The 144,179-nt window shown below is 45.4% G+C and overlaps 21 non-coding genes across 21 annotated transcripts; 18 read left to right on the top strand and 3 right to left on the bottom strand.

Moving 5' to 3' along the window:
* Window positions 1-17,274: 17,274 nt before the first annotated feature.
* trnan-guu (transfer RNA asparagine (anticodon GUU)) lies at window positions 17,275-17,348 on the bottom strand. The gene has a single exon. It is a non-coding gene; the product is annotated as a tRNA-Asn (tRNA).
* A 10,794-nt stretch (window positions 17,349-28,142) lies between these two features.
* On the bottom strand, window positions 28,143-28,216 carry trnan-auu (transfer RNA asparagine (anticodon AUU)). Its single transcript has one exon. It is a non-coding gene; the product is annotated as a tRNA-Asn (tRNA).
* A 14,526-nt stretch (window positions 28,217-42,742) lies between these two features.
* On the bottom strand, window positions 42,743-42,814 carry trnah-gug (transfer RNA histidin (anticodon GUG)). The gene has a single exon. It is a non-coding gene; the product is annotated as a tRNA-His (tRNA).
* Window positions 42,815-67,308: 24,494 nt separating this feature from the next.
* On the top strand, window positions 67,309-67,382 carry trnan-guu (transfer RNA asparagine (anticodon GUU)). Its single transcript has one exon. It is a non-coding gene; the product is annotated as a tRNA-Asn (tRNA).
* A 1,880-nt stretch (window positions 67,383-69,262) lies between these two features.
* Window positions 69,263-69,336, top strand: trnan-guu (transfer RNA asparagine (anticodon GUU)). The gene has a single exon. It is a non-coding gene; the product is annotated as a tRNA-Asn (tRNA).
* Window positions 69,337-71,262: 1,926 nt separating this feature from the next.
* Window positions 71,263-71,336, top strand: trnan-guu (transfer RNA asparagine (anticodon GUU)). The gene has a single exon. It is a non-coding gene; the product is annotated as a tRNA-Asn (tRNA).
* A 1,896-nt stretch (window positions 71,337-73,232) lies between these two features.
* trnan-guu (transfer RNA asparagine (anticodon GUU)) lies at window positions 73,233-73,306 on the top strand. The gene has a single exon. It is a non-coding gene; the product is annotated as a tRNA-Asn (tRNA).
* Window positions 73,307-75,221: 1,915 nt separating this feature from the next.
* On the top strand, window positions 75,222-75,295 carry trnan-guu (transfer RNA asparagine (anticodon GUU)). Its single transcript has one exon. It is a non-coding gene; the product is annotated as a tRNA-Asn (tRNA).
* A 1,896-nt stretch (window positions 75,296-77,191) lies between these two features.
* trnan-guu (transfer RNA asparagine (anticodon GUU)) lies at window positions 77,192-77,265 on the top strand. Its single transcript has one exon. It is a non-coding gene; the product is annotated as a tRNA-Asn (tRNA).
* A 1,916-nt stretch (window positions 77,266-79,181) lies between these two features.
* Window positions 79,182-79,255, top strand: trnan-guu (transfer RNA asparagine (anticodon GUU)). Its single transcript has one exon. It is a non-coding gene; the product is annotated as a tRNA-Asn (tRNA).
* A 1,896-nt stretch (window positions 79,256-81,151) lies between these two features.
* trnan-guu (transfer RNA asparagine (anticodon GUU)) lies at window positions 81,152-81,225 on the top strand. Its single transcript has one exon. It is a non-coding gene; the product is annotated as a tRNA-Asn (tRNA).
* Window positions 81,226-83,141: 1,916 nt separating this feature from the next.
* Window positions 83,142-83,215, top strand: trnan-guu (transfer RNA asparagine (anticodon GUU)). Its single transcript has one exon. It is a non-coding gene; the product is annotated as a tRNA-Asn (tRNA).
* A 1,879-nt stretch (window positions 83,216-85,094) lies between these two features.
* trnan-guu (transfer RNA asparagine (anticodon GUU)) lies at window positions 85,095-85,168 on the top strand. The gene has a single exon. It is a non-coding gene; the product is annotated as a tRNA-Asn (tRNA).
* A 1,915-nt stretch (window positions 85,169-87,083) lies between these two features.
* trnan-guu (transfer RNA asparagine (anticodon GUU)) lies at window positions 87,084-87,157 on the top strand. Its single transcript has one exon. It is a non-coding gene; the product is annotated as a tRNA-Asn (tRNA).
* A 1,879-nt stretch (window positions 87,158-89,036) lies between these two features.
* On the top strand, window positions 89,037-89,110 carry trnan-guu (transfer RNA asparagine (anticodon GUU)). The gene has a single exon. It is a non-coding gene; the product is annotated as a tRNA-Asn (tRNA).
* Window positions 89,111-91,025: 1,915 nt separating this feature from the next.
* trnan-guu (transfer RNA asparagine (anticodon GUU)) lies at window positions 91,026-91,099 on the top strand. Its single transcript has one exon. It is a non-coding gene; the product is annotated as a tRNA-Asn (tRNA).
* A 1,879-nt stretch (window positions 91,100-92,978) lies between these two features.
* trnan-guu (transfer RNA asparagine (anticodon GUU)) lies at window positions 92,979-93,052 on the top strand. The gene has a single exon. It is a non-coding gene; the product is annotated as a tRNA-Asn (tRNA).
* Window positions 93,053-94,967: 1,915 nt separating this feature from the next.
* On the top strand, window positions 94,968-95,041 carry trnan-guu (transfer RNA asparagine (anticodon GUU)). Its single transcript has one exon. It is a non-coding gene; the product is annotated as a tRNA-Asn (tRNA).
* A 1,879-nt stretch (window positions 95,042-96,920) lies between these two features.
* trnan-guu (transfer RNA asparagine (anticodon GUU)) lies at window positions 96,921-96,994 on the top strand. Its single transcript has one exon. It is a non-coding gene; the product is annotated as a tRNA-Asn (tRNA).
* Window positions 96,995-98,909: 1,915 nt separating this feature from the next.
* trnan-guu (transfer RNA asparagine (anticodon GUU)) lies at window positions 98,910-98,983 on the top strand. Its single transcript has one exon. It is a non-coding gene; the product is annotated as a tRNA-Asn (tRNA).
* A 5,841-nt stretch (window positions 98,984-104,824) lies between these two features.
* On the top strand, window positions 104,825-104,898 carry trnan-guu (transfer RNA asparagine (anticodon GUU)). Its single transcript has one exon. It is a non-coding gene; the product is annotated as a tRNA-Asn (tRNA).
* Window positions 104,899-144,179: the final 39,281 nt, after the last annotated feature.

Here is a 144,179-nt window from a genome sequence, read left to right as displayed (position 1 = left end):
TCCGTTCATTTAAGAAAATCTATTTGCGCGGCTGAATTCTTCACCCACGTACCAGTTGCACTTGGGAGCGCCTCTAATTCACCATCTCACTCTCTTTGATCCACAGAGAAAAATCTAGGCCCCTTTCGTCCCACTGTTGCTATTGGGGTGAATGTCTCTCTCTGGTAATTCAAATGAATATTGATTCACTTTAGATGTGAACTGACTGTTTGAAATCAGAATGAAAGAATGTGGCGTGTTTACTATTGGAACCGGTGGAAAGAAATCAAATAAATGTGGTATGAAATGTAAAAAGCACCAAGGTGGGTGGATTTGATCCCACAGAGGGACAAAGTACAAAAAACACCTTAATCCGGGGGTGGGATAATAGCTCGTAGCTGGGTGGAATCGAACCACCCAATTTCCGGTTAACAGCCGACCGTGCTACCCAATAGCGCCACAGAAAAGACAAATGCAGTTTTTGTATGAATAAAAAAGTCAAATCATGATGGAAACAGTCTCATCTTGTCCTCTTCGTAACAGCAAATTCTTGCTGATGAACCAATCTGGAACAAAAGCACAAAACGCTGGTCAATCTCAGCAGTTATGACGGCATCTGTGGAGAGAGAACGGAGGCTGTGTTTCAAGCGAGGGTGACTTTGTGTCACATAACGCGCCTCCAGTCTCGACATTCGAGCCATTGTTGTATTTTCTGCCTCAACATATTCGCAATGAAACTAAAATGAAACTGTAATTTCTGATGTGCAGTAAGGACAGTTTTCTTAGTTTCTAAATAACTGTTAATTTCTCGAATCATTCGAAACAAGGGAAATGTGTCTTGACTGTCGCTGATCAGTCGGGCAGCGCCCTTCGTTCTCCGCGGATTCTGTTTGTCGAAGTGTTACCCGACATTCACGAAACTGGTGCTTGATTTTCGTGTGTCGCTTCGTTTCCGTTTTCACCACTGCCATCTGGCTCTATTTCCAAAAAAATGACCCACTCATCCTCATTGCATCATGACCAGATGTCAGCTATACACTCATCCCTAGAGCATCTCGAAAGCAAGGACTCTTACATTAGACTCCTATCTTTTGACTACACCTCCGCCTTCAACACCACAATCCCAGCCACGTTCATATCAAAGCTCCAAAACCTAGGACTTGGCTTTCCACCCTGCAACTGGATCCTCGATTTTCTCACCAACAGACCGCAATCAGTAACAATGAACAACAACATCCCCTCCACAGTTGTTCTCAACACCGGTGCCCCGCAAGGCTGCGTACTTATCCTCCTACTCTACTCGCTGTACGCAGACGACTGCATGGCGAAACTGGGTTCCAACTCAATCTACAAGTTTGCTGACGATACGACCATAGTGGGCAGGATCTCGAATAGCGACGAGTCACAATACAGGCGGGAGATAGAGAAGCTAGTGGAGTGGTGTAGATGCAACAATCTCTCACTCAATGTCAGCAACAGTAAACAGCTGGTTATTGACTTCAGGAAGCAAAGTACTGGACACACCCCTGTGAGCATCAACGGGGCCGAGGTGGAGATGGTTACCAAATTGAAATTCCTTCAGGTGCACATCTCGAAATATCTGTCCTGGTCTACCCACGTCGACGCTACCACCACGAAAGCACAACAGCACCTATACTTGTTCAGGAAACTAAGGAAATTCGGCATGTGCACATGAACCCTTAGCAACTTTTACAGATGCACCATAGAAAGCATCCTATCGGGCTGCATCACAGCCTGGTACGGCAACTGCTCGGTCCAGGACGGCAAGAAACTTCAGAGCGTCGTGAACACCGCCCAGTGCATCACAGGAACCTGCCACCCAACCAATGACTCCATCTACACCTCCCGCTGCCTGAGGAAAGCGGGCAGCATAATCAAATATCCATCCCACCCCGCGTACTCACTCTTCCAACTTCTTCCATCAGGCAGGAGATACAGACGTCTGAGAACACGCACGAACAGACTCAACAGCAGCTTCTTCCCCACTGTCCCCAGACTCCTAAATGACCCTCTTATGGACTTACCTCATTAACACTACACCCTGTATGCTTCATCCGATGCCACTGCGTATGTAGTTACATTTTATATGTTGCGTTGCCATATTATGTGTTTTCTTTTCTCCCCTTTTCTTCCAATGGACTTAATGATCTATTGAGCTGCTCGCAGAAAAATACTTTTCACTGTACCTCGGTACACGTGACAATAAGCAAATCCAATCCGATCCAATTCATTTATATGGGGTGACTATCAAGATCAAGATTATTCTCCGCCTTACAGAAGATTCAGTGGGTATTTCGTTGCGACAGATGAACATTTTGGGGCGACGACCGAAGAAGCTGATGCAGCAAATTGAGAGAGTCTGTTTTCACTTCCAAAAAGACTAGAACCGGAGGAGTATGCTTGATGATGATAGTTAAAATATAAAATCGGGAGCTGAGGACATTCTCGATTTCACAATTGTTTGAATTCTGGAGCATCAAACAGAAGCAGAAGCAGAAGCATGCACTCAGCTGTGAACCCGTTTTAAAGAGTGCTTTACACAGTGAATTACTCATCCGTTAATTTGGGAAAAACACGTCAACTGATCATTGCCGTGACTCAGATTCGAACCGAGGTTGCTGCGGCCACAATGCAGAGGACTAAACACTAAACGATCACGGCGCCACACGTTACCGCTGAGGCAACCTGTAACTGTCGATGCACTAGGTCGCAAATGCTTGGAAGCTATCATGGCCCACACTGTATGACTCTCGAGTTACAACTTTCGTAGATACACAGTTTTGATGCCTGAAACTTGGTTCCATAATAATTTTCCTGCAACAGGGATATATACACTTTAACCCAGGCTCTATAAAAATAACTATGCAACCGCTATAATATATAATACATAGCAAATTCGATATTCGTCTCAAACATATGGTATTTGGACGTTTTCCCGGTGTCTGCATCAGTTTTCTGTGTGTGCCTGCTCGAGGTCCCTCCCACAGTCCAAAAATGTGTAGGTTCGGTAGATTGGCCATGCTGAAGTGTGCCAGATTGTCCATAGATTAAGTTTCGCAGGATTGGCCATGATCAACATGCCGGGTTCCGGATATTCTACCGAGAAACTTGGTCACGTCGTCCGCTGCTGATTTCTTGAATCCATTTCACCCTGTATCCCTTTCCTCTCATTCCTGAATATTGTCAGTGCTAACAAGCTCTCTCTCTATTTCCCCGGCTGAATTATCCGACCATGTATCAGTTGCACTTTGGAGCGCCTCTAATTCACCAACTCACTCTCTTTGATCCACAGAGAAAATTCTAGGCCCCATTCGTCCCACTGTTGCTATTGGGTGAATGTCTCCCTTTGGTAATTCAAATGAATATTGATTCACTTTAGATGTGAACCGACTGTTTGAAATCAGAATGAAAAATATGGCGTGTTTAATATTGGAACCGGAGGAAAGAAATCAAAGAAATGTGGCATGAAATGTAAAAAGCACCAAGGTGGGTGGATTTGATCCCACAGAGGGACGAAGTACAAAAAACACTTCATCCGGGGGTGGGATAATATCTCGTCGCTGGATGGAATCGAACCACCTAATTTTCGGTTAACAACCGAACGTGCTAACCGATAGCGCCACAGAGACGACAAATGCTGCTCCGGCATGGATAAACAACTCAAATTATGATGGAAACAGTCTCATCTTGTCCTCTTCGTAACAGCAAATTCTTGCTGATGCACCAATCTGGAACAAAAGCACAAAAGGCTGGTTAATCTCAGCAGGTATGACAGCATCTGTGGAGAGAGAACGGAGGCTGTGTTTCAAGCGAGGGTGACTTTGTGTCACATAACGCGCCTCCACGTTCTACATTCGAGCCATTGTTGTATTTTCTGCCTCAAGATATTCGCAATGAAACTAAAATGAAACTGTCTTTCCTGATGTGCAGTAAGAACAGTTTTCTTAGTTTCTAAATATCTGTTAATTTCTCGAATCATTCTAAACAAGGGAAATGTGTCTTGACTGTCGCTGATCAGTCGCCAGCGGCCTTCGTTCTCCCCGGATTCTGATTGTCGAAGTGTTACCCGACATTCACGAAACTGGTGCTTGATTTTCGTGTGTCGCTTCATTTCCGTTTTCTCCACTGCCAACTGGCTCTATTTCCAGAAAATGGGCCCACTCATCCTCATTGCATCATGACCAGATGTCAGGTATACACTCATCCCTAGAGCATCTCGAAAGCAAGGACTCCTACATCAGACTCCTATCTATTGACTACAGCTCCGCCTTCAACACCACAATCCCAGGCACGCTCATATCAAAGCTCCAAAACCTAGGACTTGGCTTTCCACCCTGCAACTGGATCCTCGATTTTCTGACCAACAGACCACAATCAGTAAGAATGAACAACAACATCTCCTCCACAGTTGTTCTCAACACCAGTGCCCCTCAAGGTTGCGTACTTATCCTCCTACTCTACTCGCTGTACGCAGACGACTGCGTGGCGAAACTGGGTTCCAACTCTATCTACAAGTTTGCTGACGATACGACCATAGTGGGCTGAATCTCGAATAACTACGAGTCAGAATACAAGCGGGCGATAGAGAACCTAGTGGAGTGGTGTAGCGACAACAATCTCTCCCTCAATGCCAGCAACACTAAACAACTGGTCATTGACTTCAGGAAGCAAAGTACTGTACACACCCATGGTGGAGATGGTTACCAATTTGAAATTCCTTGAGGTGCACAGCTCCAAAAATCTGTCCTGGTCCACCCACGTCGACGCTACCACCACGAAAGCACAACAGCACCTATACTTGTTCAGGAAACTAAGGAAATTCGGCACGTCCACATTAACCATTATCAACTTTTACAGATGCACCATAGAAAGCATCCTATCGGGCTGCATCACAGCCTGGTACCGCAACTGCTCGGTCCAGGACGGCAAGAAACTTCAGAGCGTCGTGAACACCGCCCAGTCCATCACAGGAACCTGCCTCCCAACCATTGACTCCATCTACACCGCCCACTGCCTGAGGAAAGCGGGCAGCATAATCAAAGATCCACCCCACCCGGCGTACTCACTCTTCCAACTTCTTCCATCGGGCAGGAGATACAGACGTCTGAGAACGCGCACGAACAGACTCAAAAGCAGCTTCTTCCCCACTGTCACCAGACTCCTAAATGGCCCTCTTATGGACTTACCTCATTAACACTACATCCTGTATGCTTCATCCGATGCCAGTGCGTATGTAGTTACATTTTATATGTTGCATTGCCCTATTAAATATTTTCTTTTCTTCCCTTTTCTACCAATGGACTTCATGATCTATTGAGCTGCTAGCAGAAAAATACTTTTCAATGTACCTCGGTACACGTGACAATAAGCAAATCCAATCCAATCCATTCCAATTCATTTATATGGGGAGACTATCAAGATCAAGATTATTCTCCGCCTTACAGAAGATTCAGTGGGTATTTGGTTGCGACACATGAAAATTTTGGGCGATGACCGAAGAAGCTGATGCAGCCTATTGAGAGAGACTGTTCTCTCTTCCAAAAAGACTATAACCGGAGGAGTATGCTTGATGATGATAGTTAAAATATAAAATCGGGAGCTGAGAACATTCTCGCATTCACAACTGTTTGAATTCTGGAGCATCAAACAGAAGCAGAAGCATGCACTCAGCTGTGAACCCGTTTTAACGAGTGCTTCACGCAGAGAATTACTCTTCCGTTAATTTGGGAAAAGCACGTCAACTGATCACTGCCGTGACTCGGATTCGAGCCGAGGTTGCTGCGGCCACAACACAGAGTACTAACCACTATACGATCACGGCGCCACACGTTTCCGCTAAGAAAATATATAACTGTCGATGCACTAGTCGTCAACTGTTTGGAACCTATCATGGCCCACACTGTATGACTCTCGAGTTACAATTTTCGTAGATGCACAGTTTTGATGCCTGAAACTTGGGTCCATAATAATTTTCCTGCAACAAGGATATATACACTTTAACCCAGGCACTATAAAAATAACTATGCAACCGCTATAATATATAATACATAGCAAATTCGATATTCGTCACAAACATATGGTATTTGGACGTTCTCCCGGTGTCTGCATCAGTTTTCTGTGTGTGCCTGCTCGAGGTCCCTCCCACAGTCCAAAAATGTGAAGGTTCGGTAGATTGGCCATGCTGAAGTGTGCCAGATTGTCCATAGATTACGATTCGCTGGATTGGCCATGATCAACATGCCGGGTTCTGGCTATTCTACCGAAAAACGTGGTCACGTCGTCCACTGCTGATTTTTTGAATCCATTTCACCCTGTATCCCTTTCCTCTCATTCCTGAATATTTTCAGTGCTAACAAGCTCTCTCTCTATTTCCCCGGCTGAATTCTCCGACCACGTATCAGTTGCACTTTGGAGCGCCTCTAATTCACCATCTCACTCGCTTTGATCCACAGAGAAACTTCTCGGCCCCATTCGCCCCACAGTTGCTATTGGGGTGAATGTTTCTCTCTGGTAATTCAAATGAATATTGATTCACTTTAGATGTGAACTGACTGTTTGAAATCAGAATGAAAGAATGTGGCGTGTTTAATATTGGAACCGGAGGAAAGAAATCAAAGAAATGTGGCATGAAATGCAAAAAGCACCAAGGTGGGTGGATTTGATCCCACAGAGGGACGAAGTACAAAAAACACTTGATCCGGGGGTGGGATAATATCTCGTCGCTGGGTGGAACCGAACCACCTAATTTTCGGTTAATAGCCGAATGTGCTAACCTATGGCGCCACAGAGACGACAAATGCTGTTCATGCATGAAGAAACAACTCAAATCATGATGGAAACAGTCTCATCTTGTCCTCTTCGTAACAGCAAATTCTTGCTGATGCACCAATCTGGAACAAAAGCACAAAAGGCTGGTTAATCTCAGCAGGTATGACAGCATCTGTGGAGAGAGAACGGAGGCTGTGTTTCAAGCGAGGGTGACTTTGTGTCACATAACGCGCCTCCAGGTTGTACATTCGAGCCATTGTTGTATTTCCTGCCTCAAGATATTCGCAATGAAACTAAAATGAAACTGTCGTTTCTGATGTGCAGTAAGGACAGTTTTCTTAGTTTCTAAATATCTGTTAATTTCTCGAATCATTCTAAACAAGGGAAATGTGTCTTTACTGTCGCTGATCAGTCGCCAGCGGCCTTCGTTCTCCCCGGATTCTGAATTTCGAAGTGTTACCCGACATTCACGAAACTGGTGCTTGATTTTCGTGTGTCGCTTCATTTCCGTTTTCTCCACTGCCAACTGGCTCTATTTCCAGAAAATTGGCCGACTCATCCTCATTGCATCATGACCAGATGTCAGGTATACACTCATCCCTAGAGCATCTCGAAAGCAAGGACGCCTACATCAGACTCCTATCTATTGACTACAGCTCTGCCTTCAACACCACTATCCCAGCCACGCTCATATCAAAGCTCCAAAACCTAGGACTTGGCTTTCCACCCTGCAACTGGATCCTCGATTTTCTGACCAACAGACCACAATCGGTAAGAATGAACAACAACATCTCCTCCACAGTTGTTCTCAACACCGGTGCCCCTCATGGCTGCGTACTTATCCTCCTACTCTACTCGCTGTACGCAGACGACTGCGTGGCGAAACTGGGTTCCAACTCTATCTACAAGTTTGCTGACAATACGACAATAGTGGGCATGATCTCGAATAACGACGAGTCAGAATACAGGCGGGAGATAGAGAAACTAGTGGAGTGGTGTAGCGACAACAATCTCTCCCTCAATGCCAGCAACACTAAACAGCTGTTCATTGACTTCAGGAAGCAAAGTACTGTACACACCCCTCTGAGCATCAACGGGGCCGAGGTGGAGATGGTTACCAATTTGAAATTCCTTGAGGTGCACAGCTCGAAAGATCTGTCCTGGTCCACCCACGTTGACACTACCACCACGAAAGCACAACAGCACCTATATTTGTTCAGGAAACTAAGGAAATTCGGCATGTCCACATTAACCCTTAGCAACCTTTACAGATGCACCATAGAAAGCATCCTATCGGGCTGCATCACAGCCTGGTACGGCAACTGCTCGGTCCAGGACGTCAAGAAACTTCAGAGCGTCGTGAACACCGCCCAGTCCATCACAGGAACCTGCCTCCCAACCACTGACTCCATCTACACCTCCCGCTGCCTGAGGAAAGCGGGCAGCACAATCAAAGATCCACCCCACCCGGCGTACTCACTCTTCCAACTTCTTCCATCGGGCAGGAGATACAGACGTCTGAGAACACGCACGAACAGACTCAAAAGCAGCTTCTTCCCCACTGTCACCAGACTCCTAAATGACCCTCTTATGGACTTACCTCATTAACACAGCACCCTGTATGCTTCATCCGATGCCAGTGCGTATGTAGTTACATTGTATATGTTGCATTGCCCTATGAAATATTTTCTTTTCTTCCCTTTTCTACCAATGGACTTAATGATCTATTGAGCTGCTCGCAGAAAAATACTTTTCAATGTACCTCGGTACACGTGACTATAAGCAAATCCAATCCAATCCAATTCATTTATATTGGGAGACTATCAAGATCAAGATTATTCTCCGTCTTACAGAAGATTCAGTGGGTATTTCGTTGCGACAGATGAACATTTTGGGGCGATGACCGAAGAAGCTGATGCAGCCTATTGAGAGAGACTGTTCTCACTTCCAAAAAGACTATAACCGGAGGAGTATGCTTCATGATGATAGTTAAAATATAAAATCGGGAGCTGAGGACATTCTCGCATTCACAACTGTTTGAATTCTGGAGCATCAAACAGAAGCAGAAGCATGCACTCAGCTGTGAACCCGTTTTAAAGAGTGCTTCACACAGAGAATTACTCATCCGCTCATTTCAGAAAAACACGTCGACTGGTCACTGCCGTGACTCGGATTCGAACCGAAGTTGCTGCGGCCATAACGCAGAGTACTCACCACTATAAGATCACGGCGCCACACGTTACCGCTGAGGCAAGCTATAACTGTCGATGCACTAGGTCGTCAACTGTTTGGAACCTATCATGGCCCACACTGTATGACTCTCGAGTTACAACTTTCGTAGATACACAGTTTTGATGCCTGAAACTTGGTTCCATAATAATTTTCCTGCAACAAGGATATATACACTTTAAACCAGGCTCTATAAAAATAACTATGCAACCGCTATAATATATAATACATAGCAAATTCGATATTCGTCTCAAACATATGGTATTTGGACGTTCTCCCGGTGTCTGCATCAGTTTTCTGTGTGTGCCTGCTCGAGGTCCCTCCCACAGTCCAAAAATGTGAAGGTTCGGTAGATTGGCCATGCTGAAGTGTGCCAGATTGTCCGTAGATTAAGTTTCGCAGGATTGGCCATGATCAACATGCCGGGTTCCGGGTATTCTACCGAGAAACTTGGTCACGTCGTCCGCTGCTGATTTCTTGAATCCATTTCACCCTGTATCCCTTTCCTCTCATTCCTGAATATTGTCAGCGCTAACAAGCTCTCTCTCTATTTCCCCGGCTGAATTATCCGACCACGTATCAGTTGCACTTTGGAGCGCCTCTAATTCACCATCTCACTCTCTTTGATCCACAGAGAAAATTCTGTCCCAATGTTGCTGTTGGGGTGAATGTCTCTCTATCGTAGTTCAAATACATATTAATAAACTCGTTGGGTGGGAACTGGCTGTTTAAAATCAGAATGACAGCATTTGGCGTGTTTAATATTGGAATCGGGGGAAATAAATCAAATGAATGTGGCATGAAATACAAAAAGCACCAAGGTGGCTGATTCGATCCCACAGAGGGACGAAGTATAAAAAACACTTCACCCAGGGGTGGGATCGAACCACCAACCTGTCGGTTAACAACCGATCGCGCTAACGGATTGCGCCACAGAGGCGATAAATGCGGCTTTGCTCGAATAAGCATTTCAAATTATCGTGGAAACAGTCTCATCTTGTCCACATCGGAACAGCAAATTCTTGCTGATGCAACAATCGGGAACAAAAACACAAAACACTGGGCAATCTCAGCAGGTCTGAAAGCCTCTGTGCAGAGAGAACGGAGTCTGTGATTCATACCAGGGTGACTTTGAGTCACAGAACGAAGACGACACCATTATTCGTAGCCCTGTCAATAACGCGCCTCGAGCCTTCTACATTCGAGCCATTGTTATATTTTCTGCCACTAGATATTCGCAATGAAACTAAAATGAAACTGTATTTTCTGATGTGCAGTAAGGACAATTTTCTTCGTTTCTAAATCTCAGTTAATTTCTCGAATCATTCTAAACACGGAAATGTTTCTTGACTGTCGCTGTTCAGTCGGGCTGAGCCCTTCATTGTCCCCGGATTCAGTTTCTCGAAGTGTTTCCCAACATTGTCAAAACTGGTGCATGATTTTCGTTTGTCGCTTCGTTTCCGGTTTCTCCACTGCCAACTGGATCTATTTCCCAAGATTCAGCCGACTCCTCCACATTGCATCATGACCAGATATAAGGGAATTCATTTATATGGAGAGACATAAGAACGTAAGAACTTAAGAACTAGGAGCAGGAACTGGTGCCTCAAGCCTGCTCCGCCATTCAATTAGATCATGGCTGGTCTTTTGTGGCCACAGCTCCACTTTCCGGCCTGAACACAATAACTTAGGGCAGCACGGTAGCACAAGTGATTAGCACTGTGGCTTCACAGCGCCAGGGCCCCAGGTTCGATTCCCCGCTGGGTCACTGTCTGTGCGGAGTTTGCACGTTCTCCCCGTGTGTGCGTGGGTTTTCTCCGGGTGCTCCGGTTTCCTCCCACAGTCCAAAGACGTGCAGGTTAGGTGGATTGGCCATGCTAAATTACCCGTAGTGTCCATAAGGGTTGGGAGGGGTTATTGGGTTGCGGGGAAAAGGTGGAAGTGAGGGATTAATGTGGGTCGGTGCAGACTCGATGGGCCGAATGGCCTCCTTCTGCACTGTATGTTCTATGTAATCTATGTAAACCCTGATTCCCTTTATTCTTCAAAAAATGTGGCCTCCTTCTGCACTTTACATTCTATGATAAATTCTATGATAATTCTATGAAAAAACTATCTATCTTTCCCTTAAAAACATTTAATGAAGGAGCCACTACTGCTTCATTGGGCAAGTAATTCCATAGATTCACAACACTTTGGGTGAAGAATTTCCTCCGAAACTCAGTCCTAAATCTACTTCCCCTTATTTTGAGGCTATGCCCCCTAGTTCTGCTTTCACCCACCGGTGGAAACAACCTGCCCGCATCTATCATATCTATTCCTTTCATAATTTTATATGTTTCGATAAGATCCCCCCTCATCCTTCTAGATTCCAGCGAGTACAGTCCCGGTCTACTCATCCGCTCCTCGTAATCCAACCCCTTCAGATCTGGGATTAACCTAGTGAATCTCCTCTGCACATCCACCAGTGCCAGTACGTCCTTTCTCAAGTAAGGAGACCAAAACTGAACACAATACTCCATGTGTGGCCTCACTAACACCTTATGCAATTGCAGCATAACCTCCCTAGTCTTAAACTCCAACCCTCTAGCAATAAAGGAAAAAATTCCGTTCGCCTTCTTAATTACCTGTTGCACCTGTAAACCTACGTTTTGCGACTCATGCACTAGCACACCCAGATCTCTCTGCACAGCAGCATGTTTTAATATTTTATCATTTAAATAATAATCCCTTTTGCTGTTAGTCCTACCAAAATGGATAACCTCAGATTTGTCAACATTGTATTCTATATATCAGACCCTAGCCCATTCACTTAGCCGATCCAAATCCCTCTGCAGACTTCCAGTATCCACTGTACTTCTTGCTTTACCACTCATCTTAGAGTCGTCTGCAAACTTGGACACATTGCCCTTGGTCCCCAACTCCAAATCATCTATGTAAATTGTGAACACTTGTGGGCCCAAGACTGATCCCTGAGGGACATCACTATCTACTGATTGCCAACCAGAACAACACCCATTAATTCCCACTCTTTGCTTTCTATTAATTAACCAATCCTCTGTCCATGCTACTACTTTCCCCTTAATGCCATGCATCTTTATCTTATGCTGCAATCTTTTGTGTGGCACCTTGTCAAAGCCTTTCTGGAAATCCAGATATACCACATTCCTTGGCTCCCCGTTATCTACCGCACTGGTAATGTCCTCAAAATATTCCACTAAATTAGTTAGGCACGACCTGCCCTTTATGAACCCGTGCTGCATCTCCCCAATGGGACAATTTCCATCCAGATGCCTCGCTATTTCTTCTATGATGATAGATTCCAGCATCTTCCCTACTTCCGAAGTTAAGCTCACTGGCCTATAATTCACCGCTTTCTGCCTACCTCCGTTTTTAAACAATAGTGTTACGTTTGCTAATTTCCAATCCGCCGGGACCACCCCAGAGTCTAGTGAATTTTGATAAATTATCGCTAGTGCATTTGCAATTTCCCCAGCCACCTCTTTTAGCACTCTGGGATGCATTCCATCAGGGCCAGCAGACTTGTCTACCTTTAGCCCCATTAGCTTGCAAATCACTACCTCCTTAGTGATAACAATCCTCTCAAGGTCCTCATCTGTTATAGCCTCATTTCTATCAGTCACTGGCATGTTATTTGTGTCTTCCACTGTGAAGATAGACCCAAAAAACCTGTTCAGTTCCTCAGCCATTTCCTCATTTCACATTATTAAATCTCCCTTCTCATCCTCTAAAGGACCAATATTTACCTGAACCACTCTTTTTTGTTTTATATATTTGTAGAAACATTTACTATTTAAAAAAAATATTCTGAGCAAGTTTACTCTCATAATCTATCTTACTCTTCTTCATAGCTTTTTTTTTAGAAGTGTTCTGTTGCCCCCTAAAGAGTTCCAAGTCCTCTAGTCTCCCACCAATCTTTGCTACGTTGTATGCTTTTTCCTTCAATTTGAAACTCTCCCTTATTTCCTTAGATATCCACAGTCGATTTTCCCTCTTTCTACCGGCCTTCCTTTTTGTTGGTATAAACCTTTGCTGAACACTGTGAAAAATCGCTTGGAAGGTTCTCCACTGTTCCTCAACTGTTTCACCATAAAGTCTTTGCACCCCGTCTACCTAAGCATGTTCTTCTCTCATCCCATCATAATATCCTTTGTTTAAGCACAAAACACTAGTGTTTGATTTCACCTTCTCACCCTCCATCTGTATTTTAAATTCCACAATACTGTGGTAGATCCTTCCGAGAGGATCCCTAACTATGAGATCATGAATCAATCCTGTCTCATTACACAGGACCAGATATAGGACCACGTGTTCCCTCGTAGGTTCCATTACATATTGTTCGAGGAAACTATCGCGGATACATTCTATAAACTCCTCCTCAGGGCTACCTTGACCGACCTGTTTAAACCAATCGACATGTTGATTGAAAACCCCCAAGACAACTGCTGTTCCATGTCTACATGCATCCGTTATTACTTTGCTTGTTGCCTGCCCCACCATAATGTTACTATTTCTTGGCCTATAGACTTCTCCTATCAGTGACATTTTCACCTTACTAGTCCTGATTTCCACCTAAATGGATTCAACCTTATCCTCCATAGCACCGATGTTATCCCTTACTATTGCCCGGATGTCATCCTTAAATAACAGAGCTACACCACCTCCCTTACCATCCACTCTGTCCTTCCGAATAGTTTGATACCCTTGGATATTTAACTCCCAGTCGTGACCATCCTTCAACCATGCTTCAGTAATGGCCACTAACTCACAGTCATTCACGATGATTTGCGCCATCAACTCATTTACCTTATTCCAAATACTATGAGCATTCAGGTAAAGTACACTTATGTTGGCTTTTTTTTTAAACCTCTGTTCTGAATCTTAACACCTCGATCAGTAACCTCTCCTATGTTATATTTCCTCTTAGCTTTTATCATAATTTTCCTTGTCATTGAACCCATATCTTCATGCAACAACCTGCCACGTCGCTTACCATTAATGTTTTTACTGACCGTTTTATTCCTTTTTGTATTACTGGTCCTATTCACTGAGCCACCCCTCAGTCGCTGTCCCTTGTACTGTCGCCCTTTTTGATTTTTGACAATGACTTCTCTGCCTTACACTTTCCCCCTTACTGCCTTCTGCTTCTGTCCCTGTTTTACCACCTTCCAACTTCCTGCATCGGTTCCCATCCCCCTGCCATACTAGTTTAAACCCTTCCCAACAGCTCTAACAAACACCTCCCCCTCCTAGGACATCGGTTCCAGTCCTGGCCAGGTGCAGACCGTCCGGTTTCTACTGGTCCCACCTCCCCAGAACCGGTTCCAATGCCTCAGGAATTTGAATGCCTCCCTCTCGCACCATCTCGCATGCCACGCATTCATCCTATCTATCCTGATATTCCTACTCTGACTAGCTCGTGGCACTGGTAGCAATCCTGAGATTACTGCCTTTGAGGTCCTACTTTTTAGTTTAACTCCTAACTCCCTGAATTCAGCTTGTAGGACCTTGTCCCATTTTGTCCCTAAATCGTTGGTCCCTATGTGCACCAACGCAGCTAGCTGTTCATCGCCCCCCCCCCCCCCCCCCCCCACACACACACACACACACACACAATGTCCTGCAGCCGCTCCGAGACATCCTTGACCCTTGCACCAGGGAGGCAACATACCATCCTGGAGTCTCGATTGCATCTGCAGAACCGCCTGTCTATTCCCCTTATGATTGAGTCCCCTATCACTATAGCCTGCCAAACATCTTCCTGCCAGCCACGGTGCCATGAACCTGGCTGCTGCTGCCTCCGCCTGGTGAGCCATCTCCCTCAACAGCATCATAGATCATAGAATCTACAGTGCGGAAGGAGGCCATTCGGCCCATCGAGTCTGCTCCGGCTCTTAGAAAGAGCACCCTACCCAAGATCAACACCTCCACTCTATCCCCATAACCCAGTAACCCCACCCAACACTAAGGGCAATTTTGGACACTAAGGGCAATTTATCATGGCCAATCCACCTAACCTGCACATCTTTGGACTGTGGGAGGAAACCAGAGCACCCGGAGGAAACCCACACACACACGGGGAGGATGTGCAGACTCCCCACAGACAGTGACCCAAGCCGGAATCGAACTTGGGACCTTGAAGTTGTGAAGCAATTGTGCTATCCACAATGCTAACGTGCTATCCAAAGCGGTATATCTGTTTTGCAGGGAGATGACCGCAGCAGACACCTGCATTGCCTTCCTACTCTTGCTCTGTCTTTTCGTCACCCATTTTCTATCTCCCTCAGTACCTTTCACCTGCGGTGTGACCAAGCTGGTAAACGTGCTATCCACGACGTTCTCAGCATCGTGGATGCTCCAAAGTGAGTCCATCCGCATCTCCAGAAACGCCAAGCGGTCTAACAGGAGCTGAAACTGGACGCACTTCTTGCACGTGAAGTAGCCAGGTACAGTGGACGTGTCCCTGAGCTCCCACATCGCTCACGTCGAGCATGACACGGGTCTGAAATCTCCTACCATGTCTTAAACCTTAGGTTAACTTATACAACTATAATTCCAAAAAATGATAGAAAAAATATATAAATTAGACAACGAAATGAAAAACTACTAACCAGTCACTTACCAGGGATAAAATGCACCTCCTCCCCACCCAGCTTCGAAGTCCCACCAAGATTCAAATTGCCAAACTCACTCTTTGCCGTCTCACTCTGGCTGTATCACTTCTCGCTCACTGGGAGACTATCGAGACGAAGATTATTCTCCACGTATACAGAAAGTTCGGTGGGAATTTGGTTGAGACACTTGAACATTTTGGGTGAATGGCCGAAGAAGCTGATGCAGCAAATTGAGAGACACTGTTTTCACTTCTAAAAAGACAAGAACCGGACGAGTACGCTGGATGATATTAGTTAAATTATAAAACTGGAGGTGACGAGATTCTCGTACTCACAACCGTATGAATTATTGAGCACCAAACAGGAGCAGAAGCATGCACTCAGCTGCGACCCCGTTTCAATGAGTCCTTAACACAGAAAATTCCTCATCCGTTCATTTGTGAAAAGATATCAACTTATCACTGCCATGACTCGGCTTCGAACCGCTGTTGCTGCGGCCACAACGCAGAGTGCTAACCACTATACGATCACGGCGCCTTACGTTACCGCCGAGGCAAACTGTAACTGTCGATGTACTTGGTCATCAAATGTTTGGAATCTGTCATGGCTCACACTTCATAACTCTCTAATTACAACTTTAGTAAATACACAGTTTGGCTATCTTAACCTTGGTTCCATAATAATTTTCCTGCAACAAGGCTTTATATACTTTAGCCCCAGGCTCATATAAATAGCAAAGTAACCGCTAAAATATATAATACATAACAATTACGATAGTCGTCCCAAACATATGGTATTCGGACGTTCTCCCGGTGTCTGCATCGGTTTTCCCCGCCTGCTCGAGGTCCATCCCACAGTCCAAAGATGTGAAGTTTCGGTGGATTGGCCGTGCTAAAGTGTCCAGATTGTCCGTAGATTAGCAAATACTGGATTGGCCATGATCAACGTGCCAGGTTACGGGTATTCTACGGAGGAACTTGGTCACGTCGTCCCCTGCTGATTTTTTTGAAACCATTTCACCCTGTATCTCTTTCCTCTCATTCCTGAATATTGTCAGTGCAAACAAACTCTCTCTCTCTATTTCCCCGATTGAAGTTATCCGCCCACATTCCCGTTGCACTTTTAAGCGCCTCTCATTTGCCGTCTCACTCTCTGTGATCCAAAGAGAAAAATCCAGGCCCCTTTCGTACCACTGTTGTTATTGGGCTGAATGTCTCTCTCTGGTAGCTCAAATTAATATTAATTATCTCTTTGGATGTGAACTGACTGTTTAAAATCAGAATGTGGAGATGCTGGCGTTGGACTGGGGTGAGCACAGTAAAAAGTCTTACAACACCCGGTTAAAGTCCAACAGGTTTGTTTCGATATCACTAGCTTTCGGAACGCCGTTCCTTCCACAGGTGAATCTAAGGCAGGAGCAGCGCTCCGAAAGCTGGTGATATCGAAACAAACCTGTTTGACTTTACCCTGGCGTTGTAAGGCTTCTTACTAAAATCAGAATGACAGCATTTGGCGTGTTTAATATTGAAACCGGAGGAAAGATATCAGATCAATGTGGCATGAATTATAAAAAGCACCAACGTGGGTGATTCGTTCCCACAGAGGGATAAAAACAACTCCTTCAGGCGGTGGGATAACACTTCGTCCCTGGGTGGTATCGAACCACCACCTTTCCAGTTAACAGCCGAACGCGCTAATCGATTGCGCCACAGAGACGACAAACGCTGCAGCACCTCGAAAAAACATGTCAAATTATGATCGAAAAAGTCTCATCTTGTCCACATCCGAACAGCAAATTCTTGCTGATGCACCAATCTGGAACAAAAACACAAAACGCTGGGCAATCTCAGCAGGTGTGAAATCCTCTGTGGAGCGAGAACGTAGTCTGTGTTTCAAGCCAGGTTGACGTTGTGTCACAGAACGAAGACTACACTATTTAGCCCAGTCAATAACGCGCCTCGAGCCTTCTACATTCGAGCCATTCTTGCATTTTCTGCCACTAGATATTCGCAATGAAACTAAAATGAAACTGTATTTTCTGATGTTCAGTAAGGACAGTTTTCTTAGTTTATAAATCTCAGTTAATTTCTCAAATCATTCTAAATAAGGGAAATGTCTCTTGACTGTCGCTGATCAGTCGGGCTGCGTCCTTCGTTCTCACCGGATTCTGTTTCTCGAAGTGTTTCCCAACATTGTCAAAACTGGTGCTTGGTTTTCGTGTGTCGCTTCGTTTTCGTTTTCGCCACTGCCAGCTGGCTCTATTTCCCAAGATTCGGCCCATTCCTCCTCATTGCATCATGACCAGATGTCAGGAAATTCATTTATATGGAGAGACTATCGAGGCCAAGATTATTCTCCAGGTATACAGAATGTTCAGTGGGTATTTGGTTGAGACACTTGAACATTTTGGGTGAATGGGCGAAGAAGCTGATGCAGCAAATTGAGGCTGTTCTCACTTCCAAAAAGACAAGAACCGGAGGATTATGTTTGATGAGACTCGTTAAAATATAACACCTGGAAATGAGGAGATTCTCGTATTCACAACAGTTTGGATTCTAGTGCCTCAAACAGGAGCACACACATGCACTCAGTTGCGACCCCGTTTTAAAGAGGCCTTTACACAGAGAATTCCTCATCCATTCATTTGGGAAAAACACATCAACTTAACGCTGCCGTGACTCGGATTCGGACAGAGGTTGCTGCGGACCCCAACGCAGAGTAGTCACCACGAGACGATCACGGCGCAATACGTTACCGCCGATGCAACCTGTAACTGTCGATGTACTTCGTCATCAACTGTTTGTAATCTTTCATGGCCCACACTTTATGACCCTCTAATTACAACTTTAGTAGATACACAGTTTGGACGCCTTTACATTGGTTCCATAATAATTTTCCTGCAACAAGGTCACTTTGGGACAAGTGACCATAACTCCATTAGTTTTAAGATACCTATGGAGAATGATAGGTCTGGCCCAAGAGTTAAAATTCTTAATTGGGGCAAGGCCAATTTTGATGGTATCAGACAGGAACTTTCAGAGGTAGATTGGGGGGGACTGTTGGCAGGCAAAGGGACGGCTGGTAAATGGGAGGCTTTTAAAAATGTGTTAACCAGGGTTCAGGGTAAGCACATTCCCTTTAGAGTAAAGGGCAAGGCTGGTAGAAGTAGGGAACCCTGGATGACTCGAGATATTGAGACTCTGGTCAAAAAGAAGAAGGAGGCATATGATGTACATAAACAACTGGGATCAAGTGGATCCCTTGAAGAATATAGAGATTGTCGAAATAGAGTTAAGAGGGAAATCAGGAGGGCAAAAAGGGGACATGAAATTGCTTTGGCAAATAATGCAAAGGAGAATCCAAAGAGCTTCTACAGATACATAAAGGGAAAAAGAGTAACTAGGGACAGAGTAGGGCCTCTTAAGGATCAACAAGGACATCTATGTGCAGAGCCACAAGAGTTGGGTGAGATCCTGAATGAATATTTCTCATCGGTATTCACGGTGGAGAAAGGCATGGATGTTAGGAAACTAAGGGAAATAAATAGTAATGTCTTGAGAAGTGTGCATATTACAGAGGAGGAGGTGCTGGAAGTCTTAAAGCGCATCAAGGTAGATAAATCCCCGGGACCTGATGAAATGTATCCCAGGATGTTGTGGGAGGCTAGGGAGGAAATTGCGGGTCCCCAAACAGAGATATTTGAATCATCGGCAGCCACAGGTGAGGTGCCTGAAGATTGGAGAGTGGCGAATGTTGTGCCCTTGTTTAAGAAGGGCAGCAGGGAAAAGCCTAGGAACTACAGACCGGTGAGCCTAACGTCTGTAGTAGGTAAGTTGCTAGAAGGTATTTTGAGAGACAGGATCTACAAGCATTTAGAGAGGCAAGGACTGATTCGGGTCAGTCAGCGTGGCTTTGTGCGTGGAAAATCATGTCTCACAAATCTGATTGAGTTTTTTGAGGGGGTGTCCAAGAAGGTAGATGAGGGCAGTGCAGTAGACGTAGTCTACATGGACTTTAGCAAAGCCTTTGACAAGATACCGCATGGTAGGTTGTTGCAGAAGGTTAAAGCTCACGGGATCCAGGGTGAGGTTGCCAATTGGATTCAAAATTGGCTGGACGACAGAAGACAGAGGGTGGTTGTAGAGGGTTGTTTTTCAAACTGGAGGCCTGTGACCAGTGGTATGCCTCAGGGATCGGTGCTGGGTCCACTGTTATTTGTGATTTATATTAATGATTTGGATGAGAATTTAGGAGGCATGGTTAGTAAGTTTGCAGATGGCACGAAGATTGGTGGCACAGTGGATAGCGAAGAAGGTTATCTAGGATTGCAACGGGATCTTGATCAATTAGGCCAGTGGGCCGACGAATAGCAGATGGAGTTTAATTTAGATAAATGTGAGGTGATGCATTTTGGCAGATCGAATCAGGCCAGGACCTACTCAGTTAATGGTATGGCGTTGGGGAGAGTTATAGAACAAAGAGATATAGGAGTACAGGTTCATAGCTCCTTGAAGGTGGAGTCGCAGGTGGACAGGGTGGTGAAGAAAGCATTCGGCATGCTTGGTTTCATTGGTCAGAACATTGAATACAGGAGTTGGGACGTCTTGTTGAAGTTGTACAAGACATTGGTACGGCCACACTTGGAATACTGTGTGCAGTTCTGGTCACCCTATTATAGAAAGGGTATTATTAAACTAGAAAGAGTGCAGAAAAGATTTACTAGGATGTTGCCGGGACTTGATGGTTCGAGTTATAAGGAGAGGCTGGATAGAGTGGGACTTTTTTCCCTGGAGCGTAGGAGGCTTAGGGCTGATCTTATAGAGGTCTATAAAATAATGAGGGGCATAGATAAGGTAGATAGTCAACATCTTTGCCCAAAGGTAGGGGAGTCTAGAACTAGAGGGCATAGGTTTAAGGTGAGAGGGGAGACATTCAGAAGGACCCAGAGGGGCAATTTCTTCACTCAGAGGGTAGTGAGTGTCTGGAATGTGCTGCCAGAGGTAGTAGTAGAGGTGGGTACAATTGTGTCTTTTAAAAAGCATTTAGATAGTTACATGGGTAAGATGGGTATAGAGGGTTATGGGCCAAGTGCGGGCAACTGGGATTAGCTTAATGGTAAAAACTGGGCGGCATGGACTGGTTAGGCCGAAGGGCCTGTTTCCATGCTGTAAACTTCTATGATTCTATGATTCTAAGGTATATATACGCTTTAGCCTTTGCTCATAAAAATAACAATGCAACCGCTATAATTTCTAATACAGAACAATTTCGATATTCATCCCAAAAATATGCTATTAGGACGTTCTCCCGGTGACTGCATCGGTTTTCTCCGCGTTCTGGAGGTCCCTCCCACAGTCCAAAGATGTGAACGTTCGGTGGATTGGCCATGCGAAAGTGTGCCATATTGAACATAGATTGGCAGGTGAGCTGGACTGGCCATGATCAACGGACCAGGTTACGGGTATTCTACGGAGGAACTTGGTCACGTCGTCCCCTGCTGATTTTTTGAAACGAGTTCACCCTGTATTCCTTTCCTCTCATTCCTGAATATTGTCAGTGCAAACAAACTCTCTCTCTATTTCCACGATTTAACATCTCCGCCCACAAACCAGCTGCACTTTTAAGCCCCTCTCATTCGCCGTCTCTTTGATCCAAAGAGAAAAATCTAGGGCGCTTTGGTCCCACTGTTGCTATTGGGGCGAATGTCTTTCTCTGGCAATTCAAATTAATATTGATTCACTCTTTGGATGTGAACTGACTGTTTAAAATTAGAATGACAGCATTTGGCGTGTTTAATATTGGAACCGGAGGAACGAAATCAAATCAATGTGACATGAAATGTAAAATGCTCCAAGGTGGGTGAATTCGATCCCACAGAGGTACGAAGTACAAAAAACACTTCATCCGTGGGTGGGATAACACTTCGTCTCTGGGTGGGAGCGAACCACTAACTTTGCGATAAACAGCCGAACGCACTCTCCGACTGCGCCACAGAGACGACAAATGCAGCTTTTACTCTAATAAACAAGACAAATTATAATGGAAGGAATTCATCTTGTCCACATCGTAACAACAAATTCTTGCTGATGCACCAATCTGGAACAAAAAGACAAAAGGCTGGGAAATCTCAACAGGTCTGACAGCATCTGTGGAGAGCGAACGGAGTCTGTGTTTCAAGCCAGGGTGACTTTGTGTCGCAGAACGAAGACTACATCATTATCCGTAGCCCTGTCAATAACGCGCCTCCTGTTTCTTCATTCGAGCCATTGTTGTATTTTCTGCCTCCAGATCTTCGCAATGAAACTAAAATGAAAGTGTATTATCTGATGTGAAGTAAGGACATTTTTCTTATTTTCTAAATATCAGTTAATTTCTCGAATAATTCTAAACAAGGGAAATGTGTCTTGACTGTCGCTGATCAGTCGGGCAGCGCGCTTCGTTCTCCCCAGATTCTGTTTGTCGAAGAGTTATCCAATATTCACAAAACTGGTGCTCGATCTTCGTGTGTCGCTTCGTTTCCGTTTTCTCCACTGCCAACTGGCTCTATTTGCCCAAAATCCGCCCACTCCTCCTCATTGCATCATGACCAGATGTCAGGAAATTGATTTATATGGAGAGACTATCGAGACCAAGATTATTCTCCGCGTATACAGAAGGTTCAGTGGGGATTTGGCGCCTCTCATTTGCCGTCTCACCCTCTTTGATAAAAAGAGAAAATTCGAGGCCCCTTTTGTCCCATTGTTGCTTTTGGGGCTAATGTCTCTCTCTGGTCATTCACTCTTTGGATGTGAACTGACTGTTTAAAATGAGAATGAAAGCATTTGGCGTGTTTAAGATTGGAAGTGGAGGAAAGAAATCAAATCAATGTGGCATGAAATGTAAAAAACACCAACGTGGGTGGATTCGATCTCAAAGAGGGACGAAGTACAAAAAACACTTCATCCGGGGGTGGGATAATACTTCGTCACTGGGTGGGTTCGAACCACCAACCTTTGGGTTAACAGACGAATGAGGCAACCGATTGCGCAACAGAGACGACAAACGCTGCTTTTGCTTTAATAAAACAGCCAAATTGTAATGGAAACAATTCATCTTGTCCACATCGTAACAGCAAATCCTTGCTGATGCACCAATCTGGAACAAAGCTCAAAAGGCTGGGCAATCTCAGGAGGTCTGACAGCATAAACAAAGAACAAAGAACAAAGAAAGGTCCAGCATAGGAACAGGCCCTTCGACCCTCCAAGCCCGTGCCGACCATGCTGCCCGACTAACCTACAATCTCCGACACTTCCTGGGTCCGTATCACTCTATTCCCAGTCCATTCATGTATTTCTCAAGATGCCCCTTAAATGTCACTATCGTCCCCGCTTGCACCTCCTCCTCTGGTAGCATGTTCCAGGCACCCACTACCCTCTGTGTAAAAAACTTGCTCGTACATCTACTGGCAACCTTGCCCCTCACACCTTAAACCTATGCCCCCTAGTAATTGACCCCTCTACCCTGGGGAAAAGCCTCTGACTATCCACTCAGTCTATGCCCCTCATAATTTTGTAGACCTCTATCAGGTCGCCCCTCATCCTCCATCATTCCAGTGAAAACAAACCGAGTTTTTCAACCGCTCCTCATAGCTAATGCCCTCCATACCAGGCAACATTCTGGCAAATCTCTTCTGCACCCTCTCTAAAGCCTCCTCATCCTTCTGGATGTATGGCGACCAGAATTGAACACTATACTCCAAGTGTGGCCAAACTAAGGTTCTATACAGCTGCAACATTACTTGCCAATTCTTATACTCAATGCCCCGGCCAATGAAGGCAAGCATGCCGTATGCCTTCTTGACTACCTTCACCACCATGTTGCCCCATTCAGCGACCTGTGGACCAGTACACCTAGATCTCTCTGACTTTCAAAATTCTTGAGTGTTCTACCATTCACTGTATATTTCCTACCTGCATTAGACTTTCCAAAATGCATTACCTCACATTTGTCCGGATTAAACTCCATCTGCCATCTCTCCGCCCAAGTCTCCAAATAATCTAAATCCTGCCGTATTCTTTGACAGCCCTCATCGCTATCCGGAATTCCACCAACCTTTGTGTCGTCTGCAAACTTACTAATCAGACCAGTTACATTTTCCTCCAAATCATTTATATATAGTACAAACAGCAAAGGTCCCAGCACTGATCCCTGCGGAACACCACTAGTCACAGCCCTCCAATTAGAAAAGCAACCTTCCATTGCTACTCTCTGCAGTCTATGACCTAGCCAGTTCAATATCCACCTTGCCAGCTCACCCCTGAACCCATGTGACTTCACCTTTTGTACTAGTCTACCATGAGGGACCTTGTCAAAGGCCTTACTGAAGTCCATATATACAACATCCACTGCCCTACCTGCACCAATCATCTTTGTGACCTCCTCGAAAAACTCTATCAAGTTAGTGAGACACAACCACCCCTTCACAAAACCATGCTGCCTCTCACTAATACGTCCATTTGCTTCCAAATGGGGGTAGATCCTGTCTCGAAGAATTCTCTCCAGTAATTTCCCTACCACTGACGTAAGGCTCACCGGCCTGTAGTTTCCTGGATGATCCTTGTTACCCTTCTTAAACAAATGAACAACAATGGCTTTTCTCCGTTCCTCCGGGACATCCCCTGAAGACAGTGAGAATCCAAAGATTTCTGTCAAGGCCTCAGCAATTTCCTCTCCAGCCTCCTGGGGTAGATCCCATCAGGCCCTGTGGACGTATCTACCTTAATATTTTTTAAGACACCCAACAGCTCGTCTTTTTGGATCTCAATGTGACCCAGGCTACCACACTCTTCTCCAGACTCAACATCATAGATTATCATAGAATTTACAGTGTAGAATGTGGCCATTCGGCCCATCAAGACTGCACCGGCTCTTGGAAAGAGCACCCTACCCAAGATCAACACCTCCACCCTATCCCCACAACCCAGTAACCCTACCCAACACGAAGTTTCAATTTTGGACACTAAGGGCAATTTATCGTGGCCAATCCATCTAACCTGCACATCTTTGGACCATGGGGGGAAACTGGAGCACCCGGAAGAAACCCACGCACACACGGCGAGGATGTGCAGACTCCACACAGACAGTGACCAAAGGCGGAATCGAACCTGGGACTCTGGAGCTGTGAAGCAATTGTGCTATCCACGATGCTACAATGCTGCCCTACCAATTCCTTCTCTTTGGTGAATACTGATGCAAAGTATTCATTTAGTACCTCGCCCATTTCCTCTGGCTCCACACATAGATTCCCTTGCCTATCCTTCAGTGGGCCAACCTTTCCCTGGTTACCCTCGTGCTTTTTATGTACGTGTAAAAACCTTGGGATTTTCCTTCACCCTATTTGCCAATGACTTTTCGTGACCCCCTTCTAGCCCTCCTGACTCCTTGTTTAGGTTGCTCCCAACTTTCCTTATATTCCACACAGGCTTCTTCTGTTCCCAGCCTTTTAGCCCTGACAAATGCCTCCTTTTTCTTTTTGACGTGGCCTACAATATCTCTCATTATCCAAGGTTCCCGAAAATTGCCGTATTTATCCTTCTTCCTCACAGGAACATGCCGGTCCTGAATTCCTTTCAACTGACACTTGAAAGCCTCCCACATGTCAGATGTTGATTTACCCTCAAACATCCGCCCCCAATCAAGGTTCTTCAGTTCCCGACTAATATTGTTATAATTAGCCTTCCTCCAATTTAGCACATTCACCCTTGGTCAACTCTTATCCTTGTCTACCAGCACTTTAAAACTTACTGAATTGTGGTCACTGTTCACGAAATGCTCCCCTACTGAGACTTCTACCACCTGATCGGGCTCATTCCCCAATACCAGGTCCAGTACCGCCCCGTCCCTGGTTGTACTGTCTACATGTTGTTTTAAGGAGCCCTCCTGGATGCTCCTTACAAACTCTGCCCCGTCTAAGCCCCTGGCACTAAGTGAGTCCCAGTCAATATTGGGGAAGTTGAAGTCTCCCATCACCACAACCCTGTTGTTTTTGCTTTTTTCCAAAATCTGTCTACCCATCTGCCACTCTATCTCCCGCTGGCTGTTGGAAGGCCTGTAGTAAACCCCCAACATTGTGACTGCACCCTTCTTACTCCTGATCTCTACCCATATAGCCTCACTGCCCTCTGAGGTGTCCTCCCGTAGTACAGCTGTGATATCCTCCCTAACCAGTAGCGCAACTCCGCCAACCCTTTTACATCCCCCTCTACCTGCCTGAAACATCTAAATCCTGGAACGTTTAGCTGCCAATCCTGCCCTTCCCTCAACCAGGTCTCTGTAATGGCAACAACACCATAGTTCCAAGTACTAATCCAAGCTCTAAGTTAATCTGCCTTCCCCATAATACTCCTTGCATTACAACATATGCACTTCAGGCCACCAGAACTGCTGTGTTCAGCAACTTCACCCTGTCTGCTCTGCCTCAGAGCCATACTGTCTTTATTCCCTAGTTCTCCCTCAATGCTCTCACCTTCTGACCTATTGCTCCCTTGCCCACCCCCCTGCCATACTAGTTTAAACCCTCCCGTGTGACACTAGCAAACCTCGCAGCCAGGATATTTATGTCTCTCCAGTTTAGGTGCAACACGTCCTTCCTATATCGGTCACACCTGCCCCTGAAGTGCTCCCTTTGGTCCAGATAACAGAAACCCTCCCTCCTACACCAGCTGTTTAGCCACGTGTTTAGTTGCTCTATCTTCCTATTTCTAGCCTCACTAGCACGTGGCACATGGAGTAATCCCGAGATTACAACCCTAGAGGTCCTGTCTTTTCACTTTCTGCCGAGCTCCCTGAACTCCTGCTGCAGGACCTCATGCCCCTTCTATGTCGTTAGTACCAATATGTACAACGACCTCTGCCTGGTTGCCCTCCCCCTTCAGGATGCCCTCTACCCGTTCGGAGGCATCCTGGACCCTGGCACCAGGGAGGCAAATTACCATCCCGGAGTCTCTTTCACGTCCACAGAATCGCCTATCTGTGCCACTGACTACAGAGTCCCCTATGACTTTTGCTCTTCTGCGCTTTGACCCTCCCTTCTGAACAGCAGAGCCAGCCGTGGTGCCACTGCTCTGGCTGCTGCTGTTATCCCCTGATAGGCTATCCCCCCCCCCCGACAGTATCCAAAGGGGTATACCTGTTCGAGAGGGGGACAGCATAAGGGATTCCTGCACTGACTGCCTGCCCTTTCTGGTGGTCAACCATTTCTCTGCCTGCACCTTGGGTGTGACCACATTTATATACCTGCTATCTGTGACGCTTTCCGCCACCTGCATGCTCCTAAGTGCATCCAATTGATGCTCCAACCGAACCATGCGGTCTGTAAGGAGCTCCAGTTAGGTGCAGTTTCTGCAGATGAAGCCATCCGGGACTCTCGAAGCCTCCCGGGCCTGCCACATCTCACAGTCAGAGCACTGCACCCCTCTAACTGACATTGCGTCAATTAATTCGTAAATTAAAGTTAAATGTTAAAATTTGAAGAAAAAAAAGTTACTGTTCACTACCTGTTTCCTAGCAGTAGATTTATACTATAAATGTGAAGGCTTAATACAGTACTCTCCGATCTCTGGCTTAGATACCCCTCTAAATTATAATTAAGTAATTTACATGTTTAATTAGTTTCCCAATGCTTAATTTTTTTAATTTCTGAAGATTCCCAACCAGCCACTCAGGTCACAGCTTTTCTCTGATGTCACTTCAGTCCCCCCCCCCCCCCTCTCCACCCCCCCCCCCCCCCCCCACACACACACACAATTTGAAAAGGAATAAAAATGAGTAAAACTCACTTTCTTACCTTCTGAGGGTCTCATATGCTCTCTGGTTCTCTCCCTTTCCTGGTTACCTCACTGCCCCAAATTACCAAGTTTCCAATTCCCTCGCTGGATGTGTCTTACTCACTCAGGCTGTGTCTCTTTGACCTGCGCAACGCTTCTGTGGAGAGAGAACGGGGTCTGTGTTTCAAGCCAGATTAGCAGTTTCGCTGGATTGGCCATGATCAACATGCCACGTTCAGGGTATTCTCTGGAGGGACTTGGTCACGTCATCCCTTGCTGATTTTTTGGAATCCATTTCACCCTGTATCCCTTTCCTCTCATTCCAGAATATTGTCAGTGCAAACAAAATCTCTCTATTTCCACGATTGAATTCACCGCCGCCATACCAGTTGCACTTTGGAGCGCCTTTCATTCGCTGTCTCACCCACTTTGATCCAAAGAGAAAAATCTAGTCCCCTTTCGTCCCACTATTGCTATTGGGGTGAATGTCTCTCTTTGGTAGGTCAAATTAACGTTGATTAATTCTTTGGATGTGAACTGACTGTTCAAAACCAGAATGACAGCATTTGGTGTGTTTAATATTGGAACCGGACAAAAGAAATCAAATCAATGTGGCATGAAATATAAAAAACACCAAAGTGGGTGATTCGATCCAACAGAGGGACAAAGTATAAAAAACACTTCATACGGGGGTGGGATAACACGTCATCTCCGGGTGGGATCGAACCACCAACCCTTCGGTTAATAACCGAACGCGCTATCCGATTGCGCCACAGAAACAACAAATGCTGCTTTTGCTCGAATAAGCAAGCCAAATTACGATGGAAACCATCTCACCTTGTCCATATCGCAACAGCAACTGCTGATGCACCAATCTGGAACAAAAACACAAACGGCTGGGCAATCTCAGCAGGTCTGACAGCATCTGTGGAGAGAGAACGGAGTCTGTGTTTCAAGCCAGGGTGACTGTGTAACAGAACGAAGAGTACACCATTATCCGTAGCCCTGTCAATAGCGCGCCTCCGGCCTTTTTACATTCGATCCATTGTTGCATTTTGCGCTTCCCGATATTCGCAATGAAACTAGAATTAAACTGTATTTTCTGATGTGCAGTAAGGACTGTTTTCTTAGTTTCTAAATATCAGTTAATTTCTCGAACCATTCTAATCAAAGGAAATGTGTCTTGACTGTCGCTGATCAGTCGGGCAGCGCCCTTCGTTCTCCCCGGATTCTGTTTCTCGAAGTGTTTCCCAACATTCACAAAACTGGTGCTTGATGTTCGTGTGTCGCTTCGTTTCCGTTTTCTCCATTGCCAACTGGCTCTCTTTCCAGAAAATTGGCTCACTCATCCTCATTGGATCATGACCAGATGTCAGGAAATTCATTTATATGGATGGACGATCGAGACCAAGATTATTCTCCGCGTATACAGAAGGTTAAGTGGGTATTTGGTTGAGACACTTGTACATTTTGGGTTAATGGCAAAGGAAGATGCAGCAAATTAAGAGAGACTGTTTTCACTTCCAAACAGACCAGAGCCTGAGGAGTATGCTTGATGACAATAGTTAAAATAAAAAACCGGGAGCTGAAGAGATTCTCGCATTAACAACCGTTTTTACAAAAGAACAAAGAAATGTACAGCACAGGAACAGGCCCTTCGGCCCTCCAAGCCCGTGACGACCATGCTGCCCGACTAAACTACAATCTTCTACACTTCCTGGGTCCGTATCCTTCTATTCCCATCCTATTCATATATTTGTCAAGATGCCCCTTAAATGTCCCTATCGTCCCTGCTTCCACTACCTCCTCCGGTAGCGGGTTCCAGGCACCCACTACCCTCTGCGTAAAAAGCTTGCCTCGTACATCTACTCTAAACCTTGCCCCTCTCACCTTAAACCTATGTCCCCTAGTAATTGACCCCTCTACCCTGGGGAAAAGCCTCTGACTATCCACTCTGTCTATGCCCCTCATAATTTTGTATACCTCTATCAGGTCTCCCCTCAACCTCCTTCGTTCCAGTGAGAACAAATCGAGTTTATTCAATCGCTCCTCATAGCTAATGCCCTCCATACCAGGCAACATTCTGGTAAATCTCTTCTGCACCCTCTCTAAAGCCTCCACATCCTTCTGGTAGTGAGGCGACCAGAATTGAACACTATACTCCAAGTGTGGCCTAACTAAGGTTCTATACAGCTGCAACATGACTTGCCAATTCTTATACTCAATGCCCCGGCCAATGAAGGCAAGCATGCCGTATGCCTTCTTGACTACCTTCTCCACCTGTGTTGCCCCTTTCAATGACCTGTCGACCTGTACTCCTAGATCTCTTTGACTTTCAATACTCTTGAGGGTTCTACCATTCACTGTATATTCCCTACCTGCATGAGACCTTCCAAAATGCATTACCTCACATTTGTCCGGATTAAACTCCATCTGCCATCTCTCCGCCCAAGTCTCCAGACAATCTAAATCCTGCTGTATCCTCCGACAGTCCTTATAACTATTCGCAATTCCACAAACCTTTGTGTCATCTGCAAACTTACTAATCAGGCCAGTTACATTTTCCTCCAAATCATTTATATATACTACAAAGAGCAAAGGTCCGAGCACTGATCCCTGTGGAACACCACTGGTCACAGCCCTCCAATTAGAAAAGCATCCCTCCATTGCTACTCTCTGCCTTCTATGGCCTAGCCAGTTCTGTATCCACCTTGCCAGCTCACCCCTGATCCCGTGTGACTTCACCTTTTGTACTAGTCTACCATGAGGGACCTTGTCAAAGGCCTTACTGAAGTCCATATAGACAACATCTACTGCCCTACCTGCATCAATCATCTTAGTGACCTCCTCGAAAAACTCTATCAAGTTAGTGAGACACTAAGTTGTCTCCCCTTCACAAAACCGTGCTGCCTCTCACTAATACGTCCATTTGCTTCCAAATGGGAGTAGATCCTGTCTCGAAGAATTCTCTCCAGTAATTTCCCTTACACTGAAGTAAGGCTCACCGGCCTGTAGTTCCCGGGATTATCCTTGCTACCCTTCTTAAACAGAGGAACAACATTGGCTATTCTCCAGTCCTCCGGGACATCAAACTGTAGCAGAAGCATGCACTCAGCTGTTAACCCGTTTTAAAGAGTGCTTCGCACAGAGCATTCCTCATCCGTTCATTTAGGAAAAACACGTCAACTGACCATTGCCGTGACTTGGATTCGAACCGAGGTTGCTGCGCCCACAACGCAGAGTACTAACCACTATACGATCATGGCGCCACACGTTACCGCCGAGGCAAGCTACAACTGTTGATGTACTTAGTCATAATTGTTTGGAACCTATCATGGCCCATACTTTATGACTCTCGAATTACAACTTTCGTAGATACACAGTTTTGATGCCTTAACCTTGGTTCCATAATAATTTTCCTTTAACAAGGATATATGCACTTTAACCCAGGCTCATAAAAATAACAATGCTACCGCTGTAATATATAATACATAACAATTTCAATAATCGTCCCAAACATATGGCATTTGGACGTTCTCATGGTGTCTGCATCGGTTTTCTCCGCCTGCTCGAAGTCCCTCCCACAGTTCAAAGATGTGTAGGTTCGGTGGATTGGCCATGCTAAAGTGTGCCAGATTGTACATAGATTAGCAGTTTCGCTGGATTGGCCATGATCAACGTGCTGGATTACGGGTATTCTACGGTGGAGCTTGGTCACGTCGACCCCTGCTAATTAAAAAAAAAACATTTCGTCCTGTATCCCTTTCCTCACATTCTTGAATATTGTCAGTGCAAACAAACTCTCTCTATTTCCACGATTGAACTTCTCCGCCCGCATACCTGTTGCACTTTGGAGCGTCTCCCATTCGCCGTCTCACCCTCTTGATCCAAAGAGAAAAATCTCGGGCCTTTCGTCCCACTGTTGCTATTGGGGTGAATGTCTCTCTTTGGTAGGTCAAATTAATATTGATTAATTCTTTGGATGTGAACTGATTGTTTAAAATCATAATGACAGCATTTGGCGTGTTTAATATTGGAACCGGAGGAAGGAAATCAAATCAGTGTGGCATGAAATATAAAAAGCACCAAGTGGGTGATTCGATCCCACAAAGGGACAAAGTCCAAAATACAATTCATCCGGGGGTGGGATAACACTTCGTTTCTGGGTGAAATCGAACCACCAAACTTTTGGTTAACTGCCGAACGCGCTAACCGATTGCGCCACAGAGACGACAAATGCTGCTTTGGCTCGAATAAAGAACCCAAATTATGATGGAAACAGTCTCCCCTTGTCCACTTCGTAACAGTAAATTCTTGCTGATGCACCAAACTGGAACAAAAGCACAAAAGGCTGAGCAATCTCACCAGGTCTGACAGCATCTGTGGAGAGAGAACGGAGTCTGTTTTTGAAGCCAAGTTGACTGTGTCACAGAACGAAGAGTACCCCATTATCCGGAGCCCTGTCAATAACGCGCCTCCAGCCTTTTTACATTCGAGCCATTGTTGTATTTTCCGTTTCCCGATATTCGCAATAAAACTCTAATTAAACTGTATTTTCTGATGTGCAGTAAGGACAGCGTTCTTAGTTTCTAAATATAAGTTAATTTTTCGAAACATTCTAATGAAAGAAAATGTGTCTTGACTGTCGCTGATCTGTCGTGCAGCGCTACGGAATCTGTTTCTCAAAGTGTTTCCCAACATTCACAAAACGGTTCCTTGATGTTCGTGTACCACTTCGTTTCCGTTTCCCCCATTACGAACTGTCATTATTTCCCAAAATTCTGCCCACTCCTTCTCATTGCATCATGACCAGATGTCAGGAAATTAATTTATATGGATGGACTATCGAGACCAAGATTATTCTCCGCGTATACAGAAGGTGCAGTGGGTATTTTGTTAAGACACTTGAACATTTTGCGTGAATGGCCAAAGAAAGCGATGCAGCAAATTGAGAGAGACTTCCTGCTTGATGATAATAGTTAAAATAAAAAACCGGGAGCTGAGGAGATTTTCGTATTCACAACCGTTTGAATTCTGGAGCATCAAGTAGGAGCAGAAGCATGCACTCTGCTGTGAACCCGTTTTAACGAGTCCTTCATACAGAGAATTCCTCATCCGTTCATTTGGGAAAAATATATCAACTTATCGCTGCCGTGACTCGGATTCGAACCGAAATTGGTTCGGTCACAACGCAGATTACTAACCAATACACGATCACGGCACCACACGTTCCGGCAAAGGCTCACCTGCAACTGTCGATGTACTTGATTATCAACGGAGTGGCATGCATCATGGCCAACAGTTCATGACTCTCTAATTACAATTTTAGTAGATACACAGTTTGGATGCCTTAACCTTGGTTCCATAATGATGTTCCTGCAACAAGGATATATACACTTTAAACCAGGCTCATAAAAAATAACAATGCAATCGCTATAATCTATAATACACAACAATTTCGATATTCATCCCAAACATATGGTATTTGGACGTTCTCCCGGTGCCTGCATCGGTTTTCTCCGCCTGCTCGACGTCGCTCCCACAGTCCAAAGATATGAAGGTTCGGGTGGATTGGCCACGGCAACGTGTGCCAGATTGTCCATTGATTAGCAGTTTCGCTGGATTGGTCATGATCTCCGTGCCGGATGAGGGGTATTGTACGGAGGAACTTCGTCATTTCGACTCCTGCTGATTTTTCGAAACCATTTCACACTGTATCCCTTTCCTCTCATTCCTGAATATTGTCAGTGCAAACAAACTCTCTCTCTATTTCCACGATTGAACTTCTCCGCCCACATACCAATTGCACTTTGGAGCGCCTCTCAGTCGCCGCCTCACCCTCATTGATCCAAAGAGAAGAATCGAGGCCATTTTCATTCCACTGTTGCAATTAGGGTGAATATCTCTCTCTGGTCGTTCAAAGTAATATTGCTGAACTCTTTGGATGGGAACTGGCTGTTTAAAATCAAAATGATAGCATTCGGCGTGTTTAATATTGGAACCGGAGGAAAGAAATCAAATCAATGTGGCATGAAATATAAAAAGCACCACGGTGGGTGATTCTTTCCCACAGAGGGACAAAGTCTCATAAACACTTCATCCATGGGGTGGGAAAACACTTCATCACTGGGTGGAATCAAACTGCCAACCTTTTAGTTAACAGCCGAACGCGCTAACCGATTGCTCCACAGAGATGACAACCTCTGCTTTTGCTCGGATTAACATATCAAATTCCGATGGAAACAGTCTCATCTTGTCCACATCGGAACAGCAAATTCTTGCTCTTGCACCAATCTGCAACAAAAACACAAAAGGCTGGGCAATCTCAGCCGGTCTGACAGCATCTGCGGAGAGAAAACTGAGTCTGTGTTTCAAGCCAGGGTGACTGTGTAACAGAACAAAGACTACACCATTATCCGTAGCCCTGTCAATAACGCGCCTCCAGACTTCTACATTCGAGCCATTGTTGTATTTTGCGCTTCCCGATACTCGCGATGAAACTATAATTAAACTGTATTTTCTGATGTGCAGTAAGGACTGTTTTCTTAATTTCTAAATATCAGTTAGTTTCTCGAATCATTCTAATCAAAGGAAATGTGTCTTGACTGTCGCTGATCAGTCGGGCAGCGCCCTTCGTTCTCCCCAGATTCTGTTTCTCGAAATGTTTCCCAACATTCACAAAACTGGTGCTTGATGTTCGTGTGTCGCTTCGTTTCCGTTTTCTCCATTGCCAACTGGCATTATTTCCCTAAATTCTGTCCGCTCCTCCTCATTGCATCATGACCAGATGTCAGGAAATGAATTTATATGGTGGGACTATCGAGACCAAGATTATTCTCCGGGTATACAGAAGGTTCAGTGGGTATTTGGTTGAGACACTTGAAAATTTTGGGTGAATGACCAAAGAAGCTGATGCAGCAAATTGAGAGAGACTGTTTTCACTTCCAAACAGACAAGAACCTGAGGAGTATGCTTGATGATAATAGTTCAAATAAAAATCAGGGAGCTGAAGACATTCTCGTGTTCACAACCGTTTGAATTCTCGAGCACCAAACAAGCACTCAGCTGTGAACCCATTTTAAAGAGTCCTTTCCTCAGAGAATTCTTCATTAGTTCTTTTGAGAAAACCCCATCAACTTATTGCTGCCATGACTCGGATTCGAACCGAGTTTGCTGCAGCCACAACCATGAGTACGAAACACGGGACGATCACTGCGCCACACGTATCCGCCGAGGCAGAAGTGTAACTGTCGATAAGTCATAATTCCTCATCCGTTCATTTGGGAAAAACAGATCAACTTTTGTGGCGTGTACACTCTTTACTCCGGGGACATTAGGATGAGATTTCTAAATTCTTGGAAGTGCAGGGTCGGATTCGGACAAGTCAGCATGGATTTAGTAAGGGGAGGCCGTGCCTGACAAACCTGTTAGAGTTCTTTGAAAAGATAACAAATAGGTTAGACCAAGGAGAGCCAATGGATGTTATCTATCTTGACTTCCAAAAGGCCTTTGATAAGGTACCTCATGGGAGACTGATGAGTAAAATAAGGGCCCATGGTGTTCGAGGCAAGGTACTAACATGGATTGACGATTGGCTGTCAGGCAGAAGGCAGAGAGTTGGGATAAAAGGTTCTTTTTCGGAATGGCAACCGGTGACGAGTTGTGTCCCACAGGGTTCAGTGTTGGGGCCACAGCAGTTCTCTTTATATCTTAACGATCTAGATGACGGGACTGGGGACATTCTGGCTAAGTTTGCAGATGATACAAAGATAGGTGGAGGGGCAGGTAGTATGAAGGAGGTGGGGAGGCTGCAGAAAGATTTAGGCAGTTTAGGAGAGTGGTCCAAGAAATGGCTGATGAAATTCAACGTGGGCAAGTGCGAGGTCTTGCATTTTGGAAAAAAGTATAGAGGCATGGACTATTTTCTAAACGGTGACAAAATTCATAATGCTGAAGTGCAAAGGGACTTGGGAGTCCAGGATTCTCTAAAGGTAAACTTGCAGCTTGAGTCCGTAATTAAGAAAGCAAATGCAATGTTGCCATTCATCTCAAGAGGCTTGGAATATAAAAGCAGGGATGTACTCCTGAAGCTTTATAAAGCATTAGTTAGGCCCCATTTAGAATACTGTGAGCAATGTTGTGCCCCACACCTCATGAATGACATACTGGCACTGGAGCGGGTCCAGCGGAGATTCACATGGATGATCCCAGGAATAGTAGGCCTAACATACGCTGAACGTCTGAGGATCCTGGGATTATATTCATTAGAGTTTAGGAGGTTGAGGGGAGATCTAATAGAAACTTACAAGATAATGAATGGCTTAGATAGGGTGGATGTAGGGAAGTTGTTTCTATTAGCAGGATAGACTAGGACCCGGGGGCACAGCCTTAGAATAAAAGGTAGTCACTTTAGAACAGAGATGAGGAGAAATGTCTTCAGCCAGAGAGTGGTGGGTCTGTGGAATTTATTGCCACAGAGGGCGGTGGAGGCCGGGACGTTGAGTGTCTTTAAGACAGAAGTTGATAAATTCTTGATTTCTCGAGGAATTAAGGGCTATGGAGAGAGCGGGTAAATGGAGTTGAAATCAGCCATGATTGAATGCTGGAGTGGACTCGATGGGCCGAATGGCCTTACTTCCACTCCTATGTCTTATGGTCTTATGGTCTTATGGACATTGCTTTCAATGCAGGCACACAGTTTCCCCATTTTAATGCACTATTAATGCAGGTTTTGCCTGACCGCTTAGCATCCAGTATTACAACTAATAACATGGACTGGTCTGACAATTCCAAACCTCAAATGAAACGTGGGGTGAGACCTGTTACAAAGACACTTTGCCCAAAGATAAATTCGAATTCATCCAATGTCCCTCTCAAAGAAGAGCTCCTTAAGGTCAGAACTCTCAGACAGATTAACGTTACTATCGCCCAGATTGCACGGACCCTCCTGAATTTGGTTACCACTGACAGGCTCCTTAGCCCTTCACTCCATACATGCAGGATTTCGACAGCGCTCCTCCGCATCGTCCTGCTGCCAAATATAATGTCACTTGCTCCAACTGTCAACGTACAGGCCACTACGCTAGGGATTGTCCAGCACCCCGACGACAAAGTAGATTTCAACCCTGTCGGCAGACACCCTTTACTACCTCTAACCCCTACTGACCAGCCAGATCGAACTTTCCGCTCCTCTGAACAGACCACTCTGACGAGCCCACCGCTACGATTTGCATAGAGGGCGTGCCTATCCCCTTCCTGATTGACACCGGCGTGACTCATTCTACGCTGGACTGGACATTAATTCAGAAACAGTGCTTTCCCCTTTCTGATAAGCATGTGGAACTTGCTGGTTTCATGGGGGAAGGTGCTGTTTATCCGCTTACGAAGCCACTCTCTGTTCAATTTGAGGGCCAGGAATGTTGCATCCCTTTCACAGTTACCCGCGTCCTTGGAGTCAACCTGGTCAGACGTGACTTGCTGTGTCCCTTGCAGGTGGAAATTGTTTGCCTTGATAACGGCATTACTATATCAGCTATCCCGCAGGCCCAGCTTCGAAATTTTCCCCTTTTCACTACTCCACAGTGGTGGTCGGTTGATTTTTATCCCTCACACTTTTCAACTCCCTTAGATATTCCCGATCCACATATCACTCTTTGCTACGATCATACAGGATGCTCACCTGATTTGGAGAGCATGTACCAAGACACCCTCGGTTCTCTAAAATCTGTGTCATTTGTTGGCCTCGCTCAGGGAAAAGAAGGGTCTGCCTTTCTTGTCAATTTACCCCATGGCCTCTGGCATCAGTCGGGACTTGTGTCACCCCACGTGATCCTTTCTGTGAACGAAGGCTACAGTGCCAAGTCCTTGGGATTTCTGGCAGTTGCATTACGAAGACAAGCAGATCCTTTCTTTAATGGAAGTCAAATACTACCCGCAGGCACTTTACAATATTTTCAACGCCCATTTGTCCTCATTGGCACACTGCACCACCATCGTTCAGTCCAATCAACGACTTCTGAACTACCCGCAGATTTATGGGCGGCATCGAAACACGAAGTTGGTCTCACTAATGTCCCTCCCGTTGTTATTAAAGTTATACCCGACATGCCCTTTCCCTCGATTTCACAGTACCCTTTGCGCCCCGAGGTTGAAGGAGGAGTCTTGGTCATGATTCAATCGTTGCTTCAACAGGGAATTGTGGTACCATGCCAATCGCCCTGTAACACCCCGATTCTTCCAGTTCCTAAGATAGCAAGACATCCGAATGGCGTTTGGTCCAAGACCTCTGACGTATTAATCAGATAGTGGAACCCTTACATCCTATTGTTCCAAACCCGGTGACAATCCTTAGTAATGTCCCACCACAGGCGGCTGTTTTCACCCTTGTTGATTTACAACATGCCTTTTTGCAATACCCCTCGCCCCTGAATCACAGTATTTGTTTGCCTTTACATTTAAGGGCAACCAATACACTTGGACTAGGCTCCAACAGGGCTTCATTCATTCTCCAACCCTTTTCTCACAAGCATTGCACTCCCAGTTAGCGACATTATCAACTCCTGGTGGCTCCACCATCATCCAATATGTTGATGACTTACTCCTTGCCAGCCCTGACTTCACCACTAACCAGCATGACACCGTTTACCTGCTCATCCGTCTCCATTCATGGGGGTATGTGATCCCACCCACTAAAGTTCATAAAGGCCAACGGCAGGTCAAATGTTTGGGTGTCCGAATAAGTGCTACGGATCGCTCCCCTACTCAGGAACGCATTACTCCTTCACTGCAGACCCTATTTCCTACATCGCCCAAGCAGGTGCGAGCCATTTTTGGATTGGTGAACTTTTGCAGACAATGGATTGCGAATGTTACTGTCCATACTAAAGAGTTAACTCTGTACTCCTCTCAAAATGCTTCTCTTAAGTTTGAACTTCCTGATTCAGCAAAACAATCTTTTGTTACTCTGAAAAACGCCCTGGCAGCCGCCTCAGCGCCAGGACGACCTATGTATGACAGACCCTTTCAGTTGTACGTTAATGTTTTTGATGAATATGCCACTAGTGTTCTAACACAAGAACACGGTGACCGGCGTCGCCCGGTCGCCTACTATTCTCCGAAATTGGACCCTGTAGCTTGCAGTCTACCTCCCTGCACCCAAATTCTTATGGCTGTCCATTTGTTAGCTCACGCAGCCTCTAATCTGACCCTTTACCAGCCAGTACAAGTGCATACCTCACACTCTATTGTGGCTCTCCTAACGTCTCAGCAAACCCAGCATCTGACTCAAGCCCGCTTGAGCCGCTATGAGGTTTCACTATTGCAAAACCTTTACCTCTCTTTTCATTACTGTTCGACCTTAAATCCTGCTGTGTTCCTCGAACAGCCCCCCGATAACCTTGTGGACCCGCCACACGATTGTTTGCTTCGGAATCACTTCCTTACCGCGCGTCGCCCGGATTTAACGGACCGGCCTATTGATAATCCAGATCTAATTTTTTATGTTAATGGCAGTTCCTCCATTTCTCTCACTGGCATCCCACAGTCGGGATATACCGTGGTAACCGACACTGATGTGCAGGAAGCAGCAGCCTTCGAGACCCCTGTCTCCGCACAAGCTATTTGCCCGTATTCAAGCATGTATTTTGGCCACATGTAAAAGTACTAATGTTTACACTGATTCTAAGTATGCCTTTGGCGTGACGCACGCTTTCGGTCGCCTCTGGCAACAGCCTCACCTCTGCGGGAGCTCCCATTCAAAATGCTCTTTGGATTAAAAATCTCTTCGATGCTAATCAGCTTCCCCATCAATTGGCAATTATGAAATGTGCTGCGCACACAAAGCGGGACACTCCCGTTCAATTAGGAAATGCCCGTGCTGATTCGGCTGCTTTAGCTGCGGCTGATTGTTCCCAGTGGGGCTAATCAGGCTCTAAAGCAGGTACCTGCACTAGGAACGAACGGCATGCCAGACATAACTAAGTTCAAAATTTACAGAGGGACGCCTCTGATTCCGCGCGCACACTATGGAAGTCAATGGGGTGTTCACAAACCTTGACACGAGACCTCAGGCTTACTCCCGTTGGTCAAGTTTGTATTCCGAATTCTTTATTGCCGGTACTTATTGATTATTTGCATTCTTGTACCCATCTTGGCAAGGAGGGAATGGCACAGCTACTCCTGAAAACCTGGTGGCACCCAGATTTGAATACAGCAACGCAAACGCGGCTGGATCGATGCGTTATTTGCGTGAAACATAATAAGGGTAAAGGCATTAAATGCCCTCCAGGAACCACTCCCTTGCCAGATGGCCCTTTTGCCTGTATACAGCTTGATTTTATCGAATTGCCAAAAGCACAGTGCTACAAATATTGTTTAGTAATAATCAATGTATTTAGTAAATGGATTGAAGCCTTCCCCACCACTAATTGTACGGCACATACACTGGTGAAGTGGTTGTTAACGGAAGTCATTCCTCGTTTTGGGGTACCCAAAATAGTGAACTCAGACAATGGACCATATGCTGTAGCTCGGATCAATACTGAATTGTGTGAAGCACTCGTAATTAAACAGCAACTGCACTGCGCATATCACCCGCAGGCTGAGGGAATTGTGGAAAGAGCCAACGGGACATTAAGAGAAAAATTATCTAAATTAACTGAAAAAACTGGGTTAAATTGGCAAAAAGTTGGCACTATTTCACATGCGTGTGACTCCCCATTCGCGGACCGGACTGTCAGCTACAGAGATAGTCTATGGTTGGCCAATGAGAACTCCCTGGGATGCCCATGAAAAATTCCTAGAGGGAGTAGACCTCCACATCGGGGAACAAATGCAGAAGAATTTGAAGCAATTAACACATTCTCTGAAGTTTCTCCACTCACAGGTAAAACAGGCACATCTCCCAGTAATGGCAGAGACAGTGGTCCCTCGATATCCAGTGAATAAACCCGGAGACCACATGTTGGTTAAAAACTGGGACAGAAAGAATCTAGGATAGCGCTGGAGTGGACCCTTCCGCGTACTGCTGACTACACCGACTTCCGTCAAACTTGAAGGACGTTCAAGTTGGATACATCTATCCGATTGCAAGAAGATAGTCTCCAAACCAGACGAGAACACAGGATGAAGATCTTCATAATAATTTTTGGACTATTTAGCCTTAATGGCCACTCGGTAGTGAAAAAAACGACCGAAACGAGACCTGCCTTCCAATACCTATTTATGTATGTCATATCTTTATGCCGAAAAATTGAATGTAAGCAAGTGTTGGGTTTGTACCCACATCCCCGTCCATTCGAGGGAAGGAATACCTCTCCAATCCCTCCCCTTTCATATCGCAGAGACGGTTGAATGGATTTTATGACAAAATCAAACAGGGAGCAGGGGAAATAGGGGGGATATGGAAATATGGAGATCTGCTGCCTATGACATGACTAAATTTTCAGCTTCGTATCAACCTACCTATAATCGTGCCTTGATTCCACCCTCCCTCACTGTCCACTCGTATAATGTTCAAGGTTCCATGTGTTTTAATAAATCAGGGAAAGGAAAGTTAATGGGGCAAAGTAGGTGCAACCTTACAGTTGACTGGCAAGGACCGGTACCAGGCATATCCAACAAGGGCATGTTTAACTGTGATTGGTCCAAGGTATGAAATATAACTTCTAACATTTCATGGGGACAGACATCCCCAATCCCCTGGATGACATCAGCTGATGATTTTACGGCCTATAATGGAACCTATTTCATATGCGGCACTAAAGGACATCCATGGCTTCCCATTGATTGGACAGGATCCTGCTTTTTGGGATATGTTGTACTTCAAATGCGTCACCTACCCACCTTTAAGCACTCCCCCTCGTGAGCAAAAAGGACTATTTCTAAAACAGAACAGTTCTTTATGACGGCCTTTCCCTTGTACGGAATGGGCAAGGCATCCGACGAACTGATCCACATGGCCACAGCATTGGAACAACTGGCGAACGTAATGGCAGCAGAAGCCAGGGAAACTGGACAGGCATTGGCTGAGGTCTCAGCTGAGCTAGTAGCTGTCGGGACTGTGGCATTACAAAATCGACTGGCTTTGGATTATCTGTTCGCCTCGCAGGGAGGAACGTGCGCTATCATAGGTCAGGAGTGCTGTACATATATTCCAGATGGCTCGGAAAATATCACTAACCTGGCCGACCATATAAAGAGACAGGCTTCTCAAATTCAAGAGATTGACAGTGTATTTCATGACTATAACCCGCCGGGTTGGCTAGGATGGTTGGGTCACGGAGTATTTGATTGGATCTTTAAGGCCTTCATTTTATTACTATCAATTCTACTAGGGATAGGATTGCCTGGTTGCTTGTGGAAATGCATTTTCAAACGAGTCATGGATATATCTATTTAACTAGTGGTCATGATATGACGAAAGGAGGGAATGTGATATGGTACGAATTAAGTAATGGCATGATGGGAAAACTGGTCAATGGGAAGACTGGTCAAAAGGTTTGATACAATACAAGAAAGGCTGAAACTGCTCATTCCAGCTCGCTAGGCCCAGGTAAACAATGCTGCCCTAACCATTTTCAGACTAGTATGGCCATAGGCCAATTCTGCATAACTTGAAGTCTGAAAATATTAGCGAACGTCGAGCCATTCCAAAACACCGGACCTCGGCAACTCCTGTGTAAACTAACTCGTCATAACCCAGGGCCGTAGGAATTTAAAACAAAGGTAAGTTCAGGAAGAAACAAGTCTATTCTGACCTTTCAATGTTCCCTCCGAGGACTAAATAATGGTATGAGTGATATGACCAAACATGGTCTGGTCTTTGCTTCCGTTTGTTTTTCCGATCAAACTCCTGACCATACTGTTGTCACATAATCTTGATAAAGTTAATGTATGAATATGGAGCTAATTCTCGACGAAAGCGCGGAACTTGTGAAAGACTGAGCAGTTTTGTTGACTGCTCTCTGACTTCAAGTTTCAGCCATTACTTCATGCAGTTGTTTTCGACAATAAAGCTTGTTATTCTGTCATAACGAGTGTGTTGAAATTTTCTACTACAGAAGCGGGAAAATATTGACTTTGACAGATTTCACTTCCAAAATGGCAAGAACCGGAGGAGTATGCATGATGATGATAGTTAAAATATCAAATCGGGAGCTGCGGAGATTCTCGCATTCACAACTGTTTGAATTCTGGAGCATCAAACAGAAGCAGAAGCATGCACTCAGCTGTGAACCCGTTTTAAAGAGTGCTTCACACAGATAATTCCTCATCTGTTCATTTGGGAAAAACACGTTAACTGATCACTGCCGTGACTCGGATTCGAACCGAGGTTGCTGCAGCCACAATGCAGAGTACTAACCACTAGACGATCACGGCGCCTCACTTTACCGCCGAGGCAACCTGCAACTCTCGATATGCTTGGTCATCAACTGTTTGGAATCTATCATGGCCCACACTTTATGACTCTCTAAATACAACTTTAGTAGATACACAGTTTGGATGCCTGAACCTTGGTTCCATATTAATGTTCCTGCAAAATGGAGAAATACACGTTAACACAGGCTCATAAAAATAACAATGCAATCCCTATAATATATTATCCGTCACAATTTCGATATTCATCCCAAACAGATGGTATTTGGACGTTCTCCCAGTGTCTGCATCGGTTTTCTCCGCCTGCTCGACGTCCCACCCGCAGTCCAAAGATGTGAAGGTTCGGCAGGTTGGCCATGCTAAAGTATACCAGATTGCCCATAGATTAGCAGTTTCGCAGGATTGGCCATGATCAACGTGCCGGGTGACGGGCATTCTAACGAGGAGCTTGGTCACGTCGACCCCTGCTGATTTCTTAAAAACCATTTGACCCTGTACCACTTTCCTCTGATTCCTGAATATTGTCAGTGCAAACAAACTCTCGCTCTAGTTCCACGATTGAACTTCTCCGCCCACATACAGTTGCACATTCTCCCATTCGCCGTCTCACCCTCTTTGAGCCAAAGAGAACATTCTTGGCCCCTTTCGTTCCTCTGTTGCTATTGGGGTGAATGTCTCTCTATGGTAATTCAAGCTAATTTTGACTAACTCTTTGGATGTGAACTGACTGTTTAAAATCAGAATGAAAGCATTTGGCGTGTTTAATATTGAAACCGCAGAAAGGAAATTAAATCAACGTGGCATGAACTATAAAATGCTCCAAGGTGGTGATTCGATCCCACAGAGGGACGACGTAAAAAAACGGCTTCATTCGGGGGTGGAATGACACTTCGTCGCCGGGGGGGGCGGGGGGATCGATCCACCAACCTTTACAGAGACGACAACTGCTCCCTTTGCTCGAATAAATATGCCAAATTGTGATGGAAACAATCTCATCTTGCCCACGTCACAATAGCAAATTATTGCCGATGCACCAATCTGGAAAAAAATTAAAAAGGCTGAGCAATCTCACCAGGTCTGACAGCATTTGTGGAGATGGAACGAGTCTGTGTTTCAAGCCAGGGTGACTTTGTGTCACAGAACAAAGACTACAACATTATCCGTAGCCCTGTCAATAACGCGCCTCCAGCCTTCTATATTCGAGCCATTGTTGTATTTTCTGCTTTCAGATATTCGCAATGAAACTACATTTAAACTGTATTTTCTGATGTGCAGTGAGAACAGTTTTCTTAGTTTCTAAATATCAGTTAATTTCTCGAATCATTCTAATCAAAGGAAATGGGTCTTGACTGTCGCTCATCAGTCGGGCAGCGCCCTTCGTTCTCCCCGAATTCTGTTTCACAAAACTGGTGCTTAATGTTCGTGTGTCGCTTCGTTTCCATTTCCTCCTTTGCCAACTGGCATTATTTCACAAAACTCTGCGTGCTCCTGCTCATTGCATCATTTCCAGATGTCAGCAAATTCATTTATATGGAGGGACTATCGAGACCAAGATTATTCTCCGCGTAAACAGTAAATTCAGTGGTTATTTGGTTGTGACACGTGAACATTTTGGGTGATTGGCCAAAGAAGCTGATGCAGCAAATTGAGAGAGACTGTCGGGCAGAGGGCTGGTGAGCGGAGCTGCTGATTGGTTGTTGCGGGGGCAATTTGCATACGTCCGTGTGCTCACCCTAACTTGAAGGTGGTTTGTAGAGGAGCTGTTCTCCTCTACAGCTCGGGTTTAGAAACACTTCTTTAGTGGTTCCCTCCCTACCCCCCTCTTCTAACAAAAAAAACCCAACCGCTGTCAAGATCAAGAGGAAGGCTCGAGGGCAGGTAGAAATAGAAAGAAGTTGAACTGTGACGTCACAGCCTGCAGGTAAGAGATTGGCTGGTGACTGGTAAGAAGTGTTTCTTTTATTTTCCCTCAGGTGTTATCGTGCGGGGCGCAGATGTGGCTGAGTGATAACTTGCTGAAAAGGGCAGTGAATAACAGGTAAGCTCTTTCTTTCTTTTTTTATCGTGAAGGAATGGCAGGGAATGTAGTGCATTGTCCCTCCTGCACATTGTTTGAGGTGAGGTACGCCGTCAGTGTCCCTGCTGATTTCACCTGTGGGAAGTTCAGACATCTCCAGCTACTCAGAAACCGCGTTAGTGAACTGGAGCTGGAGCTGAATGAACTTCGGATCATTCGGGAGGGAGAGGTGGACATAGATAGAAGCTTCAGGGATGTAGTTACTCCGAAGAATAAAGATAGATGGGTGACGGTGAGAGGGGCTGAGAGGAAGCAGTCAGTACAGGGATTCCCTGTGGTCGTTCCCCTTAGTAAAATGTATACCGCTTTGGATACTGTTGGGGGAGTGGCTTACCAGGGGTAAGCCATGTGGCACAGGTCTCTGGCACAGAGTCTGTCCCTGTTGCTCAGAATGGAAGGGGGGAGAGGAGTAGAGCATTAGTCATTGGAGACTCCATAGTTAGGGGGACAGATAGGAGATTCTGTGGGAACGAGAGAGACTCGCGGTTGGTATGTTGCCTCCCAGGTGCCAGGGTGCGTGATGTCTCAGATCGTGTTTTCGGGATCCTTAAGGGGGAGGGGGAGCAGCCCCAAGTCGTGGTCCACATAGGTACCAACGATATAGGTAGGAAAAGGGATAGGGATGTAAGGCAGGAATTCAGGGAGCTAGGGTGGAAACTTAGATCTAGGACAAACAGAGTTATTATCTCTGGGTTGTTACCCCTGCCATGTGATAGCGAGACGAGGAATAGGGAGAGAGAGGAGTTGAACACGTGGCTACAGGGATGGTGCAGGAGGGAGGGTTTCAGATTTCTGGATAATTGGGGTTCATTCTGGGGTCGGTGGGACCTCTTCAAACTGGATGGTCTACACCTGGACCAGAGGGGTACCAATACCCTGCGGGGTAAATTTGCTAATGCTCTTTGTGAGGGTTTAAACTAGTTCAGCAGGGGCTTGGGATCCTGAATTGTAGCTCCAGTACACAGGAGGTTGAATGTAGTGAGGTCATGAATAAGGTTTCAAATTTGCAGGAGTGTACCGGCAGGCAGGAAGGTGGTTTAAAGTGTGTCTTCTTCAATGCCAGGAGCATCCGGAATACGGTGGATGAACTTGTATCATGGGTTGGTACCTGGGACTTCGATGTTGTGGCGATTTCAGAGACATGGATAGAGCAGGGACAGGAATGGTTGTTGTCGGTGTCGGGGTTTAGATATTTCAGTAAGCTCAGGGAAGGTAGTAAAAGAGGGGGAGGGGTGGCATTGTTAGTCAAGTTTCAGTATTACGGTGGCCGAAAGGACTCGTCTACTGAGGCAGTATGGGCTGAGGTTAGAATCTGGAAACTAGAGGTCACCCTGTTCGGGGTTTTCTATAGGCCTCCGAAAAGTTCCAGAGATGTAGAGGAAAGGATTGTAAAGATGATTCTGGATAGGAGCGAAAGCAACAAGGTAGTTGTTATGGGGGACTTTAACTTTCCAAATATTGACTGGAAACTCTATAGTTGGAGTACATTAGATGGGTCCGTTTTTGTCCAATGTGTGCAGGAGGGTTTCCTGATACGGTATGTAGATAGGCCAACGAGAGGCCAGGCCATATTGGAATTGGTACTGGGTAATGAAACAGATTTGGAGGTAGGTGAGCACTTTGGTGATAGTGACCACAATTCGATTACGTTCACTTTAGTGATGGAAAGGGATAGGTATATACCGCAGGGCAAGAGTTGTATCTGGGGGAAAGGCAATTATGGTGCGATGAGGCACGACTTAGGATGCATCGGATGGAGAGGAAAACGGCAGGTGATGGGCACAATGGAAATGTGGAGCTTCTTCAAGGAACAGCTACTGTGTGTCCTTGAGAAGTATGTACCTGTCAGGCAGGGAGGAAGTGCTCGAGCAAGGGAACCGTGGTTTACAAAAGCAGTCGAAACACTTGTCATGAGGAAAAAGGAGGCTTATGTAAAGATGAGACATGAAAGTTCAGCTTAGGGCGCTCGAGAGTTACAAGTTATCTAGGAAGGCCCTTAAGAGAGCTAAGAAGAGCCAGGAGGGGACATGAGAAGTCTTTGGCAGGTAGGATCAAGGATAACCCTAAAGCTTTCTATAAATATGTCAGGAATAAAGGAATGACTGGGGTAAGAGTATGGCTAGTCAAGGACAGTAGTGGGAAGTTGTGCTTGGAGTCTGAGGAGATAGGAGAGGTGCCAAATGAATATTTTTCATCAGTATTCACACAGGAAAAAGACAATGTTGTCGAGGAGAATACTGAGATTCAGGCTAATAGAGTAGAAGGGCTTGAGGTTCATAAGGAGCAGGTGTTAGCAATTCTGGAAAGTGTAAAAATAGATAAGTCCCATGGGCCGGATGGGATTGATCCTAAGATTCTCTGGGAAGCAATGGAGGAGATTGCTGAGCCTTTAGCTTTGATCTTTAAGTCATCTTTGTCTACAGGAATAGTGCCAAAAGACTGGAGGATAGCAAATATTGTCCCCTTGTTCAAGAAGGGGAGTAGAGACAACCCCGGTATCTATAGACCAGTGAGCCTTACTGCTGTTGTGGGCAAAATCTTGGAAAGGTTTACAAGAGACAGGATGTATAATTATCTGGAAGGGAATAATTTGATTAGAGATAGTCAACACGGTTTTGTGAAGGGTAGGTCGTGCCTCACAAACCTTATTGAGTTATTTGAGAAGGTGACCAAACAGGTGGATGAGGGTAAAGCAGTTGATGTGGTGTTTATGGATTACAGTAAAGCGGTTGATAAGGTTCCCCACGGTAGGATACTGCAGAAATTACGGAGGCATGTGATTCAGGATGATTTAGCAGTTTGGATCAGAAATTGGCTAGCTGGAAGAAGACAAAGGGTGGTGGTTGATGGGAAATGTTCAGACTGGAGTCCAGTTACTAATGGTGTACCACAAGGATATGTTTTGTGCCATTGCTGTTTGTCATGTTTATAAATGGCCTGGAGGAGGGTGTAGAAGGATGGGTGAGTAAACTTGCAGATGACACTAAAGTCGGTGGAGTTGTGGACAGTGCGGAAGGATGTTACAAGTTACAGAGGGACATAGATAAGCTGCAGAGCTGGGCTGAGAGGTGGCAAATGGAGTTTAATGCAGAAAAGTGTGAGGTGATTCATTTTGGAAGGAATAACAGGGCTAATGGTAAGATTCTTGGCAGTGTGGATGAGCAGAGAGATCTCGGTGTCCATGTACAAAGATCACTGAAATTTGCCACCCAGGTTGAGAGGGTTGTTAAAAAGGCGTACGGTGTGTTAGCTTTTATTGGTTGAGGGATTGAATTTTGGAGCCATGAAGTCATCTCGCAGCTGTACAAAACTCTGGTGCGGCCGCATTTGGAGTATTGCGTGCAATTCTGGTCGTCACATTATAGGAAGGATGTGGAAGCATTGGAAAGGATGCAAAGGAGATTTACCAGAATGATGCCTGGTATGGAGGGAAGATCTTATGAGGAAAGGCTGAGGGCCTTGAGGCTGTTGTCGTTAGAGAAAAGACGGTTAAGAGGTGACTTAATTGAGGCATACAAGATGATCAGAGGATTGGATAGGGTGCGAAGTGAGAGCCTTTTTCCTCGGATGGAGATGTCTAGCACGAGGGTACATAGCTTTAAATTGAGGGGAGATAGATGTAAGACAGATGTCACAGGTAGGTTCTTTATTCAGAGAGTAGTAAGGGCGTGGAATGCCCTGCCTGCAACAGTAGGGGACTCGCCAACACTAAGAGCGTTCAAATGGTCATTGGATCGACATATGGACGATAAGGGAATAGTGTAGATGGGTTTTAGAGTGGTTTCACGGGTAGGTGGAACATCGAGGGCCGAAGGGCCTGTACTCCTCTGTAATGTTCTCTGTTCTATGTTTTCACTTCCAAACAGACAAGAACCTGAGGAGTATGCTTGATGATAATAGTTAAAATAAAAAACAGGGAGCCGAAGACATTCTCGTATTCACAACCGTTTGAATTCTGGAACATCAAACAAGACCAGAAGCATGCACTCAGCTGTGAACCCGTTTTAAAGAGTCCTTCATACAGAGAATTTCTCATCCGTTCATTTGGGAAAAACACATCAACATATCGCTGCCGTGATTCGGATTCGAACCGAGGTTGCTGCGGCCACAACGCAGAATGATAACCACTATACGATCACGACGCCTCACGTTACCGCCGCAGCAACCTATAACTGTTGCTGTACTTGGTCATCAACTGTTTGGAATCTGTCATGGCCCACACTTTATGACTTTCTAATTACAACTTTAGTAGATACATAGTTTGGATGCCTTAACTTTGGTTCCATAATAATATTCCTGCAAAAAGGTTATATACACTTTAACACAGGCTCGCAAAAATAACAAAGCAATCGCTTTAATATATAATCCATCACATTTTCGATATCCATCCCAAACATATGGTATTTGGACGGTGTCTGCATCGGTTTTCTCCGCCTGCTCGAGGTCCCTCCCACAGTTCAAAGATGTGAAGTTTCGATGGATTGGCCATGCTAAAGTGTGCCAGATTGTCTATAGATTAGCAGTTTCGCTGGATTAGCCATGAACAACGTGCCGGGCGACGGGCATTCTACGGAGAAGCTTGGTTACATCGAGCCCTTCTGTTTTGTAAAAAAACATTTATTTTATCCTGTATCCCTGTCCTCTCATTCCTGAATATTGTCACTGCAAACAAACTCTCTCTCTATTTCCACGATTGAACTTTTCCGCCCACATACCAGTGTGGAGCGCCTCTCATTCGCCGTCTGACTCTCTTTGATACAAAGAGAAACATCTAGGCCCCTTAGGTCCCACTGTTGCTATTGGGGCGAATGTCTCTCGCTGGTAATTCAAATTAATATTGATTGACTCCTTGGATGTGAACTCACTGTTAAAAATCAGAATGACAGCATTTGGCGTGTTTAATATTGGAACCGGAGGAAAGAAATCAAATCAATGAGCATGAAATGTAAAAAGCACCAAGGTGGGTGGATTCGATCCCACAGAGGGACGAAGTACAAAAAAAAGTTATCCGTGTGTGGGATAATACTCCGGCTGTGGGTGGGATCGGACCACAAATTTTCAGTTAACAGTCGAACGCGCTAACCGTTCGCGCCACAGAGGCGACGAATGTTGGTTTGGCACTAATACACAAGCTAAATTATAATGGTAACAATTCACCTTGTCCACATCGTGCCAGGAAATCCTTGCGGCTGCAGCAATCTGGAACAAAAACACAAAAGGCTGGGCAATCTCAGCAGGTCTGACAGCATCTGTGGAGAGAGAACGGAATCAGTATTTCAAGCCAGGGTGACTGTGTCACAGGACGAAGAGTACACCATTGTATAGCCATGTCAATAACGCGCCTCCAGCTTTTTTACATTCGAACCATTGTTGTATTTTCCGCTTCCCGATATTCGCAATGAAACTATAATTAAACTGTATTTTCTGATGTGCAGTAAGGACAGTTTTCTTAGTTTCTAAATATCAGTTAATTTCTCGAATCACTCGAATCAAAGGAAATGTGTCGTGACTGTCTCTGATCAGTCGGGCAGCGCCCTTCGTTCTCCCCGGATTCTCTTTCTCGACTTATTTCCCAACATTCATAAAACTGGTGCTTGATGTTCGTATGTCGCATCCTTTCTGTTTTCTCCATTGCCAACTGGCATTATTTCCGAAAATTTTGCCTGCTCCTCTTCATTACATCATGACCAGATGTCAGGAAATTCATTTATATGGAGGCACTATCGAGACCAAGATTACTCTCCACGTATGCAGAAGGTTCAGTGGGTATTTGGTTGAGACACTTGAAAAGTTTGGGTGAATGGCCAAAAAAGCTGATGCAGCAAATTGAGAGAGACTGTTTTCACTTCCAAACAGTCAAGAACCTGAGGAATAGGCTTGATGATAAGAGTTAAAATAAAAACCGCGAGCTGAAGAGATTCTCGTATTCACAACCGTTTTCATTCTGGAACATCAACAGGAGGAGAAGCATGCATTCAGCTGTGAACCCGTTTTAAAGAGTCCTTTACACAGAGAATTCCTCGTCAGTTCTTTTGAGAAAAATTCATCAATTTATCGCAGCTGTGACTCGGATTCAAAACGAGATTGGTGCGGCCAGGACGCAGGGTACTAACCACGAGACGATCACGGCTCCACACGTCAACGGCGGAGCACATTGGCCCCTTTCGTTCCACTGTTGCGATTAGGGTGAATGCTCTATCTGTCGATGTATTTGGTCATCAACTGTTTGGAGTCTATCATGACCCACAGTTTATGACTCCCTAATTACAACTTTAGCAGATACACAAGTTTGGATGCCTTAACTTTGGTTCCATAATAATGTTCCTGCAACAAGGACATATACACTTTAACCCAGGCTCATAAGAATAACAATGCAACAGCTGTAATATATACTACATAACAATTTCGATATTCGTCCCAAACGTATGCATTTGGACGTTCTCCCGATATCTGCATTGGTTTTCTCCGCCTGCTCGGAGTCCCTCCCACAGTCCAAAGATGTGAAAGTTCGGTGGATTGGCCATGCTAAAGTGTGCCTGATTGTCCTTGGATTAGCAGTTTCGCCGGATTGGCCATGATCAACGTGCCGGATTACGGGTATTCTACGGAGGAACTTGGTCACTTTGTCTCCTGCTGATTTTTTGAAACCATTTCTCCCTGTATTCCTTTCCTCTCATTCCTGAATATTGCCAGTGCAAACACACTCTCTCTCTATTTCAACGATTTACTTTCTCCGCCCACATACCAGTTGCACTTTGAAAAGCCTCTAATTCGCCGTCTCACCTTCTTTGATCCAAAGAAAAAAATCCAGGCCCCTTTCGTTCCACTGTTGCTATTAGGGTGAATGTCTCTCTCTGGTCGTGCAAATTAATATTGATTAACTCTTCGGATGCGAAACGACTGTTTAAAATCAGAATTACAGCATTGGGCGTGTTTAATATTGGAACCGGAGAAATGAAATCAAATCAATGTGGCATGAAATATCTAACGCACCAAGGTGGTGATTCGATCCCGCAGAACGACAAAGTATAAAAAACTGTTAATCCGGAGGTGGTATAACACATCGTCTCCGGGTGGGATCGAAATACCTACTTTTCGGTTAACAGCCGAACGCGTTAACCGATTGCGCCCCAGCGACGCCAACTGCACCCTCAGCTCGAAATAACAATCCAAATTATGATAGAAACAATCACATCTTGCCCACGTCATAATAGCAATTTTTTTCACATGCACCAATCTGGAACAAAAACACAAAAGGCTGGGCAATCTCAGCAGGTCTGACAGCATTTGTGGAGACAGAACGGAGTCTGTGTTTCAAGCCAGGGTGACTATGTGTCACAGAGCAAAGTCTACATTATCCATTATCCGTAGCCCTGTCAATAACGCGCCTCCAGCCTTCTACATTCGAGCCATTGTTGTACTTTCTGCTTCCAGATCTTCGCAATCAAACTACAATTAAACTTTATTTTCTGATGTGCAGTAAGTACAGTTTTCTCAGTTTCTAAATATCTGTTAATTTCTCGAATCATTCTAATTGAAGGAAATGGGTCTTGACTATCCCTGATCAGTCGGGCAGCGCCCTTCGTTCTCCCCGGAGTCTGTTTCTCGATGTGTTTCCCACCATTCACAAAGCTGGTGCTTGATTTTCGTGTGTCGCTTCTTTAGCGTTTTCGCCACTGCCAGTAGCTCTATTTCCCAACGTTCTGCCCACTCCTCCTCATGGCATCATGACAAGATGTCAGGAAATTCATTCATATGGAGAGACTATCGAGACCAAGGTTACTCTCCGCGTATACAGAAGGCTCAGTGGGTATTTGGCCGAAGAAGCTGATGTAGCACATTGAGTGACACTGTTTTCACTTTCAAAAAGACAAGAACCGGAGTAGTATGCTTGGTGATAATAGATAAAATATAAAACCGGGAGCTGAAGAGATTCTTCTCTTCACAACCGTTTGAATTCTGGAGCATCAAACAGGAGCAGAAGCATGCACTCAGCTGTGAACCCGTTTTAAAGAGTCCCTGACACAGAGAGTTCCTCATCCGTTCATTTGGGAAAAACACACCAACTTATCGCTGCCGTTACTCGGATTTGAACCGAGGCTGCTGGGGCCGCAACGCAGAGTACGAACCACTATATGATCACGGCGCCGCAAGTTACCGTCGAAGGCAACCTGCAACTGTCGACGTACTTGGTCATCAATTGTTTGGAATCTATCATGTCCCACACTTTATGACTCTCTAATTACAACTTTAGTAGATACATAGTTTGGATCCCTTAACCTTGGTTCCATAATAATGTTCCTGCAACAAGGATATATACACTTTAACCCAGGATCATAAAAATAACAATGCAGCACCTATAATATATAATACATAACAATTTCGATATTCATCCCAACAGATGGTATTTGGAGGTTCTCCCGGTGTCTGCATCGGTATTCTCCGCATGCTCCAAGTCCCTCCCACCGTCCAAAAATATGAGGGTTCGCTGGCTTGACGATGCTAAAGTGTGCCAGATTGTCCATAGAGTAGCAGTTTCGCTGGATTGGCCATGATGAAAGTGCAAGGTGACGGATATTCTACGGAGGAGCTTGGTCACGTCGACCCCGGCTGATTTAAAAAAAAAACATTTCACCCTGCATCCCTTTCCTCTCATTCCTGAACATTTTCAGTGCAAACAAACTCTCTCTCAATTTCTACGATTGAACTTCTCCGTCCGCATACCAGTTGCACTTTGCAGCGTCTCTCATTCGCTGTCTCACACTCTATAACCCAAAGAGAAAAATCTAAGGTCCTTTCATCCCACTGTTGCTCTTGTGTGAATGTCTCTCTGTGGTATTCAAATTAATATTGATTTACTCTTTGTATATGAACTGACTGTTTAAAACCAGAAAGACAGCATTTGGTGAGTTTAATATTGGAACTGGAGGAAAGAAATCAAATCAATGTGGCATGAAATATAAAAAGCACCAAGTTGGATAATTCGATGCCACAGAGGGACAAAGTATAAGAAACACTTTATCCAGGAGTGGGATAACCGTCTCTGGGTGGGATAACCGCTTCTGGGTGGGATCAAACCACCAACTTTTCGGTTAACAGCCGAACGCGCGAACCGATTGCGCCATAGAGACCACAAATGCTTGCTTTGCTCGAATAAAAAAGCTAAATTATGATGGAAACAGTCTCATCTTGTCCACATTGAAATAAAAAATTCTTGCTGATGCACCAATCTGGAACAAAAACAAAAAAGGCTGGACAATCTCAGCAGGTCCGACAGCATCTGTTGTGAGAGAACATAGAACATAGAACAGTACAGCACAGAACAGGCCCTTCGGCCCTCGATGTTGTGCCGAGGTTTGTCCGAAACCAAGATCAAGCTATCCTCCTCCCTGTCATTCAAGAGCGTAAATGAAAAAGCCCCGGGAAAATTGACGTACAGAGAGATCTGGGTGTTCAGGTCCATTGTACCCTGAAGGTGGCTGCACAGGTCGATAGAGTGGTTCAGAAGGCATACGGCATGCTGTCCTTCATCGGAAGGGGAAATGAGTACAAGAGTTGGCAGGTCATGTTACAGTTGTATAAGACTTTGGTTCGGCCACATTTGGAATACTGCATACAGTTCTGGTCGCCACATTACCAAAAGGATGTGGATGCTTTGGCGAGGGTGCAGAGGAGCTTCATCAGGATGTTGCCCGGGGAGTCTGTGTTTCAAATAAGGGTGACTGTGTCACAGAACGAAGAGTACACCATTATCCGTAGCCCTGTCAATAACGCGCCTCCAGCCTTTTTACATTCGAGCCATTGTTGTATATTCCGCATCTCGATCTTCGCAATGAAACTATAATTAAACTGTATTTTCTGATGTGCAGTAAGGACAGTTTTCATAGTTTCTAAATATCAGTTAATTTCTCGAGTCATTCTAATCAAAGGAAATGTGTCTTGACTGTCGCTGATCAGTCGGGCAGGGCCCTTCGTTCTCCACGGAATCTGTTTCTCGAAGTGTTTCCCAACATTCACAAAACTGGTGCTTGATATTCGTGTGTCGCTTCGTTTCCGTTTTCTCCATTACCAACTGTCATTATTTCCCAAGATTCTGCCCGCTCCTCCTCATTGCATCATGACCAGGTGTCAGGAAATTCATTTATAGGGAGGGACTATCAAGATCCGGATTATTCTCCGCGTATACAGAAGGTTCAGAGGGTATTGCTGGAGGCACTTGAACATTTTGGGTGAATGGCCGAAGATGATGCAGCAAATTGAGAGAGAGTGTTGCACATCCAAAAAGAAAAGAACCAGAGGATTATGATTGATGAGACTAGTCAAAATGTAAAACTGGAGCTGAGGAGATTCTCGTATTTAAAACAGTTTGAATTCGAGAGCATCAAACAGGAGCAGAAAGATGCACTCAGTTGTGAACCCGCTTTAAAGAGGCCTTTCACAGAGAATTCCTCATCCGTTCATTTGGGAAAAACACATCAACGTATCGCTGCCGATATTCGGATTGGAACCGAGGTTGCTGCGGCCACAACGCAGAGTACTAACGACTATACGACGACGGCGCAGCACGTTACCGACGAGGCAACTTGTAACTGTCGATGTACTTCGTCATCAACTGTTTGGAATCTATTATGGCCCACACTTATGACTCTCCAATTACAACTTTAGTACATACACGGTTTGGACGCCTTAACCTTAGTTCCATAATAATGTCCCTGCAACAAGATAAATATACACTTTAACCCAGGCTCATAAAAATAATAATGCAAATGCTATAATATACAATACATAACAATTTCGATATTCATCCCAAACATATAGTATTTGGACGTTCTCCCGGTGTCTGCATCGGTTTTCTCCGCCGCTCGAGGTCCCTACCCCACTCCAAGTATGTGAAGGTTCAGTGGATTAGCGATGCTAAAGTGTACCAGATTGTTCATAGATTGGTAGTTTACCTGGAGAGGCCATGATCTACGTGCCGGGTTACGGGTATTCTACGGATGAACTTGGTCCCGTCGTCCCCTGCTTACTTTTTGAAACCACTTCACCCTGTCACCCTTTCGTCTCATTCCTGAATATTGTCAGTGCAAATAAACTTTCTCTCTATTTCCACGATTGAACTTCTCCGCCCACATACCAGTTGCACTTTGGAGCGCCTCTCATTCGTCGTCTCACCCACTTTGAACCAAAGAGAAAAATCTAGGCCCCTGTCATCCCACTGTTGCTGTTGGAGTGAATGTCTCTCTATCGGAGTTCAAATTAATATTGATTACGTTTTTGGGTGTGAACTGACTATTTAAGATCAGAATGACAGCATTTGGCGTGTTTAACATTGGAATCGCAGGAAAGAAATCAAATGAATGTTGCATCTATTATTAAAAGCACCAAGGTGGGTGATCCGACCCCACTGAGGGACGACGTTTAAAAAACACGTCATCCGGGGAGAAATTACTCTTCGTTTCGGGGTGGGATCGATCCACCATCTTAACAGCTGAACGCGCTAATCGATTGCGCCACAGAGACGACAGCTGCTCTGTTCGCTCGAATAAACATGCCAAATTATGATGGAATCAATCACATATTGCCCACGTCATAATGGCAATTATTGCCGTTGCACCAATCTGGAACAAAAACACAAAAGGCTGGGAAATTTCAGCAGGACTGACAGCATTTGTGGAGACAGAACTGAGTCTGTGTTTCAAGCCACGGTGACTTTGTGTCACAGAACAAAGACTCCACCATTATCCGTAGCCCAGTCAATAACGCGCCTCCATCCTTCTAAATCCGAGCTATTGTTGTATTTTGTGCTTCCAGGTATTCGCAATGAAACTATAATTAAACTGTATTTTCTGATGTGCAGTAAGGACAGTTTTCTTAGTTCCTAAATATCACTTAATTTCTCGAATCTTTCTAATCAAAGGAAATTGGTCTTGACTGTTGCTGATCAGTCGGGAAGCGCCCTTCGTTCTCCCCGGTGTCTCTTTCTCTAAGTGTTTCCCAACATTCTCAAAACTGGAGCTTGATGTTCGTTTGTCGCTTCGTTTCCGTTTTCTCCATTGCCATCTGTCATTATTTCCCAAAATTCTGCCCGCTCCTCCTCATTGCATCATGACCAGATGTCAGGAAATTCATTTATATGGAGGGACTAGAGACCAAGATTATTCTCCGCGTATACAGAACGTTCAGTGGGTATTTGGTTGAGACATTTGAACACTTTTGGTGAATGGCCAAAGAAGCCGATGCAGCAAATTGAGAGAGACTGTTTTTACTTCCAAACAGACACGAATCTGAGGAATATGCTTGATGATAATAGTTAAACTAAAAAGCCCGGAGCTGAAGAGATTCTCGTACTCACAACCGTTTGAATTCTGGAGCACCAAACAGGAGCAGAAGCATGCACTCAGCTGTGAACCCGTTTTAAAGAGTGCTTTTTACAGAGAATTCCTCATCCGTTCATTTGGGAAAAACACATCAACTTATCGCTGCCGTGACTCGGATTCGAACCGAGGCTGCGACGGCCACAACGCAAATTACAAACCACTCTGTGATCACTGCGCCGCACATTACCGCCGAGGCAACCTGCAACTGTCGACGGACTTGGTCGTCAAATGTTTGGAATCTATCGTGGCCCACTTTTTATGACTCTCTAATTACGACTTTAGTAGATACACAGTTTGGTACCTAAACCTTGGTTCCATAATAATGTTCCTGCAAGACGGATATATACACTTTAACACAGGCTCATAAAAATAACAATGCAATCGCTATAATATATAATCCATCACGATTTCGAAATTCATCCCAACAGATATTATTTGGACGTTCTCCCGATTTCTGCATCAGTTTTCCCCGCCTGCTGGAGATCCCGCCCGTAGTCCAAAAATATGGAGGTACGGTGGATTGGCCATGCTAAAGTGTGCCAGATTGTCTATAGATTAGCAGTTTCGCTGGATTGGCCATGAACAACGTGCCGGGTGACGGGTATTCTACGGAGGAGCTTGGTCACGTCGACCTCTGCTGATTTTTAAAAAAACATTTCATCCTGTATCCCTTTCCTCTCATTCCTGAATATTGTCCGTGCAAACAAACTCTCTCTCTATTTCCAAGATTGAGCTTCTCCACCCACATACCAGTTGCACTTAGGCGCGCCTCTCATTCGCAGTCTCACCGTCTTTGATCAAAAGAGAAAAATCTCGGCCTCTTTCGTCCAACTATTGGTGTTGGGGTGAATGTCTCTCTATGGTAATTTATGTTAATATTGATTAACTCTTTGGATGTGAACTGACTGTTTAAAATCAGAATGACAGCATTTGGCGTGTTTAAAATTGGAACCGGAGGAAAGAAATCAAATCAATGTGGCATGAAATAGAAAAATCACCAGTGTGGGTGATTCGACCCCACAGAGGGACAAAGTATAAAAAACGTTTTATTCGGGGGTGGGATAACACTTCGTCTCCGGGGGGAGGGGGGGAGGGGGGTCGAACCACCAACTTTTCGGTTAACAGACGAACGCGCTAAACGATTGCGCCACAGTGATGGCAAATGCTCTGCCAGTTCGAATAAACAAGCCAAATTATGATGGAAACAGTCTCATCTTGTCCACATCGTAACAGCAAATTCTTGCTGATGCACCAATCTGGAACAAATACACAAAAGGCTGGGCAATCTCAGCAGGTCTGTCAGCATCTGTGGACAGAGAGCGGAGTCTGTGTTTCAAGCCAGGGTGACTGTATCACAGAACGAAGAGTACACGAATTCCGTAGCCCTGTCAATAACGCGCCTCCAGCGTTTTTACATTCGAGCCATTGTCATATTTTCCGCTTCCCGATATTCGCAATGAAACTATAATTAAACTGTATTGTCTGATGTGCAGTAAGGACAGTTTTCTAAATGTCAGTTATTTTCTCGAATAATTCTTTTTTTTTTATTAAATATTTTATTGAAAATTTTTGGTCAACCAACACCATACATTGTGCATCCTTTACACAATATTATAACAACACAAATAACAATGACCTATTTTATAAACAAAAAATGAATAAATAATAAATAACAAAAATGAAAACTAGCCCTAATTGGCAACTGCCTTGTCACAAGTAACACTCTCCAAAAATATAATTTAACAGTCCAATATATAATTATCTGTAGCAACGACCTATACATACTATACAGTATATATTAACAACCCTGAGAGTCCTTCTGGTTCCTCCTCCACCCCCCCACCCCTCCCCCTCCCCCCGATCCTGGGCTGCTGCTGCTGCCTTCTTTTTCCCATTCCGTCTATCTTTCTGCGAGGTATTCGACGAACGGTTGCCACCGCCTGGTGAACCCTTGAGCCGACCCCCTTCGGACGAACTTAATCCGCTCTAGCTTCATAAACCCCGCCATGTCATTTTCCAGGTCTCCACCCCCGGGGGCTTGGCTTCTTTCCACATTAGCAATATCCTGCGCCGGGCTACTAGCGACGCAAAGGCCAAAACATCGGCCTCTCTCGCCTCCTGCACTCCCGGCTCTTGTGCAACCCCAAATATAGCCAACCCCCAGCTTGGTTCGACCCGGACTCCTACTACTTTTGAAAGCACCTTTGTCACCCCCATCCAAAACCCCTGTAGTGCCGGGCATGACCAAAACATATGGGTATGATTCGCTGGGCTTCTCGAGCACCTCGCACACCTATCCTCCACCCCAAAAAATTTACTGAGCCGTGCTCCAGTCATATGTGCCCTGTGTAATACCTTATACTGAATCAGGCTTAGCCTGGCACACGAGGACGACGAGTTTACCCTGCTTAGGGCATCTGCCCACAGCCCCTCCTCGATCTCCTCCCCCAGCTCTTCTTCCCATTTCCCTTTTAGTTCATCTACCATAGTCTCCCCTTCGTCCCTCATTTCCCTATATATATCTGACACCTTACCATCCCCCACCCATGTCTTTGAGATCACTCTGTCCTGCACCTCTTGTGTCGGGAGCTGCGGGAATTCCCTCACCTGTTGCCTCGCAAAAGCCCTCAGTTGCATATACCTGAATGCATTCCCTTGGGGCAACCCATATTTCTCGGTCAGCGCTCCCAGACTCGCGAACTTCCCATCCACAAACAGATCTTTAAGTTGCGTTATTCCTGCTCTTTGCCACATTCCATATCCCCATCCATTCCCCCCGGGGCAAACCTATGGTTGTTTCTTATCGGGGACCCCCCCAAGGCTCCAGTCTTTCCCCTATGCCGTCTCCACTGTCCCCAAATCTTCAGTGTAGCCACCACCACCGGGCTTGTGGTGTAGTTCCTCGGTGAGAACGGCAATGGGGCTGTCACCATAGCCTGTAGGCTAGTCCCCCGACAGGACGCCCTCTCTAATCTCTTCCACGCCGCTCCCTACTCCTCTCCCATCCACTTACTCACCATCGAAATATTTGCGGCCCAATAATACTCACTTAGGCTCGGTAGTGCCAGCCCCCCTATCCCTGCTACGCTGTAAGAATCCCTTCCTCACTCTCGGGGTCTTCCCGGCCCACACAAAACCCATGATGCTCTTTTCAATCCTTTTTAAAAAAGCCTTCGTGATCACCACCGGGAGGCACTGAAACACAAAGAGGAATCTCGGGAGGACCACCATCTTAACTGCCTGCACCCTCCCTGCCATTGACAGGGATACCATATCCCATCTCTTGAAATCCTCCTCCATCTGTTCCACCAACCGCGTTAAATTTAACCTATGCAATGTGCCCCAATTCTTAGCTATCTGGATCCCCAGGTAACGAAAGTCCCTTGTTACCTTCCTCAACGGTAGGTCCTCTATTTCTCTACTCTGCTCCCCTGGATGCACCACAAACAACTCACTTTTCCCCATGTTCAATTTATACCCTGAAAAATCCCCATACTCCCCAAGTATCCACATTATTTCTGGCAGCCCCTCCGCCGGGTCCGCCACGTATAGTAGCAAATCGTCCGCATACAAAGATACCCGGTGCTCTTCTCCTCCCCTAAGTACTCCCCTCCACTTCTTGGAACCCCTCAACGCTATCGCCAGGGGCTCAATCGCCAGTGCAAACAATAATGGGGACAGAGGGCATCCCTGCCTTGTCCCTCTATGGAGCCGAAAATATGCAGATCCCCGTCCATTCGTGACCACGCTCGCCACTAGGGCCCTATACAACAGCTGCACCCATCTAACATACCCCTCTCCAAAACCAAATCTCCTCAACACCTCCCACAAATAATCCCACTCCACTCTATCAAATGCTTTCTCGGCATCCATCGCCACTACTATCTCCGTTTCTCCCTCTGGTGGGGCCATCATCATTACCCCTAACAACCTCCGTATATTCGTGTTCAGCTGTCTCCCTTCACAAACCCAGTTTGGTCCTCGTGGACCACCCCCGGGACACATTCCTCTATTCTCATTGCCATTACCTTGGCCAGGACCTTGGCATCTACATTTAGGAGGGAAATAGGTCTATAGGACCCGCATTGTAGCGGGTCCTTTTCCTTCTTTAAGAGAAGCGATATCGTTGCTTCAGACATAGTCGGGGGCAGTTGTCCCCTTTCCTTTGCCTCATTAAAGGTCCTCGTCAGTACCGGGGCGAGCAAGTCCACATATTTTCTATAGAATTCGACTGGGAATCCATACGGTCCCGGGGCCTTTCCCGCCTGCATGCTCCTAATTCCTTTCACCACTTCTTCTACCTCGATCTGTGCTCCCAGTCCCACCCTTTCCTGCTCTTCCACCTTGGGAAATTCCAGCCGATCCAAGAAGCCCATCATGCTCTCCCTCCCATCCGGGGGTTGAGCTTCATATAATTTTTTATAAAATGTCTTGAACACTCCATTCACTCTCTCCGCTCCCCGCTCCATCTCTCCTTCCTCATCCCTCACTCCCCCTATTTCCCTCGCTGCTCCCCTTTTCCTCAATTGGTGTGCCAGCAACCTGCTCGCCTTCTCCCCATATTCGTACTGTACACCCTGTGCCTTCCTCCATTGTGCCTCTGCAGTGCCTGTAGTCAGCAAGTCAAATTCTACATGTAGCCTTTGCCTTTCCCTGTACAGTCCCTCCTCCGGTGCTTCCGCATATTGTCTGTCCACCCTCAAAAGTTCTTGCAGCAACCGCTCCCGTTCCTTACTCTCCTGCTTCCCTTTATGTGCCCTTATTGATATCAGCTCCCCTCTAACCACCGCCTTCAACGCCTCCCAGACCACTCCCACCTGGACCTCCCCATTATCATTGAGTTCCAAGTACTTTTCAATGCACCCCCTCACCCTTAGACACACACCCTCATCTGCCATTAGTCCCATGTCCATTCTCCAGGGTGGGCGCCCTCCTGTTTCCTCCCCTATCTCCAAGTCCACCCAGTGTGGAGCGTGATCCGAAATGGCTATAGCCGTATACTCCGTTCCCCTCACCTTCGGGATCAATGCCCTACCCAGCACAAAAAAGTCTATTCGCGAGTAGACTTTATGGACATAGGAGAAAAACGAGAACTCCTTACTCCTAGGTCTGCTAAATCTCCACGGGTCTACACCTCCCATCTGCTCCATAAAATCTTTAAGTACCTTGGCTGCTGCCGGCCTCCTTCCAGTCCTGGACTTTGACCTATCCAGCCCTGGTTCCAACACCGTATTAAAATCTCCCCCCATTATCAGCTTTCCCATCTCTAGGTCCGGAATGCGTCCTAGCATCCGCCTCTTAAAATTGGCATCATCCCAGTTCGGGGCATATACGTTTACCAAAACCACCATCTCCCCCTGTAGTTTGCCACTCACCATCACGTATCTGCCCCCGTTATCCGCCACTATAGTCTTTGCCTCGAACATTACCCGCTTCCCCACTAATATAGCCACCCCCCTGTTTTTCGCATCTAGCCCCGAATGGAACACCTGCCCCACCCATCCTTTGCGTAGCCTAACCTGGTCTATTAGTTTCAGGTGCGTTTCCTGTAACATAACCACATCTGCCTTAAGTATCTTAAGGTGTGCGAGTACCCGTGCCCTCTTTATCGGCCCGTTCAGCCCTCTCACGTTCCACGTGATCAGCCGAGTTGGGGGGCTTCCTACCCCCCCCCTTGTCGATTAGCCATCACCTTTTTCCAGCTCCTCACCCGGTTCCCACGCAGCTGTATCTCCCCCAGGCGGTGCCCCCCGCCCATCCTCTCCCATACCAGCTCCCCCCTCTCCCCAGCAGCAGCAACCCAGTAATTCCCCCCTCCCACCCCCCCCCCCGCTAGATCCCCCGCTAGCGTAATTACTCCCCCCATGTTGCTCCCAGAAGTCAGCAAACTCTGGCTGACCTCGGCTTCCCCCCGTGACCTCGGCTCGCACCGTGCGACGCTCCCTCCTTCCTGCTTCTCTATTCCCGCCATGATTAGCATAGCGCAGGAACCAAGCCCGCGCTTCTCCCTTGGCCCCGCCCCCAATGGCCAACGCCCCATCTCCTCCACCTCCCCTCCTCCCCCATCACCAACTGTGGGAGAGAGAAAAGTTACCACATCGCAGGATTAGTACATAAAACCCCTCTTTGCCCCCCACATTCGCCCCACCACTTTGTTCGAACGTTCTTTTTAATAACCCGCTCATTCCAGTTTTTCTTCCACAATAAAAATACACGCTTCATCCGCCGTCTCAAAGTAGTGGTGCCTCCCTCGATATGTGACCCACAGTCTTGCCGGTTGCAGCATTCCAAATTTTATCTTCTTTTTATGAAGCACCGCCTTGGCCCGATTAAAGCTCGCCCTCCTTCTCGCCACCTCCGCACTCGAGTCTTGATAAACGCGGATCACCGCATTCTCCCATTTACTGCTCCGAGTTTCTTCACCCATCTAAGGACCATTTCTCTATCCTTAAAACGGAGGAATCTCACCACTATGGCTCTGGGAATTTCTCCTGCTCTCGGTCCTCGCGCCATCACTCGGTATGCTCCCTCCACCTCCAACGGACCCGCCGGGGCCTCCGCTCCCATTAACGAGTGCAGCATCGTGCTCACATATGCCCCGACGACCGCTCCCTCCACACCTTCAGGAAGACCAAGAATCCTCAGGTTGTTCCTCCTTGCGTTGTTTTCCAGTGCCTCCAACCTTTCCACACATCGTTTCTGATGTGCCTCCTGCGTCTCCGTCTTCACCACCAGGCCCTGTATATCGTCCTCATTCTCGGCTGCCTTTGCCGTCACGACCCGAAGCTCCCGCTCCTGGGTCTTTTGTTCCTCCTTTAGCCCTTCGATCGCCTGTAGTATCGGGGCCAACAGCTCTTTCTTCATTTCCTTTTTGATCTCTTCCACACAGCATTTCAAGAACTCTTGTTGTTCAGGGCCCCATGTTAAACTGCCACCTTCTGACGCCATCTTGGTTTTTGCTTGCCTTCCTTGCCGCTGTTCTAAAGGATCCACTGCAATCTGGCCACTCTCTCCTCCTTTTTCCATCCGTATCCAGGGGGGATTCCCTTCTGGTTTACCGCACAGTGATTTTAGCCGTCAAAATTGCCGTTGGGGCTCCTATCAAGAGCCCAAAAGTCCGTTTCACAGGGAGCTGCCGAAACGTGCGACTCAGCTGGTCATCGCCGCACCCGGAAGTTCTTCTCGAATAATTCTAATCAAAGGAAATGTGTCTTGACTGTTGCTGATCAGTCGTGCAGCGCCCTTCGTTCTCCCCGGATATATACACTTTAACCCAGCCTCATAAAAATAACAATGCAATGGCTATAATATATAATACATACCAATTCCGATATTCATCCCAAACTTATGGTATTTGGACTTTCTCCCGGTGTCTGCGTCGGTTTTCTCCGCCTGCTCGAGGTCCCTCCCAGTGCAAAGATGTGAACGTTCGGTGTATTGGCCATGCTAAAGTGTGCCAGATTGTCCATGGATTAACAGTTTCGCTGGATTGGCCGTGATCAGCGTGCGGGATTACGGATATTTTACGGAGGAACTTGGCCTCTTTGTCCTTGCTGATTTTTTGAAACCATTTCTACCAGCATTCCTTTCCTCTCATTCTTGAATATTGCCAGTGCAAACAAACTCTCTCTCTATTTCCACGATTTACTTTCTCCGCCCCCATACCAGTTGCGCGTTGGAGCGCCTCTCATTTGCCGTCTCACCCTCTTTGATCTAAAGAGAAAAATCAAGGCCCCTTTCGTTCCACTGTTGCTGTTAGAGTGAATGTCTCTCCATGGTGCTTCAAATTAATATTGATTAACTCTTTGGATGCAACCTGACTGTTTAAAATCAGAAAGACAGCATTTGGCGTGTTTAATATTGGAACCGGAGAAAAGAATTCAAATCAACGTGGCATGAAATATAAAACGTGACTAAGTTCCCCCGGAGAATACCCGTAACCGGGCTCGTTGATGATGGCTAATCCAGCGAAACTGCTAATCGATGGAAAATCGGGCACACTTGAGCATGGCCAATCCACCGAACCTTCACATATTTGGACTGTGGCAGCGACCTCCAGCAGGCGGAGAAAACCGATGCAGACGCCGGGAAAACGTCCAAGTACCATATGTTTGTGATGAATATCGAAATTGTTATGCATTGTATATTACAGCGTTCGCATGGTAATTTTTATGAGCCTGAATTAAAGTGTATATATTCTTGTTGCAGGAACATTATTATGGAACCATGGTTAAGGCATTCAAACTCTGTATCTACTAAAGTTGTTATTAGAGAATCATAAAGTTTGGGCCATGATAGATTCCAAACAGTTGATGACTAAGTACATCGCCAGTTACAGGTTGTTTCGGCTGCGACGTGTGGCGCCGTGATCGTCTACTCGTCAGTATTTTGCGGTGTGGCCGCAGCAACCTTAGATCGAATCCGAAATACGAGCAGCGATAATTTGATGTGTTTTTCCGAAAGTTAATCGTGGAAATAGAGAGAGAGGTTGTTTGCACTTGCAATATTCAAGAATGAGAGGAAAGGAATGCTGGGAGAAATGGTTTCAAAAAATCAGCAAGAGACAAAGAGACCAATTTCCTCCGTAGAATACCCGTAATCCCGCAAATTGATCAGGGCCAATCCAGCGAAACTGTTAACCCATGGACAATCTGGCTCATTTTAGCATGGCCAATACACCGAACGTTCACATCTTTGCACTGCGGGAGGGACCTCGAGCAGGTAGAGAAAAACGATGCAGACACCGGGAGAACGTCCAAATACCATAAGTTTGGGATGAATATCGGAATTGGTATGTATTATATATTATAGCCATTGCATTGTTATTTTTATGAGCCCGGTTAATTATCCTTGTTGCAGGAACATTATTATGGAACCAAAGTTAAGGCATCCAAACTTGTGTATCTACTAAAGTTGTTTTTAGGGAGTCATAAACTGTGCGTCATGATAGATTCCAAACAGTTGATGACCAAGTACATCGACAGTTACAGACATGCTTCGCCGGTGACGTGTGGCGCCGTGATCGTCTCGTGGTTAGTGCTCTGCGTTGTGGCCGCAGCAATTTCGATTCAGAGTCACGACAGCGATAATTTGATGAGTTTTTCGCAAATGAACTGATGAGGAATTCTCTGAGGAAAGGAATCTTTAAAACGGGCTAACATCTGAGTGCATGTTTCTGCTCCTGTTTGATGCTCCAGAATTCAAACGCTTGTGAATACGAGAATCTCTTCAGCTCCCAGTTTTTTATTTTAACTATTATCAGCAAGCATACTCCTCAGGTTCTTGTCTGGTTGGAAGTGAAAACAGTCTCTCTCAATTTGCTGCATCAGCTTCTTTGGCCATTCACCCAAAATGTTCAAGTGTCTCAAGTAAAGACCGACGTAACCTTCTGTATACGCGGAGAATATTCTTGGTCTGGATGGTCCCTCCAACTCCATGAATTTCCTGACATCTGTCATGATGCAATGAGGAGGAGCGGGCAGGATTTTGGGAGATAATGCCAGCTGGCAATGGAGAAAATGGAAAAGAAGCGACACACGAAAATCAAGCACTAGTTTTGTGAATGTTGGGAAACACTTCGAGAAAGAGACACCGGAGAGAACGAAGGACGCTGCCCGACTGCTCATCGACAGTGACGTCACATTTCCTTTGGTTAGAATGATTCGAGAAATCAACTGATATTTAGAAACTAAGAAAACTGTCCTTACTGCACATCAGAAAATACAGTTTAATTACAGTTTCATTGCGAATATCTGGAAGCAGAAAATACAACAATGGCTCGAATGTAGAAGGCTGGAGGGCGTTATTGACAGGGCTACAGATAACGGCGTAGTCTTTGTTCTGTGACACATAATCACCCTGGCTTGAAACACAGACTCCGTTTTCTCTCCACAGATGCTGTCAGACCTGCTGAGATTGCCCAGCATTTTGTGTTTTTGTTCCAGATCGGTGCATCAACAAGAATGAGCTGTTACGATGTGGACAAGATGAGACTGTGTCCATCTTAAATTGGCTTGTTTATTGGAGCTAACAGAGCATTTGTCGTCTCTGTGGCGCAATCGTTTCGCGCGTTCGGCTGTTAATCGAAAGGTTGGTGGTTCGATCCCACCCAGAGGCGGAGGGTTATCCCACCCCGGGTGAAGCGTATTTTACCTTGTCCCTCTGTAGGGTCGATTTTATATTTCATGCCACGTTGATTTGATTTCTTTTCTCCGGTTCCAATATTAAACACGCCAAATGCTGTCTTTCTGATTTTAAACAGTCAGTTCGCATCCAAATGGTTAATCAATATGAATTTGAATTTCCATAGAGAGACATTCACCCAATAGCAACAGTGGGATGAAAGGATCTTAGATTTTTCTCTTTGGATCAAAGAGGGCGAGACGGCGAATGAGAGACGCTCCAAAGTTCAACTGGTATGCGGGCGGAGATGTTGAGTCGTAGAAATAGAGAGAAAGTTGGTTTGCCCTGACAATATTCAGGAATGAGAGGAAAGTGAGACAGGATGAAATGGTTATTTTAAAATCAGCAGGGGTCTTCGTGATCAAGCTCCTCCGTAGAATGCCAGTCACCTGGCACGTTGATCTTGGCCAATCCAGCAAAACTGGTATTCTATGGACAATCTGGCACACTTTAGCATGGCCAATCAACCGAACCTTCACATCTTTGGACTATGGGAGGGACGTCGAGCAGGCGGAGAAAACCGATGCAGAGACGGGAGAACGTCCAAATGCCATATATTTGGGATGAATGTCGAAATTGTTATGTATTATCTATTATAGCGGTTCTTTTTATCAGCTTGGGTTAAAATATATATCTCCTTGTTGCAGGAACATTACTCTGGAACCAATGTTGAGGTATCCAAACTGTGTATCTACGAAACTTGTAATGAGAGAGTCATGAAGTGTTGGCCATGATAGATTCCAAACAGTTGGTGATCAAGTACATCGGCAGTCACTGTGCACCTCGGCGGTAACGTGTGGCGTCGTGATCGTGTAGTGGTTAGTAATTTGCGCTGTGGCTGCATCAACCTCGCTTCGACTCCGAGTCACGACAGCGGTAAGTTAATGTGTATCTCGGAAATGAACGGGTGCGGAATTCTCTGTGTAAGGCCTCTTTAAAGTCGGTCACAACTGAGTGCATGTTTCGGCTCCTGAATTCAAACTGTTGTGAATACGAGAATCTCCTCAGATCACGGTTTTATATTTTAACTATTATCATCTATCATACTCCTACGGGTCTTTTAGTTTTGCAAGTGAAAACAGTCTCTCTCAATTTGTTCCATCAACTTCTTCGGCAATTCACCCAAAACCTTCATGTGTCTCAACCAAATACCCACTGAACCTTCTTAATACGCGGAGAATAATCTTGGTCACGATAGTCCCTCCATGGAAATGAATTTCCTGACATCTGGTCATGAAGCAGTGAGGAGGAGTGGGCAGAATTCTGAGAAATAGAGCCACTTGGCAGTGGAGAAAAGGATACGAAGCAACACACGAAAATCAAGCACTAGGTTTGTGAATGTTGGGAAACACTTCGAGAAAGAGACTCCGGGGAGAACGAAGGGCGCTGCCCGACTGATCGTCGACAGTCAAGACACATTTCCTTTGGTTAGAATGAGCAATCAACTGATATTTAGAAACTAAGAAAACTGTCCTAACTGCACATCAGAAAATACAGTTTTATTATAGTTTCACTGCGAATATCTGGAAGCAGAAAATACAAAAATGGCTCGAATGTAAAATGGTGGAGGAGCGTTATTGACAGGGCTACGGATAATGGTGTAGTCTTTGTTCTGTAACACAAAGTCACCCTGTCTTGAACCACAGACTCCGTTCTGACTTCTCAGATGCTGTAAGACCTGCCGAGATTGCCCAACCTTTTGTGTTTTTGTTACAGATTTGTGCATGGACAATAACTTGCTCTGAGGACGTGGCTAGGATGAGATTGTTTCCATCATAATTTGGCATGTTTATTCGAGAGACGTGAGCAGTTGCCGTCTCTGTGGCGCAATCGGTTAGCGCGTTCGGCTGTTAACCGAAAGGTTGGTGGTTCAATCCCACCCGGAGACGAAATGATATCTCTCCTGCGGAGGAACTATTTTGTATACTTCGTCTCTCAGTGGGATCGAATCAACGCCTTAGTGCTTTTTATATTTCATGCCACGTTGATTTGATTTATTTTCTCCGGTTCCAATATTAAGCACGCCAAATGCTGTCTTTATGATTTCAAACAGTCAGTTCGCATCCAAAGGTTTAATCAATATGAATTTGAACCACCATGGAGAGACATTCACCTAACAGCAACAGTGGAACGAAAGGGGCCTAGATTTTTCTCTTTAGATCAAAGAGAGTGAGACGGCGAATGAGAGGTGCTCCAACGCGCAACTGGTATTTGGGCGGAGAAAGTCAATCGTGGAAATAGAGAGAGAGTTTGTTTGCACTTGCAATATTCAAGAATAGGGGGAAAGGAATGCTGGGAGAAATCGTTTCAAAAAATCAGCAAGAGACGAAGAGACCAAGTTCCTCCGTAGAATACCCGTAATCCCGCAAATTGATCACGGCCAATCCAGCGAAACTGTTAACCCATGGACAATCTGGCTCATTTTAGCATGGCCAATACACCGAACGTTCACATCTTTGCACTGCGGGAGGGACCTCGAGCAGGTAGAGAAAACCGATGCAGACACCGGGAGAACGTCCAAATACCATAAGTTTGGGATGAATATCGGAATTGTTATGTATTATATATTATAGCCATTGCATTGTTATTTTTATGAGCCCGGTTAATTATCCTTGTTGCAGGAACATTATTATGGAACCAAAGTTAAGGCATCCAAACTTGTGTATCTACTAAAGTTGTTTTTAGGGAGTCATAAACTGTGCGTCATGATAGATTCCAAACAGTTGATGACCAAGTACATCGACAGTTACAGACATGCTTCGCCGGTGACGTGTGGCGCCGTGATCGTCTCGTGGTTAGTGCTCTGAGTTGTGGCCGCAGCAATTTCGATTCAGAGTCACGGCAGCGATAATTTGATGAGTTTTTCGCAAATGAACTGATGAGGAATTCTCTGAGGAAAGGACTCTTTAAAACGGGCTCACATCTGAGTGCATGCTTCTGCTCCTATTTGATGCTCCAGAATTCAAACGCTTGTGAATACGAGAATCTCTTCAGCTCCCAGTTTTTTATTTTAACTATTATCAGCAAGCATACTCCTCAGGTTCTTGTCTGGTTGGAAGTGAAAACAGTCTCTCTCAATTTGCAGCATCAGCTTCTTTGGCCATTCACCCAAAATGTTCAAGTGTCTCAAGTAAAGACCCACGGAACCTTCTGTATACGCGGAGAATATTCTTGGTCTGGATGGTCCCTCCATCTCCATGAATTTCCTGACATCTGTTATGATGCAATGAAGAGGAGCGGGCAGGATTTTGGGAGATAATGCCAGTTGGCAATGGAGAAAATGGAAAAGAAGCGACACACGAAAATCAAGCACTAGTTTTGTGAATGTTGGGATACACTTCGAGAAAGAGACACCGGGGAGAACGAAGGGCGCTGCCCGACTGCTCATCGACAGTGACGTCGCATTTCTTTTGGTTAGAATGATTCGAGAAATCAACTGATATTTAGAATCTAAGAAAACTGTCCTTACTGCACATCAGAATATACAGTTTAATTATAGTTTCATTTCATTTCATTGCGAATATGTGGAAGCAGAAAATACAACAATGGCTCGAATGTAGAAGGCTGGAGGGCGTTATTGACAGGGCTACGGATAATGGCGTAGTCTTTGTTCTGTGACACATAATCAACCTGGCTTGAAACACAGACTCCGTTCCCTCTCCACAGATGCTGTCAGACCTGCTGAGATTGCCCAGCATTTTGTGTTTTTGTTCCAGATTGGTGCATCAACAAGAAGGAACTGTTACGATGTGGACAAGATGAGACTGTGTCCATCTTAAATTGGCTTGTTTATTGGAGCTAAAAGAGCATTTGTCGTCTCTGTGGCGCAATCGGTCAGCGCGTTCGGCTGTTAACTGAAAGGTTGGTGTTTCGATCCCACCCAGAGACGAAGTGTTATCCCACCCCGCGTGAACCGCATTTTACTTTGTCCCTCTGTGGGATCGAATCACCGCCGTGGTGCTTTTTATATTTCATGCCACGTTGATTTGATTTCTTTGCTCCGGTTCCAATATTAAACACGCCAAATTCTGTCTTTCTGATTTTAAACATTCAGTTCGCATCCAAAGGGTTAATGAATATGAATTTGAATTACCATAGAGAGACATTCACCAAATAGCAACAGTGGGATGAAAGGTTCTTAGATTTTTCTCTTTGGATCAAAGAGGGCGAGACGGCGAATGAGAGACGCTCCAAAGTTCAACTGGTATGCGGGCGGAGATGTTGAGTCGTAGATGTGAGAGAAAGTTGGTTTGCACTGACAATATTCAGGAATGAGAGGAAAGGGATACAGGATGAAATGGTTTTTAAAAAATCAGCAGGGGTCTTCGTGATCAAGCTCCTCCGTAGAATGCCAGTCACCTGGCACGTTGATCTTGGCCAATCCAGCGAAACTGCTAGTCTATGGACAATCTGGCACACTTTAGCATGGCCAATCCACCGAACCTTCACATCTTTGGACTATGGGAGGGACCTTTAGCAGGCGGAGAAAATCGATGCAGAGACGGGAGAAAGTCCAAATGCCATATATTTGGGCTGAATGTCGAAATTGTTATGTGTTATCTATTATAGCGGTTCTTTTTATCAGCGTGGGTTAAAATGTATATATCCTTGTTGCAGGAACATTACTCTGGAACCAATGTTGAGGTATCCAAACTGTGTATCTACGAAACTTGTAATGAGAGAGTCATAAAGTGTTGGCCATGATAGATTCCAAACAGTTGATGATCAAGTACATCGGCAGTCACTGTGCACCTCGGCGGGAACGTGTGGCGTCGTGATCGTATAGTGGTTAGTACTTTGCGCTGTGGCTGCATCAACCTCGCTTCGACTCCGAGTCACGACAGCGGTAAGTTAATGCGTATCTCGAAAATTAACGGGTGCGGAATTCTCTGTGTAAGGCCTTTTCAAAGCGGGTAACAACTGAGTGCATGTTTCTGCTCCTGTTAGAGGCCCCTGAATTCAAACTGTTGTGAATACGAGAATCTCCTCAGATCACGGTTTTATATTTTCATCTATCATACTCCTCCGGGTCTTTTATTTTTGCAAGTGAAAACAGTCTCTCTCAATTTGTTACATCAGCTTCTTCGGCTATTCTCCCAAAACTTTCAAGTGTCTCAACCAAATACCCACTGAACCTTCTTTATACGCGGAGAATAATCTTGGTCTCGATAGTCCCTCCATGGAAATGAATTTCCTGACATCTTGTCATGAAGCAGTGAGGAGGAGTGGGCAGAATTCTGAGAAATAGAGTCACTTGGCAGTGGAGAAAAGGAAACGAAGCAACACACGAAAATCAAGCACTTTGTGAATGTTGGGAAAGACTTCGAGAAAGAGACTCCGGGGAGAACGAAGGGCGCTGCCCGACTGATCGTCGACAGTCAAGACACATTTCCTTTCGTTAGAATGAGAAATCAACTGATATGTAGAAACTAAGAAAACTGTCCTAACTGCACATCAGAAAATACAGTTTTGTTATAGTTTCACTGCGAATATCTGGAAGTAGAAAATACAAAAATGGCTCGAATGTAAAATGGTGGAGGAGCGTTATTGACAGGGCTACGGATAATGGTGTAGTCTTTGTTCTGTAACACAAAGTCACCCTGTCTTGAACCACAGACTCCGTTCTGACTTCTCAGATGCTGTAAGACCTGCCGAGATTGCCCAACCTTTTGTGTTTTTGTTCCAGATTTGTGCATGGACAATAACTTGCTCTGAGGACATGGCCAGGATGAGATTGTTTCCATCATAATGTGGCATGTTTATTCGAGTGACATGAGCAGTTGCCGTCTCTGTGGCGCAATCGGTTAGCGCGTTCGGCTGTTAACCGAAAGGTTGGTGGTTCAATCCCAGCCGGAGACGAAATGATATCCATCCCGAGGATGCTCTATTTTGTATACTTCGTCTCTCAGTGGGATCGAATCACCGCCTTGGTGCTTTTTATATTTCATGCCACGTTGATTTGACTTATTTTCGCCGGTTCCAATATTAAACACGCCAAATGCTGTCTTTATGATTTCAAACAGTCAGTTCGCATCCAAAGGTTTAATCAATATGAATTTGAACCACCATGGAGAGACATTCACCTGACAGCAACAGTGGAACGAAAGGGGCCTAGATTTTTCTCTTTAGATCAAAGAGTGTGAGACGGCGAATGAGAGGCTCTCCAACGCGCAACTGGTATTTGGGCGGAGAAAGCCAATCGTGGAAATAGAGAGAGAGTTTGTTTGCACTGGCAATATTCAAGAATGAGAGGAAAGGAATGCTGGGAGAAATCGTTTCAAAAAATCAGCAAGAGACAAAGAGTGCAAGTTCCTCCGTAGAATACTCGTAATCCCGCAAATTGATCACGGCCAATCCAGCGAAACTGTTAATCCATGGACAATCTGGCTCATTTTAGCATGGCCAATACACCGAACGTTCACATCTTTGCACTGCGGGAGGGACCTCGAGCAGGTAGAGAAAACCGATGCAGACACCGGGAGAACGTCCAAATACCGTACGTTTGGGATGAATATCGGAATTGTTATGTATTATATATTATAGCCATTGCATTGTTATTTTTATGAGCCCGGTTAATTATCCTTGTTGCAGGAACATTATTATGGAACCAAAGTTAAGACATCCAAACTTGTGTATCTACTAAAGTTGTTTTAGGGAGTCATAAAATGTGCGTCATGTTAGATTCCAAACAGTTGATGACCAAGTACATCGACAGTTACAGACATGCTTCGCCGGTGACGTGTGGCGCCGTGATCGTCTCGTGGTTAGTGCGCTGCGTTGTGGCCGCAGCAATTTCGATTCAGAGTCACGGCAGCGATAATTTGATGAGTTTTTCGCAAATGAACTGATGAGGAATTCTCTGAGGAAAGGACTCTTTAAAACGGGCTCACATCTGAGTGCATGCTTCTGCTCCTGTTTGATGCTCCAGAATTCAAACGCTTGTGAATACGAGAATCTCTTCAGCTCCCAGTTTTTTATCTTAACTATTATCAGCAAGCATACTCCTCAGGTTCTTGTCTGGTTGGAAGTGAAAACAGTCTCTCTCAATTTGCTGCATCAGCTTCTTTGGCCATTCACCCAAAATGTTCAAGTGTCTCATGTAAAGACCCACGGAACCTTCTGTATACGCGGAGAATATTCTTGGTCTGGATGGTCCCTCCATCTCCATGAATTTCCTGACATCTGTCATGATGCAATGAAGAGGAGCGGGCAGGATTTTGGGAGATAATGCCAGTTGGCAATGGAGAAAATGGAAAAGAAGCGACACTCGAAAATCAAGCACTTGTTTTGTGAATGTTGGGAAACACATCGAGAAAGAGACACCGGGGAGAACGAAGGGCGCTGCCCGACTGCTCATCGACAGTGACGTCACATTTCCTTTGATTGGAATGATTCGAGAATTCAACTGATATTTAGAAACTAAGAAAACTGTCCTTACTGCACATCAGAAAATACAGTTTAATTATAGTTTCATTGCGAATATCTGGAAGCAGAAAATACAACAATGGCTCGAATGTAGAAGGCTGGAGGGCGTTATTGACAGGTCTACGGATAATGGCGTAGTCTTTGTTCTGTGACACATAATCAACCTGGCTTGAAACACAGACTCCGTTCCCTCTCCACAGATGCTGTCAGACCTGCTGAGATTGCCCAGCATTTTGTGTTTTTGTTCCAGATTGGTGCATCAACAAGAAGGAACTGTTACGATGTGGACAAGATGAGACTGTGTCCATCTTAAATTGGCTTGTTTATTGGAGCTAAAAGAGCATTTGTCGTCTCTGTGGCGCAATCGGTCAGCGCGTTCGGCTGTTAACTGAAAGGTTGGTGTTTCGATCCCACCCAGAGACGAAGTGTTATCCCACCCCGCGTGAACCGCATTTTACTTTGTCCCTCTGTGGGATCGAATCACCGCCTTGGTGCTCTTTATATTTCATGCCACGTTGATTTGATTTCTTTGCTCCGGTTCCAATATTAAACACGCCAAATTCTGTCTTTCTGATTTTAAACATTCAGTTCGCATCCAAAGGGTTAATGAATATGAATTTGAATTACCATAGAGAGACATTCACCAAATAGCAACAGTGGGATGAAAGGTTCTTAGATTTTTCTCTTTGGATCAAAGAGGGCGAGACGGCGAATGAGAGACGCTCCAAAGTTCAACTGGTATGCGGGCGGAGATGTTGAGTCGTAGATGTGAGAGAAAGTTGGTTTGCACTGACAATATTCAGGAATGAGAGGAAAGGGATACAGGATGAAATGGTTTTTAAAAAATCAGCAGGGGTCTTCGTGATCAAGCTCCTCCGTAGAATGCCAGTCACCTGGCACGTTGATCTTGGCCAATCCAGCGAAACTGCTAGTCTATGGACAATCTGGCACACTTTAGCATGGCCAATCCACCGAACCTTCACATCTTTGGACTATGGGAGGGACCTTTAGCAGGCGGAGAAAATCGATGCAGAGACGGGAGAAAGTCCAAATGCCATATATTTGGGCTGAATGTCGAAATTGTTATGTGTTATCTATTATAGCGGTTCTTTTTATCAGCGTGGGTTAAAATGTATATATCCTTGTTGCAGGAACATTACTCTGGAACCAATGATGAGGTATCCAAACTGTGTATCTACGAAACTTGTAATGAGAGAGTCATAAAGTGTTGGCCATGATAGATTCCAAACAGTTGATGATCAAGTACATCGGCAGTCACTGTGCACCTCGGCGGGAACGTGTGGCGTCGTGATCGTATAGTGGTTAGTACTTTGCGCTGTGGCTGCATCAACCTCGCTTCGACTCCGAGTCATGACAGCGGTAAGTTAATGCGTATCTCGAAAATTAACGGGTGCGGAATTCTCTGTGTAAGGCCTTTTCAAAGCGGGTAACAACTGAGTGCATGTTTCTGCTCCTGTTAGAGGCCCCTGAATTCAAACTGTTGTGAATACGAGAATCTCCTCAGATCACGGTTTTATATTTTCATCTATCATACTCCTCCGGGTCTTTTATTTTTGCAAGTGAAAACAGTCTCTCTCAATTTGTTACATCAGCTTCTTCGGCTATTCTCCCAAAACTTTCAAGTGTCTCAACCAAATACCCACTGAACCTTCTTTATACGCGGAGAATAATCTTGGTCTCGATAGTCCCTCCATGGAAATGAATTTCCTGACATCTTGTCATGAAGCAGTGAGGAGGAGTGGGCAGAATTCTGAGAAATAGAGTCACTTGGCAGTGGAGAAAAGGAAACGAAGCAACACACGAAAATCAAGAACTTTGTGAATGTTGGGAAAGACTTCGAGAAAGAGACTCCGGGGAGAACGAAGGGCGCTGCCCGACTGATCGTCGACAGTCAAGACACATTTCCTTTCGTTAGAATGAGAAATCAACTGATATGTAGAAACTAAGAAAACTGTCCTAACTGCACATCAGAAAATACAGTTTTATTATAGTTTCACTGCGAATATCTGGAAGTAGAAAATACAAAAATGGCTCGAATGTAAAATGGTGGAGGAGCGTTATTGACAGGGCTACGGATAATGGTGTAGTCTTTGTTCTGTAACACAAAGTCACCCTGTCTTGAACCACAGACTCCGTTCTGACTTCTCAGATGCTGTAAGACCTGCCGAGATTGCCCAACCTTTTGTGTTTTTGTTCCAGATTTGTGCATGGACAATAACTTGCTCTGAGGACATGGCGAGGATGAGATTGTTTCCATCATAATGTGGCATGTTTATTCGAGTGACATGAGCAGTTGCCGTCTCTGTGGCGCAATCGGTTAGCGCGTTCGGTTGTTAACCGAAAGGTTGGTGGTTCAATCCCACCCGGAGACGAAATGATATCCATCCCGAGGATGCTCTATTTTGTATACTTCGTCTCTCAGTGGGATCGAATCACCGCCTTGGTGCTTTTTATATTTCATGCCACGTTGATTTGATTTATTTTCGCCGGTTCCAATATTAAACACGCCAAATGCTGTCTTTATGATTTCAAACAGTCAGTTCGCATCCAAAGGTTTAATCAATATGAATTTGAACCACCATGGAGAGACATTCACCTGACAGCAACAGTGGAACGAAAGGGGCCTAGATTTTTCTCTTTAGATCAAAGAGTGTGAGACGGCGAATGAGAGGCTCTCCAACGCGCAACTGGTATTTGGGCGGAGAAAGCCAATCGTGGAAATAGAGAGAGAGTTTGTTTGCACTGGCAATATTCAAGAATGAGAGGAAAGGAATGCTGGGAGAAATCGTTTCAAAAAATCAGCAAGAGACAAAGAGTGCAAGTTCCTCCGTAGAATACTCGTAATCCCGCAAATTGATCACGGCCAATCCAGCGAAACTGTTAATCCATGGACAATCTGGCTCATTTTAGCATGGCCAATACACCGAACGTTCACATCTTTGCACTGCGGGAGGGACCTCGAGCAGGTAGAGAAAACCGATGCAGACACCGGGAGAACGTCCAAATACCGTACGTTTGGGATGAATATCGGAATTGTTATGTATTATATATTATAGCCATTGCATTGTTATTTTTATGAGCCCGGCTAATTATCCTTGTTGCAGGAACATTATTATGGAACCAAAGTTAAGACATCCAAACTTGTGTATCTACTAAAGTTGTTTTTAGGGAGTCATAAAATGTGCGTCATGATAGATTCCAAACAGTTGATGACCAAGTACATCGACAGTTACAGACATGCTTCGCCGGTGACGTGTGGCGCCGTGATCGTCTCGTGGTTAGTGCTCTGCGTTGTGGCCGCAGCAATTTCGATTCAGAGTCAGGGCAGCGATAATTTGATGAGTTTTTCGCAAATGAACTGATGAGGAATTCTCTGAGAAAAGGACTCTTTAAAACGGGCTCACATCTGAGTGCATGCTTCTGCTCCTGTTTGATGCTCCAGAATTCAAACGCTTGTGAATACGAGAATCTCTTCAGCTCCCAGTTTTTTATCTTAACTATTATCAGCAAGCATACTCCTCAGGTTCTTGTCTGGTTGGAAGTGAAAACAGTCTCTCTCAATTTGCTGCATCAGCTTCTTTGGCCATTCACCCAAAATGTTCAAGTGTCTCATGTAAAGACCCACGGAACCTTCTGTATACGCGGAGAATATTCTTGGTCTAGATGGTCCCTCCATCTCCATGAATTTCCTGACATCTGTCATGATGCAATGAAGAGGAGCGGGCAGGATTTTGGGAGATAATGCCAGTTGGCAATGGAGAAAATGGAAAAGAAGCGACACTCGAAAATCAAGCACTTGTTTTGTGAATGTTGGGAAACACATCGAGAAAGAGACACCGGGGAGAACGAAGGGCGCTGCCCGACTGCTCATCGACAGTGACGTCACATTTCCTTTGATTGGAATGATTCGAGAATTCAACTGATATTTAGAAACTAAGAAAACTGTCCTTACTGCACATCAGAAAATACAGTTTAATTATAGTTTCATTGCGAATATCTGGAAGCAGAAAATACAACAATGGCTCGAATGTAGAAGGCTGGAGGGCGTTATTGACAGGGCTACGGATAATGGCGTAGTCTTTGTTCTGTGACACATAATCAACCTGGCTTGAAACACAGACTCCGTTCCCTCTCCACAGATGCTGTCAGACCTGCTGAGATTGCCCAGCATTTTGTGTTTTTGTTCCAGATTGGTGCATCAACAAGAAGGAACTGTTACGATGTGGACAAGATGAGACTGTGTCCATCTGAAATTGGCTTGTTTATTGGAGCTAAAAGAGCATTTGTCGTCTCTGTGGCGCAATCGGTCAGCGCGTTCGGCTGTTAACTGAAAGGTTGGTGTTTCGATCCCACCCAGAGACGAAGTGTTATCCCACCCCGCGTGAACCGCATTTTACTTTGTCCCTCTGTGGGATCGAATCACCGCCTTGGTGCTTTTTATATTTCATGCCACGTTGATTTGATTTCTTTGCTCCGGTTCCAATATTAAACACGCCAAATTCTGTCTTTCTGATTTTAAACATTCAGTTCGCATCCAAAGGGTTAATGAATATGAATTTGAATTACCATAGAGAGACATTCACCAAATAGCAACAGTGGGATGAAAGGTTCTTAGATTTTTCTCTTTGGATCAAAGAGGGCGAGACGGCGAATGAGAGACGCTCCAAAGTTCAACTGGTATGCGGGCGGAGATGTTGAGTCGTAGATGTGAGAGAAAGTTGGTTTGCACTGACAATATTCAGGAATGAGAGGAAAGGGATACAGGATGAAATGGTTTTTAAAAAATCAGCAGGGGTCTTCGTGATCAAGCTCCTCCGTAGAATGCCAGTCACCTGGCACGTTGATCTTGGCCAATCCAGCGAAACTGCTAGTCTATGGACAATCTGGCACACTTTAGCATGGCCAATCCACCGAACCTTCACATCTTTGGACTATGGGAGGGACCTTTAGCAGGCGGAGAAAATCGATGCAGAGACGGGAGAAAGTCCAAATGCCATATATTTGGGCTGAATGTCGAAATTGTTATGTGTTATCTATTATAGCGGTTCTTTTTATCAGCGTGGGTTAAAATGTATATATCCTTGTTGCAGGAACATTACTCTGGAACCAATGATGAGGTATCCAAACTGTGTATCTACGAAACTTGTAATGAGAGAGTCATAAAGTGTTGGCCATGATAGATTCCAAACAGTTGATGATCAAGTACATCGGCAGTCACTGTGCACCTCGGCGGGAACGTGTGGCGTCGTGATCGTATAGTGGTTAGTACTTTGCGCTGTGGCTGCATCAACCTCGCTTCGACTCCGAGTCACGACAGCGGTAAGTTAATGCGTATCTCGAAAATTAACGGGTGCGGAATTCTCTGTGTAAGGCCTTTTCAAAGCGGGTAACAACTGAGTGCATGTTTCTGCTCCTGTTAGAGGCCCCTGAATTCAAACTGTTGTGAATACGAGAATCTCCTCAGATCACGGTTTTATATTTTCATCTATCATACTCCTCCGGGTCTTTTATTTTTGCAAGTGAAAACAGTCTCTCTCAATTTGTTACATCAGCTTCTTCGGCTATTCTCCCAAAACTTTCAAGTGTCTCAACCAAATACCCACTGAACCTTCTTTATACGCGGAGAATAATCTTGGTCTCGATAGTCCCTCCATGGAAATGAATTTCCTGACATCTTGTCATGAAGCAGTGAGGAGGAGTGGGCAGAATTCTGAGAAATAGAGTCACTTGGCAGTGGAGAAAAGGAAACGAAGCAACACACGAAAATCAAGAACTTTGTGAATGTTGGGAAAGACTTCGAGAAAGAGACTCCGGGGAGAACGAAGGGCGCTGCCCGACTGATCGTCGACAGTCAAGACACATTTCCTTTCGTTAGAATGAGAAATCAACTGATATGTAGAAACTAAGAAAACTGTCCTAACTGCACATCAGAAAATACAGTTTTATTATAGTTTCACTGCGAATATCTGGAAGTAGAAAATACAAAAATGGCTCGAATGTAAAATGGTGGAGGAGCGTTATTGACAGGGCTACGGATAATGGTGTAGTCTTTGTTCTGTAACACAAAGTCACCCTGTCTTGAACCACAGACTCCGTTCTGACTTCTCAGATGCTGTAAGACCTGCCGAGATTGCCCAACCTTTTGTGTTTTTGTTCCAGATTTGTGCATGGACAATAACTTGCTCTGAGGACATGGCGAGGATGAGATTGTTTCCATCATAATGTGGCATGTTTATTCGAGTGACATGAGCAGTTGCCGTCTCTGTGGCGCAATCGGTTAGCGCGTTCGGTTGTTAACCGAAAGGTTGGTGGTTCAATCCCACCCGGAGACGAAATGATATCCATCCCGAGGATGCTCTATTTTGTATACTTCGTCTCTCAGTGGGATCGAATCACCGCCTTGGTGCTTTTTATATTTCATGCCACGTTGATTTGATTTATTTTCGCCGGTTCCAATATTAAACACGCCAAATGCTGTCTTTATGATTTCAAACAGTCAGTTCGCATCCAAAGGTTTAATCAATATGAATTTGAACCACCATGGAGAGACATTCACCTGACAGCAACAGTGGAACGAAAGGGGCCTAGATTTTTCTCTTTAGATCAAAGAGTGTGAGACGGCGAATGAGAGGCTCTCCAACGCGCAACTGGTATTTGGGCGGAGAAAGCCAATCGTGGAAATAGAGAGAGAGTTTGTTTGCACTGGCAATATTCAAGAATGAGAGGAAAGGAATGATGGGAGAAATCGTTTCAAAAAATCAGCAAGAGACAAAGAGTGCAAGTTCCTCCGTAGAATACTCGTAATCCCGCAAATTGATCACGGCCAATCCAGCGAAACTGTTAATCCATGGACAATCTGGCTCATTTTAGCATGGCCAATACACCGAACGTTCACATCTTTGCACTGCGGGAGGGACCTCGAGCAGGTAGAGAAAACCGATGCAGACACCGGGAGAACGTCCAAATACCGTACGTTTGGGATGAATATCGGAATTGTTATGTATTATATATTATAGCCATTGCATTGTTATTTTTATGAGCCCGGTTAATTATCCTTGTTGCAGGAACATTATTATGGAACCAAAGTTAAGACATCCAAACTTGTGTATCTACTAAAGTTGTTTTTAGGGAGTCATAAAATGTGCGTCATGATAGATTCCAAACAGTTGATGACCAAGTACATCGACAGTTACAGACATGCTTCGCCGGTGACGTGTGGCGCCGTGATCGTCTCGTGGTTAGTGCTCTGCGTTGTGGCCGCAGCAATTTCGATTCAGAGTCAGGGCAGCGATAATTTGATGAGTTTTTCGCAAATGAACTGATGAGGAATTCTCTGAGAAAAGGACTCTTTAAAACGGGCTCACATCTGAGTGCATGCTTCTGCTCCTGTTTGATGCTCCAGAATTCAAACGCTTGTGAATACGAGAATCTCTTCAGCTCCCAGTTTTTTATCTTAACTATTATCAGCAAGCATACTCCTCAGGTTCTTGTCTGGTTGGAAGTGAAAACAGTCTCTCTCAATTTGCTGCATCAGCTTCTTTGGCCATTCACCCAAAATGTTAAAGTGTCTCATGTAAAGACCCACGGAACCTTCTGTATACGCGGAGAATATTCTTGGTCTGGATGGTCCCTCCATCTCCATGAATTTCCTGACATCTGTCATGATGCAATGAAGAGGAGCGTGCAGGATTTTGGGAGATAATGCCAGTTGGCAATGGAGAAAATGGAAAAGAAGCGACACTCGAAAATCAAGCACTAGTTTTGTGAATGTTGGGAAACACTTCGAGAAAGAGACACCGGGGAGAACGAAGGGCGCTGCCCGACTGCTCATCGACAGTGACGTCACATTTCCTTTGATTGGAATGATTCGAGAATTCAACTGATATTTAGAAACTAAGAAAACTGTCCTTACTGCACATCAGAAAATACAGTTTAATTATAGTTTCATTGCGAATATCTGGAAGCAGAAAATACAACAATGGCCCGAATGTAGAAGGTTGGAGGGCGTTATTGGCAGGGCTACGGATAATGGCGTAGTCTTTGTTCTGTGACACATAATCACCCTGGCTTGAAACACAGACTCCGTTCTCTCTCCACAGATGCTGTCAGACCTGCTGAGATTGCCCAGCATTTTGTGTTTTTGTTCCAGATTGGTGCATCAACAAGAATGAGCTGTTACGATGTGGACAAGATGAGACTGTGTCCATCTTAAATTGACTTGTTTATTGGAGCTAACGGAGCATTTGTCGTCTCTGTGGCGCAATCGTTTCGCGCGTTCGGCTGTTAACCGAAAGGTTGGTGGTTCGATCCCACCCAGAGACGGAGTGTTATCCCACCCCGGGTGAAGCGTTTTTTACTTTGTCCCTCTGTAGGGTCGATTTTATATTTCATGCCACGTTGATTTGATTTCTTTTCTCCGGTTCCAATATTAAACACGCCAAATGCTGTCTTTCTGATTTTAAACAGTCAGTTCGCATCCAAATGGTTAATCAATATGAATTTGAATTTCCATAGAGAGACATTCACCCAATAGCAACAGTGGGATGAAAGGATCTTAGATTTTCCTCTTTGGATCAAAGAGGGCGAGACGGCGAATGAGAGACGCTCCAAAGTTCAACTGGTATGCGGGCGGAGATGTTGAGTCGTAGAAATAGAGAGAAAGTTGGTTTGCCCTGACAATATTCAGGAATGAGAGGAAAGTGAGACAGGATGAAATGGTTATTTTAAAATCAGCAGGGGTCTTCGTGATCAAGCTCCTCCGTAGAATGCCAGTCACCTGGCACGTTGATCTTGGCCAATCCAGCAAAACTGGTATTCTATGGACAATCTGGCACACTTTAGCATGGCCAATCAACCGAACCTTCACATCTTTGGACTATGGGAGGGACGTCGAGCAGGCGGAGAAAACCGATGCAGAGACGGGAGAACGTCCAAATGCCATATATTTGGGATGAATGTCGAAATTGTTATGTATTATCTATTATAGCGGTTCTTTTTATCAGCGTGGGTTAAAATATATATCTCCTTGTTGCAGGAACATTACTCTGGAACCAATGTTGAGGTATCCAAACTGTGTATCTACGAAACTTGTAATGAGAGAGTCATAAAGTGTTGGCCATGATAGATTCCAAACAGTTGGTGATCAAGTACATCGGCAGTCACTGTGCACTTCGGCGGGAACGTGTGGCGTCGTGATCGTATAGTGGTTAGTACTTTGCGCTGTGGCTGCATCAACCTCGCTTCGACTCCGAGTCACGACAGCGGTAAGTTAATGCGTATCTCGAAAATTAACGGGTGCGGAATTCTCTGTGTAAGACCTCTTTAAAGCGGGTCACAACTGAGTGCACGTTTCTGCTCCTGTTAAAGGCCCCTGAATTCAAACTGTTGTGAATACGAGAATCTCCTCAGATCACGGTTTTATATTTTCATCTATCATACTCCTCCGGGTCTTTTATTTTTGCAAGTGAAAACAGTCTCTCTCAATTTGTTACATCAGCTTCTTCGGCTATTCTCCCAAAACGTTCAAGTGTCTCAACCAAATACCCACTGAACCTTCTTTATACGCGGAGAATAATCTTGGTCTCGATAGTCCCTCCATGGAAATGAATTTCCTGACATCTGGTCATGAAGCAGTGAGGAGGAGTGGGCAGAATTCTGAGAAATAGAGCCACTTGGCAGTGGAGAAAAGGAAACGAAGCAACACACGAAAATCAAGCACTTTGTGAATGTTGGGAAAGACTTCGAGAAAGAGACTCCGGGGAGAACGAAGGGCGCTGCCCGACTGATCGTCGACAGTCAAGACACATTTCCTTTGGTTAGAATGAGAAATCAACTGATATTTAGAAACTAAGAAAACTGTCCTAACTGCACATCAGAAAATACAGTTTTATTATAGTTTCACTGCGAATATCTGGAAGCAGAAAATACAAAAATGGCTCGAATGTAAAATGGTGGAGGAGCGTTATTGACAGGGCTACGGATAATGGTGTAGTCTTTGTTCTGTAAAACAAAGTCACCCTGTCCTGAACCACAGACTCCGTTCTGACTTCTCAGATGCTGTAAGATCTGCCGAGATTGCCCAACCTTTGTGTTTTTGTTCCAGATTTGTGCATGGACAATAATTTGCTCTGAGGACGTGGCCAGGATGAGATTGTTTCCATCATAATTTGGCATGTTTATTCGAGTGACGTGAGCAGTTGACGTCTCTGTGGCGCAATCGGTTAGCGCGTTCGGCTGTTAACCGAAAGGTTGGTGGTTCAATCCCACCCAGAGACGAAATGATATCCATCCCGAGGATGAAAAAATTTGTATACTTCGTCCCTCAGTGGGATCGAATCACCGCCTTGGTGCTTTTTATATTTCATGCCACGTTGATTTGATTTATTTTCGCCGGTTCCAATATTAAACACGCCAAATGCTGTCTTTATGATTTCAAACAGTCAGTTCGCATCCAAAGGTTTAATCAATATGAATTTGAACCACCATGTAGAGACATTCACCTAACAGCAACAGTGGAACTAAAGGGGCCTATATTTTTCTCTTTAGATCAAAGAGTGTGAGACGGCGAATGAGAGGCTCTCCAACGCGCAACTGGTATTTGGGCGGAGAAAGCCAATCGTGGAAATAGAGAGAGAGTTTGTTTGCACTTGCAATATTCAAGAATGAGAGGAAAGGAATGCTGGGAGAAATCGTTTCAAAAAATCAGCAAGAGACAAAGAGTGCAAGTTCCTCCGTAGAATACTCGTAATCCCGCAAATTGATCACGGCCAATCCAGCGAAACTGTTAATCCATGGACAATCTGGCTCATTTTAGCATGGCCAATACACCGAACGTTCACATCTTTGCACTGCGGGAGGGACCTCGAGCAGGTAGAGAAAACCGATGCAGACACCGGGAGAACGTCCAAATACCGTAAGTTTGGGATGAATATCGGAATTGTTATGTATTATATATTATAGCCATTGCATTGTTATTTTTATGAGCCCGGTTAATTATCCTTGTTGCAGGAACATTATTATGGAACCAAAGTTAAGACATCCAAACTTGTGTATCTACTAAAGTTGTTTTTAGGGAGTCAGAAAATGTGCGTCATGATAGATTCCAAACAGTTGATGACCAAGTACATCGACAGTTACAGACATGCTTCGCCGGTGACGTGTGGCGCCGTGATCGTCTCGTGGTTAGTGCTCTGCGTTGTGGCCGCATCAATTTCGATTCAGAGTCAGGGCAGCGATAATTTGATGAGTTTTTCGCAAATGAACTGATGAGGAATTCTCTGAGGAAAGGACTCTTTAAAACGGGCTCACATCTGAGTGCATGCTTCTGCTCCTGTTTGATGCTCCAGAATTCAAACGCTTGTGAATACGAGAATCTCTTCAGCTCCCACTTTTTTATTTTACCTATTATCAGCAAGCATACTCCTCAGGTTCTTGTCTGGTTGGAAGTGAAAACAGTCTCTCTCAATTTGCTGCATCAGCTACTTTGGCCATTCACCCAAAATGTTAAAGTGTCTCATGTAAAAACCACGGAACCTTCTGTATACGCGGAGAATATTCTTGGTCTGGATGGTCCCTCCATCTCCATGAATTTCCTGACATCTGTCATGATGCAATGAAGAGGAGCGGGCAGGATTTTGGGAGATAATGCCAGTTGGCAATGGAGAAAATGGAAAAGAAGCGACACTCGAAAATCAAGCACTAGTTTTGTGAATGTTGGGAAACACTTCGAGAAAGAGACACCGGGGAGAACGAAGGGCGCTGCCCGACTGCTCATCGACAGTGACGTCACATTTCCTTTGATTGGAATGATTCGAGAATTCAACTGATATTTAGAAACTAAGAAAACTGTCCTTACTGCACATTAGAAAATACAGTTTAATTATAGTTTCATTGCGAATATCTGGAAGCACAAAATACAACAATGGCTCGAATGTAGAAGGTTGGAGGGCGTTATTGGCAGGGCTACGGATAATGGCGTAGTCTTTGTTCTGTGACACATAATCACCCTGGCTTGAAACACAGACTCCGTTCTCTCTCCACAGATGCTGTCAGACCTGCTGAGATTGCCCAGCATTTTGTGTTTTTGTTCCAGATTGGTGCATCAACAAGAATGAGCTGTTACGATGTGGACAAGATGAGACTGTGTCCATCTTAAATTGGCTTGTTTATTGGAGCTAACAGAGCATTTGTCGTCTCTGTGGCGCAATCGTTTCGCGCGTTCGGCTGTTAACCGAAAGGTTGGTGGTTCGATCCCACCCAGAGACGGAGTGTTATCCCACCCCGGGTAAAGCGTATTTTACTTTGTCCCTCTGTAGGGTCGATTTTATATTTCATGCCACGTTGATTTGATTTCTTTTCTCCGGTTCCAATATTAAACACGCCAAATGCTGTCTTTCTGATTTTAAACAGTCAGTTCGCATCCAAATGGTTAATCAATATGAATTTGAATTTCCATAGAGAGACATTCACCCAATAGCAACAGTGGGATGAAAGGATCTTAGATTTTCCTCTTTGGATCAAAGAGGGCGAGACGGCGAATGAGAGATGCTCCAAAGTTCAACTGGTATGCGGGCGGAGATGTTGAGTCGTAGAAATAGAGAGAAAGTTGGTTTGCCCTGACAATATTCAGGAATGAGAGGAAAGTGAGACAGGATGAAATGGTTATTTTAAAATCAGCAGGGGTCTTCGTGATCAAGCTCCTCCGTGGAATGCCAGTCACCTGGCACGTTGATCTTGGCCAATCCAGCAAAACTGGTATTCTATGGACAATCTGGCACACTTTAGCATGGCCAATCAACCGAACCTTCACATCTTTGGACTATGGGAGGGACGTCGAGCAGGCGGAGAAAACCGATGCAGAGACGGGAGAACGTCCAAATGCCATATATTTGGGATGAATGTCGAAATTGTTATGTATTATCTATTATAGCGGTTCTTTTTATCAGCGTGGGTTAAAATATATATCTCCTTGTTGCAGGAACATTACTCTGGAACCAATGTTGAGGTATCCAAACTGTGTATCTACGAAACTTGTAATGAGAGAGTCATAAAGTGTTGGCCATGATAGATTCCAAACAGTTGGTGATCAAGTACATCGGCAGTCACTGTGCACTTCGGCGGGAACGTGTGGCGTCGTGATCGTATAGTGGTTAGTACTTTGCGCTGTGGCTGCATCAACCTCGCTTCGACTCCGAGTCACGACAGCGGTAAGTTAATGCGTATCTCGAAAATTAACGGGTGCGGAATTCTCTGTGTAAGACCTCTTTAAAGCGGGTCACAACTGAGTGCACGTTTCTGCTCCTGTTAAAGGCCCCTGAATTCAAACTGTTGTGAATACGAGAATCTCCTCAGATCACGGTTTTATATTTTCATCTATCATACTCCTCCGGGTCTTTTATTTTTGCAAGTGAAAACAGTCTCTCTCAATTTGTTACATCAGCTTCTTCGGCTATTCTCCCAAAACTTTCAAGTGTCTCAACCAAATACCCACTGAACCTTCTTTATACGCGGAGAATAATCTTGGTCTCGATAGTCCCTCCATGGAAATGAATTTCCTGACATCTGGTCATGAAGCAGTGAGGAGGAGTGGGCAGAATTCTGAGAAATAGAGCCACTTGGCAGTGGAGAAAAGTAAACGAAGCAACACACGAAAATCAAGCACTTTGTGAATGTTGGGAAAGACTTCGAGAAAGAGACTCCGGGGAGAACGAAGGGCGCTGCCCGACTGATCGTCGACAGTCAAGACACATTTCCTTTGGTTAGAATGAGAAATCAACTGATATTTAGAAACTAAGAAAACTGTCCTAACTGCACATCAGAAAATACAGTTTTATTATAGTTTCACTGCGAATATCTGGAAGCAGAAAATACAAAAATGGCTCGAATGTAAAATGGTGGAGGAGCGTTATTGACAGGGCTACGGATAATGGTGTAGTCTTTGTTCTGTAAAACAAAGTCACCCTGTCCTGAACCACAGACTCCGTTCTGACTTCTCAGATGCTGTAAGATCTGCCGAGATTGCCCAACCTTTGTGTTTTTGTTCCAGATTTGTGCATGGACAATAATTTGCTCTGAGGACGTGGCCAGGATGAGATTGTTTCCATCATAATTTGGCATGTTTATTCGAGTGACGTGAGCAGTTGACGTCTCTGTGGCGCAATCGGTTAGCGCGTTCGGCTGTTAACCGAAAGGTTGGTGGTTCAATCCCACCCAGAGACGAAATGATATCCATCCCGAGGATGAAAAAATTTGTATACTTCGTCCCTCAGTGGGATCGAATCACCGCCTTGGTGCTTTTTATATTTCATGCCACGTTGATTTGATTTATTTTCGCCGGTTCCAATATTAAACACGCCAAATGCTGTCTTTATGATTTCAAACAGTCAGTTCGCATCCAAAGGTTTAATCAATATGAATTTGAACCACCATGTAGAGACATTCACCTAACAGCAACAGTGGAACTAAAGGGGCCTATATTTTTCTCTTTAGATCAAAGAGTGTGAGACGGCGAATGAGAGGCTCTCCAACGCGCAACTGGTATTTGGGCGGAGAAAGCCAATCGTGGAAATAGAGAGAGAGTTTGTTTGCACTTGCAATATTCAAGAATGAGAGGAAAGGAATGCTGGGAGAAATCGTTTCAAAAAATCAGCAAGAGACAAAGAGTGCAAGTTCCTCCGTAGAATACTCGTAATCCCGCAAATTGATCACGGCCAATCCAGCGAAACTGTTAATCCATGGACAATCTGGCTCATTTTAGCATGGCCAATACACCGAACGTTCACATCTTTGCACTGCGGGAGGGACCTCGAGCAGGTAGAGAAAACCGATGCAGACACCGGGAGAACGTCCAAATACCGTAAGTTTGGGATGAATATCGGAATTGTTATGTATTATATATTATAGCCATTGCATTGTTATTTTTATGAGCCCGGTTAATTATCCTTGTTGCAGGAACATTATTATAGAACCAAAGTTAAGACATCCAAACTTGTGTATCTACTAAAGTTGTTTTTAGGGAGTCAGAAAATGTGCGTCATGATAGATTCCAAACAGTTGATGACCAAGTACATCGACAGTTACAGACATGCTTCGCCGGTGACGTGTGGCGCCGTGATCGTCTCGTGGTTAGTGCTCTGCGTTGTGGCCGCATCAATTTCGATTCAGAGTCAGGGCAGCGATAATTTGATGAGTTTTTCGCAAATGAACTGATGAGGAATTCTCTGAGGAAAGGACTCTTTAAAACGGGCTCACATCTGAGTGCATGCTTCTGCTCCTGTTTGATGCTCCAGAATTCAAACGCTTGTGAATACGAGAATCTCTTCAGCTCCCACTTTTTTATTTTACCTATTATCAGCAAGCATACTCCTCAGGTTCTTGTCTGGTTGGAAGTGAAAACAGTCTCTCTCAATTTGCTGCATCAGCTACTTTGGCCATTCACCCAAAATGTTAAAGTGTCTCATGTAAAAACCACGGAACCTTCTGTATACGCGGAGAATATTCTTGGTCTGGATGGTCCCTCCATCTCCATGAATTTCCTGACATCTGTCATGATGCAATGAAGAGGAGCGGGCAGGATTTTGGGAGATAATGCCAGTTGGCAATGGAGAAAATGGAAAAGAAGCGACACTCGAAAATCAAGCACTAGTTTTGTGAATGTTGGGAAACACTTCGAGAAAGAGACACCGGGGAGAACGAAGGGCGCTGCCCGACTGCTCATCGACAGTGACGTCACATTTCCTTTGATTGGAATGATTGGAGAATTCAACTGATATTTAGAAACTAAGAAAACTGTCCTTACTGCACATTAGAAAATACAGTTTAATTATAGTTTCATTGCGAATATCTGGAAGCAGAAAATACAACAATGGCTCGAATGTAGAAGGTTGGAGGGCGTTATTGGCAGGGCTACGGATAATGGCGTAGTCTTTGTTCTGTGACACATAATCACCCTGGCTTGAAACACAGACTCCGTTCTCTCTCCACAGATGCTGTCAGACCTGCTGAGATTGCCCAGCATTTTGTGTTTTTGTTCCAGATTGGTGCATCAACAAGAATGAGCTGTTACGATGTGGACAAGATGAGACTGTGTCCATCTTAAATTGGCTTGTTTATTGGAGCTAACAGAGCATTTGTCGTCTCTGTGGCGCAATCGTTTCGCGCGTTCGGCTGTTAACCGAAAGGTTGGTGGTTCGATCCCACCCAGAGACGGAGTGTTATCCCACCCCGGGTAAAGCGTATTTTACTTTGTCCCTCTGTAGGGTCGATTTTATATTTCATGCCACGTTGATTTGATTTCTTTTCTCCGGTTCCAATATTAAACACGCCAAATGCTGTCTTTCTGATTTTAAACAGTCAGTTCGCATCCAAATGGTTAATCAATATGAATTTGAATTTCCATAGAGAGACATTCACCCAATAGCAACAGTGGGATGAAAGGATCTTAGATTTTCCTCTTTGGATCAAAGAGGGCGAGACGGCGAATGAGAGATGCTCCAAAGTTCAACTGGTATGCGGGCGGAGATGTTGAGTCGTGGAAATAGAGAGAAAGTTGGTTTGCCCTGACAATATTCAGGAATGAGAGGAAAGTGAGACAGGATGAAATGGTTATTTTAAAATCAGCAGGGGTCTTCGTGATCAAGCTCCTCCGTAGAATGCCAGTCACCTGGCACGTTGATCTTGGCCAATCCAGCAAAACTGGTATTCTATGGACAATCTGGCACACTTTAGCATGGCCAATCATCCGAACCTTCACATCTTTGGACTATGGGAGGGACGTCGAGCAGGCGGAGAAAACCGATGCAGAGACGGGAGAACGTCCAAATGCCATATATTTGGGATGAATGTCGAAATTGTTATGTGTTATCTATTATAGCGGTTCTTTTTATCAGCGTGGGTTAAAATATATATCTCCTTGTTGCAGGAACATTACTCTGGAACCAATGTTGAGGTATCCAAACTGTGTATCTACGAAACTTGTAATGAGAGAGTCATAAAGTGTTGGCCATGATAGATTCCAAACAGTTGGTGATCAAGTACATCGGCAGTCACTGTGCACTTCGGCGGGAACGTGTGGCGTCGTGATCGTATAGTGGTTAGTACTTTGCGCTGTGGCTGCATCAACCTCGCTTCGACTCCGAGTCACGACAGCGGTAAGTTAATGTGTATCTCGAAAATTAACGGGTGCGGAATTCTCTGTGTAAGACTTCTTTAAAGCGGGTCACAACTGAGTGCACGTTTCTGCTCTTGTTAAAGGCCCCTGAATTCAAACTGTTGTGAATACGAGAATCTCCTCAGATCACTGTTTTATATTTTCATCTATCATACTCCTCCGGGTCTTTTATTTTTGCAAGTGAAAACAGTCTCTCTCAATTTGTTACATCAGCTTCTTCGGCTATTCTCCCAAAACTTTCAAGTGTCTCAACCAAATACCCACTGAACCTTCTTTATACGCGGAGAATAATCTTGGTCTCGATAGTCCCTCCATGGAAATGAATTTCCTGACATCTGGTCATGAAGCAGTGAGGAGGAGTGGGCAGAATTCTGAGAAATAGAGTCACTTGGCAGTGGAGAAAAGGAAACGAAGCAACACACGAAAATCAAGCACTTTGTGAATGTTGGGAAAGACTTCGAGAAAGAGACTCCGGGGAGAACGAAGGGCGCTGCCCGACTGATCGTCGACAGTCAAGACACATTTCCTTTGGTTAGAATGAGAAATCAACTGATATTTAGAAACTAAGAAAACTGTCCTAACTGCACATCAGAAAATACAGTTTTATTATAGTTTCACTGCGAATATCTGGAAGCAGAAAATACAAAAATGGCTCGAATGTAAAAGGCTGGAGGCGCGTTATTGACAGGGCTACGGATAATGGTGTAGTCATTGTTCTGTAAAACAAAGTCACCCTGTCCTGAACCACAGACTCCGTTCTGACTTCTCAGATGCTGTAAGACCTGCCGAGATTGCCCAACCTTTGTGTTTTTGTTCCAGATTTGTGCATGGACAATAATTTGCTCTGAGGACGTGGCCAGGATGAGATTGTTTCCATCATAATTTGGCATGTTTATTCGAGTGACGTGAGCAGTTGACGTCTCTGTGGCGCAATCGGTTAGCGCGTTCGGCTGTTAACCGAAAGGTTGGTGGTTCAATCCCACCCAGAGACGAAATGATATCCATCCCTAGGATGAAAAAATTTGTATACTTCGTCCCTCAGTGGGATCGAATCACCGCCTTGGTGCTTTTTATATTTCATGCCACGTTGATTTGATTTATTTTCGCCGGTTCCAATATTAAACACGCCAAATGCTGTCTTTATGATTTCAAACAGTCAGTTCGCATCCAAAGGTTTAATCAATATGAATTTGAACCACCATGGAGAGACATTCACCTAACAGCAACAGTGGAACTAAAGGGGCCTAGATTTTTCTCTTTAGATCAAAGAGTGTGAGACGGCGAATGAGAGGCTCTCCAACGCGCAACTGGTATTTGGGCGGAGAAAGCCAATCGTGGAAATAGAGAGAGAGTTTCTTTGCACTTGCAATATTCAAGAATGAGAGGAAAGGAATGCTGGGAGAAATCGTTTCAAAAAATCAGCAAGAGACAAAGAGTGCAAGTTCCTCCGTAGAATACTCGTAATCCCGCAAATTGATCACGGCCAATCCAGCGAAACTGTTAATCCATGGACAATCTGGCTCATTTTAGCATGGCCAATACACCGAACGTTCACATCTTTGCACTGCGGGAGGGACCTCGAGCAGGTAGAGAAAACCGATGCAGACACCGGGAGAACGTCCAAATACCGTAAGTTTGGGATGAATATCGGAATTGTTATGTATTATATATTATAGCCATTGCATTGTTATTTTTATGAGCCCGGTTAATTATCCTTGTTGCAGGAACATTATTATGGAACCAAAGTTAAGACATCCAAACTTGTGTATCTACTAAAGTTGTTTTTAGGGAGTCAGAAAATGTGCGTCATGATAGATTCCAAACAGTTGATGACCAAGTACATCGACAGTTACAGACATGCTTCGCCGGTGACGTGTGGCGCCGTGATCGTCTCGTGGTTAGTGCTCTGCGTTGTGGCCGCATCAATTTCGATTCAGAGTCAGGGCAGCGATAATTTGATGAGTTTTTCGCAAATGAACTGATGAGGAATTCTCTGAGGAAAGGACTCTTTAAAACGGGCTCACATCTGAGTGCATGCTTCTGCTCCTGTTTGATGCTCCAGAATTCAAACGCTTGTGAATACGAGAATCTCTTCAGCTCCCACTTTTTTATTTTACCTATTATCAGCAAGCATACTCCTCAGGTTCTTGTCTGGTTGGAAGTGAAAACAGTCTCTCTCAATTTGCTGCATCAGCTACTTTGGCCATTCACCCAAAATGTTAAAGTGTCTCATGTAAAAACCACGGAACCTTCTGTATACGCGGAGAATATTCTTGGTCTGGATGGTCCCTCCATCTCCATGAATTTCCTGACATCTGTCATGATGCAATGAAGAGGAGCGGGCAGGATTTTGGGAGATAATGCCAGTTGGCAATGGAGAAAATGGAAAAGAAGCGACACTCGAAAATGAAGCACTAGTTTTGTGAATGTTGGGAAACACTTCGAGAAAGAGACACCGGGGAGAACGAAGGGCGCTGCCCGACTGCTCATCGACAGTGACGTCACATTTCCTTTGATTGGAATGATTCGAGAATTCAACTGATATTTAGAAACTAAGAAAACTGTCCTTACTGCACATTAGAAAATACAGTTTAATTATAGTTTCATTGCGAATATCTGGAAGCAGAAAATACAACAATGGCTCGAATGTAGAAGGTTGGAGGGCGTTATTGGCAGGGCTACGGATAATGGCGTAGTCTTTGTTCTGTGACACATAATCACCCTGGCTTGAAACACAGACTCCGTTCTCTCTCCACAGATGCTGTCAGACCTGCTGAGATTGCCCAGCATTTTGTGTTTTTGTTCCAGATTGGTGCATCAACAAGAATGAGCTGTTACGATGTGGACAAGATGAGACTGTGTCCATCTTAAATTGACTTGTTTATTGGAGCTAACAGAGCATTTGTCGTCTCTGTGGCGCAATCGTTTCGCGCGTTCGGCTGTTAACCGAAAGGTTGGTGGTTCGATCCCACCCAGAGACGGAGTGTTATCCCACCCCGGGTGAAGCGTATTTTACTTTGTCCCTCTGTAGGGTCGATTTTATATTTCATGCCACGTTGATTTGATTTCTTTTCTCCGGTTCCAATATTAAACACGCCAAATGCTGTCTTTCTGATTTTAAACAGTCAGTTCGCATCCAAATGGTTAATCAATATGAATTTGAATTTCCATAGAGAGACATTCACCCAATAGCAACAGTGGGATGAAAGGATCTTAGATTTTCCTCTTTGGATCAAAGAGGGCGAGACGGCGAATGAGAGATGCTCCAAAGTTCAACTGGTATGCGGGCGGAGATGTTGAGTCGTGGAAATAGAGAGAAAGTTGGTTTGCCCTGACAATATTCAGGAATGAGAGGAAAGTGAGACAGGATGAAATGGTTATTTTAAAATCAGCAGGGGTCTTCGTGATCAAGCTCCTCCGTAGAATGCCAGTCACCTGGCACGTTGATCTTGGCCAATCCAGCAAAACTGGTATTCTATGGACAATCTGGCACACTTTAGCATGGCCAATCATCCGAACCTTCACATCTTTGGACTATGGGAGGGACGTCGAGCAGGCGGAGAAAACCGATGCAGAGACGGGAGAACGTCCAAATGCCATATATTTGGGATGAATGTCGAAATTGTTATGTGTTATCTATTATAGCGGTTCTTTTTATCAGCGTGGGTTAAAATATATATCTCCTTGTTGCAGGAACATTACTCTGGAACCAATGTTGAGGTATCCAAACTGTGTATCTACGAAACTTGTAATGAGAGAGTCATAAAGTGTTGGCCATGATAGATTCCAAACAGTTGGTGATCAAGTACATCGGCAGTCACTGTGCACTTCGGCGGGAACGTGTGGCGTCGTGATCGTATAGTGGTTAGTACTTTGCGCTGTGGCTGCATCAACCTCGCTTCGACTCCGAGTCACGACAGCGGTAAGTTAATGTGTATCTCGAAAATTAACGGGTGCGGAATTCTCTGTGTAAGACTTCTTTAAAGCGGGTCACAACTGAGTGCACGTTTCTGCTCTTGTTAAAGGCCCCTGAATTCAAACTGTTGTGAATACGAGAATCTCCTCAGATCACTGTTTTATATTTTCATCTATCATACTCCTCCGGGTCTTTTATTTTTGCAAGTGAAAACAGTCTCTCTCAATTTGTTACATCAGCTTCTTCGGCTATTCTCCCAAAACTTTCAAGTGTCTCAACCAAATACCCACTGAACCTTCTTTATACGCGGAGAATAATCTTGGTCTCGATAGTCCCTCCATGGAAATGAATTTCCTGACATCTGGTCATGAAGCAGTGAGGAGGAGTGGGCAGAATTCTGAGAAATAGAGTCACTTGGCAGTGGAGAAAAGGAAACGAAGCAACACACGAAAATCAAGCACTTTGTGAATGTTGGGAAAGACTTCGAGAAAGAGACTCCGGGGAGAACGAAGGGCGCTGCCCGACTGATCGTCGACAGTCAAGACACATTTCCTTTGGTTAGAATGAGAAATCAACTGATATTTAGAAACTAAGAAAACTGTCCTAACTGCACATCAGAAAATACAGTTTTATTATAGTTTCACTGCGAATATCTGGAAGCAGAAAATACAAAAATGGCTCGAATGTAAAAGGCTGGAGGCGCGTTATTGACAGGGCTACGGATAATGGTGTAGTCATTGTTCTGTAAAACAAAGTCACCCTGTCCTGAACCACAGACTCCGTTCTGACTTCTCAGATGCTGTAAGACCTGCCGAGATTGCCCAACCTTTGTGTTTTTGTTCCAGATTTGTGCATGGACAATAATTTGCTCTGAGGACGTGGCCAGGATGAGATTGTTTCCATCATAATTTGGCATGTTTATTCGAGTGACGTGAGCAGTTGACGTCTCTGTGGCGCAATCGGTTAGCGCGTTCGGCTGTTAACCGAAAGGTTGGTGGTTCAATCCCACCCAGAGACGAAATGATATCCATCCCTAGGATGAAAAAATTTGTATACTTCGTCCCTCAGTGGGATCGAATCACCGCCTTGGTGCTTTTTATATTTCATGCCACGTTGATTTGATTTATTTTCGCCGGTTCCAATATTAAACACGCCAAATGCTGTCTTTATGATTTCAAACAGTCAGTTCGCATCCAAAGGTTTAATCAATATGAATTTGAACCACCATGGAGAGACATTCACCTAACAGCAACAGTGGAACTAAAGGGGCCTAGATTTTTCTCTTTAGATCAAAGAGTGTGAGACGGCGAATGAGAGGCTCTCCAACGCGCAACTGGTATTTGGGCGGAGAAAGCCAATCGTGGAAATAGAGAGAGAGTTTCTTTGCACTTGCAATATTCAAGAATGAGAGGAAAGGAATGCTGGGAGAAATCGTTTCAAAAAATCAGCAAGAGACAAAGAGTGCAAGTTCCTCCGTAGAATACTCGTAATCCCGCAAATTGATCACGGCCAATCCAGCGAAACTGTTAATCCATGGACAATCTGGCTCATTTTAGCATGGCCAATACACCGAACGTTCACATCTTTGCACTGCGGGAGGGACCTCGAGCAGGTAGAGAAAACCGATGCAGACACCGGGAGAACGTCCAAATACCGTAAGTTTGGGATGAATATCGGAATTGTTATGTATTATATATTATAGCCATTGCATTGTTATTTTTATGAGCCCGGTTAATTATCCTTGTTGCAGGAACATTATTATGGAACCAAAGTTAAGACATCCAAACTTGTGTATCTACTAAAGTTGTTTTTAGGGAGTCAGAAAATGTGCGTCATGATAGATTCCAAACAGTTGATGACCAAGTACATCGACAGTTACAGACATGCTTCGCCGGTGACGTGTGGCGCCGTGATCGTCTCGTGGTTAGTGCTCTGCGTTGTGGCCGCATCAATTTCGATTCAGAGTCAGGGCAGCGATAATTTGATGAGTTTTTCGCAAATGAACTGATGAGGAATTCTCTGAGGAAAGGACTCTTTAAAACGGGCTCACATCTGAGTGCATGCTTCTGCTCCTGTTTGATGCTCCAGAATTCAAACGCTTGTGAATACGAGAATCTCTTCAGCTCCCACTTTTTTATTTTACCTATTATCAGCAAGCATACTCCTCAGGTTCTTGTCTGGTTGGAAGTGAAAACAGTCTCTCTCAATTTGCTGCATCAGCTACTTTGGCCATTCACCCAAAATGTTAAAGTGTCTCATGTAAAAACCACGGAACCTTCTGTATACGCGGAGAATATTCTTGGTCTGGATGGTCCCTCCATCTCCATGAATTTCCTGACATCTGTCATGATGCAATGAAGAGGAGCGGGCAGGATTTTGGGAGATAATGCCAGTTGGCAATGGAGAAAATGGAAAAGAAGCGACACTCGAAAATGAAGCACTAGTTTTGTGAATGTTGGGAAACACTTCGAGAAAGAGACACCGGGGAGAACGAAGGGCGCTGCCCGACTGCTCATCGACAGTGACGTCACATTTCCTTTGATTGGAATGATTCGAGAATTCAACTGATATTTAGAAACTAAGAAAACTGTCCTTACTGCACATTAGAAAATACAGTTTAATTATAGTTTCATTGCGAATATCTGGAAGCACAAAATACAACAATGGCTCGAATGTAGAAGGTTGGAGGGCGTTATTGGCAGGGCTACGGATAATGGCGTAGTCTTTGTTCTGTGACACATAATCACCCTGGCTTGAAACACAGACTCCGTTCTCTCTCCACAGATGCTGTCAGACCTGCTGAGATTGCCCAGCATTTTGTGTTTTTGTTCCAGATTGGTGCATCAACAAGAATGAGCTGTTACGATGTGGACAAGATGAGACTGTGTCCATCTTAAATTGACTTGTTTATTGGAGCTAACAGAGCATTTGTCGTCTCTGTGGCGCAATCGTTTCGCGCGTTCGGCTGTTAACCGAAAGGTTGGTGGTTCGATCCCACCCAGAGACGGAGTGTTATCCCACCCCGGGTGAAGCGTATTTTACTTTGTCCCTCTGTAGGGTCGATTTTATATTTCATGCCACGTTGATTTGATTTCTTTTCTCCGGTTCCAATATTAAACACGCCAAATGCTGTCTTTCTGATTTTAAACAGTCAGTTCGCATCCAAATGGTTAATCAATATGAATTTGAATTTCCATAGAGAGACATTCACCCAATAGCAACAGTGGGATGAAAGGATCTTAGATTTTCCTCTTTGGATCAAAGAGGGCGAGACGGCGAATGAGAGACGCTCCAAAGTTCAACTGGTATGGGGGCGGAGATGTTGAGTCGTAGAAATAGAGAGAAAGTTCGTTTGCACTGACAATATTCAGGAATGAGAGGAAAGGGATACAGGATGAAATGGTTTTTAAAAAATCAGCAGGGGTCTTCGTGATCAAGCTCCTCCGTACAATGCCAGTCACCTGGCACGTTGATCTTGGCCAATCCAGCGAAACTGCTAGTCTATGGACAATCTGGCACACTTTAGCATGGCCAATCCACCGAACCTTCACATCTTTGGACTATGGGAGGGACCTCGAGCAGGCGGAGAAAATCGATGCAGAGACGGGAGAAAGTCCAAATGCCATATATTTGGGCTGAATGTCGAAATTGTTATGTGTTATCTATTATAGCGGTTCTTTTTATCAGCGTGGGTTAAAATGTATATACCCTTGTTGCAGGAACATTGCTCTGGAACCAATGTTGAGGTATCCAAACTGTGTATCTACGAAACTTGTAATGAGAGAGTCATAAAGTGTTGGCCATGATAGATTCCAAACAGTTGATGATCAAGTACATCGGCAGTCACTGGGCATCTCGGCGGGAACGTGTGGCATCGTGATCGTATAGTGGTTAGTACTTTGCGCTGTGGCTGCATCAACCTCGCTTCGACTCCGAGTCACGACAGCGGTAAGTTAATGTGTATCTCGAAAATTAACGGGTACGGAATTCTCTGTGTAAGGCCTCTTTAAAGCGGGTCACAACTGAGTGCATGTTTCTGCTCCTGTGAGAGGCACCTGAATTCAAACTGTTGTTAATACGAGAATCTCCTCAGATCACTGTTTTATATTTTAACTATTTTCATCCATCATACTCCTCCGGGTCTTTTATTTTTGCAAGTGAAAACAGTCTCTCTCAATTTGATACATCAGCTTCTTCGGCTATTCACCCTAAACTTTCAAGTGTCTCAACCAAATACCCTCTGAACCTTCTTTATACGCGGAGAATAATCTTGGTCTCGATAGTCCCTCCATGGAAATGAATTTCCTGACATCTGGTCATGAAGCAGTGAGGAGTGGGCAGAATTTTGAGAAATAGAGCCACTTGGCAGTGGAGAAAAGGATACGAAGCAACACACGAAAATCAAGCACTAGGTTTGTGAATGTTGGGAAACACTTCGAGAAAGAGACTCCGGGGAGAACGAAGGGCTCTTCCCGACTGACCGTCGACAGTCAAGACACATTTCCTTTGGTTAGAATGAGAAATCAACTGATATTTAGAAACTAAGAAAACTGTCCTAACTGCACATCAGAAAATACAGTTTTATTATAGTTACACTGCGAATATCTGGAAGCAGAAAATACAAAAATGGCTCGAATGTAAAATGGTGGAGGAGCGTTATTGACAGGGCTACGGATAATGGTGTAGTCTTTGTTCTGTAACACAAAGTCACCCTGTCTTGAACCACAGACTCCGTTCTGACTTCTCAGATGCTGTAAGACCTGCCGAGATTGCCCAACTTTTTGTGTTTTTGTTCCAGATTTGTGCATGGACAATAATTTGCTCTTATGTCGTGTCCAGGATGAGATTGTTTCCATCATAATTTGGCATGTTTATTCGAGTGACGTGACAGTTGTCGTCTCAGTGGCGCAATCGTTTACCGCGTTCGGCTGTTAACCGAAAAGTTGGTGGTTCAATCCCACCCAGAGACGAAATGATATCCCTCCCGAGGATGAAAAGTTTTGTATACTTCGTCCCTCTGTGGGATCGAATCACCGCCTTGGTGCTTTTTATATTTCATGCCACGTTGATTTGATTTATTTTCTCCGGTTCCAATATTAAATACGCCAAATGCTGTCTTTATGATTTCAAACAGTCAGTTCGCATCCAAAGGTTTCATCAATATGTATTTGAACCACCATGGAGAGACATTCACCTAACAGCAACAGTGGAACGAAAGGGGCCTAGATTTTTCTCTTTAGATCAAAGAGTGTGAGACGGTGAATGAGAGGCGCTCCAACGCGCAACTGGTATTTGGGCGGAGAAAGTCAATCGTGGAAATAGAGAGAGAATTAGTTTGCACTTGCAATATTCAAGAATGAGAGGAAAGGAATGCTGGGAGAAATCGTTTCAAAAAATCAGCAAGAGACAAAGAGACCAAGTTCCTCCGTAGAATACCCGTAATCCCGCAAATTGATCACGGCCAATCCAGCGAAACTGTTAATCCATGGACAATCTGGCTCATTTTAGCATGGCCAATACACCGAACGTTCACATCTTTGCACTGCGGGAGGGACCTCGAGCAGGTAGAGAAAACCGATGCAGACACCGGGAGAACGTCCAAATACCATAAGTTTGGGATGAATATCGGAATTGTTATGTATTATATATTATAGCCATTGCATTGTTATTTTTATGAGCGCGGTTAATTATCTTTGTTGCAGGAACATTATTATGGAACCAAAGTTAAGGCATCCAAACTTGTGTATCTACTAAAGTTGTTTTTAGGGAGTCATAAACTGTGCGTCATGATAGATTCCAAACAGTTGAAGACCAAGTACATCGACAGTTACAGACATGCTTCGCTGGTGACGTGTGGCGCCGTGATCGTCTCGTGGTTAGTGCTCTGCGTTGTGGCCGCAGCAATTTCGATTCAGAGTCACGGGAGCGATAATTTGATGAGTTTTTCGCAAATGAACTGATGAGGAATTCTCTGAGGAAAGGACTCTTTAAAACGGGCTCACATCTGAGTGCATGCTTCTGCTCCTGTTTGATGCTCCAGAATTCAAACGCTTGTGAATACGAGAATCTCTTCAGCTCCCAGTTTTTTATTTTAACTATTATCAGCAAGCATACTCCTCAGGTTCTTGTCTGGTTGGAAGTGAAAACAGTCTCTCTCAATTTGCTGCATCAGCTTCTTTGGCCATTCACCCAAAATGTTCAAGTGTCTCAAGTAAAGACCCACGGAACCTTCTGTCTCCGCGGAGAATATTCTTGGTCTGGATGGTCCCTCCATCTCCATGAATTTCCTGACACCTGTCATGATGCAATGAGGAGGAGCGGGCAGGATTTTGGGAGATAATGCCAGTTGGCAATGGAGAAAATGGAAAAGAAGCGACACACGAAAATCAAGCACTAGTTTTGTGAATGTTGGGAAACACTTCGAGAAAGAGACACCGGGGAGAACTAAGGGCGCTGCCCGACTGCTCATCGACAGTGACGTCACATTTCCTTTGGATAGAATGTTTCGAGAAATCAACTGATATTTAGAAGCTAATAAAACTGTCCTTACTGCACAATAGAAAATACAGTTTAATTATAGTTTCATTGCGAATATCTGGAAGCAGAAAATACAACAATGGCTCGAATGTAGAAGGCTGGAGGGCGTTATTGACAGGGCTACGGATAATGGCGTAGTCTTTGTTCTGTGACACATAATCACCCTGGATTGAAATACAGACTCTCTCCAGAGATGCTGTCAGACCTGCTGAGATTGCCCAGCATTTTGTGTTTTTGTTCCAGATTGGTGCATCAACAAGAAGGAACTGTTACGATGTGGACAAGATGAGACTGTGTCCATCTTAAATTGGCTTGTTTATTGGAGCTAAAAGAGCATTTGTTGTCTCTATAGCGCGTTCGGCCATTAACCGAAAGTTTTGTGGTTCGATCCCATCCAGAGACGAAGTGTTATCCCACCCCGGGTGAAGCGTATTTTACTTTGTCCCTCTGTGGGATCGAATCACCGCCTTGGTGCTTTTTATATTTCATGCCACGTTGATTTGATTTATTTTCTCTGGTTCCAATATTAAACACGCCAAATGCTGTCTTTCTGATTTTAAACAGTCAGTTCGCATCCAAAGGGTTAATGAATATGAATTTGAATTACCATGGAGAGACATTCACCCAATAGCAACAGTGGGATGAAAGGATCTTAGATTCTTCTCTTTGGATCAAAGAGGGCGAGACGGCGAATGAGAGACGCTCCAAAGTTCAACTGGTATGCGGGCGGAGATGTTGAGTCGTAGAAATAGAGAGAAAGTTGGTTTGCACTGACAATATTCAGGAATGAGAGGAAAGGGATACAGGATGAAATGGTTTTTAAAAAATCAGCAGGGGTCTTCGTGATCAAGCTCCTCCGTACAATGCCAGTCACCTGGCACGTTGATCTTGGCCAATCCAGCGAAACTGCTATTCTATGGACAATCTGGTACACTTTAGCATGGCCAGTCCACCGAACCTTCACATCTTTGGACTATGGGAGGGACCTTGAGCCGGCGGAGAAAACCGATGCAGAGACGGGAGAACGTCCAAATGCCATATATTTGGGATGAATGTCGAAATTGTTATGTATTATCTATTATAGCGGTTCTTTTTTTCAGCGTCGGTTAAAATGTATATATCCTTGTTGCAGGAACATTACTCTGAAACCAATGTTGAGGTATCCAAACTGTGTATCTACGAAACTTGTAATGAGAGAGTCATAAAGTGTTGGCCACGATAGATTCCAAACAGCTGATGATCAAGTACATCGGCAGTCACTGTGCACCTCGGCGGCAACGTGTGGCGTCGTGATCGTGTAGTGGTTAGTACTTTGCGCTGTGGCTGCAGCAACCTTCTTCGACTCCGAGTCACGACAGCGGTAAGTTAATGTGTATCTCGGAAATGAACGGGTGCGGAATTCTCTGTGTAAGGCCTCTTTAAAGCGGGTCACAACTGAGTGCATGTTTCTGCTCCTGTTAGAGGCTCCTGAATTCAAACTGTTGTGAATACGAGAATCTCCTCAGATCACGGTTTTATATTTTAACTATTATCATCTATCCTACTCCTCCGGGTCTTTTATTTTTGCAAGTGAAAACAGTCTCTCTCAATTTGTTACATCAGCTTCTTCGGCTATTCACCCAAAACTTTCAAGTGTCTCAACCAAATACCCACTGAACCTTCTATATACGCGGAGAATAATCTTGGTCTCGATAGTCCCTCCATGGAAATGAATTTCCTGACATCTGGTCATGAAGCAGTGAGGAGGAGTGGGCAGAATTCTGAGAAATAGAGCCACTTGGCAGTGGAGAAAATGAAACGAAGCAACACACGAAAATCAAGCACTAGTTTTGTGAATATTGGGAAACACTTCGAGAAAGAGACTTCGAGGAGAACGAAGTGCGCTGCCCGACTGATCGTCGACAGTCAAGACACATTTCCTTTGGTTAGAATGAGAAATCAACTGATATTTAGAAACTAAGAAAACTGTCCTAACTGCACATCAGAAAATACAGTTTTATTATAGTTTCACTGCGAATATCTGGAAGCAGAAATACAAAAATGGCTCGAATGTAAAAGGCTGGAGGCGCGTTATTGGCAGGGCTACGGATAATGGTGTAGTCTTTGTTCTGTAACACAAAGTCACCCTGTCTTGAACCACAGACTCCGTTCTGACTTCTCAGATGCTGTAAGACCTGCCGAGATTGCCCAACCTTTTGTGTTTTTGTTCCAGATTTGTGCATGGACAATAATTTGCTCTTATGACGTGGCCAGGATGAGATTGTTTCCATCATAATTTGGCATGTTTATTCTAGCGACGTGAGTTATTGTCGTCTCTGTGGCGCAATCGGTTATCGCGTTCGGCTGTTAACCGAAAGATTGGTGGTTCAATCCCACCCGGAGACGAAATGATATTGCTCCCGAGGATGAAATATTTTGTATACTTCGTCCCTCAGTCGGATCGAATCACCGCCTTGGTGCTATTTATATTTCATGCCACATTGATTTGATTACTTTCCTCCGGTTCCAATATTAAACAGGCCAAATGCTGACATTATGATTTTAAACAGTCATTTCACATCCGAAGAGCTAATCAATATTACTTTGAACTACCAGAGGGAGACATTTATCCCAATAGCAACAGTGAAACGATAGGGGCCTCGATTTTTCTCTTTGGTTCAAAGAGGGTGAGACGGCGAATGTGAGGCGTTCCATCGTGTAACTGGTATCTGGGCGAAATAGTTCAATCGTGGAAATAGAGAGAGAGTTTATTCGCACTGACAATATTCAGGAATGAAAGGAAAAGGACAGAGGGTGAAACGGTTTCAAAAAAATCAGCAGGGGACGACGTGACGAAGTTCCTCCGTAGAATGCCGTAACCCGGCATGTTGATCAGGACCAATCCAGCGAAACTGCTAATGTATGGACAATCTGGCACACTTTACCATGGCTAATCACCGAACCTTCACATCTTTGGATGTGGTAGGGACCAGGAACAGGCGGAGAAACTCGTTACAGACACCGGGAGAACGTCCAGATACCATATGTTTGGGATAAATATCGAAATTGTTATGTATTGTGTATTACCAGAATGTTGCCTGGTATGGAGGGCATTAGCTATGAGGAGCGGTTGAATAAACTCGGTTTGTTCTCACTGGAACAAAGGAGGTTGAGGGGAGACCTGATAGAGGTATACAAAATTATGAGGGGCATAGACAGAGTGGATAGTCAGAGGCTTTTCCCCAGGGTAGAGGGGTCAATTACTAGGGGGCACAGGGTTAAGGTGAGAGGGGCAAGGTTTAGAGGAGATGTACGATGCAAGTTTTTTACGCAGAGGGTAGTGGGTGCCTGGAACTCGCTACCGGAGGAGGTAGTGGAAGCAGCGACGATAGGGACATTTAAGGGGCATCTTGACAAATATATGAATAGGATGGGAATAGAAGGATACGGACCCAGGAAGTGTAGAAGATTGTAGTTTAGTCGGGCAGCATGGTCGGCACGGGCTTGGAGGGCCGAAGGGCCTGTTCCTGTGCTGTACATTTCTTTGTTCTTTGTTCTTTGTTGTGTATTATAGCGGTTGCATTGTTATTTTTATGAGCCTGGGTTAAAGTGTATATACACATCTTGTTGCAGGAACATTATTATGGAACCAAGGTTAAGGCGCCCAAACTGCGTATGTACTAAAGTTGCAATTGGAGAGTCATAAAATGTGGGCCATGATAGATTCCACACAGTTGATGATGAAGTACATCGACAGCTACAGGTTGCCTCGGCGGTAACGTGTGGCGCCGTGCTCGGATAGTGGTTTGCACTCTGCGTTGTGGCCACAGCAACCTCGGGTCGGATCCAAACCACCGCAGAAATAAGTTGATTTGTTTTTCCCAAATGAACGGATGCGGAATTCTCTGTCAAAGGCCTCTTTGAAGCGGGTTCACAACTGCGTGCATTTTCTGCTTCTGTTGGTGCTCTTGAATTCAAACTGTTGTGAATACGGGAATCTCCTCAGCTCCCGGCTTTACATTTTAACTAGTCTCATCAATCATAATCGTCTGGTTCTTTTCTTTTTGGAAGTGAAACAGTCTTTCTCAATTTGCATCTTCTTCGGCCATTCACTCAAAATTTTCAAGTTTCTCAACCAAACACCCACTCAACCTTCTGTGTACGCGGAGAATAATCTTGATCTTGATAGTCTCTCCATATAAATGCACTTCCTGATATCTGGCCCTGAAGCAACTGGGAGGAGTGGGCAGAATTTTGGGAAATATAGCCACTTGGCAGTGGAGAAAACGGAAACGAAGCGACACACGAAAATCAAGCACTATATTGTGAATGTTGGGAAACACTTCAAGAAACAGAATCCGGTGACAACGAAGGGCGTTGATGTGTTTTTCCCAAATGAACGGATGAAGAATTATCTGTGCAAAGGACTCTTCAAAACTGGTTCACATCTGAGTGCATGCTTCTGCTCCTGTTTGATGAATATGGGAATCTCCACATCGCCCGGTTTTATATTTTAACGATCATCATCTAACATGTTAAATGTGTGCAGGAAGGTTTCCTGACACAGTATGTAGATAGGCCAACGAGAGGCGATATTGGATTTGGTACTGGAAAATGAACCAGAACATGTGTTAGATTTGGAGGTAGGTGAGCACTTTGGCGATAGTGACCACAATTCGATAGCGATGGAAGCGATAGGTAAATACCGCAGGGCAAGAGTTATAGCTGGGGAAAAGACAATTATGATGCGATGAGACAAGATTTAGGATGTATAGGATGGGGCGGGAAACTGCAGGGGATGGGCACAATTGAAACGTGGAGCTTGTTCAAGGAACAGCTACTGCGTATCCTTGATAAGTATGTACCTGACAGGCAGGGAGGAAGTGGCCGAGCGAGGTAACCGTGGTTTACTGAAGTTGTTGAATCACTTGTCAAGAGGAAGAAGGAGGCTTACGTAAAGATGAGGCGTGAAGATTCAGTTAGGGCGCTCGAGAGTTACAAGTCAGCGAGGAAGGGCCTTAAGGGAGAGATAAGAAGAGCCAGGAGGGGACATGATAAGTCTTTGGCAGGTAGGATCAAGGATAACACTAAAGTTTTCTATCGCTATGTCAGGAAGAAAAGAATGACTAGGATAAGAGTAGGGCCAGTCAAGGACAGTAGTGGGGAGTTGTGCGTGGAGTCTGAGGAGATAGGGAGGTGCAAAGTGAATATTTTCCGTCAGTATTCACGCACGAAAAAGACAATGTTTTCGAGGAGAATATCGAGATACAGGCTTCTATACAAGAAGGGCTTGAGGTTCATCAGGAGGTGGTGTTAACAATTCTTGAAAGTTTGAAAATAGATAAGTCACCTGGGCCGTATGGGATTTATCCTAGGATTCTCTGGGAAGCTAGAAAGGAGATTGCTGAGCCGTTGGCTTTGATCTTTATGTCATCATTGTCTACAGGAATAGTGCCAGAAGGTTGGAGGATAGAAAATGGTGTCCCCTTGTTCAAGAAGGGGAGTAGAGACAACCACGGTAACTATAGACCAGTGAGTCTTACTTCTGTTGTGGGCAAAGTCTTGGATAGGTTTATAAGAGATAGGATGTATAATCATCTGGAAAGGAAAAATGTCATTAGAGATAGTCAACACGGTTTTGTGAAGGGTAGGTCTGCCTCACAAACCTCATTGAGTTCTTTACGAAGGTCACCAAGCACTTGGACGAGGGTAAAGCAGTTGATGAGGTGTATATGGATTTCAGTAAAGCGTTTGAGAAGGTTCCCGACGGTAGGCTATTACAGAAAATACGGAGGCATGGGATTCAGGGCGATTTAGCAGTTTGGATCAGGAATTGGCTAGCTGGAAGAAGACAAAGGGTGGTGGTTGATGGGAAATGTTCAGCCTGGAGTTCACTTACTAGTGGTGTACCACAAGGATCTGTTCTGGGGCCACGCCTGTTTGTCATATTTATTAATGACCAGGAGGCGGGCGTAGAAGAATGGGCAATTAAATTTGCAGATGACACTCCAGTCGGTGGGGTTGTGGACAGTGCGGAACATTGTCACAAGTTACAGAGGGACATAGGTAAGCAGAAGAGCTGGGCTGACAGGTGGCAAATGGAGTTTAATGCAGAAAAGTGTGAGGTGATTCATTTTGGAAGGAATAACAGAAAGACAGTGTACTGGGCTAATGGTAAGATCCTTGCTAGTGTGGATGAGCAGAGAGATCTCGTGTCCATGTACATAGATCCCTGAAATCACCCACCTTGGTGCTTTTTATTCCTTGTTCACACCCCAAGAGTTAATCAATATTAATTTGAACTACGATAGACAGAAATACACTCCAATAGCAACATTGGGACAAAAGGGGCCTCGATTTTTCTATTTCGATCAAAGCAGGTTAGACGGCGAATGAGAGGCGTTCCAAAGTGCAACTGGTATGTGGGCGGTAGAAGTACAATCGTGGAAATAGAGAGAAAGTTTGTTTGCACTGACAGTATTCAGGAATGAGAGGAAAGGGTTACAGGGAGAAGTGGTTTCAAAACATCAGCAGGGAACGACGTGACCAAGTTCCTCCATAGAATACCCGTAACCCATCACGTTGATCATGGCCTGTCCAGCTAAACTGCTAATCTATGGACAATCGGGCACGCTTTAGTTGGCCAGTCCACCGAACCTTCACATCTTTGACTGTGGGGGGGACCTGTCGCACGCAGAGAAAACCCAGGCAGACACCGGGAGAACGTCCAAATTCGATACGTTTGGGATGAATATCGAAATTGTTATGCATTATACATTATAGCTGTTGCATGATTATTTTTATGAGCCTGGGTTTAAAATTCATATATCCTTGTTGCTGGAACATTATTATGGAGCCAGGTTTACGGCACCCAAACTGTATATCTACTAAAGTTGTAATTAGTGAGTCATAAAGTGTGGGCATGATAGATTCCAAGCAGTTGATGGCCAAGTACATCGACAGTTGCAGGTTGCCTCGGCGGTAACGTGTGACGCCGTGATCGTATAGTGGCTAGTAGCCTCCGTTGTGGCCGCAATAACGTGGGTTCGAATACAAGTCACGGCAGAGGTAAGTTGATGTGTTTTTCAAAATGATCGAATGGGGAATTCTCTGTATCAATGCCTCTTCAAAACGGTTTCACAACTCTGTGCATGCTTCTGCTCCTGTTTGATGCTCCAGAATTCAAACTGTTGTGAATCCGAGAATCTCCTCAGCTCCCGGTTTTATATGTTAACTATTATCATCACTAATAGTTAAATTATATCCGGTTCTTGTCTTTTTGGAAGTGAAAACAGTCTCTCTCAATTTGTTGCATCAGCTTCTTCGGTCACTCACCCCAAAGTTTCAAGTGTCTCAACCACATACGCACTGAACTTTATGTATACGCGGAGAATAATTTTGGTATCGATAGTCTCTCAGAGACGAACTGTTATCCCACCCCCTGATGAATTGTTTTTCATACTTCGTATCTCTGTGGGATTAAATCACCCATCTTGGTGGTTTTTATACTTCATGCCACATTGATTTGATTTCTTTTACTCCGTTTCCAATTTTAAACACGCAAAATGCTGTCATTCTGACTTTAAACAGTCAGTTCCCACCCAAGAGTTAATCAATATATATTTCAGCTACGATAGACAGACATTCGCCCCAAAAGCAACAGAGGGACGAAAGGGGCCTAGATTTTTCTGTTTCGATCAAAGAGGGTTTGACGGCGAATTAGAGGCGTTCCAAAGTGCAACTGGTATATGGGCGGAGAAGTCGATAGTCTCTCCATATAAATGTATTTCCTGACATCTCGTCATGATGAAATGGGCAGTATTTTGGGAAATAGAGCCAATTGGCAGTGGAGAAAACGGAAACGCAGCTACACACGAAAACCAAACACCAGTTGTGCGAATGTTGAGAAACACTTCGAGAAATAGTATCCGGGGAGAACGAAGGGCGCTGCCCGACTGATCAGAGACAGTCAAGACACATTTCCCTTGTTTAGAATAATTCGAGAAATTAACTGATATTTAGACACCACGAAAACTGTCCTTACCGCACAGCAGAAAACACCGTTAAATATTGGTTTCATTGCGAAATCTGAAAGCAGAAAATGCAACAATGGCTTGACTGTAGGAGGCTGGATGCGCGTTATTGGCAGGGCTACAGATAATCGTGTAGTCTTCGTTCTGTGACACATAGTCACCCTGGCTTGAAACACAGACTGTATTCTCTCTCCACAGATTCTGCCAGACCTGCTAAGATTGCCCAGCCTTTTGTGTTTTTGTTCCAGATTGGTGCATCATCAATAATTCGCTATCATGATGTGGACTAGATGAGCCTGTTTACATCATAATTTGGCATGTTTATTCGAGACGCTCGCGCAGTTGTCGTGTCCGTGGAGCAATCGGTTAGCGCGTTCGGCTGTTAACCGAAAGGTTGGTGGGTCGACCCCACCCAGAAGCGAGCTGTTGTTTCACCCCCAGATTGCGTGTTGTTTAATACTTCGTATCTCTGTGGGATCAAATCACCCACCTCGGTGGTTTTTATGCTTCATGCCACAGTGATTTGATTTATTTCCTCCGGTTCCAATATTAAGCACGCAAAATGCTGACATTCTAATTTTAAACAGTCAGTTCACCCCCCAAGAGTTAATCAATATTAATTTGAACTACGATAGACAGACATTCACCCCAATTACAATAGTTGAACGAAAGGGGCGGAGAAGTTCAATCGTGGAAATAGAGAGAGCGTTTGCTTGCACTGACCATATTCAGGAATGAGAGGAAAGGCTTACAGGATGAAATGGTTTCAAAAACTCAGCAGGGGACGATGGGACCAAGTTCCCCCGCAGTGTTTCCGTAACCGGGCACGTTAATCATGTCCAATCCAGTTTAACTGCTAATCCATGGACAATCTGGCACACTTTAGCCTGGCCAATCCATGGAACCTTCACGTCTTTGGACTGTGGGAGGGACCTCGAGCTCGCGGAGAAAACCCAGGCAGACACCGGGAGAACGTCCAAATTATATGTTTGGGATGAATATCGAAATTGTTATGTATTATATGTTATAGCGGTTGCATCATTATTTTTATGAGCCTGGGTTAAAGTGCATATTCCTTTGTTGCAGGAACATTATTGTGGAACCAAGTTTAATGCACCCAAACTGTATATCTACTAAAGATTTAATTAGTGAGGCATTAAGTGTGGGCCATGATAGATTCCAAACAGTTGATGACCACGTACATCGACAGTTGCAGTTTGCCTCGGCGGCAACATGTGGTGCAGTGATCGAATAGTGAATAGTGCTCTGCCTTATTGCCGCAGTAACCTCGGTTCGAATGAGAGTCACGCGAGTGGTAAGTCGATGTGTCTTTACAAAATGAATGGATGACGAATTCTCTGTGTCAAGGCCTCTTTTAAACGCGTTCTCAACTGTGTGCATGCTTCTGCTCCTGTTTGATGCTCCAGAATTCAAACTATTGTGAATACGAGAATCTCCTCAGCTCCCGGTTTTATATTTTAACTATTATCACCAATTATTCTCCTTCGGTTCTTGTCTTTTGGAAGTGAAAACAGTCCCTCTCAATTTGCTGCATCAGCTTCTTCGGCCATTCATCCAAAATGTTCAAGTGTCTCAACCAAATACCCACGGAACCTTCTGTATACGCGGAGAATAATCTTGGTCTCGATAGTCTCTCCATATTGTCACGTGAGCGTACGCTTTAAGAAATGGGTGTTTATGAAATGTACCTTTAGGAAATGGAGCTGCTCATGTTACTGGAGTGATGTCAGAGTGTGGGTGTAGCTGAGCTCCACTTATGCTTTTTTTACTTTCAGTTTGAGAAAGAGCTTGGGTGTGGCTGTGAGCTGCACTGCTGTTGATCCCTGCCATGAAGGACTATCTCTTAATCATTTGGTGAATTCAGAAGATGTATAAATATTTTCAGGCTTGAATGTAAAACCTAATGTGCTCCTGTTTGGAGGTTTGTTAAGTCTGTTGGATGTGATAAACAGCATACAGGTTATTTAGCTTTGTATTCATTGGATGTATTTGATTTACTGGCTGCTGACAGTTTAAAACTGTTTGTTTTAAAAAGGTGAACTTGAATTCATAGAATAAACATTATTTTGTTTTAAAAAAAACACTGGCCCACTGTTTGCAATACAATACCTGTAGAGTGAGCAGTGTGCACGCCATAGCACAATCTATTAAAAGTTGTGGGTCAGGTGAACTCCATGATACACTTTGGGATTCTCTAAAACCTGACCCATAACAATTGGGGGCTCGACCGGAATAAAAGCCTATCTACTGGATTGGCTTAGTGAATTTAAAGACAGTGAGGGGTGAGCATACTGTGGTTGCTTTTCCGGTGCGGTATTTTAGTTTAAGTTGGGAGTGTGTTGTGGACAAAGGCTCTTTCAGATGCTCTGAAGATTTTTGGGGTGGGCACTGTCACACGCAGTACATTATGGACAGAGACTAAAAGCAGACTGGTAGATTTGGCAAAAACATTGCAGTTAACATTACCTGACAAAATGGGAAAAGATGAGATAATTATGGCGGTGGTTATGCATTTAAAGTTGCCTGAGATAGAGTTTGACTCATTGAAAATGGCAAAGATCCAGTTGCAAATTAAACAAATGGAACATGTGAAAGAATTAAAACAGCTTGAAGACGAAAGCGAGAGAGAGGAAAAAGAAAAGGGGAGAGAAGAAAGTAGAAAAGAAAGAATAGCCCTAGCAGAACAAAAAGAAAAAGAAAGGGAGATACAGATCAGGGAAAAAGATAAAGAGAGAGTTTGACCTTCAGAAAATGGCCATGAAATATTGTTTTTTTTTAAAAGTATGTTTTATTGAAAATTTGTTCCCAAACAACAATTTTTCCCCTCTTACAAAGCAAACGCAACAATAACAATACAGAAATTTTTAACAATACACAAGTAACAAAACCTCTTTATCTTTGACCTAAACTAAACTAAGCCCCCCCCCGCCTCCCCCTCCCCCCCCTCTTCCCCCTGGGTTGCTGCTGCTGGTCATCTGTCTTCCCTCTAACGTTCCCCTAGGTAGTCGAGAAATGGCTGCCACCGCCTGGTGAACCCTTGGGCCGATCCTCTCAGGGCAAACTTTATCTGCTCCAGATTAATGAACCCCGCCATATCATTTACCCAGGCCTCCAGTCCGGGGGGTTTCGCCTCCTTCCACATGAGTAGGATCCTGCGCCGGGCTACTAGGGACGCAAAGGCCACAACGTCGGCCTCTTTCGCCTCCTGCACTCCCGGCTCTTCTGCAACTCCAAATAGAGCTAACCCCCAGCCTGGTTTGACCCGGGCCTTCATCACCCGCGAAATCACTCCCGTCACTCCCTTCCAATACCCTTCCAGTGCCGGGCACGCCCAAAACATATGTGCGTGGTTTGCCGGGCTCCCGCCACACCTCCCACATTTGTCCTCCACTCCAAAGAACCTGCTCAATCTTGCTCCCGTTATGTGTGCTCTATGTAGCACCTTAAATTGAATCAGGCTAAGCCTGGCGCATGAGGAAGAGGAATTTACCCTGCTTAGGGCATCAGCCCACATACCCTCCTCTATCTCCTCCCCTAGTTCTTCTTCCCACTTTCCTTTTAGTTCGCCCACCGACTCCTCCCCCTCTTCCCTCAGCTCTCAGAAAATCTCTGACGCCTTGCCCTCTCCGACCCACACCCCTGAAAGCACCCTGTCCTGTATCCCCTGTGTCGGGAGCAACGGAAATTCCCTCACCTGTTGTCTAGTAAACGCCCTCACCTGCATATATCTCAAGAAATTTCCCCGGGGCAACTTATACTTTTCCTCCAATGCTCCCAAGCTCGCAAAATTCCCATCTATAAATAAATCTCCCACCCTCCTAATTCCCAACTGGTACCAGCTCTGAAATCCTCCATCCATTTTTCCTGGGGCGAACCTATGGTTGTTCCTGATTGGGGACCCCACCAGGGCTCCCCGCGCCCCTCTCTGTCGCCTCCACTGTCCCCAGATATTCAATGTTGCCGCCACAACCGGGTTCGTGGTAAACTTTTTAGGTGAGATCGCTAGCCGCGCCGTCACCAGCGCCCCTAAACTCGTCCCTTTACAGGACTTTCTCTCCAGTCTTTTCCACGCCGCTCCCTCACCCTCCATCATCCATTTACGTATCATTGCCACATTGGCGGCCCAATAGTAATCGCCCAAGTTCGGTAGTGCCAATCCTCCTCTGTCCCTACTACGCTGAAGGAACCCCCTCCTTACTCTCGGAACTTTCCCTGCCCACACGAAGCTCGTGATGCTCCTGTCTATTTTATTGAAAAAGGTCTTAGTGATTAGTATAGGGAGGCATTGAAATACAAATAAGAACCTCGGGAGGACCATCATCTTAATTGCTTGCACCCTGCCCGCCAGCGATAGAGGCTGCATGTCCCATCTCTTGAAGTCCTCCTCCATTTGTTCGACCAACCGTGTCAGATTAAGTCTGTGCAAGGTTCCCCAGCTCCTAGCGATCTGAATCCCCAGGTATCGGAAGTTTCTTTCCACTTTCCTTAGAGGCAAGCCTTCTATCTCTCTACTCTGGTCCCCTGGATGTATCACAAATAATTCACTCTTCCCCATGTATAGCCTATACCCCGAGAAATCCCCGAACCCCCTCAAAATTCGCATAACCTCTATCATCCCCCCCCCCGCCCCCCTCCCCCCCCCCCCCCCCCCCCCGCTGGGTCCGACACATATAACAATAGGTCATCCGCATATAACGAGACTCGTTGTTCTTCTCCCCCTCTAATCACCCCTCTCCATTTCCTGGAGTCTCTCAACGCCATGGCCAGAGGTCCAATTGCCAACGCGAACAACAATGGAGACAGCGGGCATCCCTGTCTTGTTCCCCTATATAGTCGGAAATACTCCGATCTAGGTCGACCTGTAACTACGCTTGCTGTTGGAGCCCCATAAAGAAGTCTAACCCAGCTAATAAACCCGTTCCCAAACCCAAACCTCCTTAACACTTCCCATAAATACTCCCACTCCACCCTATCAAATGCCTTCTCTGCATCCATTGCCGCCACTATCTCTGCCTCCCCCTCCACTGGGGGCATCATTATCACCCCTAATAGTCGTCGCACGTTAACATTCAGTTGTTTCCCTTTTACGAACCCTGTCTGGTCTTCGTGCACCATCCCCGGGACACAGTCCTCTATCCTCGATGCCAGTACATTTGCCAACAATTTGGCGTCCACGTTCAATCATGAAACGGGTCTATAGGACCCGCACTGCAACGGATCTTTATCCCTCTTCAAAATTAACGATATCGTCGCCTCCGACATCGTCGGGGGTAGAGTCCCCCCTTTCCTGGCCTCATTGAACGTCCTCACCATCAACGGGGCCAACAAGTCCACATATTTTCTGTAATATTCCACCGGGAACCCGTCTGGTCCCGGGGCCTTCCCTGCTTGCATGCTTCCCAGTCCCTTAATAACCTCGTCCACCCCAATCGGTGCCCCCAGGCCTATCACCCCCCGCTCCTCCACTTTCGGGAACCTCAATTAGTCCAGGAACTGCCGCATCCCCTCCTCTCCGTCTGGGGGTTGAGACCAATACAGTTCCTCATAGAAGGTCTTGAACACCTCATTTATCTCTCCTGCCCTTCGCACTGTGTCTCCCCTTTCGTCTCTAATTCCTCCTATCTCCCTCGCTGCTGCCCTCTTTCGCAATTGATGAGCCAGCAGGCGACTAGCCTTTTCCCCATATTCATACCTCCTCCCCTGTGCCTTCCTCCACAGTACCTCCGCCTTTCTGGTGGTCAGAAGGTCAAATTCCGTCTGGAGTCGTCTCCTCTCCCTGTACAATTCCTCCTCCGGGGTCTCTGCAAATTCCCTATCGACCCTTAAAATCTCCCCCAGTAAACTTTCCCTTTCCTTGGCCTCTGTTTTCCTTTTGTGGGCCCCAATGGAGATCAGCTCTCCTCTGACCACCGCTTTTAGTGCTTCCCATACCACTCCCACAGGGACCTCGCCGTCGTCATTGACCTCCAGGTATCTCTCAATACACCCCCGCACTCTTGCACACACTCCCTCATCTGCCATCAGTCCCACATCTAATCGCCAGAGTGTTCTCTGCTCCCTTTCCTCTCCTAATTCCAGGTCCACCCAATGTGGGGCATGATCCGAAACCGCTATGGCTGAGTATTCAGCTTCTTCCACCCGAGAGATCAACGACCTTCCCAAAACAAAAAAATCTATCCGGGAGTACACTTAATGGACATGGGAGAAGAAGGAAAACTCCCTAGCCCTAGGTCTAAGAAATCGCCATGGATCCACTCCCCCCATTTGGTCCATAAACCCCTTAAGTACCTTGGCCGCTGGCGGCCTTCTTCCGGTCCTTGAGCTGGATCTATCTAGCCCCGGGTCCAGCACCGTATTAAAGTCCCCTCCTAAAATCAAGTTTCCTACCTCCAGGTCCAGTATACGCCCCAGCATCCGTCTCATAAATCCCGCATCGTCCCAGTTTGGGGCATACACATTAACCAACACGACCTCCATTCCCTCCAGCCTGCCACTCACCATTACATATCTACCCCCGCTATCTGCTACGATGTTCTTTGCTTCAAATGCTACCCGTTTCCCCACCAAAATGGCCACCCCTCTATTCTTTGCGTCTAGTCCTGAGTGGAACACTTGTCCCACCCATCCTTTCCTTAACCTAACTTGGTCCGCCACCTTTAGGTGCGTCTCTTGGAGCATAACCACGTCTGCCCTTAGTCCTTTCAAATGCGCGAGCACTCGGGCCCTTTTTATCGGTCCGTTCAGGCCTCTCACGTTCCACGTGATCAGCCTCACTAGGGGGCTACCTGCCTCCCTCCCGTCTCGACTAGCCATTACCTTCTCTAGGCCAGTCCCATATCCCGCCTCCGCGCTCCCGCTTGCTCCCCCAGCGTCGCACACCATCCCCGCCCACCCACTCTTTAGCCATTTCCTTTTGGATTTCCGCAGCAGCAACCCAGTTGCCCCCCCCCCCCCCCGCTCCCCCCCCCCCCCCCCGGTAGATCTCTTTCTAGCATGATTGCTCCCCCCATATTACTTCCGTAAGTCAGCTGACTTCAACTGACCCCGGCTACTCCTGCTCACTCCTCGACCCCCCCCCCCCCGGTGTGGGGAACTCCCATCCGCCTTGCACCTGTCTTCCCGCCTTATCCTTTCTGGCGCGGGAACATCCCTTTACCTGACCCGCCTCTTATGGCGCAGCTCCCTTTCCCCTCCCCCTCCCCTTCCCCATTCTCCAACTATGTCCCGTCTTTCCCCCCTCACCGGCACCCACATTTCCCCAATGTCTCCCCCCTTCCCAATTTACTTCTCAATTAACTTCAACCATAACATTAACAATAACATTCCCTGCAGCATCAGTCCCTCAGTTCCGATCCAATTTCTCTTCTTTGATGAAGGTCCATGCTTCCTCCGCCGTCTCGAAATAATGGTGTGTCTCCTGATACGTGACCCATAGTCTTGCCGGCTGCAACCCGAACTTCACCTTCCTTTTATGCAACACCTCTTTGGCTCGGTTGAAGCTCGCCCTCCTTCTCGCCACCTCCGCACTCAGATCCTGGTATACCCGTACCACTGCATTCTCCCATCTCCCATGAGGGGCATAGACAGAGTGGATAGTCAGAGGCTTTTCCCCAGGGTAGAGGGGTCAATTACTAGGGGGCATAGGTTTAAGGTGAGAGGGGCAAGGTTTAGAGTAGATGTACGAGGCAAGTTTTTTACGCAGAGGGTAGTGGGTGCCTGGAACTCACTACCGGAGGAGGTAGTGGAAGCAGGGACGATAGGGACATTTAAGGGGCATCTTGACAAATATATGAATAGGATGGGAATAGAAGGATACGGACCCAGGAAGTGTAGAAGATTGTAGTTTAGTCGGGCAGTATGGTCGGCATGGGCTTGGAGGGCCGAAGGGCCTGTTCCTGTGCTGTACATTTCTTTGTTCTTTGTTCTTTGTTATCTGCTACTCCGCACCTTTTTAGCCCATCTCAGGACCTCTTCTCTATCCTTAAGGCAGTAAAATCGCACGATTATCGCCCTGGGTGGTTCTCCCGCTTTTGGTCTTCTCGCCGGAATCCGATTTGCCCACTCCACCTCCAAGGGGCCCGTAGGGGCCTCAGCACCCATCAGTGAGCTCAGCATCGTACTTGCGTACGCTCCACAGTCCACTCCTTCCACACCCTCAGGGAGACTCTGTATCCGAAGGTTCTTCCTTCGCGCTCCATTTTCTAGGGCCTCGATCCTCTCAGTACACTTTTTATGAAGTGCCTCGTGCGTCTGTGTCTTAACCGCAAGGCCCAGGATCTCGTCCTCAATATCTGTCACCTTCTGCTCCACCATGCGGAGCTCTGTCTCCTGGGTCTTTAGTGTCTCCTTGAGCCCCTCAATTGCCTGTAGCAACGGGGTCAGTACCTCCCTCTTCAGCAGCTCCACGCACCGTCTCACAATTTCATCCTGCTCAGGCCCCCATGTCGCCTGCGCTTTCTCCGCCGCCATCTTGTACTTCTCTCTTTCTGACCCTTTGGTCGACGATTCCTCGCGCTGCAGCCGCCGCCGCTGGTTTTTTCTTCCTTCGTTTGGGGGTGGGGGGGGGGGGAGACTCCCTTCTCACACACCCCACACCGGGTTGCGTCATCAAAAAATTCCCCGTTGGGGCTCTTAAAAGAGCCCGAAGGTCCGTCGGAGCTGGAGCCGCCGAAACGTGCGGCTAGCTAGGCATCACCGCAATCGGAAGTCCCTTCAGTGGCCTTGATGAGATCTTTTCACAGTTGTTCCCTCTGCTGCTAGAATTCACCTTTGATACAGGCCCTCAGGTCAGCTTGCAGCTTTAAGCTTGCCCTTCCCCCGCCTGCATGCTGGAAGAGGCCCTGTTTATCCTGCAGTTGCAGCCAAATCTTTTACTGTTTCTGCTGTGTCTGGCACCCAAGACACATACCCTTCCTGGGGGACACTGTCGGGGAATATTGCAGCCTTCTTCCCACACCGGGAAATGTCAAACAAATGCCGTGGGGGCCCTGCAAAAGAGCCCAAAAGTCCGTTCCAAGCAGGAGCTACCGAATATGCGACCTAGCTCTGCATAGCCGCACCCGGAAGTCTCAATGGCCACGAAACATGACAGTCAGTTAAAATTTGCAGATGGAAATGGAAACGTACAGTTGGATCATATTGATGAGGATATTGAGAAAAACCGTCAAAGTCGAAGGCTTGGCATGGATCGATTAAATATGTCCAAGCTTTTCCAAGGTTTGACGAGAAGGAAGTGCAAGCTTTTTTCATTTCATTTGACAAGGTAGCTAAACAAATGAAATGGCCACAGGACATGTGGGTATTGCTGATTCAAACAAAGCTGGGAGGTAGAGTTAGTGAAGTCTTCGCATCATTACTGGTGGATTTATCTGGGACGTATGAGGAGGTGAAAACATCTATCTTGGGTGCATCTGAACTAATGCCAGAAGTCTACAGACAAAGGTTTAGAAATTTAAGGAAAGCATTTGGGCAAACATACATGGAGTTTGAAAGGCTCAAACAGAGTAATTTTGGTAGGTGGATGAGGGGTTTGAAAATAGACCAAACGTATGAAGCTCTCAGAGAAATTATAATTTTAGAGGAGTTTAAAAATTCAATTTCTGATGTTATGAGAACTCATAAGAACATAAGAACTAGGAGCAGGAGTAGGCCATCTGGCCCCTCGAGCCTGCTCCGCCATTCAATGAGATCATGGCTGATCTTTTGTGGACTGAGCTCCACTTTCCTGCCCGAACACCATAACCCTTAATCCCTTTATTCGTCAAAAAACTATCTATCTTTATCTTAAAAACATTTAATGAAGGAGCCTCTACTGCTTCACTGGGCAAGGGATTCCATAGATTCACAACCCTTTGGGTGACGACGTTCCTCTTAAACTCAGTCCTAAATCTACTTCCCCTTATTTTGAGGCTATGCCCCCTAGTTCTGCTTTCACCCGCCAGTGGAAACAACCTGCCCGCATCTATCCTATCTATTCCCTTCATAATCTTATATGTTTCTATAAGATCCCCCCCTCATCCTTCTAAATTCCAACGAGCACAGTCCCAGTCTACTCAACCTCCCCTCGTAATCCAACCCCTTCAGGTCTGGGATTAACCTAGTGAATCTCCTCTGCACACCCTCCAGTCCCAGTACGTCCTTTCTCAAGTAAGGAGGCCAAAACTGAACACAATACTCCAGGTGTGGCCTCACTAACACCTTATACAATTGCAGCAGAACCTCCCTATTCTTAAACTCCATCCCTCTAGCAATGAAGGACAAAATTCCATTTGCCTTCTTAATCACCTGTTGCACCTGAAAACCAACTTTTTGCGACTCATGCACTAGCACACCCAGGTCACTCTGCACAGCAGCATGTTTTAATATTTTATCATTTAAATAACAATCACTTTTGCTGTTATTCCTACCAAAATGGATAACCTCACATTTGTCAACATTGTATTCCATCTGCCAGACCCTAGCTCATTCACTTAGCCTCATGTTGGAGAGCAGAGGGTTAAAACTGCGAGATTAGCAGCAGAAATGGCAGGTGATTATGAATTAGGTCATAAATCAAAGCTTGGTTTCCGACATCAGTTTCAGCCTGTGAGGGATAGAAACTGGGACATGAGAAATGCTCAAGTGGTAAAGGTAAATGTGATCTGATGGGAGGTAATAAGGAGAGTTAAAATTAAAAAGATTTTAAAAGATTAAAAAGGAAATCCAGGAGGATGGAAAAGAAATGAAAAGTTTAAATGTTTTCACTGTAATAAACTAGGCCATGTAAAGTCACAGTGTTGGTGATTGAACTTGGAAGGCTGATGTGGTAAAACAGAAGAGGACCAGGTGGAGGATGAGGCGCATATTTTTAGTTCAGGAATATTGGCGGAGATACAACAGAAAGATATGGAAATAAAACGGATGTATCAGAAAGCATACACGGAAGAGGAATCGGAATGTATACCAGAGTGTTATTACCGCAAAAGTAATGTCTTGATGTGAAAATGGAGACCTTTACATATGCAGGCGGATGAAAAGTGGGCAGAAGTTCATCAAGTAGTATTGCCGGTAGGGTGTAGAAAGGATGTGTTGCGAGTTGCAAATAAGGTACCAGTGGGAGGTCTTTTGGGGCAATGGAAAACTCAAGTTAAAATCCAAAAACATTTTTATTTGCCTGGACTACATAAAGATGTAGTTAAATGTTGTCAATCATGTCACACATGTCAAGTGACAGGGAAACCTCAAGTGGTGATAAAACCAGCGCCCTTAATACCATTCCAGCATTTGAGGAACCTTTTACAAGGGTCCTAATTGATTGCATCGAACCGCTTCCGAAAACAAAAAGTGGGAATCAATGTCTTTTGACTATAATGGATGCGTCCACTAGGTTTCCAGAGGCCATTCCAGTACGTAATGTTACAGCTAAAAGGATTGTGGAGGAATTAATTAAATACTTTACTAGACATGGACTACCCACGGAGATACTATCGGATCATGGATCAAATTTTATCTCGAGGTTATTCAAAGAAGTTTTGAATAGCTTAGGAATAAAATAATTTAAACCAACTGCCTACCATCCAGAATCGCAGGGAGCGTTAGAAAGGTGGCATCAGACATTAAAGACAATGTTGAGGGCTTATTGTCAAGATTATCCAGGGGATTGCGATAAAGGAATTCCATTCATCTGTTTGCAATTAGGGATGCAACTAATGAGTCAACATAATTTAGTCCTTTTGAACTAACTTTTGGTCATGAGGTAAGAGGACCACTTAAATTGATTAAGGAAAAATTGGTGAGGGAGATATCGGAAATTAGATTTTTGGATTACCTGTCAAATTTTAGCGAACGATTAAATAGAGCAGGTGAATTGGCTAGACAGCATTTAAAAGTTGCACAAAATGTGATTAAATGGGTAGCGGGCAAGAAATCCAAAGTGTGTTGTTTTGCTAGTGGAGAAAATGTTTGAGTATTGTTCCCCGTGGTAGGTGAACCTTTAAAAGTTAGGTTTTGTGGAACTTATCAAATTGAGAGGTAATTAAGTGAGGTGAATTATGTGGCAAAAATACCAGATAGAAGGCAGAATCACCGAGTGTGTCACGTGAATATGCTTAAAAGTTACTTTGAAAGGGGAGGAGAGAAAAAGGAGGAGGTTTTAATGATTCAACTCAAAGTATCGAACCACATCCAGATGACTGTAAATTTCACATACCTCAAATTAAATTGGAAAATGAGGATGTTCTTAAAAATTGGGATAAATTGTTGAGTTATCTTCCAGGGGAAAAACGAACTGACCTGAAAGAGTTATTGCTATCACATGGACAAGTTTGCGGAGATAAATTGCGAAGTACTAAAATGGCTATACATGATGTAGATGTGGGAAATGCTATTCCAATCAAACAACATCCATATGGACTTAACCCTTTACAATTGGCACAGATTAACAAAGAGAGTGAGAGTGTGCTTAAAGATGGCACAATTGAAGTGGGTTGCAGCCAATGTAGCTCACTCATAGTGATGGTACCAAAGCCAGGCGGTACCCAACGGTTATGTGTGGACTATAGAAAGGTTAATGCAGTTAGAGGAACGGACTCTGATCCTATCCCACGTTTGGAGGATTGCATTGAGAAAGTGGACCAATCAGTGCTTATTTCTAAATTGGATTTACTTAAACGTTGCGGGCAGGTACCTTTACCCGGAAGGGCGAAGGAGATTTCAGCTTTTGTGACTCCAGGTGGTATATACCAATTCAAAGTTATGCCATTTGGCAGGAAAAACGCACCAGCCACATTTCAACGGTTAACAGGATTACCCAATTGTGCGGTAGACATCGATGATCTGTTAATTTTCAGCTAGTCATGGAAAGAACATTTAACACATCTGATAGGGTTATTCGATCAACTTCAGGAGGCGGGTTTGATAATAAGCCTAGCCAAAAGTGAATTTGTCACTTTCCTTGGCCATACAATCGGACAGGGTCGAATGGTCCCACGGGATGTGAAAACGAAAGTCATTGGGGAGTTTCTGATACCCTCGACACGACGGGAAATAATGCGATTTCTTGGTATGATTGGATTTTACCAGAAATTTTTACCCAATTTATGCAGTGTGGTCGCACCACTGACTGACTTACTCAAGACGCATCACAAATTCCATTGGACAGCGGAGTGTCAACAGGCATTTGACGGCCTGAATGCGGTGTTACCACTGCTTCTGTGTTAGCCATCCCAAATTACACCAAACCATTCAAAGTGGCGGTTGATGCGAGTGATGTGGGTGTAGGTGCGATGCTTCTACAGAACGACGACGAAGCGCTCGACCGGCCTTTTGGTTATTTTTCAAAGAAATTGAATTCTCCCCAGAAAAGGTATTCCACGATTGAGAAGGCGATTTTGAGTTTGGTGCTGGCTTTGTAACATTTTCACATTTACGTAACTAGCAATCCGTCTCACACCGTTATATATACTGATCATAATCCGTTTGCATTTTTGGGAGCGATTCCAGAACAACAATGCACGGCTGTTTCGCTGGAGTTTACTGTTCCAGACATTTCATTTAAAAATATTCGATGTGGCAGGACGAGCAAACGTGATAGCTGATGCTCTGTCACGAATGTGATGAACGGAAGCAATTTAAGTAGGAGGAAGATGAAGGGAAAAAATGTACTATATTATTGTACCTGTTTGCGTGTGTTGTTCATTTGAAACGAAACGTTTATTTACTGTGTGCAATTCTTAAAGGATGGTGAAAGGGTGAAAAATGAAACCATCTTGAAGTTAATGCGGTTTTTCTCTTGGGAGGGGGAGGTGTCACGTGAGAGTAAGCTTTAATCAATGGGTCTTTAAGAAATGTACCTTTGAGAAATTGAGCTGTTCATGTTACAGGAGTGGTGTCACAGTGTGGGTGGAGCTGAGCTTCACTTCTGCTTTATTTAGTTTCAGTTTGAGAAAGAGCTTGGATGTGTCTGTGGGCTGCACTGCTGTTGATCTCTGACATGAAGGACCATCTCTTAGTCATTTGGTGAATTCAGAATAATTATAAATGTTTTCAGTCTTGAAGGTAAACCCTAATATGCTCCTGTTTGGAGGGTTGTTAAGTCTTTTGAATGTTAAAAGGAAAGCATACAGATCAATTAGTGTTGTATTCTTTGGCGGTATATTTGATTTACTGGTTGCTAAAATATTAACTGTTTGTTTTAAGAAGGTTGATCTGAGTTCATAGAATAAACATTGTTTAGTTTAAAAAAAAAACACTTTTTTCTGCTTTTCCATACCTGTAGAGTGAACCGTGTGCTCCCCATACCACAATCTACAAAAAGTTGTGGGTCAGGTGAACTCCATGATGCACTTTGGGTTTCTCTAAACCCTGGCCCATAGCAATTTAAATGTATTTGCTGACATCTGGTCATGGTGCAATGAGGAGGAGTGGGCAAACTTTTGGGAAATAGAGCTAGTTGGCAGTGGAGAAAACGGAAATGAAGCGACACATGAAAATCAAGCACCAGTTTTGTGAGGGAAACACTTCGAGAAACAAATCCGGGGAGAACGAAGGGCGCTCCCCGACTGATCAAAGACAGTCAAGACACATTTACGTTGTTTCGATTGAGTCGAGAAATTAACTGATATTTAGAAACTAAGAAAACTGTCCTGACTGCACATCATTAAATACAGATTAATATTGGTTTCATTGCGAATATCTGGAAGCAGAAAATACGACAATGCCTCGAATGTGGAAGGTTGGAGGCGCGTTATTGACAGGGCAACGGGTCATGGTTCAGTCTTCGTTCTGTGACACACAGTCACCCTGCCTTGAAACATAGACTGCATTCTCTCTCCACAGCTGCTGTCAGACCTGCTGAGATTGCCCAGCCATTTGTGTTTTTGTTCCAGATTGGTGCATCAGCCATAATTCGCTATTATGATGTGGACAAGATTAGACTGTTTCCATCATAATTTGGCATGTTTATTCGAATATGAGGCAGCGGTTGTCGTCTCCGTTGCCCAATCGGTTAGCGCGTTCGTCTGGTAACTGAAACGGTGGTGGATCGATTCCACCCACAGCCGAAGTTCTGTCGCACCCCTGATGAAGCGTTTTCTATACTTCCTCTCTCTGTGGGATCGAATCACCCATCTTGGGTTTTTTTTTGTACTTCTTGCCATGTTGGTTTGATTTAATTCCTCAGGTTCCAATATTAAACACGCCAAATGCTGTCATTCTGATTTTAAACAGTCAGTTCACACCCAAGGAGTGAATCAATATTAATTTGAACTCCGATAGACAGACATTCACCCGAATAGCAATAGTGGGACGAAAGGGGCCGTGGCTTTTCTCTTTGGATCAATGAGGGTGAGAAGGCGAAATAGAGGCGCCCAAAGTGCAAATGGTATGAGGGCGGTGAAGTTCAGTCGTGGAAATAAAGAGAGAGTGTTTTTCCCAAATGAACGGATGAGGAATACTCGGTGTAAAGGCCTTTTTTAAACTGGTTCGCAACTGTGTACATGCTTCTGCTCTTTTTTAATGCACCAGAATTTAAACTGTCGTGACCACGAGAATCACGGAAGAGGGGGAGGAGTTGGTGGGCGAATTAAAAGGAAAGTGGGAAGAAGAGCTAGGGGAGGAGATAGAGGAGGGTATGTGGGCTGATGCCCTAAGCAGGGTAAATTCCTCTTCCTCGTTCGCCAGGCTTAGCCTGATTCAATTCAAGGTGCTACATAGAGCACACATAACGGGAGAAAGACTGAGCAGGTTCTTTGGAGTGGAGGACAAGTGTGGGATGTGTGGCGGAAGCCGGGCAAACCACGAACATATGTTTTGGTCGTGCCCGGCACTGAAGGGGTATTGGAAGGGAGTGACGGGAGTGATTTCCAAGGTGGTGAAGGCCCGGGTCAAACCAGGCTGGGGGCTAGCTCTATTTGGAGTTGCGGATGAGCCCGGCGTAGGATTCTCCTCATGTGGAAGGAGGCGAAACCCCGCGGACTGGAGGCCTGGGTAAACGATATGGCGGGGTTCATAAAACTGGAGCGGATAAAGTTTGCCCTGAGAGGATCGGCTCAAGGGTTCACCAGGCGGTGGCAGCCATTCCTCGACTACCTAGGGGAACGTTAGAGGGAAGACAGATGACCAGCAGCAGCATCCCAGGGGGGAGGGGGTGGGTGGAAGTTTTAGTTTATGTTAAACGATTAGATTACCATGTTGATTAGTCATTTGTTTATTGTTAAACTTTCTTTACTGTTATGTTTGATCTGTAAAGGGAAAACATTTTGATCGAAAAAAATTTCAATAAAACATATTTAAAAAAACAAAAAAACACGAGAATCACCTCAGCTCCCCGTTTTATACTTTAGCTATTATCATCAATAATACTCATCCGGTTCATGTCTTTTTGGAAGTGAAAACTGTCTCTCTCAATTAGCTGCAACAGCTTCTTCTGCTATTCACCCCGAATTTTGAAGTGTCTCAACCAAATACCCACTGAATCTGCTGTCCACGAGGAGAATAATTTTGGTCTCGATGGTCTCTCCATATAATTGAATTTCCTGACATCGGATCATGATGCAATGAGGAGGAGAGGGCAGAATTTTGGAAAATAGAGCCAGATGGCAGTGGAGAAAACGGAAACGAAGCGACACACGAAAATCAAGCACCAGTTTTGCGAATGTTGGGAAACACCTCGAGAAACAAAATCCGGGGGCAACGAAGGGCGCTGTGCGACTGATCAGAGACAGTCAAGACACATTTGCCTTGTTTCGAATGATTGGATAATTTAACTGATATTTAGGAACTAAGAAAACTGTCCCTACTGCACATCATGAAATACAGATTTATATTGATTTCATTGCGAATATCTAGAAGCAGAAATTACGACAATGGCTCTAATGTGGAAGGCTGGAGGCGCGTATTTGACAGGTCTACGGATAATGGTGCAGTCTTCGTTCTGTAACTGGTGTTGTCTTTATTCTGTGACACAAAGTCACCCTGGCTTGAAACACAGACTGTGTTATCTCTCCACAGATGCTGTCGGACCTGCTAAGATTGTCCAGCCTTTTGTGTTTTTGTTCCAGATTGGTGCATCAACACTCATTTGCTATTGTAATGTGGAGCAGATGAGACTGTTTCCATCATAATTTGGCATGTCTATTCGAGGAAAAGCTAGCAGTTGTCGTCTCCGTGGCACAATCGTGGTGTTAACCGAAAGGTTGGTGGGTTGTTCCCACCCAGAGACGAAGAGTTGTCCCACCCTTGTATGAAAAGCACCCCTGCTTTTTATTCTTCATGCCACATTGATTTGATTTATTTCCTCCTGTCCCAGTATAAAACACGCCAAATGCTATAATTCTGATTTTAAACAGTCAGGTCATCCCCAAAGAGTAAATCAATATTAATTTGAACTACGATAGACAGACATTCATCTCAATAGCAACAGTGGGACGAACGGGGCCTAGACTTTTCTCTTTCGATCAAAGAGGGTTAGACGGCGAATGACAGGCGTTCCAAAGTGCAGAATGAGAGGAAAGGGATGCAGGATTAAATGGTTCAAAATAATCAGCAGGGGACGCCATGTCCAAGATCCCCCGCAGTATACCCAGAACCCGGCATGTTTATCATGGCCAATCCAGCTAAACTGCTAACCTCTGGACAATCTGGCACACTTTAGCATGACCAATCCACCGAACCTTCACGTCTTTGGACTGTGGAAGGGACTTCGAGCAGGAGGAGAAAACCTATGCAGACACCGGGAGAACGTCCGAATTCCATATGTTTGGGATGAATATCGAAATTGTTTTGTATTATATATTATAGCGGTTGCATGATTATTTTTATGAGCCTCGGTTAAAGTGCATAAATCCTTGTTGCAGGAACATTATTATAGAACCGTATTTAATGCATCCAAACTCTATATCTACTAAAGTTGTAATTAGGGAGTCATAATGTGTGGGCCATGATAGATTCCAAACAGTTGACGACCAAGTACATCCACAGTCGCAAGTCTACTCGGCGGTAACGTGTGGTGCGTGATCGTATACTGGTTAGTACTCTGCGTTGTGGCCGCAGTAACCTCGATTAGAATCCGAACCACAGCAGCGATAAGTTGATATGTTTTTCGAAAATAAACGGATGAGGAATTCTCCGTGTAAAGGCTTCTTTAAAACGGGTCCACAACTGAAAGCGTGCTTCTTCTCCTGTTTGATGCTCCATGATGCGCAATCAATTGCACAAAGACGCAGATTTGGTACAATTGTGGCTTTATTGCAGTCAGATGCGTGGCCTCCTGCTGCAGCTGGCGAAATGGCAAGGCAATGCAGGCCATGCATATTTACACAGATCTTAGTGGGCGGAGGCAGTCGGCAGGGGCGACCGGCGAACCTGTAGAGCAGGTCCTACCTTACATCCCCGAATACAATTGTTCACCACATTCACCCCCTGTTAAAAATGACTCCGGCGGGGGGGGGGGGGGGGGGGGGGGGTGATGTGAAACTATATACAAACAGTGCAATTATGTACAGTTTTAAGAAGAAAAAAAAAGAAAAGTCCATGTTGACCATCCGGAGTCTGTCAAAGGTTCAGCCAATCCGGTGCTTTGGTGCTTCGTGGGAGTGGCATAATGGTGGCGGCGAAGTCGGTGGTGGAGGTGGCACCGACGGCAGTGGTGGTGGTGCTGATGCTGGCCAGTCATCGGGGAAATCCGTGTGCGTGCCGATATCCTATACGTCCTCTTGTGCAGAAGGTGGGGGGGGGGGGTCTGGTGGGGTCAATGTTGGCGGCGTGGTGGGAGGGGGGCGCATGGGTGGGGGATTGTGTTGGTGTGGTACCTGGCGGTGCCAGGTCCCTGAGTGAGACAGTATCTTGGCGGTCGTCGGGGAACTCCACGTAGGCATATTGAGGGATGGCGTGGAGCAGTTGAACGCTGTCCACCAAGTGCTCCGCCTTGTGGAGTCGGACGTGCCTACAGGGAGGGACCGGTCGTGGAGTGGCGAGCCTAGTCGGCAGCGAAACCCCGAATGTGTACTTCCTGGGGAAGGTAAAAACACCTTCATGGGGTGTGGTATTAATGGCTGTGCACAATAGTGACCGGATGGAGTGCAGAGCGTCAGGGGGGATCTCCTGCGAGCGAGAGGCTGGGAGGTTCCTGGACCGTAGGGCCAGCTGAATTGCCCCCCTAACCATCACATTCTGCCGTTCTACTTGCCCGTTTACCCTGGGGTTGTAGCTGGTTGTCCTGTTGGAGGCTATGCTGCTGAGCAGGAACTGACGCAGCTCATCACTCATGAAGGAGGATCCCCTGTCACTGTGGGTGTAAGCGGGGAAACCAAACAGAGTGAAGATGGTGTTGAGGGCCTTGATGATGGTGGAAGACGTCATAGCGGCATGGGATGGCGTAGGGGAACCTGGAGTACTCATCGACCATACTAAGAATGTACGTGTTACAGTCGATGGATGGAAGGGTTCCTTTGAAATCCACGCTGAGGAGTTCGAAGAGGCGGGAAGCCTTCACCAGGCATGCATGGTCCGGCCAGTAGAAGTGTGGCTTGCACTCCGCACAGACCTGGCAGTCCCTGGTGACTGTCCTTACTTCCTCGATGGAGTCGGGCAGTTTGCGAGCTTTGACCAGATGGTCCAATCGACTCACTGCCGGGTGACAACCGCTGTCGTGTCAGGACCGGAGTTGGTCCACTTGTGCGCTGGCACATGTACCTTGGGAGAGGGCGTCTGGGGGGCTGGTTGAGTTTACCAGGGCGATACAAAATCCCGTAATTATAGGTGGAGAGCTCGATTCTCCACCACAAGGTTTTATCATTTTTGATCTTGCCTCGATGTGTGTTCTTGAACATGAAGGCTACTGACCGTTGGTCCGTAAGGAGAGTGAATCTCTTACCGGCCAGGTTATGCCTACAATGCCGCAGAGCTTCAGCTGTGGCTTGGGCCTCCTTTTCGATGGATGAGTGACGAATTTCAGAGGCATGAAGGGTGCGGGAAAAGAATGCCACGGGTCTGACTGCTTGGTTTAGAGTGGCGGCAAGGGCGATGTCTGAAGCGTCGCTTTCTACTTGAAAATGCAGTGACTCCTCCACTGCGCGAATCCCGGCCTTGGCGATGTCTGCTCTGATGCAGGCGAAAGCGTGTTGTGCGTCGGCTGCAAGAGGGAATTGGTTGGACTGAATGAGTGGGCGGGCCTTGTCCGCATAGTTTGGGAGCAACTGGGCATAGTAGGAAAAGAACCCCTGGCAGCGTTTGAGGGCCTTGGGGCAGTGGGGTAGGGGGAGCTCCATGAGGGGGCGCATGCAGTCAGGGTCGGGCCTGATAAGTCCGTTTAGGACTACATAGCCAAGAATGGCTAACCGGGTCATGCTGAACATGCACTTCTCTTTGTTATAGGTCACGTTGAGAAGAATTGCAGTGTCGAGGAATTTATCGAGTTTGGCATCGTGGTCCTGCTGGTCATGGGCGCAGATGGTGATATTATCTAAGTGCGGAAATGTGGCCCGCAAACCGTACTGGTCGACCATTCGGTCCATTTCCCTTTGGAAGACCGAGACCCCGTTTGTGATGCTGAAAAGGACACTAAGGAAGTGATAGAGGCGACGGTGCACCACGAAGGCAGTGTATGGACGGTCCGACTTCTGGAAGGGGAGCTGGTGGTAGGCGGATTTCAGGTCAATTGTTACAAAGACCCGGTACTGCGCAATCTGATTAATCATATCAGATATGAACATAGAACATAGAACATTACAGCGCAGTACAGGCCCTTCGGCCCTCGATGTTGCGCCGACCTGTGAAACCACTCTAAAGCCTATCTACACTATTCCCTTATTGTCCATATGTCTATCCAATGACCATTTGAATGCACTAAGTGTTGGCGAGTCCACTACTGCTGCAGGCAGGGCATTCCACGCACTTACTACTCTCTGAGTAAAGAACCTACCTGTGACATCTGTGATATCTATCTCCCCTAAATTTAAAGCTATGTACCCTTGTGCTAGACATCAGCATCCGAGGAAAAAGGCTCTCGCTGTCCACCCTATCCAATCCTCTGATCATCTTGTATGCCTCAATTAAGTCACCTCTTAACCTTCTTCTCTCTAACAAAAACAGCCTCAAGTCCTTCAGCCTTTCCTCATAAGATCGTCCCTCCATAACCAGGCAACATTCTGGTAAATCTCCTCTGCACCCTTTCCAATGCTTCCACATCCTTCCTATAATGCGGCGGCCAGAATTGTACGCAATACTCCAAATGCGGCCGCACCAGAGTTTTGTACAGCTGCAACACGACCTCATGGCTCCAAAACTCAATCCCTCTACCAATAAAAGCTAACACACCGTACGCCTTCTTAACAACCCTCTCGACCTGGGTGGCAAATTTCAGGGATCTATGTACATGGACACCGAGATCTCTCTGCTCATCCACACTTCCAAGAATCTTACCATTAGCCCAGTACTCTGTCTTCCTGTTATTCCTTCCAAAACGAATCCTCCCACACTTTTCTGCATTAAACTCCATTTCCACCTCTCAGCCCAGCGCTGCAGTTTAGCTATGTCCCTCTGTAACTGGTAACATCCTTCCACACTGTCCACAACTCCACCGACTTTAGTGTCATCTGCAAATTTACTCACTCATCCTTCTACGCCCTCCTCCAGGTCATTTATAAAAATGACAAACAGCAGTGGCCCCAAAACAGATCCTTGTGGTACACCACGAGCAACTGGACTCCAGGCTGAACACTTCCCATCAACCACCACCCTTTGTCTTCTTCCAGTTAGCCAATTTCTGATCCAAACTGCAAAATCTCCCTGAATCCCATGCTTCCGTATTTTCAGCAGTAGCCTATGGGAACCTTATCAAACGCTTTACTGAAATCCATATACATCACATCAACTGCTTTACCCTCATCCACCTGTTTGGTCACCTTCTGAAATAACTCAATAAGGTTTGTGAGGCACGACCTACCCTTCACAAAACCGTGTTGACTATGTCTAATCAAATTATTCCTTTCCAGATGATTATACATCCTATCTCTTATGAACCTTTCCAAGATTTTGCCCACAACAGAAGTAAGGCTCACTGGTCTATAGTTACCGGGGTTGTCTCTACTTCCCTTCTTGAACAAGGGGACAACATTTGCTATCCTCCAGTCTTCTGGCACTATTCCTGTACACAAAGATGACTTAAAGATCAAAGCCAAAGGCTCAGCAATCTCCTCCCTAGCTTCCCAGAGAATCCTAGGATAAATCCGATCCGGCCCAGGGGATTTATCTATATTCACACTTTCCAGAATTGTTAACACCTCCTCCTTATGAACCTCAAGCCCTTCTAGTCTAGGAGCCTGAATCTCAGTATTCTACCCGACAGCATTGTCTTTTTCCTGTGTGAATACTAACGAAAAATATTCATTTAGCACCGCTCCTGTCTCCTCGGACTCCAAGCACAACTTCCCACTACTGTCCTTGACTGGCCCTACTCTTACTCTAGTCACTCTTGTATTCCTGACATATCTACAGTAAGCTTTAGGATTAGCCTTGATCCTACCTTCCAAAGACTTCTCATGTCCCCTCCTGGCTCTTCTTAGCTCTCTCTTTAGATCCTTCCAAGCTAACGTGGAACTCTCGAGCGCCATAACTGAACCTGCATGTCTCATCTTTACATAAGCCTCCTTCTTCCTCTTGAGAAGTGTTTCGAGTGTCTTAGTAAACCACGGTTCCCTTGCTCGACCACTTCCTCCCTGCCTGACAGGTACATACTTATCAAGGACACGCAGTAGCTGTTCCTTGAACAAGCTCCACATTTCCATTGTGCCCGTCCCCTGCAGTATTCCTCTCCATCCGAGGCATACTAAGTCTTGCCTCATCGCATCATAATTGCCTTTCCCCCAGATATAACTCTTGCCCTGCGGTATATACCTATTCCTTTCCATCACTAAAGTAAACGTAATCGAATTGTGGTCACTATCACCAAAGTGCTCACCTATCTCCAAATCTAACACCTGTCCTGGTTCATCGCCCAGTACCAAATCCAATACAGCCTCGCCTCTCGTTGGCCTATCTACATACTGTGTCAGGAAACCCTCCTGCACACATTGGACAAAAACGGACCCATCTAAAGTACTCGAACCATAGTGTTTCCAGTCAATATTTGGAAAGTTAAAGTCCCCCATTTCAACTACCCTGTTGCTTTCGCTCCTATCCAGGATCATCTTTGCAATCCTTTCCTCTACATCTCTGGAACTTTTCGTAGGCCTATAGAAAACCCCTAACAGGGTGACCTCTCCTTTCCTGTTTCTAACCTCAGCCCATACTACGTCAGTAGACGAGTCCTCATCAAACCTCCTTTCTGCCACCGTAATCCTGTCCTTGACTAACAATGCCACCGCTCCCCCTCTTTTACCACCTTCCTTGAGCTTACTGAAATATCTAAGCCCCGGCACCAGCAACAACCATTGCTGTCCCTGCTCTATCCATGTCTCCGAAATGGCCACAACATCGAAGTCCCAGGTACCAACCCATGCCGGAAGTTCACCCACCGTATTCCGGATGCTCCTGGCATTAAAGAAGACATATTTTAAACCACCTTCCTGCCTGCCGGTACACTCCTGCAACTTTTAAACCTTACTCATGACCTCACTACTCTCAACCTCCTGTATACTGGAGCTACAATTCAGGATCCCAAGCACCTGCTGAACTAGTTTAAACCCTCCCGAAGAGGATTAGCAAATTCCCCCCTGAGGATATTGGTACCCATCTGGCCCAGGTGTAGTCCATCCCATTTGTAGAGGTCCCACCGACCCCAGAATTAGCCCCAATTACCCAGAAATCTGAAATCCTCCCTCCTGCACCATCCCTGTAACCACGTGTTCAACTCCTCTCTTTCCCTATTCCTCGTCTCGCTATCACATGGCAGGGGTAACAACCCAGAGATAATAACTCTGTTTGTCCTAGATCTAGGTTTCCACCCTAGCTCCCTGAATTTCTGCTTTACATCCCAATCCCTTTTCCTTCCTATGTCGTTGTTGCCTATGTGGACCACGACTTGGGCTGCTTCCCCTCCCACTTAAGGATCCCGAAAACACGATCCGAGACATCACGCACCCTGGCACCTGGGAGGCAACACACCAACCGTGATTCTCTCTCATTCCCACAGAATCCCCTATCTATCCCCCTAACTATGGAGTCTCCAATGACTAATGCTCTACTCCTCTCCCCCCTTCCCTTCTGAGCAACAGGGACAGACTCTGTGCCGGAGACCTGCACCCCATAGCTTTCCCCTAGAAATGTATGGGAGGGGGTACGCATCGAGCTGCGTGTACCAATTGATGGTCTGGCTGCAGTCCACGACCATTCTGTGTTTCTCCCCAGTTTTAACCACTACCACTTGGGCTCTCCAGGGGCTGTTGCTGGCCTCGATAATACCTTCCTTAAGCAGTCGTTGGACTTCGAACCTGATCAAGGTCTTGTCCTGGGTGCTGTACCGTCTGCTCCTGGTGGCAACGGGCTTGCAATCTGCAGTTAGATTGGCAAAAATCGAGGTGGGATCGACCTTGAAGGTCGCGTGGCCGCAAACGGTGAGGGGGAGGGGCGGGTCAGGGCCCGCCGAATTTGAGGGTGAGGCTCTGGAGATTGCACTGGAAGTCCAGGCCCAACAGGAGTGCAGCGCAGAGGTTAGGAAGGACATAGAGGCGGAAGTTATTACATTCTACACCCTGGACAGTGAGGGTGACTGTACAGTAGCCTTGGATCGGGACGGAGTGGGATCCGGAGGCCAGTGAGATACTTTGATTGGCAGGATGGACCGCTAGTCAGCAGCGTCTTAGCGTATCTGGGTGTATGAAGCTGTTGGTGCTCCCGGAGTCCAGCAGGCATGAGGTCGCGTGGCCATTGATTTTCACCATCTTCGACACGGTGGCCTGGTTGTGCGGGCGAGATTGGTCCAGCGTCATGGAAGCGAGCTCCAGTTAGTTGTCGGATGCTGTGGATGGCGAGCATGTGCGGTTCCGTTCTCGGGATGTCTGAAGACCATGTGAGAAATAAGATGGCGGCGCCCAAGGTGCGCATATTGCGGGGTCGGGACAAGTTGTCGGCGCCGATGGGGCGCACGTGGACTAAGGGGGACAGGATGGCGGCGCCCATTGTTTGCCCATGGCTCTGGGAGGAGAAGATGGTGGCCCCCATTGTGCGTTTGGTGTGGGGAAGATGGCGATAGCGGGCGCGATCACAGCGACAGCACGGGCCTGGCACAAAGCCGCGAAGTGGCCCATCTTACTGCAGGATTCACAAACAGCAGTGTGGGTCGGGCAGGGTTGGCGGGGTGCTTCTGCTGACCGCAGAAGTAGCAGCGGGGACCCACGGGGCGCGCGGGTCGGCATGCGGTGCAGGCATTTGGAAGGCAGGGCCCAGTCTGAGGATGTCGCCGGTGGGGTCCAGGTACAATAGGAATTGGTAGACGGGTGGGCAGCGCGGCGGGAGGGATAGGACTGTACATTACAGGATGCGACCATCATGGAGAGCTCCAAGGTTTTTGTCTCAGCCAGTTCGAGCGTGGCCCCTTCCAGTAATCGTTCTCGGATGCGGTCCGATGCAAATCCCGTCACAAAAGCATCGCGCATGAGGAGGTTCATGTGTTCAGCGCCGTTAATGGCCTAACAGTCACAGTCCCGAACAAGTGGAATTAGTGCATGCCAGAAATCTTCGATGGACTCACCAGGTAGTTGCGAGCGGGTGGCAAGTACAAGCCTGGCGAAGAGCATGTTTGTCTTCTGAGCAGAGTGTTCTTTAAGGAGTGCCATTGCTTTCGCGTAATTCGAGGCATCTTGGATCAACGGGAACACGCTGGAGCTCAGCCTGGACCACAGGACGTTTTTCTTCGGAGCCTCCATTGGGGCGGGTCTGCAGCGCTGATGTAATCCTCAAAACACGCTATCCAGTGAGTAAAGTCTTTTCTGGCATGGGGCGACTGCGGATCCGGCTGCGGGCGATCTGGTTTGATTCTGACATCCATTCTGTGGAAAAATATGACTGCAATACATTGATGTGCAATCATTTGCACAAAGACGCAGATTGGGTACCACTGTGGATTTATTGCAGTCAGGTGCGTGTCCTCCTGCTGCAGCAGGCGAAATGGCAGGGCAATGGAGGTCATGCATACTTATACAGATCTTAGTGGGCGGAGCCAGCCGGCAGGGCCTACCGGCGAACCTGTAGTGCAGGTCCTACCTTACATCCCCTAATGCAGTGGTACACGACACTCCAGAATTCAAACTGTTGTGAAGACGAGAATCTTCTCAGCTCCCGGTTTAATATTTTAAATATTATCACCAATCATACACCTCCGGTTCTTGTCTTTTTGGAAGCGAAAACAGTCTCTCTCAATTTGCTGCATTAGCTTCTTCGGACATTCACCCAAAATGTTCAAGTGTCTCAACCAAATACGCACAGCACCTCGATAGTTTCTCCATATAAATGTATTTCCTGACATCTGGTCATGATGCAATGAGGAGGAGTGCGCACAATTTTGAGAAATAAAGCCAGTTTGCAGTGGACAATACGGAAGCGAAGCGACACACGAAAATCAAGCACCAATTTTGTGGATGTTGAGAAGCACTTCGAGAAACATAATCCGTGGAGAACGAAGAGCGCTGTCCGACTTATCAGGGACAATGAAGAAACATTTCCCTTCTTTGGAAAAATTCGAGAAATTAACTGACATTTAGAATCCACGAAAACTGTCCTTACTGCACATCAGAAAACACAGTCTAATATTGGTTTCATTGCGAATATCTGGAAGCAGAAAATACAACAATGGATCGAATGGAGAAGGCTGAAGGCGTGCAATTGACAGGGCTACGGCTAATGGTGTAGTCTTCGTTCTGTGACACGCAGTCACCCTGGCTTGAAACACAGACTGCGATCTCTCTCCACAGATGCTGTCAGACCTGATGAGATTGCCCAGCCTTTTATGTTTTTGTTCCAGATTGGTGCATCATAAATAATTTGCGATTATCATGTGGGCAAAATTAGACTGTTTGCATGTTTATTGGAGGGAGAGCAGCTATTGTCGTCTTTATGGCGCAATCGAGTAGCGCGTTCGTCTATTAACCGAAAGAATTGTGATTCGATTCCACCAAAAGACGAACTGTTATCCCACCCCCAACTGAATTGTTATTGCACTTCGTATCTCTGTGGGATCAAATCACCGACCTTGGTGGTTTTTATACTTCATGCCATATTGATTAGAGTTCTTTCCTCCGGTTCCAATATTAACCACGCCAAATGCAGTCAGTCTGATTATAAACAGTCAGTTCACACCACAAGAGTAAATCAATATTCATTTGAACTACGATAGACAGACATTCACCCAAATAGTAACAGTGGAACGAAAGGGGCCGCGATTTTTCTCTTTGGATTAAAGAGGTTTAGACGTCGAATGAGACGCGTTCCAAAGTGCAACTGGAATGTGGGCGGAGAAGTTCAGTCGTGGAAATAGAGAGAGAGATTGTTTGCACTGACAATATTCAGGAATGAGAGGAACGGCATACAGGATTAAATGGTTTCAAAAAATCTTCAGGTGCCGAAGTGACCACGTTTCTCCGCAGTATACCCGTAACCCGGGACGTTGATTATGTCCAATCCAGCTAAACTGCTAATCAATGGACAATTTGGCACACTTTAGCATGGAAAACCCACCGAAGTTTCACATCTTTGGACTGTGGGAGGGACCTCGAGCACGAGGACAACACTATGCAGACACCAGGAGAACGTCCAAATTACATATGTTTGGGATGAATGTCGAAAGTGTTATGTATTACATATTATAGCGGTTGCATGACTATTTTGATGAGCTTGGCTTTAAGTGCATATTTCCTTGTTGCAGGAACATTATTATGGAACCATGTTTAAGGCGTCCAAACTGTGTATCTACGAAAGGTGTAATGAGGGAGTCAGAAAGTGTGGGCCATGTTGGATTCCAAACAGTTGATGACCAAGCACATCGACAGTTGCAGGTTGCCTCGGCGATAACGTGAGGCGCCGTAATCATACAGTCGATCGTGCTTTGCGTTGAGGCTGCAGCAACCGCAGTTCCAATCCAAGGCAGGGCAGTGATAAGTTGACGTGTTCGTCTGAATAAACTCTGTGGAATTTTCTGTGCAAAGGCCTCTTTAAAACGGGCTCACCACTGAGTGCGTGCTTCTGCTCCTGTTTGATGCTCCAGAATTCAAAATGTTGTGAAAAAGAGAATCTGCTCAGTTCCCCGTTTAAAACTTTAACTATAATGTTCAATCATACTCCTCCGGTTCTTGTCTTTTTGGAACTGAAACAGTCTCCCTCAATTTGCTGCATTAGCTTCTTCGGCAATTCACCCAATATTTCAAAGTGTCTTAAGCAAATACGCACTGAACCTTCTGTATCCGCGAAGAATAATCTTGGTTTCGATAGTCTCCATATAAATGTATTTCCTGACGTCTGTGCATGTCGCAATGAGGAGGAGTGGGTAGAATTTTGGGAAATAGAGCCACTTTGCAGTGGAGAAAACGGAAACGACGCCACACACGAAAATGAAGTACCAGTTTTGTGAATGTTGGGAAACACTTCGAGAAACAGAATCCGAGGAGAACGAAGGGCGCTATCTGACTGATCAGAGACAGTCAAGACACATTTCCCTTGTTTGGAATGATTTGAGAAATTAACTGATATTTAGAGACTATGTCCTCACTGCACATCAGAAAATACAGTTGAATATCGGTTTTATTGCAAATATCTGGAACCAGAAATTACAACAATGGCTCGAATGTAGAAGGCTGGAGGCGCGTATTTGGCAGGGCCACAGCAAATGGTGTCGACTTCGTTCTGTGACACACAGTCACCCTGGTTTGAAACACAGACTGCGTTCTGTCTCCACAGATGCTGTCAGACATGCTGCGATTGCCCACCAGCCTTTCGTGTTTTTGTTCCAGATTGGTGCATCAACAATTATTTGCGAATATCATGTGGAGAAGATCAGACTGTTTCCATCATAATTTGGCATGTTTATTCGATGAAAAACAGCAGTTGTCGTCTCTGTGGCGCAATCGGTTAGCGCGTTCGGCTAATAACCGAAAAATTAGTGGTTCTATCCCACCCAGCGACGGAGTGTTATCCCACTCCTCGCTAAAGTGTTTTTATACTTCGTATCTATGTGGGGTCAAATCATCCACCTGGGTAGTGTTTATACTTCAAGCCACACTGATTGATTTCTTTCTTCCGGTTCCAATCTTAAACACGCCAAACGCTGTCATTCTGATTATAAACAGGCAGTTCACATCCCAAGAGTTAATCGATATAATTTGAACTACGATAGACAGTCATTCACCCCAGCAGCAACAGTGGGACGAAAGCGGCCCAGATTTCTCTCTCGATTAAAGAGGGTTAGACGGCGAATGAGAGGCGATCCGAAGTACAACTTCGGCGAAAAAGTTCAATCGTGGAAGTAGAGAGAGTGTGTGTTTTCACTGACAAAATTCAGGAATGAGAGGAAAGGCACACATGATGAAATGGTTTCAAAAAATCAGCAGAGGACGACGTGACCACGTTCCTCCGCTGTATACCCGTAACCCGGCACGTTGATGATGTCCAATCCAGCTAAACTGCTGATCAATGGACAAAATGGCACACACACAAATTACCTTTTCAAATTGTGTGTGTGTGTGTGTGTGGTGGTGGGTGGGGGTGGTGGTGGGGGTGGGGTGGGGGGGGGGGGGGGAGGGTGGTGGTGGGGGGGGGGTGGGGGGGTGGGGGGGGGGTGGGGGGGGGACTGAAGTGACATGACAGAAAAGCTGTGACCTGAGTGACTGGTTGGGAATGTACACTAAATTTAAAAAATTAAGCATTGGTAACTAATTAAACATACTTACTTTATTATAATTTAGGGGGGTATCTAAGCCAGAGATCGGAGAGTACTATATTTAGCTTTCACATTTATAGTAGAAATCTAGTGCTAGGAAACAGTTAGTTAACAGTAACTTTTTAAAAAAATTTAACTTTTCATTTTAATTTACTAATTAAATGACGCATTGTCAGTTAGAGGGGTGCAGTGCTCTGACTATGAGATGTGGCAGGTCCGGAAGGCTTCCAGCGTTCCGGATGGCTTGATCTGCAGATAGTGCACCCAACTGGAGCTCCTCACAGACCGTATGGTTCGGTTGGAGCGGCAATTGGATGCACTTAGGAGCATGCAGGTGGCGGAAAACGTCATAGATCGCAGTCATATAAATGAGGTCACACCCAAGCTGCAGGCAGAGAAATGGGTGACCACCAAAAAGGGCAGGCAGTCAGTGCAGGAATCCCCTGTGGTTGTGATCCTCTCGAATAGGTATACCCCTTTGCATACTGTCGGGGAGGATAGCCTATCAGGGGAAAACAGCAGCAGCCAGAGCAGTGGCATCACGGCTGGCTCTGATGTTCAGAAGGGAGGTTTAAAGCGCAGACGAACAATAGTAATTGGTGACTCTATAGACAGGGGCACAGATAGGCGCTTCTGTGAACGTGAAAGAGACTCCAGGATGGTATGTTGCCTCCCTGGTGCCAGGGTCCAGGATGTCTCCGAACGGGTAGAGGGCATCCTGAAGCGGGAGGGCCAACAGGCAGAGGCTGTTGTACATATTGGTACTAACGACATAGGCAGGACGGGGTATGAGATCCTGCTACAGGAATTCGGGGAACTAGGCAGAAAGTTAAAAGACAGGACCTCTAGGGTTGTAATCTCGGGATTACTCCCTGTGCCACGTGCCTGTGAGGCTAGAAATAGGAAGATAGAGCAGCTAAACACGTGGCTAAACAGCTGGCGTAGGAGGGAGGGTTTCCGTTATCTGGACCACTGGAAGCTCTTCCGGGGCAGGCGTGACCCATATAAGAAGGACGGGTTGCATCTAAACTGGAGAGGCGGAAATATCCTGGCCGCGAGGTTTGCTAGTGTGACACGGGAGGGTTTAAACTAGTACGACAGGGGGGTGGGCACGGGAGCAATAGGTCAGAACGGGAGAGCATTGAGGGAGAACTAGGGAATAGGGACAGCGTGGCTCTGAGGCAGAGCAGACAGGGAGACGTTGCTGAACACAGCGGGTCTGGTGGCCTTAAGTGCATATGTTTTAATGCAAGAAGTATTAAGGGTAAGGCAGATGAACTTAGAGTTTGGATTAGTACTTGGAACTATGATATTGTTGCCATTACAGAGACCTGGTTGAGGGAAGGGCAGGATTTGCAGCTAAACGTTCCAGGATTTAGACGTTTCAGGCGGGATAGAGGCGGATGTAAAAGGGGAGACGGAGTTGCGCTACTGGTTAGGGAGGATATCACAGCTGTACTACGGGAGGACACCTCAGAGGGCAGTGAGGCTATATGGGTAGAGATCAGGAATAAGAAGGGCGCAGTCACAATGTTGGGGGTTTACTACAGGCCTCCCAACAGCCAGCGGGAGATAGAGGAGCAGATAGGTAGACAGATTTTGGAAAAGAGTAAAAACAACAGGGTTGTGGTGATGGGAGACTTCAACTTCCCCAATATTGACTGGGACTCACTTAGTGCCCGGGGCTTAGACGGGGCAGGGTTTGTAAGGAGCATCCAAGAGGGCTTCTTAAAACAATATGTAGACAGTCCAACTAGTGAAGGGGCGGTACTGGACCTGGTATTGGGGAATGAGCCCGGCCAGGTGGTAGAAGTTTCAGTAAGGGAGCATTTCGGAAACAGTGACCACAATTCAGTAAGTTTTAAAGTGCTGGTGGACAAGGATAAGAGTGGTCCTACGGTGAATGTACTAAATTGGGGGAAGGCTAATTATGATTATATTAGGCGGGAACTGAAGAACCTAGATTGTAGGCGGATGTTTGAGGGCAAATCAACATCTGACATGTGGGAGGCTTTCAAGTGTCATTTGAAAGGAATTCAGGACCGGCATGTTCCTGTGAGGAAGAAGGATAAAAACGGCAATTTTCGGGTACCTTGGATAACGAGTGATATTGTAGGCCTCGGCAAAAAGAAAAAAGAGGCATTTGTCAGGGCTGAAAGCCTGGGAACAGACGATGTCTGTGTGGAATATAAGGAAAGTAGGAAGGAACATAAGAAAGGAGTCAGGAGGGCTAGAATGTGTCACGAAAAGTCATTGGCAAATAGGGTTAAGGAAAATCCCAAGGCTTTTTACACGTACATAAAAAGCAAGAGGGTAGCCAGAGAAAGGGTTGGCCCACTGAATGATAGGCAAGGGAATCTATGTGTGGAGCCAGAGGAAATGGCCAAGGTATTAAATGAATACTTTGCATCAGTATTCACCAATGAAAAGGAATTGGTAGATGTTGAGTCAGGAGAAGGGTGTGTAGAGAGCCTGGATCACATTGAGATCCAAAAAGACGAGGTGTTGGGAGTCTTAAAATATATTAAGTGAGATAAGTCCCCAGGGCCTGATGGGATCTACCTCAGAATACTGAAGGAGGCTGCAGAGGAAATTCCTGAGGCCTTGTCAGAAATCTTGCAATCCTCACTGGCTTCAGGTGATGTCCCGGAAGACCGGAGAATAGCCAATGTTGTTCCTCTGTTTAAGAAGGGTAGCAAGGATAATCCAGGGAACTACAGGCCGGTGAGCCTTACTTCAGTGGTCTGGAAATTATTAGAGAAAATTCTTCGAGACAGGCTCTACAAGTATTTGGAAGCAAATGGACGTATTAGTGAGAGACAGCATGGTTTTGTGAAGGGGAGGTCGTGTCTCACTAACTTGATAGAGTTTTTCGAGGAGGTCACAAAATGATTGATGCAGGTAGGGCAGTGGCTCTTGTCTATATGGACTTCAGTAAAGCCTTTGACAAGGTCCCTCATGGTATACTAGTACAAAACGTGAAGTCACACAGGATCAGGGGTGAGCTGGCAAGGTGGATACAGAACTGGCTAGGTCATAGAAGGCAGAGAGTAGCAATGGAAGGATGCTTTTCGAATTGCAGGGCTGTGACCAGTGGTGTTCCGCAAAGATCAGTCCTGGGGCCTTTGCTGTTTGTAGTATATATAAATGATTTGGAGGAAAATGTAAACTGGTCTGATTAGTAAGTTTGCAGACAACACAATGGTTGGTGGAATTGCAGAAAGCGATGAGTGCTGTCAGAGGATACAGCAGGATTTAGATTGTTTGGAGACTTGGGCGGAGAGATGGCAGATGGAGTTTAATCCGATCAAATGTGAGGTGATGCATTTTGGAAGGTCTAATGCCGGTAGGGAATATACAGTGAATGGTAGAACCCTCAAGAGTATTGAAAGTCAAAGAGATCTAGGAGTACAGGTCCACAGGTCATTGAAAGGGGCAACACAGGTGGAGAAGGTAGTCAAGAAGGCATAGGGCATGCTTGCCTTCATTGGCCCGTGCATTGAGTATAAGAATTGGCAAGTCATGTTGCAGCTGTATAGAACTTGGAGTATAATGTTCAATTCTGGTCGCCACACTACCAGAAGGATGTGGAGGCTTTAGAGAGGGTGCACAAGAGATTTACCAGAATGTTGCCTGGTATGGAGGGCATTAGCTACGAGGAGCGGTTGAATAAACTCGGTTTGTTCTGACTGGAACGACGGAGGTTGAGGGGCGACCTGATAGAGGTCTACAAAATTATGAGGGGCATAGACAGAGTGGATAGTCAGAGGCGTTTTCCCAGGGTAGGGGGGTCA

Source organism: Scyliorhinus torazame, chromosome 14 (genome assembly GCF_047496885.1).
Source record: "Scyliorhinus torazame isolate Kashiwa2021f chromosome 14, sScyTor2.1, whole genome shotgun sequence".
In the NCBI taxonomy this organism is placed as follows: domain Eukaryota; kingdom Metazoa; phylum Chordata; class Chondrichthyes; order Carcharhiniformes; family Scyliorhinidae; genus Scyliorhinus; species Scyliorhinus torazame.
The sequence above is the reverse complement of the archived record's forward strand: the minus strand, read 5'-3'. Positions and strand labels throughout refer to the sequence as shown.